Genomic DNA, 101,000 nt, shown 5'->3' with positions numbered 1-101,000 from the left:
TCCAATAAATCAAGTTAAAATTAATTTAAATCAAATATTATACATGACGCGCCACCTAACGAGCAATGATCGAACTATCGATCCATGTAAATCACCGAAACATTCTGACTTTACAGTGCTCTCTCTATCTATACCGGGTGCGTCTCAAAAGTGGCTCACCCCTATAACTTATTTTTTTCAGATAAAAAAACGAGATTTGGTATGTTAGTATATGACATAAATTAGGATTGATCGACGTATTCAATTGTTTTTGGCCAATTCCTGTTTCACCGGAAATGCACCAACAACTTTTTAACTACAACAACCCATCCAAAGACTACAAAGACGGGACAGTCGGACAGAGAAACGATTTTAGAAAAAGACAGAAAGGGTCGCATTTTAAAAGGGACAATTTCCAAGCAATTGCATTCTTGCCAAGTATAAAACAGTTAACTGAATTCAATAAGAGCTAACTATGTCGATTCTACTCCTCTTATTACATTTTTCTTCAGTAAAAATACTCATTGGGTCCCTTAGAGTGGTATTACACTTTCTTCCTTGCTTCGTGAGGACTCATAAGGGGAACGTTAGTCCCCTTAAAGTCCCACTCACATCCAGGGATATCTGAAAAAAATAATTAACGAAAACAACCATAACGGACCTCGACCGACAGCAAAAAATGTTTTTCGAATAATTCCGACTTGACTAACGCACATCAAAGAAGGTCCCATATCTTCACTATCACTCGCGAAAGCGCACATCTAAACTAGGCCTAGAACTAACCTGAAACAATAGAGAAAAGCTATTAGTTAAAAATAAGAAAAATGCAATAATTTTATAACACACCCTGGTTTATTCTCGTTCTGCGCATCAATCCTGATGGTCAGTGTCCTAAAGATCTTCGCCCTAGCGCTGCGCCATGCTAGAGACAGCTTCAAACACAAATGGTCCTTTGAGAAACTGATACTAAAAAGAAATACAAACAAGCTGTTAACAGCTATTACCTATATTTTAGAAGAACATTGAAGGTGACATTATTATTATTGAAAAAAATATATATACTTATTGAAAATGTGATAATTTCATATTAATATTGTAGTTGAAAAAAATATTTCTTAGTACAAAATTTTGAAAAGTAAGTATAAAGAGTGTTCTACACATAAGTAAAGTAAAAAAGTCAAAGCTACATAAGTACACCGGGTGTCCCTCCCATCTCCCATGATACAATGTGTCCCTTGTTAAAGGCGGAATCCTTTGTTGGTCCATGAAAGTTAGAAGTTCCCAGTTATTTAGTACTTATTGATCTACCCTGTAGACTTAAGCTAAAGTCCTTAAATAAGTAAATAGAAAATTTCTGGAACCCTATCTCTATATCTCTGGCTTAAGGAAAGTCTAACTTAAAAATTAGTCTGTGGCTTAAACATTTCCCAACGTTGCTATGCAACCAACTAACCTATATTTATCAATCGAAAAGAAATAATAAACAAATAAACAAAGATTATTTAAACAAATTAATTTTAAACTTGCCATGGTTGACTATCTGCCAGATATTTATACATCTGATGAGTGCGTATGAAATTATTTAAAAGTATTATTACTAATTGATTTTGATCAAATCAAATGTCTTTTCACAGATCACTACAATATTATACAAATGAATTTGAAGATATTTTTCAAGAATCATTTCAAGATGTATGGGAAAATTGTGTTCTAGAATCTGTAAAAAGCATTTACAATTCAATGTACCTGTGTTTAATTGTGAATGTAGCCTTTGGGCTCATCACCTCCTTAGGTAAACAAATATCTACCAATTTAATTTAATATTAAGTGTATCAGGTTTAAGGTCTTCCAGAAATTTTATTTCATTGGTTATCAGCAATGTGTGGAGTCTATATACTTGTAATCACTCTACAGTCCACAAAAACCCTTATGGTTATATATCTAGCATATATCTTAACTTATTTAATAATAATTGTTGTGATTACTTTACATAAAAGACTGAATCAAACAAAACCAAAAGAAGATATCAAGAGAAATACACAAATAGGCTTCATTGCAAGTTCTTCTGTAGTGCAGTATTCTCTAATAATAATCTTTGTTTTATTGTAAGATAATAGCATGTATTTTTGGTATTTCAATCATTTAGATCTTGATATTTTTAGTGAGTATATTTTGTTGGATAAAGAAGAATGGCTTGAAATTAGGGGTATTATGATGGTATTTTCAATGAAATTAATTTCTCTTGTAACAGATCAAGGAATGAATGACTTTCCTAGTTTTTCAGAGTATTGTGGTTACATGTTCTCAAATGGGAATATTTTGTTTGGACCTTGGATAAGTTATGAAAATTATATGTATCAAATGAAATATCCTACAAGAAAAGTTTGTAGGCACTGAAATATAATAGAGATGAAAATAACAATTTCATTTTTAGAACATTTTTTGGGTACTGGCTATTCTGAGAGCTCTATTCCTAGCAGTATTTTTCTTATCAGTTTCTAACTGTTGGGCTAGTTATTTAATATCAGATAATTCTAACAGGTAGCAATATAAGAGAAATAAAATAAAATTAATTATAATGCTACATTTTTGTAGGCTGCTATTGGGATACAAAGAAGCTCTTTCTTTTAGAACTAGTCATTATTTTATATGTTACCTCTCTGAAGCTCTCATCTTAGCAGCTGGTTGGAAAGATAATGATTATCACTTTGATACTGAAACATGGACACTTTCAGTAACAGATCCATGGCAAATTGAATTTCCCACAGCTTTATCCATAGTGGTTATCAACTGGAATAAGCCCATGCATGCATTTTTTAAAAAATGTAATATTTAGGTTTACTTTAAGTACATACAATCAACATATTTTGTTATAAAATATATTTCCAGATATCTACAGAAAATGGTTACCACTAGGGAAGTTTTATGCCGTTTTTGTCACATTTCTAATATCCTCACTTTTTCACGGATTTGAAATTAAAGTTTCACTAGTTCTAATTAGTTTAGGGATATTTTCGTATCTACAAGTTTTAGTTAGAGATTATATATCTCAAACTTTTAATATGTGTGTTAAAATTTATCCTTGTAAAAGTTGCAATCACAAAATCAGGCCAAGTAGTATTTTATGTACTTTAACAAAATTGATATTTTCTTTATTAACAGTATTGGATTTAATTTATTTAGGTGTCTTAATGGATCAATCTACCGACGAAGTTGGTATTTATACTAAATGGAATAATCTGTATTTTTGTAGTTTTTGGATAATGTTGATAAACTTTTTAATTGTGAAGTAAAATTATAAACTCTTATAGATATCTTAGTCTCTCTATTAATGTGATATTTTTTAAATCTCTCTTCAAAATCAGTATTATTTTTTTATTATAGTTTTATTTTGTATTTAAAAATTGAATAAAGTTAATTCTAAATCGTTTCTCAGGACTTTATAGCTTTCACATATCCACTTAATTTTATCTGTTTTTTTTTGGTCCTCTAATCGACAAAAACGAAATTCTTTTTGTAGGAAGGCTAGATATATTAAAACCGTTTCAGAGTTGAAGTGTATTTGTGATCGTCAAGTTATACTTAAATTGTGTCTGTAAAGATGGTTTTAACCCAACAAATTTCCTGCGAGGAACAGCAAATAACGAATATTTTAGTGTCTATAATATGCCTATATGGCAACGACGGATTGCCGATGGATCGAGTGGAAGCAGAATTCCAAAATTACTGCGGATTTCCCATTCCTTGGAGGAACTTTGGCGCGAAAAGTCTAAGAGCATGGATAACGACTTTGCCTCACATTTATATTGTAACCGACCGTTACAACAATGAAATTTTGATCGAGCATAGCCCAAAGTCGATGCACATTAAAGATTTAATTCTCAAGCAAAAACAGGCGCACTACAAGCCACAAAATTGCTTCAAAAAAAATTATTACGCCAATGGAAATAACGAATACGAGCCACAGCAGTACCAGATGAAACACAGATTAGAATGCCAAAATTTGCCTGAAGGATCTTACATACATACATCCATAAATAACGTTGCCCTGAACGACGCAGGAAGATATGAAAAATTTGAAGAACTTGTAAGTTGCTGATGTAAACTGTTAATTATAGAGGTTTTTTTTTATTTTTGTTTTAATTGTAACATTAACATTGGTGTGATGCGGCTTTCATCGTGCTACTTTTTGCGACACTATAAAGATCTTACATATAGATTTTTCCTAGCCTTCTTAATTCCTAAAATTCAGTGCGAATTCTAAAATGTTGCACTTTTCGACCCACTTCATATCTCGATTATCTGCTATTAAAATGTAACAATTTCAAATTCACTCTGTGTTTTAGGAACTAAAAAGGCTAGGATAAAACTATGTGTAGCATCTGTAGTTTTATAAAAAAGTAACAGTGATGTGAAATCCGCATCTTTGTACCTCTACACCTAAACGAGAAACCCTGTAAAACACGAAAATGAGGCACTCTGTACATTTAATACAATTTCATAACTTCTTCGCCTTTAGGAAGCAATGCTGCCTTTGTTTTACAAGCATCAGGCCCTTGGTGACGACTTTTTCTTGGACATTGCCGATTCCAAATTAGGGTACTACGTTCCAGATAAAGGTACAACAATTAGATACTTTGGATAAAATTAAATTGAGAAAAAAATATATTTCAGGGCCAAAAGAATGTGGATTATGTGTGGCTGGTCAAACTATTTCTGGACTTACTGAGAGAGTGAAACTAGCAAAAAATCTGGCCCCCAGGGTTGTAGTAATGATCGGTTTTCAAGACTTGATTAACGTAATATTATTTAAAAAAATTCTAGCTCTTTATAAAGAAAATATTTATTTTTAGGGACAAAATATAAGCACAATGATAACTGATTTAAGACAACTTGTGGTCGAACTGAAGAAAAAAAATACCCGCATTACACTTATAACTTTAGTTCCATCGCCAAAACTTCCGAAAATCAGAAGACTTGAAATAAGAATGGACATTTTCAATAGGGCGATTATTGACTATGCTACAGATCCAGTGTTAAAGTGCAACATTATTGATATGAGCACCATTTTCATAAAAGAAACAGAAAAATTCAAGAAAGACTTGTAAGTAGTAGTGTATTTAACTTAATATAATATAAACTTAATAATAAATATTAATTTTTTTGTTTGTTTTTAAACAGTGAAAGATTCAAAAAACTAACGAAAAGCGATTCATATAAGGTGTTCTCAGATTATGGAAGAAAAGTGTTCTTAAATGCCCTAAAGTCATGCCTCAAAGAACAAATAGAATATGGACATTAGCTAAGATGTCCAGAAATTTGTTTAAAATATTCTTTTATATATCCAGAGCATGGCATTTCGATATTGTAACCAAATGTTCTATGCATCAGCTAGCTATATAAAAAAATATTAATGTTATTAGGTTGTACCTGTCTAATGTTATTACACAATAACATTACTTTTATCTGACACTTTCTTGTGTATTAGTTGTTTATTTAGTTCTATAAGTGTTTTTCTAATTTATTTATTTGTAATTATTATGTATATGTTTGCGCCAAGGACACCTGTGATATTAATTTTAAGTAGTGTTTAGATTTTTTTTATTTTTAAGTAGAATTAAGAACCACAACGCACAATTTAACTTAGTATACCTGCAGAACATTAATTATATTAGAAGTATAAAACATGTTTTTTTTTGTTTTTTCCCTTGTACCTTTAATTTTATATAAAAAAATGGTTAAAGAAAACTACACTCATTTAGCAAAAAATATTTACTGAGTCTTATAAAATCAAAAATAATATTCTAATATATGTACAGTGTATAAATTAAATAAAGGACATACAGAGGTTATTTACAATACAGACAGTTTTTAAAAAAATTAACACAGAGATAATTTCTGAGTCACTTAAAATAGTTCATATATAAATTCTTCTAAGATCAGATGCTGATGTAATCATGTTACATTGAGGACAAAGTTTCTTAGCTCCAAGTGTTTGAAGCCAACACTGTTCGCAATGAACATGCCAACAGCACACTGATATCACTGGTGTAGTGTACCTTTCCATACAAATTAAACATTTGTAGATATCATTCTTGCTTTCTAATCGGCTCTCTAGATCCCTTATTCGGTTTTTAAGGGCCTCTAGGACTGGATCACCTTTGTTTTTAGCTGAATTTGAGGCTTCCTGTTTTTCTTCTAAATTAAGTTTGTTTGGTGATGTCCCTACAACAGCTTTCCTTAGGGCTTGGTTCTCGGCTGCATCCTCACAAGGTAGAATAATATCTTGTTCTGAATACTGTGGAGAGCCATATATATCTCCATCACCATCGACATTCAAATCTTCATCTTCTTCTGCCAGTTGGATTGGGGTGCCTAAATTGGAGAGGCCCCCTTGCATTAAACTGGTTGCACGGACCCTACTCTGGCCAGCCCATTCGTATTCCTCAAATGTTTCTATGTCTATGTTTTCATCATCTTGATCACTACCATTCTGCTCTGTTCTTCGAAGACATAATTCGACGTGAATTGTTATATCTTCAGATACTTCTTTGTTACATATTGGGCACGTCTGTTCTTCTATTTTCCTTTTACGTGTCTTGGTACGCTGTCTGTTTTGTCTGTTGTTCTTAACTTTTTGATATGTTTCCCAATTTTTGTTGCAGTCACCATTTTCAATTGAAGAATGACCATTTGAACTTGAAGGGGTACTTTTGCCATTAAGCCTATGTTTTACGCTGGGTAATTTTCCAAGTTTTTCTATTTCAGTACATAAATGGGAATGAATCTCCGACTGCCGAAGAGTAACACTACAAACAGGACAACATGCAGGATCTATTTGTTTCTTTTTTGCTCTACATCCTCTTCCAGACTCCTCGAAGTTGTAACTGGTACTGGGAACTCCAGAGTTATCAAAAATTTCCATTTTTGCCTAATAATTACAACTAACAGATCTTGTTTTCGACTTCCAGTAACATTATCTACTGGAAGCCAATTTTTTAGTCTCAATTTCTTGAAGATGTTCTTAGATTTTTCTCATCTATTTGTTTACATTCTGAGGTTACAGCATCAAAACAAAATACAAGTTCCATTTATGACAATTTTTTTGACGTAAATCTCACTAGGAATATTTGGCTTTAAATGTGCTTACTATTGGTAACAATGTATAAATTTGAATTAATTTTTATTGAATACGGCAATTTCATAAGAGAAAATATTTGAATAATACTACGGAGGGCTTAAAAGCCTAAGTAAATAATAAATACCTATATCATTGTCTGATTACCTATAAAACCAAAATCCAGCAAAACTTAATCAACACAAAAAACACTCAACCTGTCGCAATCCTCTAAATTTACTAATTTATTTAGTAAAAGATTTATTTTGGTAAAGAGATAATACCTGTGGATAATACGGATAATACTAAAGAAGTAAAACAAATACTCAATAAATAGCACCAAATCCTAGGCTCGATCAAATAACTGAAAAGAAAAAAAAATACCATCTGATGAATGAATACTATACCATGAATCTCATAGGTATAGTATTTTACAGACAAATAACTGTACAAAATATGTTTTTGCTAACTTTTCGGGGGTTTATATATAAATAAATTAAACTATAGACAAATTTAGTATTACGGGTATTACTAAGGCATAGGTTTACCTAATTCACCATTTTGCAACTCGCAATCCTAGTATTGTACCATACCATATTACCAACACGCCACTTAACACATAGTCACGCACTTACTTATCAGTTTTGGGGCTAAAGCTATTACCGCAAATGAACAATTGTAATTTACCATATAAATAACAGAATTACTTGGAATTTAATTTTCAAAATCGTCCTTTACACAAAAAAAATCGCGAGCGACGCGCGGGGTCCCAGATCTCGCCCCTAATAAGACAGTGTCTAAAGATAATAATGACGAAACTTTTCTATATTATAATGCAGTAAATTAGTGCGATATAATTAAAAAACCTTGTTCTACGTATGTCCTAAAATTGCACTCCCGAAAACAAAAATATCAAACCGTTAACGGACGCGAAACAATTCGAATTAACGTTCTACATAACGGAAATGTGTTTTACATAAGTTTAGTTGGTTTAATAAGTTTTTTTGAGATCAAATTCAGATTATATTTGCAAAATTTTAACTCGAGATATCAGCGAAACCCCAAAAGACGTCAAGAAAACTAAAATGGAGACGCTCGTGAAAAACAAATGAATATCGAATCATTGTCGATATCAATGCAATTGATGTTATCGACATGTAATGATTTGAAAGTGTATTTATTTTATCTGTTAATTTAAATCTTGTTAATTAAACAAATATATATATTTGTTTATTTTTTATTTTCAATAAAATCGCTTGATCAAGTTAATAATAAATTATAAAATTGTCTATACCTATAAATAATATAATAGCTACTTTACATATAGGCAACCCTATATACATCTAAAAGTTCTAGGATGTTATCTGTGATAAAATGGTGATAATAGATATTATGTCTATATCTCTCTAATAGATATGTGCTTAATGGAGATAATAGGTAGTATGGAGCGTATGGAGGGCTTAATAACCTCCATAGATAATAGTATTTTTAATACATTATAAGATAATAGTCCACACAATACAACCTCCATAAATAATAGGTTATTTAATTATTTTTTTTATTAAAATAAAATAAAAGGCCTTGTATTCTTAGAAATATAAATTTATTTAAATACAAATTGGGAGTTTTACAGTATGGAAAACCCTGAATAACAGATGTTTTGTTTGACCAAATATACATAGAGACTAATTTACAAAATAATCCTAGATGGTCAAATCAAACAACGTTAAAGGATATTTATTACACATTCACTAACAACTCACAACTAAGGTTATAATTATAAATAAACTACAGATAATAACCTGCTACAAATTTCTGACGATTTTCACAAAAATTCCTGCTGCAGTAGATAAATCATTGCACAAATAAGGCTGATATTTATCACATTTACGTAACATAATACTGACTTTCCAACGGCTAAAACCTACCCAAAAAATAACTAAACATACTATATTTAGTTTGCTCTCGAAAAACTGTACTTATGGGTTGTTAAGGAACGCTTATAAATAATCAGTTAATTTCATTTGAACAAAAATATATAAAACGTATAACTTAAAAAAATAAAAACTAAACGGAAAACTAGAACCTCAAGGAAGCGTTTTGCTGCTTCACAAAATGCTTTTTAATGTTTTTATCAGGGATGAGCCAGTAAAGAAAACTTTAATGCAAAAACTAGTTTAACTTAGGTAGCATGTTTGGGAGGGGGGGTTAATCCCGTCGACCGTCGAATCCCGTGGTCCCACATACAGCGTCATGATACAATAACGGAATACAGCGTAGCGTATTGCAGATTGACGCGTATTTGTTCACACTGTACGCACTGCTCTCCGCATTATGCTACGCTACCAGCTTTATGTTGGGCCACGGCTTAACTTAGGTCACAGAATAGGCAAAGCTTCCCTAAAAACGCTATGAACGACCATTGCAAACACAAATAATTTAATTTATTCATTTCGTTAGTTTAATGATAATAAATATAGTTTTATTTTGTGCGGAAATCAAAATTTAAGCAAAAACGATAGAAAACACCGTATGCTAGCAAATAAAACGACATGCAATCGGCTTGGAAATGACGGTCCATATAATTTTACATGTAATGTGTTACATTTAAACATATTGTCGCGCTCTTCATTTCCAAGCCATCCCGACGCGTTATTTTTTCGATCGCATGGTATATGCTGAGAAGGAAGAATTCTTTCTATTAGAATTTTATACCAAAAGGTAAACGCCGTGTTAACGCCCAAGCCCAACCCTGAGTTTTATAGGCGAGGCTCAATTAAAAATTATTTTCAAAACGATATATTTTTAATATCAGCTCAAAATTTGAAACAGGTTACTAAAAGAACAGAGACAAAAGTGAAACGTGGCAAAATAAACGGGGGAAAAATAAATAAGTATTTTCTAAACTTTAATTAAACCTGCAACCAGAGTCTTTTTAAATGCCTTCCTCTATAAACTTCTTTCTCATCAAAAAAAGACAAATAATTTGAAAAGCTGCTAGAGTTAAAAAGGTGTGAACGAACTTATATAAATACAAATTATTTAAAACCGGTACAAATTTCACCACAAAAATACAAGAACCCTAATTAATAAATAAATTCATTGAGATAACTATTTTTTTTTTTGATTACAAGATGATCACGTAAAAAAAATAAGAAACATTCTTTCTAGTTCTGAACTTGTCTATTTGTGGCATATATACCAGGAAGTTAAATTTCTTTAAAAAAATATGCATAAAAAAAATCTATACAAATGGTCACAGAGAGGTTCACATTAAATATATTTACTCTATTATTATTTATAATAAGAATGTGAGTAACGATCTCTGCAAGCAAAAATAGGAGGATCGGATAAATTATAACCACTAATACAAGCGTCTCTGAGTGCCGATTACGAACTAAAACACCACCGCACGAATTCAACAGACTTTGAATAAAAACGCCGACGATATAGTGCTGAATTGAACTAAAATAAAACGAGAAATGATCACTGTACACTCGACGCGTCTTTTTACCTTATCTAAGCTTAAATTAAACCAAGAAGTCCGGATCACTGAAATCGTTCTCGTCGCTCTCGCTGTCACTGGTGATTTTTCTGCGTTTCTTTTTGTGACGCACTTTTTTCGCTTTCTCCGAAGACCGGTGACTGCGAGGAGTCCGCTTCGGTTCGCTCTCGAATCTTCGATGCGATATCACCATTTTGGGGACTTTGGGAGGTGAATGATCCTAGGAAGAAATAAATAAAAACAGAAATTTAACCCAAATTAAGATCAGACATCGTGTTAATCAAACCTTGTAATTCTGAAGCACCACTTGGTCGGCTTCAGTAAGAATCGCCGTAGGAGCGCCAGGATTCAAAGCGGGATTGGCATTTCCTCCTAAAGCTGTCAAGACTCTGTTCTCGTCCTCTTCGGCATCGTCAGGGTCCAATTGCAACATGAGCTGCTTAAACTGAAAGAGAATTTCGTTAAAAGGGTATAAATTACAATCTTACAATCCGTCCTACGTGGGCGACGAATGCCCACGATACGAGCGATACGACAGCCGTGATTTATCAAAAAACGTTTTCTTCGTTAAAGCCGATTCATAGGCTTCATACAAACTTATTCATTGTTCATAAGACGTTTTATGATAAACACGCGGTCGTATCGCGCGCATTCGTCGCCCACGTAGGAGGGAGTGTTAGGAAGTATCATTACATCTAAATATTGGCGAATCAGATCTCTGCGTCCTTCCTCGTCCAAATACTCTGGAGGACAACCCTCCTTCAGTTTCTGCAGTGTCGTTTTAGGGTTAAACAAAGCGTTCGATCTACGCGAAATGGTTTTTTCGTACACTTTTACCGCTTCGCAGGGTGAATAAAGCTGGATTTTGCTGGAAATAAAGTTTGTATATAAAACAATATATTACGAAAGGTTCAAACAGAAAAAGAACTCTGAAAAAAATACAGTCTTGGTCGAGTCCACGTCAAGTCAGGTCAAATTAAAATGAAAACAAAGAAAAAAAATCAAGAACTTTCAGCTTCCAGACTCACTCACCTGTCGCTAAGACCATAGACGTCTTTAATATGCTGTTTAAGCATTAAAAGCAGAAGGCAGCCTTGTGCAGCGGTTAAATAGGCCTGTAAATGACTAGAATTCTCAGGAACTCTAGCTGCTAGAGCTTCTTCGTCGTCATCCTCATCCAAAGCAGACACAACATTATGCAATTCACCATTTTCAGTGTCTAAAATCCTGTTTTGCGTATCCGATATTAAACCCTAAAAATAGTCATGGCAGCTAATTGAGAAATAACTGTTTGTACAAATACCTCTCTAAAAGACTGTAAAAGATTTGTTCCAGAATTGGAGATCATTAAATCAAGGTGATGTACAATAAACAAAGGCTCGTCCTGTACTTGATAAGGAAAATATGCCAGGTTATCAGCCAGGTATAACATGTATGACAAGCTTGAACGCTACAAGAAACAAACAATTAGTTGTTTTAAAATAACGCTGTTTTCTGAAGTTTCTTACAGCTTGTTCATCAAAATGCTTCACAATTTTCAGGATTAAGGCACGTCTTTGTTGTCTGGAGTTCCTCAACAAAGAATACAAGAAACCATTCAATGCTGTAGGATACTCTCCTTTCTCTTTGACCACGTACCCTCTCACGACTTCGTCATTGTTAATGATTCTTTGAAGTTTGTGAGACAAATCGATTCCCAGGGAAGCTTGCGAGTGAACAAAGCCAGGATACTTTTTCTCTATGTCTGATAAGGTTTTATCAGCACTATGAGATATGGATTTTTCTGGATCTGTGCTCATACATATCAGCGATGGGATGAATTGGGCTGGATGGACTAAACCTTGGTTACATACAAGCTGGATCACTTTTAAAGCTGGCTGCCTCACTTGGAGACTCTGGTGGAGGTAACACTTCATCACTTCCTGTAAGTACTGCTGAATAACAGTGCTGGCCATTCCGGAAGAAACGTCATTCATCTCCTTCAGGTTTTCTTCTTTAGACCTCTTGGACCCTGCAAATTTTTTTTTCAAATATATTGTTCAAAAATAGAAATAGACACTCACATTCTAAATCCTGTTTTATCATTCTATTTTCCTCTTCAACTAAATAATTTTCTATATTAATTAAAACGTCGATTTTCATTTGCAACGGGGAGTCATCTATGACTAGCTGTCTATGGTAGAATTCCTTTAATTCTGGTTCTAACATAAATTCGTGATGTCTTATACAAATACTACCGATTGCTTTGAGAGTATTTGACTGAATATCTACATTGTCTTGTTGCAAGAAATACATTAGGTTTATGTAAACTTGATCTTTTGTATCACCCTGAAATAACAGTATGTTTGTAAATATTCAAACTAAATAAAAATAAACTTACAGAAAGATCTCCAAGAACCGCCGGATCCGTAAAGTCAAAGTGCCGCAACAAAAGCCCAACAACAAAAAGAGCTCTCCTCAAAAGAACCCTGTTCCTATGGTTCTTCTGAAAGTCCAAATCATATGTTTCCAGGCTCATTTTAAATTCTAGAAGCATCAAATTGAATCTCTTAAAGCAGTCACGTATCAACTGGAAATTGTGCGTCACTTTGTTGATGATTGAGCCTAAACAGCTTAAACAACTGCTCACTATAGGCCTGTTGTACTGCAGAATCAATTTCATAGCGTCCTCTTCCAGCTGAGCCAAGAACGAGTCGCTTGGATGCTCCATTAAAGGCACCACCAATTCCAACATTCTTGCCACGCAACTTATAATTTTTATGTCTCCTTCTGTGTGACATTTCAGCCCTAAATAGGGCTGCAGGGTGCTGGCGTGTTTGATAAGTAATTGTGGCCGAATTTTCGCGAAAGACTGTAAAGTCGTAACACAAGCTACCAGTCTTTCAGACGCGCTAGTATGAGCGCTGCTTTCTTCAAGCCTCAGGATATTCTCTATCAAGCAATCTACTATCTGCCTACAAGCAGTTAGCAAAGCTTTTGGTGGTTCAGTATTGATCTTGGTCGAATCATCTTTGTCCTCTTTTGGCTTATACAACTGGGAATTAAAAAAAACACAAATATATAAACAAACAGATTAATTTCTAGTTCAGTAAGTCATTGAAAATTACAAATGCTAGAGTTTTAAGCCCCGTTTACACATATATTGCCGAAGACTATACAAAATCCAGTAGTCGCATTTGTAGTCGAAATGCTCAAAATAATTATACCGCGCTGGCAAGTCTTGTTTTTGGGTCCGTATTTACATGTGTGGAAGTGAATCGCTTGGGAATCTTATTAAGTCGGAGTGAGAAAAATGCGACGGTGTGCTCTTGCGGCGTTGCCATATTTATCGAAGATACAGGTCCGCGTTTCCTTGTCTAGTGGATTAAAATTACGGTCGAAAGACGCTTATTTCTAAGTTTTTTTTTTCGGAAAGATAACTATATAAAATCATTAGATATGTTTCTGAGCATCGGTATGCACGCGTCTTGAGAACTTTTCTAGATGGTTTAGACAGATTTTTTACCAGACACGTAAAACTGATAGGTACAACGGTTTAACTAAGTGTAGACGAGGCATAAGATGATTATACAAAATAAATACTTACACTTAAAAGCAACTGTTCAAACCACTCAAGACCGATCTCCTTAGATGAAGCAACCACATCAGTTATGTGCATTACCTTCCGAATTAGAGAATCGTCGTCTTTAGTTGGTGTAAACCACATGTTCTGGAACACTTCCATCACCAGCTTCCTAATTCCTTCCTCGTCGTTGATGCGCCTGATCATTTTCACGCAAATCTCAGGTATTTTCGGAAATTCTGGACATTCCACGCAGATATCCTTTAAAATCTTTATAACCCTTTTCCTCACACTCACGCCAGTGTCCAAAATTCGAGGCGAAAGAATCTCGTAATACTTATGAATGAGTTCCGGCCGTCTTAGAATGAATTTTCCAATCAAATCCACTGCAGCCTCTCTTACAGAAGTTGACTGATCGAGGATCGACTGGTTCACACCCATTTGCATGTCGTGTCTTCCCAGAACGGAAGGATCGGCTTCCACGATCATAGTGAGACACTTCATGGCCTTTGTCCTAATAGCTATTGAAGTTTCTTTAAGAACGATTAAAATTGCTTTTAAATATTGGTCAAAGCTTTGAGAAAAGTATCTTTTCGAAGCGAGGAACTGCGCTATGAGCTCGGCACTGTTGTAATCAATGTAAGTCTGGTAAACTTGAACGCGGTTTCCTGAAGACATCGATTCTTGAAAGGGTTTTATTTTATTAAGGAGAACTTTCTTCTTGTCTTCAACAATTCGAAATCTCTCTGCGCTTTCTTGTTCGCTATTTTTCGTCTCCTTTTCCGAATCTTCCTCGCTGTCGCTGGACTTTCCGTTTCGCTTTGAGGAGTATTGATTTGGATTTTTCTTGTTGCCTGAGGCCAGTTGGGTTTTCTCGCTGACCAGGTCCTTGTACCACCAGGCAATGTAAAAATGTCGGGCGAATTTCCAGGATTCGTCGTTCTGCGAATTGACCGCTAAAAAATCCAGCAGGATCCTCTGTAGGAATTGAGTTCTTTCGTCCTCTGACATGCTAGCTTGTTTCTTTTTCGGATTTTGATCATTGTCTTTCATCTCTTCCTGTTTGATGTCTTTGATCATTTGATCGATAGAATTGAGTTTGCAGCGGGATAAAACGCTGTCTCTGCGAAGTCTGGCGGCTACCACGCCCAGGTAGTCCAAACTGGCCACCCTCAAGGACATATCAGTGCCTTTGTTTGAGAAATTCTGTACCAGCATCTTGCCCAAAATGCACAGGAGTAATTCAGTCGCGGGCCATTCGGGTTTATTTACAGTAGACAGCAAATCTTGGACGAAATTCTCGAATAACGGCCTGTAGTCGATTTCTTCCGATTTATTACCGCATTTGCTGAGGAACACGGTTAAAAACGTACCGGCTGTCGAGGTGGCTTTTTCGAATTTGTTACAAATCAGAATATCATCGTCTACCTGTTGTTTTTCCTGTTTCTCTTTATCTTTCTTGGACCCTGGCTTATCTGGCAAAGCGACAACGCACTGTATCAGCTGCAAGACCAGAGCGGTAAGCATCTGAATGTGTTCCTCGCTGTTTAACCTATATGTTCTTAAACTGCGCTTTGTACTAGGAAGACGAGCTATGGATGCCAAAATATCATCTAACAAGAGCCGACGATGGGACTCGTAACGCGTAAATATCTGTAACAAAACAGGTTATTAATTATAAGTGTACAAACATTCAATAACCCTTACCGTTGTAACCAGTTTTAAACAAGCCAACTGAAGTTCACTAACATTTTCAACAAAAAATGGACTGATGCCCATAGAAGATGCATGTAAAACAGAAGTATCCGTCAAAACTTGAATATTCATCAACTCTGACAGTAAATTAACAAGTTCTGATATTTTAGTATACAGATTGTTTATCCCTTTGCCAGAGGCAGGTGTGGTTTTCTTCCTCCTACCATCTTTTTTCTTATTATCAAGCTTATAAGTAGAATCAAAACTAGGAAAAATTGTGTTAGCCAAATGGTATTTGATATACAAAACGACCCTGTCTATAATTTCTTCAAGATATACTCTTTTGGACATGTTTGGAGATGTCATTATGTACATGCAGATCAAACAAGCATCAGCAGCGCCCATAACCCTTTCCATAGTTGTCTCTAGCCAAAACTGACGTATGCTCTCATTGTCCTCCTTTAAAACATAATGTTTATATTAAAACAAAGAAAGAATATATTTATTTTACTATAAAAGCAAACTTACATCAGTAATTGGAGATATTCTATCACCGCCCCTAATATTTAGTTCCAATATATTCAGTAACCTGGTGAGCTTATCAGTTGGAATCATTTCTAAAGCACCTAAAACTTTTAGCTTAGCTGCCTCAGTACAAAGTTCTGACATGATAGAACGGCTCAAAAGATGTTCATCTTGGATCATGTCATCAGCAGCTAAAAAATATTTTAAATATCAATAAGAAAAATACTTGTATGGAGCAAAAATTACCTATTTCCGAAAAATCAATGTCTTCACCTGACCGCAAAACATGCTCAACAGATTTGTTAAAGCGCACGTAAGTGTTGCTTTCCATCAGTTCTTCTGTTGATAATTTTTGTAAAACTGGTACAAATTTACGTTCTACCCTTCTTAACTTGGGCTTAGTAAGTACAAAAGGTTCCGGTTCAGTTTCTTCTTTGGCCACTTTCCTTCTTTTACCAACTAAAGCAGAAAACGTGTCCATAGGATCAGCATCATCTTCAGGTTCAAATTCATCTTCACTATTTTTATATTTCCTTTTTGTTTTCTTTCTTGAGGCGCCACTTTCGTCTTCTGAATCTGATGTTTCTTTATAATTAACCATTTTTTTGTTTAGTTCAATTCCTAGCTCCTTTGCCAGCTGAGGTTTTGTTTCAACAAATTCCTTTAAACTTCTCTGCATTAATGCTTGGTCCGCTTCTGATATCCTTCCCAACCTAATGATTGGTTGCTTTATTCCTGAACTAAATTCACTTTCGGATCTTTCTAATGCCCCTTCTATACAAGCAAGATCTTCTTTGGTCATTTCAGCAGGGAAGGCAAAACTAGCAAGATTGTCATCTAAATTCATTTTTTCGGTGGGCTCTAAATTTGTGCTTTCCTTGTTTGGCGTAGTATTTTGATTGCCTGGTAATATAAAGAGTTAGAACAAGTTAACAGTAAATAATATTTAATTTACCTCTATTGGAAGGCCTTCTTAGTAACCTTAACTCACTTGTGGTGGTATGAGTTGAGCCACTAGGAACTGAGGGCGTAGAAATGGATGTTGTTAAGGAATTTGTTACAGAAGAAACTGGGGAAGATGGAACAGAAGGAGAAGTATTAAATGCTGTTGAGGAAACTTGGGGTAATGTTGATACTGCTACTGTAGAAGGTACCCTCATATCTGTTGTATGGCTGTTATTTATTTTAGGAGTTTCTTGTTGAACCTCATGAGGTTTTATAGAGTCTGAATGCTGTATTACAGAAGTGGGAATATTACTATTACCCAAATTTTCCTTAACAACTGGGGGAATTGTCTGAGGTGCTAAAACTGTCCCTGATTGTGAATCTGACACTTGGGGAGGTTTAGATGGTTCTGGTAATGCCACAAGAGGAACCTGTTGGTTTTGATGTGGATTCTGAGGTTGTTGTTGAACAGGATGAGATCCATGCGACTGTTGCTGAGAGCTTGAGGCTTGTTGTAAAGCTTGTTGTTGGCGAAGATATTGCTGTTGCTGGTATTGCCTTTGTAATGCAATTCTTGGTTGTAAAGCTAAAAATTCAATAATAAGCATACATAATAGACACGTGACTTAATAGGAACAATCTCCTACCTTTTTGACCACTAAAAACTTCAGGATTTGTATGAAGAATAACTTTTAGCAAATCTGGCATACCTTCTTGTTGCTCAAGCTTATTATCAGCTCTAGCATAATTATCTTTCACCTCTCTAAAAGAAAAAGATGCTTTCGTGGATATTGTTTATATATAAAATATTAAAATAAGTCATACATATGATCCGCTGAAGTTTTCTCTAATGAAGCTACAAGCAGTGGTACAAGAACATCATTTTTTTGTCCAAGCAAATTTTGTGCCTCCTCAGCCACCCTTGGATGAAATAGTAATGACTTATTATTAATGGTTTGAGGTGAAGGTGTTGGTAATGGCAACTCTGGTAGAACTAGAATAATAACTTAATTTTATTGAGTGAAATCCAAGCATTAACACTTTCATTGAAAGTATAGAGACCAAAACACAGTAAAATAAATCACATATCTTACCCTTTAAAATGCTATATTCAGCAGGCAAAGCAGCCTTACAGTCTGTAAGACTTGTAACACCAGCTAAAGTGGTGATGGGTACATGAGGTATTCCTGAATCCATCGCCACCAAAATAAAATATGAATTATCTAAAAACCATGTTAAACAACAATATTGTATTCATGGCATTTATTTATGTCACAAAACTAGGTTTAACATGGGGCTTGTGTCTGCTGTCCATATCAGAGTTTATTCTAACCTCTCACAAAAATCTCGTTTTTCTAGCAAATAATTAAACACCAATAGACTTAGGGCATAAAGAGTTGTTTACTACTGGGATTTGTACTCTGAAAATAAATAATAAACGTTCTTTTTTGCAGGAAAACAATTGTAAATGACATAACTGTCAACACCATTTTAGCTGACATTTGACGTAAATAAAGAAATTTTAGAATAATAGGATAAATATAAGAGTTCTCAATTCAATAAATTTCTGTATATGCCCCTTAATAATATGTATATCACCTTAGAATGTTTGGATATTCTTAAACTATTCCTCACACTGTAAATAATTTGTTTTGTCAACCCGATACAGACGCCATCATTTTGACTTATTTCACAGGCCACAATGAAGTTCTTTGGGTCGCTTGTAGACCCATTGTTCCACCACAAAATACTCCTTCACTTCACAATAATAAACATTATTATTTAACACTTTATTATAGTCAAATTGTTAATTCTAAACCGACGGAAAGCTGGGAGTAAAACTCCAGTTAACTAGTTCTGAGACCTCAATCGGTTTTACTTGTGAATTTTCCTCAGAGATGGCAGGACTGTCTGTTTGTTTTCTTTTTATACTTGGACTACTGCCACAGCTCGACGTGTTTTTAAAGTTATTTATAATCACGGTATTTGAGGAAGAAATAAATAAATATTTAACCATCAGAATTCTTTTAAAATTGTTAGTTTTAAAAACATTAATACAGATTTGATTTTCATTTGAATAGACCGTTGAATATTCTATAAATGAACTGTAAAAATTTACAAATAACTAGCACCTGAAACCTGAATGTTATAAACGCCTTGAATACATTGCGTATTTTTTAAATACTGGGGATCAAAAATAAATCTTTAATAATAATATTAAGTAATTAGAATTGAATTATGTTACGCAATTATTAAAATTATGTAATTATTTTTCATTAAAAAAAATTAGTTGGTACTATTTAATTTACTTTACTTTTTTGAATATTGAAAGATTTAACAGTTCACCAGTGGCATTATTATCTAATTAATGATAATTAAAATTATTTATACATAAGCCTGTGCATAAGCATAATATAGTCACAAATTATATAATCTTACATTATTACAAAAACGCGCTCAAAAGAGCGCTAAAAAGAGGGCTCAAAAGTGCGCCAAAATGAGCGGAAATTTTATGGGTTTTTTTAACCAGAAAAATCAAAAATACTTTATTTTGTCAAATTTAAACAAAAATTTACATACTTTATTATTTTTGAAGTAGATTTCTTAACAAGGAAAATTAATTTTCGTTGGAACATGGTTGGAACACTGAATCGGAAAATATTACTGATTTGGGTATAATTCTCGAGATGGCGGCAGTGGTCACAATTAAATTCGGTCTAAATTAAGTTCAGTGACCGAAATAGGGGAACAAGGGGTAAAACAGGGTAAAATAAGTCAAGGCTTTTGATTTATTCAGAAAAAAACGAAAAAACGTGATTCTTTGATAAAAAAAAAATGAGCCTCGTTGGCTTGTAATAAATGGGTATGTATGAGGCGTCAAGTTGCAAAACCCGTCCAAAAACGCGTTGTTTCGAGATAATACGCAAAAACTGTTTTAGCAAATGTTTGAAGCGTTATTTTATAAAAAAACGTGTCCATTATGTAGAATCATTGTTTAATATCTGGTTTTCGTAGAAATAAAAATTAATATTTAATTTTTAAAGAGAAATAACACAAAAATAATTTGGATACTGCGGGTTTTGTTGCAGTATGATGCATATAGTGCAACATAACCCGCCCACTGCCGTTCTTTAAAAGATCAGCCTGGGGGCGGACTTTTGTTTACTTCATCAGCTGTACATACTTAGATATTGGGTTAGATTCCGTTTCATATTTTGTTGGTTGATTTTTGGTTTTAACTCTATGATTTTTGGTATTATTTATTATTGTAGTGCAAAAAACTAATTATTTTGGTGTTTAAGTGACATAAACTACTACCAGATATATGGTCACTCTCGGTTTCGCATAAAAGATAGGAAAATTGAAAAATTACACGTTGTGTAAGTGATTTAACCTAAAAGTGCCCATACATTTTTTACTCATCGTGATTTTTGTGTGTGTTTTTTAAGACTCTAACAATTCATCAATAAAGCTTAAGTGGAGTGTGTTTTTGGTGCTATGGCCTCATCTTTGTTGTGTTCCTGGTGGAAAGGATAGTTATACTAGGCAGCCTAAAGTGTCCGGAAGAGCAAGAAAAGTGGGTACGAGTTATAAATCAAGAGAATTCTATTGAAAATATCTTTAATAAATTTAAAAATAATATTCTCCTATGATAGTATTAATGAAAACTGGACAATTATGTTTATTTTATTCATATTGTGGAAACTCCACTCCAAGTGTTGTTGGTTCAGCTTCGATAGATTCAAACACGTAAGATAAACATGTAAGTAGGTATTATGATCTAGGGAAAAATAAAGAATATGTGTATTAAAGATCATGAAAAAGATTATTATTTTGAGTTCAAATTTTAAAAAAGATTTTTGTAAAGACAAGACTGATACAGTTTAAAAGAAGAATGTGTTTTTGTTTGATAATATATAATGTATGTCAAGCATAACATATATTTGTTCAGTAATTTTTAGTAATAAGTAATGAATAGTGTTGATTATTTATAATACCAAATTAATATCAAATATTTAAGTGATGGCTGAATACAATATGAATAAAATTACAATAAAATTGGTATATTTGCATAATACAAAATTAAGTTTTAAGAATAAAGGTGTTACTAAAAATACTAAGAAATTCATATTTCTTTGTTTTAATTGGTCTAATGTTATTTACATTTTACGTAAGAGTTATACCGTATCATCGAAAAAATCGGCGTCTAGTTGGCTTGAAATGAACATCGATGACATTCCCTAAATAACTGTACACATAAAATAATTAACTAGAATTTTACAATCTTGGAAAATTTGATATTCTTGAACCTTGTTTCTAAATATTCTAAATTTTTTGATTTTCTTGGGATTTAGGTTCGGGAAAAACGCTGATTAAGTTTTCATTTGGTTTTTCATTATTTTTATTTGGTTTAAAAAAAAAACGTTTCGGCTAACATTATAGCCTTCATCAGTGTTGTGTCATATGAAAAAAATAGTGTCGAATATAATCCAAAAAATTACATATAAAATATTCACACCACGCACATAATGTTTACTGCGTACTCCATAGTCAATGTAGATAATTTTAGTGTTAAGAATAATAATTTAAAAAAATATGTGGTCATCTTTTGATAAGTTTATATTAGTTTATTAATTGCAGTAAACATTATGAGGTGTGAATTATATTGTATATGTAATTTTTTGGATTATATTTGACACTATTTTTCTCATATGACACAACACCAATGACATCTAATTTAGAGGTCATTGCACAACACTGATGAAGGCTATAGTTAGCCGAAACGTTTTTTTAAACCAAATAAAAATAATGAAAACCCAAATGAAAACTTAAATCAGCGTATTTCCCGAACCTAAAAATCCCAAGAAAATCAAAAATTTTAGAATAATTTTACATATAAAATGCCAGATCTTCATTTCATAGCCATCGCTGACGCCTTTTTTTAGATAATATTGTATTATTTGTAAATATAATTTTTCGAACATTGATACTTGCAAAATATACATATAAATTTTGTGAATGCAATAATACATTACTATTAGTAGATATTGAATGTTTTTTGTTAAATTAGATCGATTTTCAAACCCCAAAATTTAAAATATATTTACATTTTACCCATTATCTTATGTACCTATATATTATTTGTACATTGTAAAACATTTGCTGCATTTGTATGGTTCATAGTTTATTTGCCAAAGTATTTATTACTATAAATAGGTATATATGTTGTAGTTATTAACTGTATATTATGTATATTTCATGTAAACTATATCATTTTTAAAATACAAACCAAAAATCTGAAGAATAATTATGTTTTCCATGTATTCTACAACATATTTATTAATCCGTTATATCTAACTAGCGTGACGTCATAAATCTCACCCGTAGGCTGATTTTTTAATAGAAGGCACTGACCCGCCTTATTCCAATTATTTTTGTCTTTAAAAATTAAGTATTCATTTTTATTTCTAGAAAAACGAGATACAAAACAATGGTTCAACTTAATGGGCAGGTTTTTTGTGTGCGTTTGATTTTGCGGGTTTTGCTAAAAGCAAGATATTTGCATCCTAACTTGGAATTATTAGGTATACTATATTATATGCTGTTTTATTAAAATTAGGTATGGATTTGAAATGGATAAGACGTCAGTAGCAATTAGAGCAATACTATATATTTGTGTAAAAAGCCTATGAAAAAATGCGGGATTTGCAACAATAATGACAATAAAAAGCAAATATAAGTGGATAAGACGGATTTTGCTGCAATTTTTAGTGAATTTTATATAGGAATAGGGGACTTTTAACAGGGAACTTTTTTTTACGAAACACCTCGAGGAGACGGAGAGGTTACAGGCGAGCACTTAAAAGACGGAAGTTAGTTGTTTCTTATCTTTATAATAAATTGGTTGTTAAAATAATTATTTCATTAACAATTGTTATAATAATAATTGGTTCTTTCTCTTGATCTTCATAATAAATTACCAAACCAAGAACTTAAATAAATAAGGTTTGAAGTTGAAGGTAATTGGCTTTTCCACAACAACACCTCAAAATATTTAGCCATTACACTAGATAGGACCCTGTCCTGCAAGAAGCACCTCACCCAAGCTGCAGCTAAGCTCAACACTCGGAATAATATTTTATCTATGATAATATCCTCATAAATTATGCGGCACCACGTGAGGATCGTCGAGTATTGTACCTTGCGCTCATCTGCGCTGGGTTTGGTTGACTCTACTGCTTAGTACTACCACAGAATATCTAGTTGCGTATACAGGTTGTTAGCTGGACAGTTACTTATAGGGGAACAGAATGGGCAATACTGCCTATTGAGAACGCATGCACTTATAGGGTTTTCTGCCGGCTCGACACGAGCGGGCCCAGGTTGCCATATTTCAACCATAAAGCTCGCTTGCCCCGAGTAATAAACAAATTAACAACCTGTATATATTCTGTGGTACTACGCTCCGGTGTAGCTCAATAGTTCTCACGCAGGAATGGTGGACGTCCAATTGAACAATACAATGCGTCGTAATTCTCCACCACATTTACGCAGACACTTATTAGAGAATAAAAATAATAAACACGTTTCAATTGCCCATACTTTTGGATGTTCATGACCTGGTTAGAAAGAGGCTTCGTTCAGGACATCCAGCATTAACAACAGCAATGAGCATTAGAGAGTAGGAATCGGAGCTGCCAGATCACGCCAGGAATATGCCGGCTATTACTCAGAACTAATCAGAACCCCCAGGCTTTGGCATGTCACGTAAAACATGGTTTGCATTGAACAGGATAAGGACAAATCTTGGGAGGTACGTTTATTCTATGTTTAAATGGGGAAAGATAACTTCCCCAGAATGCGACTGCAACACCGACAGACAAACTATCCGGCACATAGTAAAAGCATACCTATTATAGGACCCTATTCCGGCTACTTTGATGATTTCCTAGAAGCTACAGAGAGTGCAGTAATCATTAGCAATTTAGATGTTCGTTTGTGATATTTGTTATATGTTTACTTGTTTGTACATTTTATACTCTGTCTGCAGGGGCGCAACTGGACACAGCCTGTTAGGGGGAGTCAAGTCTTTTGGGGGGGTTTATCCAAGGTTTATCCCTACGATAGATATATAGGGGAAGTACTGGTTAAGTACCTATTTTTAGAGAAAACAAAATAAAACGCAAATGTTAAATTTAGCTTTCATACTTTATTGTATTCAGTTGTCCACATGGAAAAGTACAAATATTGCATAACACTGTCCCAGCTACGAATGATTATGCAGGCGCAAAAGCGCAAATGTGCATATACGAGCCAGATTTCTGTCTAAATTTGAAATATCTTTGACTTAGCTGGGTCCAGTGTATTTACTATATTAACTTACAGTCCGTTTTCTGGTGTAATCGACATTCTGGTTCTGAAATGTTTGAAAAAATCCAAAGCCGACATTTACAATACATTCCGAAACCGAACATTATTCAGCTCATCGATACCAAAGGAAAAATCAACCCAATTTTAACAAATCCTAAACGTTATACCTCTTTGTTCTTTTATTATTTTTTCTTATTTTTTATTAAAGTCCACTCTTTTCATTCACTACACTAAGCGACGAAACTAATACTATAAATGTCTGATACAGTAATAAATAGGTGTATTTGATACAATAAGTAACCATTTAATGACAATAAATACACACAAATGCAGCATAGTGTAACACTTGGACAATAAGCAAGGAAGGACATACATAAACGCTAAAATAATGAATATTATACTAAAAGAACGCAATAGAACTTAATAGTTTCTTAGGTTCTAACTTTTCCCTTTTAAAATCATCAAATAATACTCTCGTGATCATGTCAAAACGAAAATACTACGTGAGATTTTTTCTCTGAAAAAGTTTCCAATTATTCGACAAGTACTTGGTATGTCGAAAGAGTGGTCGAACATAGTGTAGCTTAGTTACTAGCACATTGAATATTTTTTTAAATTTTTGTTAGGGGTTGGTATATATAAGTAATTAATGTAATAAGTAATACCGGTAATGAGTGAATCAGTTCAGTTTCATTAGCGGGGTTTCATATTACTTCACCGTTCAGGACCCTGTGACATTGCAATCGAATAGCCCTGAATTACTGGTCATTTCGTTTGAGGGGGATTAGATTTCAATTTTTCGATTTAAAATCCTCCATTCTTTCTTCTACTAGAGCCAGCACTCATGAAGGAGATTTAAGGAAAATCCAATCAAACACACTTATTTTTTCTTTCAAATTATTCAAGCATGCCTTAAATATTTCATTTTCTCTCTAAATAATTCTGACACATTGTGCTAGTCTTTAATTTGGACAATTTATGAAAAGTTTTTTTTTTAATTCTACATATAAAGACATATTTTATATATATGTATATATGTATATATATATATATATATATATATATATATATATATATATATATATATATATATATATATATATATATATATATATATATATATATATATATATATATATATATATATATATATATATATATATATATATATATATATATATATATATATATATATATATATATATATATATATATATATATATATATATATCTTCTTAAATATCTTAGTTTCCTTTTAAAATGTGCTTTAGTATTTGATCTGGTCCTTGTGTATTTACATACGTACAATTTCTAGCAAATTTGGCATATCGTTTTGTTTTCATATAAACCAATAAGTACCTACTTTTCATGATTTCATTTTGTTTATGGCGATTAGTGTCAAATAACTATGAATCCCCTTCAACCTCCCATAATAATTGTTTCATAAATTTTTCACATCTTGCAAATTTTTTTTTAAATGATATTTGTTAAATTTTCTCTTAGTATTTTTTATCATTTTTTTTAAAACTCGTAACAAGTTTAATAAATAATTCGCTTTATATAAGAAATCTGACACTATATTCTGATCAGCAATTCGATAATATATTTTGTTTCTATCTATCTATTAGTGATCTGTTTGTTATCAACTGACGAGATTATTATGTATTTGTAATGTACGTAATTGTGCACGTAATTGTTTAACGAATATAATATGAAGTTATCGTATGGCTGATCGAAGTAAAACTGATACGTTTGGGGCTATCGGATGCAGAGCCCTTAGAGTCAAAAATCGGCGTTGTGTTGATATGTCATTCACCCCCTTGCGACCGGTTTTAAATAAGTTGTTTAGGAAAACGAAAAACTCGTTTTTTTTGCGCGGTACAAAGGAGGAAACAGGAGAAATCTGCATGCTCAAGTCAGAAATTCCCCTCCAGGTTTCTAAAACTCCATTTTCAAAGACATCTTTCTGATTCTTTAGAACTTTTTACAGTATTATGTGCGTATTAAATAAAGAATTCAATATCTCGCAATGAAATTATGTAGTTATTTACAAGACAGATAGGATTTGATTTATTTGTTCGTTCGAATTTTAATGGAGAGTTGACGTTGATGGGAAAGATGTGTGAGAAAATGGAGGTCAAAAGAGATCATGATACCTCGCTTCTTAAAACTAGTAAAGCTATAAGTATATTGTAATAAGAACTTTCTTATATTAAGTTATTGCATGAATTACAGTTATGAGGTACTGTATTTCCTAATAATAAAACTTCTGTACATATTATAACTTTGCATTCACAATTTTTATCAAAACAGATAGAATATAGGCATGAGTATATAATAATTTATGTAAATATCAATTAGTGGTTTTCTTTTAAAAATGGAATGCATCTTGTCACAACAATGTTTTTGAGCTATGGCCCCTGCCGTGCGCAGGAGCCAGGCCGGCCCTGTTCAGAACGGGCCCGACCAGGGCAAGGGCCGTATCCGCCTCCACGCAGGCTTCATACAACCCTTGCCCGCAACACAACTGCTACACATAGATAAATTAACCAATAGGAATATGTAATGTACTATAATACACTTATGCTAGAGATCTACACAACACACAAAGATAACTCTTATGTAGAAATACAGATAGTGTCCGCGCCGCAATATAACGACACGAAGTCAATAATAATAATCAACCAGTAATAATGAAAAACGTTAAGCAAAGATATTATTAGCAAACGCTAGTCAAATAGAGGCTAAAATTTTTAAATAAGCATTGCCGACAGACATATTCTTTTTCTTTAATTAATTATAATTATCATGGAAATATCGTTGTTCTGTAAATGGAATTAGTCTACACGTGTTTCGTTTTTAGGCCTGAGTAACCAATATTCACCTACTACGTCCTACGTCACTAGTTTGTGCTCTGAACACTGTTTTTATTTCTTCCCCTGGCCCAATCAAAGTCACAGACATTTCACTTTTGGTCGAAACAAAATTAAAAAAGAAAACACGCATATTTTTTCATCTATTTCCGGCAACATCTGCCTAAAGTTACCAGTGTTAACAATTATTTTACCTACTTCACACTAATCTGTTTCATCACAGCCAGTTTAAATCTCTCTATAGAGTATCCCGTGACACAGCACCTCTTTTAATTACTCCTCAATCTAAAAATACCCTAACAACAATTTTCCCGAAAGATAAAAAACACTTTCGGAGAAACAAAATCTTTTTTTGCATTGAAAATAGTTTTCTCCCTTTTAAATAGTGTTTTGTGTGTGTGCTTTAATGTTTGTGCGCTAACAGCTTATAATATTATACTATTTTATTTTTTACACTCTCTGAAGATATACATCGGTACATAGCAAAAGAAAACAGCTAAATCGGATTTAAGGGTTGCAATTTCAAGGTCGGAGGTGTGGGTGTTACCCAAACCAGCCTGCTTATTTTTGTACAAACCAACCCACGCAAGTATATACTGGTAAACAATGTTCGATCAATACGGTTTAAAGTGAAATGTCTGTGTCCTGAATAGGCGGAGATTGTACATTATTGACCCCTACTAAACGTGCTGGTGTCGGCGTCATAATAACGCGTTCCAGAGGCGGATCAAGCAAGTTTCAAGAGCTCGATTTTCTCATAATATGTTCTTTTAACTTTCTTGTTTTCTAGGCGTCAGATCGGTTTAAAATTTGCCTTAATCCGGCCCCGAAAGCGTCAGTTCCCGAAATTCGGGGATTTCCTTAGACCTGGGTTTATCGATTAGCTACAATTTTCACCTCGATGTGGTAAATGACCATCTAGAAAAATAGCGGCAATATTTTCGGTTCGATTTGATCCAACAAACTTCGAAATACGTTTCGCGATATATTTCCCAGAAAAAAATACGACATTTGTCTCTTCTTTTGGTAATTATTTACAGATAATTCAGTGAACTGGTTCGATAATACCAGTAAAAGTAGGCTTTATTTCTGTAACAACGTATTATTTGCTAAATCCCGTAATTTATTTATTTCTCTTTTTCTTTGTTAATAGTATACACGTATATTATTATTAACTATATTTTATTCGGACGTACATACATCTTAATACTTTTAAATTATCGGCATATCACATATCGATATGGTCCTTATTAACATTTTTTTTTGTTTGATTTCTCTTGCACCTATATGACACATTTATGTACTTACATAAACTTTATTGCGTTAAACTTTGAACAAACAACTTCCGTGTTATAAATACTTTTTTTACTTTTAATGCTTTTTACCCGGAGCCGTATCGACCTGGACGCTTAGTCGATGCAGTTCGCTGCGCGTTAATATCGATATCGACGTATAAACCCAGGTCTAGTTATGCCGTTTTAGCTATACCATCATCGGGAGAAACGAAAAGACTCGATTTTCGTTCGACTTTTTAAAGTTTCGCCGGATTTATTTTTAGACAGGGAGGTACATCATCAAACCATGTTTTCTTCCAGACTTAGTCCCTGTCTAAAGATAGTGTGGAGTAAATAATTAAACTCCCCCGCCTAATGTTAAAGCTATCAATGACTTTTCTTAATTGTACTTATTTGCTTATTTATTTCGCTTCAAACTTCAAACTTATAATTTTTCTATGTATGTACAGTTTCGTATATTTGCGCTGTCAAAAGATGGTGTGCGTTTGCTCTTTTATCATCAGACGTCGCAATAATATACAAAATGTTCCGGCGAATTTCATTCGTGAAAAATCTAAAACAGTTATTTTTTGAAATTCTTTTACACAATTATCGAAAAAAATTGCTTTGTCCTGGAACGAGAACATTCTGTATATAAAACACTTGAACGAAAAGCATGACTTCAAACACGGAGTTTGGTACGCGTTAGTGGATCTAATTTTAATTTAATTTACGCTATATCTCTTGCAAGTTTCGTTTTAGATTTTCTTTTTGTACAAAAATAAAGTGTTTTTAGTTTAGAGTGGTTGATTAGTGGTTAGCTAAGCTACCAAACAACGGTAGCTTTGTGCAGGATGCGCAGAAAATAGTCATCCACCGACTTCAGCTAGACACACAACAAAAGAGAAAGGGTTGCGGGATATACACAAGAATCAAAATCAAAAGAAAGGCAGAAATTATAAATAAACTTTAATCTGTATTCTGAGAATAGAAAAATCATAAACCAAAATTAAAAATCGCCATAAATAAAACTAAACTAATAAATTATACAAATAAATAAACGGGATATTCGAGATGTCGAACTAAAAAATTATAATCGAAATGAAAATAGGGACAAAACGAGGAAGTTAAACTTGGAAAGGGGATGGTGTCGTTGTGGCCTCGCCAAAGAAAGCATTGCCGTCGTAACTTGATGGCATTCAAGCAAAAACCACGCTATGTCAGGAAAGAAAAGCTGTCATCAAATAATAAAAACGTGAAATAAACACAACACACAGACGGGCCACTCGGCAAAAAATGCTTCTCGCATCGTCCATAAACCCTCTCATTTTTACACCGCTGCGCATAAACTGAAAACTCACCGAAGGTAGATAACATAAAATCGGATAAGAAAAGCACGACGCTTACCCTTGGTAATTATACTGCAATACAATTCCAAAGTTACGCAACAAATAATCACTGCTTTTTTCTCATGTAGAATTCTCAAAATGTATATTGCCCTGGCGTGACGTCAGATCGCGGTTTATGTTCGCTACAAGATGTAGATAAAAAAAGCGTGTCTAGTTTATTTCTTCGGTCTAAGGTTCTCAAATTTTCAGAATTCCAATGAGCGCGTTTAGTTAAAAAAATGGATAGATAGAATTAGGGGAGACGGAAACAAATTAAAAGACAGAGAGCTGAGTGGAGTTTTCTGTTTGTGCGAGTATGGTTTCAAATGAAAAAAAACTACGGTTCTACCGAGTGGTCCTGAACTTAAAGCGGGCGCGCGCGGCAAGGGCTGTCAAATCTGTTACTTTAAGGAGTCAGTCGATCGCGGCTGCGTTACTAGAACTAGTAAAACTATGATGCTATCACAAAACTAGACGCGACCCTTGGCGCTGCGCCCCGCGTTAGCCGAACACAAAATTACGATACAAAAGACAAAGAAAAACCGGCCAGCTCGTACCGGCCAATCTACGCGACTAGTTTGAATATAAGATTACACAATAAATCACTACATTAAATACATAAGTTACTAAAAGTAGTACAATGAAACGAATTAACTAATAATTAAAAGAAAAGTTTCTTCTCTTTTATAATGAATAAATACTATCTCGTAAATATATATAAATATATATATATATATATATATTGTTTAGCGTTATAGAAATTGAGAGGAATTTGCTTCCCCACGGAAATAAAGAATGGTGATGGCACAATTATTACATTTACTAAGGCCAATTCCAGCAAGTAGATTCTTAAAGATTTAAAAATTTAAAATTTTGGTTTTGAATCAACAAAAGATAATTTTGCATCTACAAATACGACCCTAAATAAATATAGTTAAGCAAGCCATAAATACTTAGTTTTTAGTATTCTTTTTAGCCCCCTCTGGTAGGTATTCGACAAATTGAAATGCATCTTCATAGAATGCTTAACTGTGTTTATTTATTGGACGAAATTTGTATTTTTGCACCTTTAATGGAATTAGCCCTAACCAATCATCGTAACGCGGAGAATAGGGTTTGCTGTAGGAAACGCTAATGCACTTCTGACTAGCTTCGTATTTTTAAGTACTAAAATGCGTGAGCGGCGCCGCCCCAACCGACCGACCGTCGAATTACCTAGGTTTAGGACTGCCGCCCCTCGATCAATAAATAAGAATAAATTAAGTGACGGCTAGGGCTGGGGGGCGCGGCCCCGCTACGCTTCTCTACCACGAATCGTCGCTTCATGTTGTTTTGCTCTTGTTCGTTTTGAAGCTGACCTGCAGCACCCGGTTACCCAGCGTGTAACCGTTCAAAGACTGGATGGCGACCACGGCCTCGTCGTAGTTGGTCATGGTGACGAAGCCGAAACCTTTGCACTTGTTGGTCTGCAGGTCTCGGATCACTTTGACGCTCTGGACGGCGCCAAACGGCCCGAACAGTTGCCACAGCACGTTCTCTTCGGTCTCGGGAGCCAAGTTGTACACGAAGATGCACCAACCGGAGCCGTTCATCGCGTTGCCGGGCAGCATAGAGTTGGCCAGGAGATCTCCGGCCAGCGGAGAATACCTGCAACAAACAAACACATTCAGTAAACAACTCCACTAAAATATAGCCGACCTAGCGTCAAACTCAGTCATATTATCCGGTCTTGGTCTTGGAACAAACAGCAAGACTAAGACCAACACACTCTTTCAGCAAACAACTCCACACCCACCAATCTAATTTTAATAAAGTATAGCGCTCCAGACTTTTATTGGATAAAGAATGATATATTTTGCTGTAAACTAATGTGATAATAATTATTAAAAGCTTACCTAAAGCGGCCAGTGGGATGATGTATAGGACCAGCAAATCTTCTAGTTGCCTGAGGAGTCAAGTAAGCTGCTAGTGGAGGAATAGCTTTGTTATTGTTGCTGGGATTGTTTGCAAATTTGACGGTGATGGGCTCCGTCGATCCCTTTGGTATAGTGCCGTTCAGTTCTTGGATGGCACGCTCAGCTTCCATGCGCTGATCAAATCGAATGAAGCCAACCCCTTTCGACAAACCTACAGGGTGGACAAACGAAGCCTCGATTAGTAGCCTTAGCAGTGGTCCATTGTAAACTTCACCATATATATATACATATTTATGAAAGAATGGTTTAAGATGATTTTTTTAAATATTTTTAGGTAATTAAAGAAAATATTTAATCGCACTGTTTTTGTTAAGTAAAAGGTTGTAAGTCCTCGAATGAAAAAATACAACAACAAAAGAATATGAAAAGCTAAATAAATACTGTCAATGATATATATATTTTTTTTAAATATGCAATAGTGATATGCAAAAATTACTTACTTGAAGTCTGATTTTCGAGTTTAGGGCCATTTACTTCTGTTTCTAAAATTCAAAACAAAAAACTCAAGTAAAATAATGACTAGAACTAATAAACCAGGGACGCTATTTTTGCCACAAAATCAAATCTAAATCAGACAACTAGGAAATAATGTTGGACTTACGACATTTTAACTTTAAAGGAAAAAAACATTGATTCTGCCATAACTACATACTGTCATCTTCGAAAGATTATTATTTCATTTGAAGATAGAAATTTGTTCTCTGGATGTTTATTTTATTCCTTAAACGATTCTTCCAAAAATACGATTATGTTATATTTGTTAGTGTCTGTGTGAGTCGTGTTAGTGTTGTGATTGCTCTGCTCTTTGCTTACAAATAAAATATAATAAAAAAATACGACAACGAATAAGAAACTAAAAAACAGCAACTAAAATTCATGCGTACGATGCAGAAATAATAAGAAAAAAATTCCATGTAAGCTTTAATTAAATAATAATAAAAGAACTAAATATTATAAACACAAATTTGGAATAAGTGTTCGTCAATTTTTGGGGCATGGGACGAACGGTTTTGTTTAGTTTTTTTTTGTATTATATTTTAGATTTCTTCGTTAGATTTTTTTTGTTGGAAACCGATTGAGAATTGCTGTTTTGAGCGAGAATGTTTGAGTTCGCGGACTAAACAGAACAACCAAAAGTGGTTTGGTATTAGTGGTATGGTGTTCAGTTGGTGTTAATGGTAGAAAGATAGGTACATACCAGGTAAATTTTCTCCGGCCCCCGAGACAAATTGACGTACTAGGGAAGAGAAGAAAAACGGAAAATATAGGTAAACAGTAAAAAAAAGTGATTGAATTTTTTCTTAGGTTTATGTTTCAAACGGCGTCAGTCCGCGGGGCTGTATTCTAAACTTCAGTAGCGCCATCAAGAAAAAAACAGCCATTGTTGTTTTTCAATTTTTATCATCCCCACGAACAAAAAGAAAATGTATGGCTGGTATTATATTATAAAATAATAGAAATAAAACGCTACCATCAATTGTGGATACATCTCCGCGAAAGATGCCGTCCGAACAGAAACTCTTCTGAGGCCAAATTTCAACAGTAACTCTGAATGAGAAATTATAATGAATAAATCAAAGCTACGACATTCAAAAATAATAATAAGGAAACCAAACATTTACTGATTATAACATAATCAATAAAAAGTATGTTAATGTATTTGTATGTATGTTACTGTGACTGTGGCATTTCATTTTAAATAGTCAAACAAATATTTTTGACCTCTTCGTATTATCGTAAGTGTACGTCAAAAATATTCCTTTACGCATTATTTTTGGTCGCAGGGTATAAGTTTTTAAGACGAAAAGTCCTTAAGTCACCTTATTCCCCAAAACCATTTTTAGATCAAATAAAAATCAGATCATTTTTGTGTCTAAATACTGAAATTCTGATTTTTATTCGTTATTTTCGAATTGATGTCTGAAATAGTATGTTAAAGACCGTTGTGACAATTCTACTTACCGGTAATGTTGTCACAAAGAATGCGCGATGTTATGATCCTACCAAACGGACTGAACAATGCTTCCAGGTCTTGCTGAGTCATATTTTTTGGTAGTCCAGAAACGTACAAATTGGCCCCTTTGATTGCCTCTGAGCTAGGTCTTGCGTATGACACCTGAAAAAACAGAAACCTTTCTTCAAGTCTCGTTCACATTTGTTCCGAGATATTTTTAACTGTAAAAGTCTCAGTTACCAGATTTTCTTCGAACACTATATCAGTTACGAGGGAGTATTGCAACATCGGAGTTTCAACATAAAATACTCTAGAAATATGACTTGTATTTAAAAAAAAATAATCAAACACGAAGATATGATGTTCTTACTGAACAAGAAGCTTGAAATAAAGGTCTTGATGTAAGTGTTTAATTATTTATCATTAAACAAAGTCGGTGAATGAGATTAAGCCTAAGTACAACACTATATAAAATAAATTTATAATCGATTCAGCTTTGGAAAACTTTTCTTCATTTCGGATTAACTGTATCCAACCTTACAGCTGCTTGGATTATAAATTAATTTGATGAAGTAACATTTTAGTAATGAAAAATGTCCAATCTACCAAACTCATCTAGATATAATTTTACACGTCTAGCTACAAACAGGGATGAGAAAAGGTATATTTGTGGTAAATTACGCAAGAAGATTGAACCAAGCTGTCTCTTATTCGCAAAGTATTCCGGTTAAGATGATTGAACTATTTAAAGGAAATATGCGGATAATGTTTGAGGCACGGTCCTGGCATGCAAGGTACAAACGGAGTTCGCGTATTTGAAATCGCTGCCAAAATGCAAGTGTCGTTTGCATTATTAATCAAGCGAGTACGGACCCGCCGAATAGTCTGTCTGTATGTTCATTCCCCCGTGGAATTTTTCTTTGCAACCGATTTGCCAAACAAAATGTGAAAAACTCAACTGAAAACACACATCAGAAAAGAAAAATCACATTTCCCGTTCCTAAAAGTAACAAAGCAAACAACATAGAATAAAGAACACATAGAAATAGAAAAAATAGTAAAAAATAAAAAAAAGAATTCTGATTGGGAACAAGCTTGACCACATGTTTCTTTAAAAAACACTTATATTTTCATTTTAGATGGTACATCTTAAGGGTGATAAGCTCTTAGACTTATATAGGCTTTTTTAACATAGATTTAAACGATTCCCAATCTGAGTTCCTCCCAATAAAAAACAACTTACCTTGATGGTTTTGTTTTGTAATCTTAGCCCATTAAGAGTATTGATAGCTTTTTCAGCATCCTCAGGTCGGTGGTAGTTCACAAATCCGTAGCCCAGTGATTGCCCTGTAAGCAACGGACTAGTGATAACCCCAGGAACTGTGGGAAATCCAATTTCGAAAAAATACGTGTTAATAACACAAAAATAAAACTAAATAAAAAACAAAAAGAAACAAATTTAATCCAGTTAAAAATTGTTAGCTCCCAATATGCATTTGTAACTTCGTTATTTATTTAATTTAAGAAAAAACACATAAAAAATTACAGAAAGGAATCATTACAAATGCATATTTTCAAATGATTAGTAGCAAGAATGAAAATTAATACGAAAACTATAAGTTAATATCGGGTTAATACCATAAATAGGAAAATAAATAGTGAAAAATGAATTAATTAAACAAGTGTAATCATAAGTTACGCAATTAAACAAATTATATAGTCCTACACAAAGCGGGAACTACAAAAAAATCAAAATCAATAAAATATAGCAAATCATAAATGTCAGATTGCAAAGAACCGCTCCTTTTAAACTATAAGAGATCACGGCCGCTCTTCAAAACATCTCCTTCGCACAAAATTTTATCTGACAATAGTATTTCATACGATTATATCAAAAGTCATATTCTATATCTTACTTAATATTAATTTTTTTTTAATATATACTTGTACATCATAATCGAAAATAAATTTAAATACGGCCCTGTCCATTTGAAATTAATCCACGAAAACTTTCAGAATACGGTTCTGGTTTTGCGCAGGACCATATGATATTCTCCCCCTAAAATTAGGAGGGTCCTAGACACGTGCTATTGAAAAGGTGAGTCATTTTTTTTATATATCCACAAGGGTGGTACAAAAGAAATATCCTGTGCGATACGTTTACCAAAATCCACGCCAAATTCTTCACGCCAGCTTTGAGTATGTAGGAAGCAAAAAAGAAAAAACGGAGAATGTATATATGCCCCTTTATCTTTTTTAAATAATTATGCTAAATAAAAAAGGGCTGGGAATGTTTTAGATTAGAAATGAAACGTATAAAATGGTTAGGTATAATCACGGTAAGAATTGTATACAATAAACTGTTTACTACACATCACTGGGTATCATCACTTCCTGTAACTTGATAATTTCGAAACTTTTATTTAGAATACCCTGCCTACACTATTACAGATACTCTGACAATAAACCGAACATTTTTCGGTTTTCCATAAAGGTTTCAAACTAAACTACGTAATTTTGGATATATTATTCGCACAATTGCGCACAATTTCCACTATTTATTATACTCCAGATTATTCCCAAAAGTTAGTGTTTGATTAGTAAATTATTTTATTTTCTAAATACGTGGTGTTTTTAAAGTTTCTTTGATTAATCAATCGCCCTGGTCTAAACGCTAGCACATATGTATAAAAAAGAATAATTTCCAATATTAGTTCATCCCCCTATATTATTTATAATAAATCTTTAATGTTATTGATATACCTTCGTCTTCAGATCCAACATTTAGAGGTTGTAATTTGTCTGGAAGAAAATAAAAACATTTTCAAACTTTTTTATATTTAAAATATGACAGTTTTTTGATAGGCCTGATGTTGCTACGTTTTTTTAAATATATTATTATTTCGGTAATTTTATCATACAGTTTCATATATGCACTCACATGTATGACACAACAAGAAATTATTTTTAATTGCAATTAAGTAAATTGTTCTGAAAGCATTGAATTAACCAAAATCTAAACAAAAAGGAAGTAAGCATTTTACTCTTTTGGGTATTACGAAATTATGTTAAAAGTTATATGGGGCAATAGTTTGGACAAAACGGGTTTATTTCTTAGTTTAAGTTCTAAAAATAACCCAGGTATTTTAAAAAAAAGTCAAGGAATCCGTTTTTTACCAAAGATTTTGGAGCATATTTGACTAAAACAGCTATTTAAAGAATGCCTTCAAAATATTTACATATAGGTAGATTTTTTTATAACATCTGATTTAAAACACAAAATTATTTGTTAGAAAAGCTTCAATTTTCTCAAACAAGTTAGTGCAATAACAAATTGGTGGATGCATTTTCAGCACCCCACGTTCCCCTCATCTGAATATATACGTTACTGGACTACGAATTTGTTTTTTTGTTGACAAGAAAACCACGTGGTTTGGTTTAAACCTTTTTTCAATTTCTCTTTAGCGCAAAAAGGTTGAAACTAAACACTGAAACAAGTCCAACTTAGTGTTTTCAATGACTCGAAAAAAATCGTTGTATAATGTCGTGTCCAAACAGTTACATACCTGTTACTTTGTCCCTGATCAGCTTACAACTCTCCACCTCTCCAATGCTGGAGAACAGAGATCTGATCTCCTCCTGGGTCATCGTCTGAGGCAGATAGTTCACTATCAAGTTAGTCTTGGACTCCTCTTGGCCACCGCCCACGTTATTGCTGCTCCCATTCTGCTGGCCAACACCGGAGTCTAGCCCGTTGGACATCATGTTCTTGTTTGCCGTGGCTGGTTTTTCGTCACTCAAATTAAAAGTCGTGATAGAGAATTTCTTTATTAAGTCTTCAATGGTGCTGGCTTGTATTGGACCGGGGTCAACAAGAAAAGGCTGCTTTCTAGCAAGATCGTTTGGGTTTCGGTTATTTTGAGCAGCCGATCCCAAGACCTCTCTGGTCGATTACGGCTTTAGCTGGTACTTTTCGGTGTCCCTTTTATTAATATCTGCAATTAAACGAAACAATCTCATAATCATAGATAATCTTAGCAACTTTCTAAAAAAATCACACATTAAAAATTTGATTTGATGAAACAAACATGTAAAATAATACACCTTTCAACGTTCTGTGTCACAAGTTTTCAATCAATCATAAACATAATTTACAATGATTTTTCAATAAACAGTTTTCCCATGCATTGTAATTTAAAATTGTCTCCCTGCACAAATAAAACTAAAAACTACATAGTCTAAAAATTCAAATATCCTTAATTTCGTACATAATTCTAAAATAGCTATTTTAAATAAATAATATCTTAAAGTAATAAAAACTGCAATACTGTCAAAAATGCTGCCAAGTGCCAATTTTTTATCAAATACTTGGCTATTTCACTTAAGCTATATATAGGATATAGAACTTTTCAAACAAATAAAATATACCTAGTTATGATTTATGATTAATAAAAAGTGCGTGTCCATATAAGTGGGCATCGCAGATTCTCGCTCTAGTACATTGAGCGCCCTTGAATGGGGACAACCTGTATAGCACATTGATAAAATTGCGACAAGTAAATAATTAATAGTAATTTCAGAATAAACAAGTATCTAATTAAGAGCACGAATAGCATAAAACATTGTGTTGCATTTAAATAAAAATTCAGTTACAAATTCGATGTTTAGCATTTCATTGCCAACCAGCGTTAGTTCAAATTTATTTTTGAAAAAAAAACACAATATTGGTAAAATAATATAGGCGCCTGTCGTACATTTTAGAAAGCGGTTAGTTTTATTGAATTGGATGTTATGTCTATCACAGAAAATAAAAAATATTCTACTACCTCATTATTGAGTGGCATGCCTTTGAGATAAAGAAATCGTTGGGTGAAAATTAAATTTGTTAAATATTTTTAAGTATGAAGTACTGAATCTTCCTTGTAGGCGCACAGTATAAATTTATATTTTAAGTTTATTTATAGATCCCTGATCTATTTTAGTTTAAAGAAGCATATACAAATCTGCAAAATTTTATAGGTCTCTCCTTTACAAAAACTATTTATTTTGCAAGATTTTTTATTGTAAATATTTGCTTAATCACATTAAATTAGGAATCTTGGTTATTTTTATAATCAAATTGTTAATTTCCTTTGCATGCGTGGGTATGCTTCGACAATAAACAAATACACAAAGTTAGTGTTTCTCTCAAAAACCAAACAACCCAGCAAAATGATTTAATATTTTTTTTGTAATCGGAAGAATAAATCAATGTTAATTTCGTGGTGTTTTATTAAATTCCTGTCGGTGATTCCTTCGGGCTAAAAATAATTTTAAGAAAGCGGAAGCTCTGTTAGAAAAATATAGGCAAAGTATACAGCAAGTAAAGTTCCACATAATCTAATATAAACCGGGTAAAATTAACGTTGCGCGCATTCATATTTTGATTTATTCGCCTAATTATTTTGTTTGTATCGATTATTTCCGAATACCTAGCAACGTGACGTTTCTTAAATAATACAGAGCAAATGTTGTTACATATAACTTACCTAGAAAAACTCACTAAGAACTGAAAAGGAAAACTGGGAGTGCTAGGGCTGGAACTATTACTGGGTCATCGCGGAAAAAAATAATTAAGCTACTAGAAGCGAAAATAAAAGAAACTAACGAAAACAAAAAAGAAAAATCGAACTAAAATGGCACCAGCTTCACCGTATTCGGTTTGGAATCGCACTGTTGACGGTAAGCGCCGCGCGACCCAAAACATAGGCTCCCATTTCATTTGCCCATCGGTCATGCGCACACCCGCTACCCTGTATGTTTTCTATTTTTAAATTTTCAGCGAATTTCCTTTATACCAAAAAGTTTGCCGTTTTTTTAAAGAAAAGCCACGTGCGCCACGTCTACCACGGAATACAAATCGATAATTCGCACCTTTGATTCATTACCATCGTACATCAAAATTCCTGTAAATCAGGGTAAGCGCGGATGCGCTCCTGGTTTAATTTGAATTGAGATATACATTTATCCATTAGTATTAACCAAATCCTACCATTTACTAATAAATAAGATGCTTATTTACATATTATTTTCAAAAATTGCTAGAACATATTGTTCATATTAAAAGCAACTTAGAGGGCTTGCTTACTTGAGCCTGCAGCCTTTTAATAATATAATTCTTTATTTTATTGAGCGAAGAAAAAAAAACAGAATATTTACTATCTGTTTCGGACACGATTTGATGAGAAATGATCGCAATATAATATAATCCCCCAGTCATCTTGTGTGACGCGCTAGGGTGAATGGCCTAACTTTCAACTCTAGACATGGGTGCAGACTAGGCAAAAACTAGGTAGGGGAGAGCCAACCCCCTAAAAATTTTCTTTGTACGATATATCAGCTGTTTTGAAAGCGATTTCATCCCTTGCTTGCACTGATAGAAGCAGGCGATTATAGTTTTTTCTCTTCTAAGATGTCGCAATCACTTTCATACCTAAAATTTCCTATAAGTTTTGTTTCTTTTTAACAACTCAATTTTGTCTCAATAAAAAATTAACTTATATTCAAAACAAAACATTTTTAACAGACAAAGTAGTATGAGCAAACTCTATTCTTAGACTTTCTTCTTAAACTCTTCTCTTTTCTAACTTTATTCTTATAAAATAAATTATTGAGGAATAGGCTATACGCTTCATATACAAGGGCAAACAATAAAAACTAGTTTTCAATTTTTAATAATATGCATTGTGAGCGAGCGCGTGCGGCATATGGTCAGTTCTCTTTACAACCCCTGTATATAGCGCACGCCATTTGCAACTACCCCTTGCTATTAAAATCGGCATTGTGTTCCCAGACAGATATTTTCAGTTGCGGCACCGAAAATTTAAATAATTTTGACCAGAAACAGTTTGCTTTTGCCTGAAATTTTATAACAAAACAACACAATGTTTTACATCATTTTCCGTATAAAAGCAAATAAACAAAATTAAATAGGACACTGAAATGATATCATTTTCAGTTTTGTTCTATTTCAATTGACCAACAATAAAAAGAATATATAACAAATTTAAAAATAAAATTTAACTTTATTTTCCCCTGATCAAAAAATATATATGTATAGATATAGATTATTTATCACATGCATTACAAAGAACAAGGCTAAAATTAAAAATCTTTTCACCCTCTGCATATAAGGGTCAGTTTCCCCTTTGTAAAAGGCATTGTACGAAACTCACTAATGATAAAACGATATCACATTATACAGGGTGTTCACACCACACTCCAAATACGTATATATGCGTGGACATGAATATATGAATATACGAAAAATTAGGGAAAAAATATTTAAAAACTAATATCAGTATCAATTTGCATGACATTTTATGATATTTTAGAATATATAAGCATTTAAAATCTTAATTTTAAGGATTTTAAGATTTTAAAAGAGACTCGATGATTATTCGATCCCTTGGGTTTGAACGAGTATAGAAAGTCAAAAATTATCTATTTCTTGACATGTTTTTAGAGTTTTTAACAAATATTACCCGCAGATCTAAAATTTTGAAAATTACATTTATTAGAAATTTGTGCTATTAGAATATATTATATAAAAACAGTTAGTCTTAAATGGAGAAGGTTTTGTGAGAAAGTCCATTTTTCGTACCCATCTTTTCGAGCGAATATAGAAAGTTATTGGACATTTTTGACACATACTTAGAGCTTTTAAAAAATAGTAACCGTGGACCAAAAATGTTCAAAAATTCAACACTCATAGAAAATTTTATCTACTATTTGAATACATAAACTTTTAAAGACTGAAGTGATTTGGTTTTGCGAAAATGTCCCTTTTTCGAACCTTTCTTTATGATCAATTTTTGAGTGTTTAAAAACATCCCGACATGTAACACCGTACTCGTAAACTCAAAAAGGACTATATTTTTATATTGTACATAGTATTTTGATTAGTTAATAACTACAATTTCATCAAAATCGGCGAATTGACCAAAATAGCCACATTTTGTATAAAAAATTGACCATTTTTACAAAGTGAAATTAGTTCAGGTGTGGATAGAATTTTAAAAATCCTAGCACTTACATATTACATATATAGATTTTCTTTATACTTTTAGAAAATATAAACGTATAAGAGATTAAATGTCTTTGTTCTGTTTTTCCAACCCTTGTTTCTAAAAGATATCGACAAAACGGTTAAAATTCCCTACATTTATTATGGTAATCCCAAGGTCCAAAAAGAACTATTTTCTTATATCTCATCATTTATTAATAAGAATGGATTGATGCAGTTTCACTTAAAATTCTTCCATTTTCACGTTTCAATGTATCGAAAACGAGTAAAAATTCTAATAAACACTAACAATTTAAACATACCGATCGAATAGCGATCTATTTCTGTTCCATTTTTTTCTTTCTGTTAAAGTTTACATATGCGGTACTGGAAAAAAATGTTAATTGAAATCTATTTTGAATGTTTCGCACACTTCGCGCAAAAGTTTCGTATTGTACTTAAATTAAAACTGTTAGAAGTTTCACTATTCGCCTTCGGAGAAAACTTTCTAGCTTGGCATTGATTTTGTTTGTGACCAATTAAGCATAAATGAAAAGAACCAAGTAGTGGTTGAAATCCTGGATCGTTTTGCTAATATAAAGAATGTAAAAAATTTAAGAAATAAAACGGTTAATGAAAATCAAATAGATGCGAAGGTTCCTTTTACGAAGGAAAAATAGCGTGTGAAAATGCGAAAACACAGCGGAATCTGCGAAAATTATAATTGGGTATTGGCCGGCGTTAGCTCGCTCCGGTATTGATCCAGAACACACCCCCTCTAGGCGGGTAACCCCGCGCAACACCCCGTTTACCCTCCTCGTCTTAAATACCATCACCACGTTAAATAGCCATAGCAAGAAAATTGCTTTTTATACCTATAGATATTTTCTTTTAATTCAAAAATAATGAGGTTTTTAAAATATATGGAAAATTATTCAATATTTAGCATGCGAGAGATGATTTTTTAGGTGAAAATATGGTTGAGAAAGGAACATATTTTTGACTTACCTTACTGGCGAAGTGTTTGGGGGTATTTCGTTCAAAAAACTTGTGTAAATATTATAAAAAACGTTCGTTAGATCCCAAAACGACAGTAGGAATAATAAAATGATTGTATGAGTATCGTATAATATGAATAGAGTGACGAGTATATAAAGTTAAGACCGAAGATATATATATGTGTATATATATACTTTTTTATTGGAAAGGGGATTGCACTGAAATACCTTGAAATTACATATATACTTTACGAACTTTGCGGATTATTGAAGCCAACCTAGGGGTACGAGAATCAAATCGAACTAACCGAGGAATAAAAACCGGCAAAAAACGAACTGATTATTTCGAATTATCAAACGCTATTGCAAACGGACCACAATAGTAGCAATTATTGTTAATAATTAAGTATGCAAGAATGATATTATTACATAACGTACACTACCAAACGTAACACAAGTGTTATTCAGAGAGTGCAATAACTAAATGGTATTGCATAGCGTTTCGGGAAAGGGTGTCGGCTATCCAGTTGGTCGATATCTTGCGCGCGTCTACCGAACCCCGGCTTTAAGGACCCCCTTGTCCTTTCTGCAAAACGCCCCCAATCCTGCTGCGGACCTGCCGACCGTAACGCGAGAGCCTAGATATCCAGTCGCGCACTAGCTTGCAGCAGGACCCATTCTGCACTGCTCAAGAAGCCATGCTTTTTTACTATTTGCTCTATCCATTTTATCATTTCTCTCTTTGCTGACCCAATTTGCATTAATTTCTAGCTGTCCTTAGTTCGAACCATTTCCGCACAGATTTTCGGATTTCCTATTCAGTTATTAGTAATTTCGAGTCCCCCTCTTTGATGTCTCAAAAGAACCGGGAATTCCCAGTACTTTCGGTGTCGGTATTTCCCGGTTCTGAACCCTAATATAGTATATATATATAGTCATGAAAATTGGCGACTTTTACCCCGATTTTGAAAAAAACCATTGTTATTAACTAACTAGAAGATGTAGAATATGAAACTATATTCCATTTTGACTTTACAACTACGTTGCGAGATGTAGCATTATTTTTAAACACGATCCAATAAATGCTCAAAAACATGGATTCAAAAAATAAATTTTCTCACAAAACCAAAATATTTAGGCCTTTAAGTACTTGTATATTCTAAAAGTACTTAAAATTTCCTATAAACTCTGCAATTTTGAAACTTTTACTTCAGCGTTTACTTTTAGCATGAAAAAGCTCAAATACAAGCAAATTTTCACCGTATTTTCATATAGAGAGTGCCATAAAAATTGGCGATTATGATTAAGATACCAATTTTGATAAAACTATAGATAATTTACGAATTAAAAGGTGTATAATACGAACATATAACCGATTTTGATTCATTCAACTACAGTACACGTAGAGAAATTTTTCATCGAACATTGTTCAAAAATAAGGGTTTGAAAAATCGATTTATTTACAAAACTTAACTGATTAAATATTTAAATGTTTACATATTTTAAAGGGTGCATGAAATTTACTATAAACGCTGAAAGTTTCATACTCTTGTAACCATTTTTACTATTTTTTTGTAGGGACTTTAATAAAGGCGCAAAAATGAGCAAAAGTAGCAAATTTTTCGACGAACATGTATTCAAAAAATCAATTTTCTCACAAAACCGAAGTATTTAAGCTTTTAGGTGCTTGTATATTCTAAAAGTGCATAAAATCTCCTATAAACTCTGCAATTTTGAAACTTTTACTTCAGCGTTTACTTTTAGCATGAAAAAGCCCAAATACAATCAAATTGTCACCATATTTTCATATAGAGAGTGCCATAAAAATTGGCGATTATGATTAAGATACCAATTTTGATAAAACTATAGATAATTTACTAATTAAAAGATATACAATACGAGCATATAGCCGGTTTTGATCCATTGAAATTAGTACATGCAGAGAAATTTTTCATCAAGCATTGTTCAAAAACAAGGGTTCGAAAAATCGTTTTTTTTTACAAAACTTAACTGATTAAATATTTAAATGTTTATATATTTTAAAGGGTGCATAAAATTTACTATAAACGCTGAAAGTTTCATACTCTTATAATCATTTTTACTATTTTTTTGTAGGGACTTTAATAAAGGCGCAAAAATGAGCAAAAGTAGAAGTTGTTCGACGTTTTTTCTCTACATGAAAATCTGTTTTGCTTAAAAATTTTGATACGCTAACAAATGGCACAAATTGCGAACAAATCAACTAACTAGAATGTGTAGAATATGAAACTACATTTGACCTTACAACTACGTTGGGAGATGTAGCATTATTTTTAAACATGATTCAAAAATTGCTCAAAAACATGTATTCAAAAAATCAATTTTCTCACAAAACCAAAGTAATTAAGCTTTTAGGTGCTTGTATATTCTAAAGGTACCTACATAAAATTTCCTATAAACTCTGCAATTTTGAAACTTTTACTTCAGCGTTTACGTTTAGCATAAAAAAAGCCCAAATACAAGCAAATTTTCAGCATATTTTCATATAGAGAGTGCCTTAAAAATTGGCGATTATGATTCAGATACCAATTTTGATAAAACTATAGATAATTTACTAACTAAAAGGTGTATAACACGAACATATAACCGATTTTGATCCATTCAACTGCAGTACATGTAGAGAAATTTTTCATCAACATTGTTCAAAAACAACGGTTCGAAAAATCATTTTTTTTACAAAACTTAACTGATTAAATATTTAAATGTTTATATATTTTAAAGGGTGCATAAAATTTACTATATACGCTGAAAGTTTCATACTCTTATAGCCATTTTTACTATTTTTTGTAGGGACTTTAATAAAGGCGCAAAAATGAGCAAAAGTAGAAGTTATTCGACGTTTTTTCTCTATATGAAAATCTGTTTTGCTTAAAAATTTTGATAAGCTAACAAATGGCACAAATTGCGAACAAATCAATTAACTAGAATGTGTAGAATATGAAACTACATTTGACCTTACAACTACGTTGGGAGATGTAGCATTATTTTTAAACATGATTCAAAAATTGCTCAAAAACATGTATTCAAAAAATCAATTTTCTCACAAAACCAAAGTAATTAAGCTTTTAGGTGCTTGTATATTCTAAAGGTGCCTACATAAAATTTCCTATAAACTCTGCAATTTTGAAACTTTTACTTCAGCGTTTACGTTTAGCATAAAAAAAGCCCAAACACAAGCAAATTTTCAGCATATTTTCATATAGAGAGTGCCATAAAAATTGGCGATTATGATTCAGATACCAATTTTGATAAAACTATAGATAATTTACTAACTAAAAGGTGTATAACACGAACATATAACCGATTTTGATCCATTCAACTGCAGTACATGTAGAGAAATTTTTCATCAAACATTGTTCAAAAACAAGAGTTCGAAAAATCGATTTTTTTTAAAAAACTTAACTGATTAAATATTTAAATGTTTATATATTTTAAAGGGTGCATAAAATTTACTATATACGCTGAAAGTTTCATACCCTTATAGCCATTTTTACTATTTTTTGTAGGGACTTTAATAAAGGCGCAAAAATGAGCAAAAGTAGAAGTTGTTCGACGTTTTTTCTCTACATGAAAATCTGTTTTGCTTAAAAATTTTGATAAGCTAACAAATGGCACAAATTGCGAACAAATCAATTAACTAGAATGTGTAGAATATGAAACTACATTTGACCTTACAACTACGTTGGGAGATGTAGCATTATTTTTAAACATGATTCAAAAATTGCTCAAAAACATGTATTCAAAAAATCAATTTTCTCACAAAACCAAAGTAATTAAGCTTTTAGGTGCTTGTATATTCTAAAGGTGCCTACATAAAATTTCCTATAAACTCTGCAATTGTGAAACTTTTACTTCAGCGTTTACGTTTAGCATAAAAAAAGCCCAAACACAAGCAAATTTTCAGCATATTTTCATATAGAGAGTGCCATAAAAATTGGCGATTATGATTCAGATACCAATTTTGATAAAACTATAGATAATTTACTAACTAAAAGGTGTATAACACGAACATATAACCGATTTTGATCCATTCAACTGCAGTACATGTAGAGAAATTTTTCATCAAACATTGTTCAAAAACAAGAGTTCGAAAAATCGATTTTTTTACAAAACTTAACTGATTAAATATTTAAATGTTTATATATTTTAAAGGGTGCATAAAATTTACTATATACGCTGAAAGTTTCATACCCTTATAGCCATTTTTACTATTTTTTGTAGGGACTTTAATAAAGGCGCAAAAATGAGCAAAAGTAGAAGTTGTTCGACGTTTTTTCTCTACATGAAAATCTGTTTTGCTTAAAAATTTTGATAAGCTAACAAATGGCACAAATTGCGAACAAATCAATTAACTAGAATGTGTAGAATATGAAACTACATTTGACCTTACAACTACGTTGGGAGATGTAGCATTATTTTTTAAACATGATTCAAAATTGCTAAAAAACATGTATTCAAAAAATCAATTTTCTCACAAAACCAAAGTAATTAAGCTTTTAGGTGCTTGTATATTCTAAAGGTGCCTACATAAAATTTCCTATAAACTCTGCAATTTTGAAACTTTTACTTCAGCGTTTACGTTTAGCATAAAAAAAGCCCAAACACAAGCAAATTTTCAGCATATTTTCATATAGAGAGTGCCATAAAAATTGGCGATTATGATTCAGATACCAATTTTGATAAAACTATAGATAATTTACTAACTAAAAGGTGTATAACACGAACATATAACCGATTTTGATCCATTCAACTGCAGTACATGTAGAGAAATTTTTCATCAAACATTGTTCAAAAACAAGAGTTCGAAAATCGATTTTTTTACAAAACTTAACTGATTAAATATTTAAATGTTTATATATTTAAAGGGTGCATAAAATTTACTATATACGCTGAAAGTTTCATACTCTTATAGCCATTTTTACTATTTTTTGTAGGGACTTTAATAAAGGCGCAAAAATGAGCAATAGTAGAAGTTGTTCGACGTTTTTTCTCTACATGAAAATCTGTTTTGCTTAAAAATTTTGATAAGCTAACAAATGGCACAAATTGCGAACAAATCAATTAACTAGAATGTGTAGAATATGAAACTACATTTGACTTTACAACTACGTTGGGAGATGTAGCATTATTTTTAAACATGATTCAAAAATTGCTCAAAAACATGTATTCAAAAAATCAATTTTCTCACAAAACCAAAGTAATTAAGCTTTTAGGTGCTTGTATATTCTAAAGGTACCTACATAAAATTTCCTATAAACTCTGCAATTTTGAAACTTTTACTTCAGCGTTTACGTTTAGCATAAAAAAGCCCAAACACAAGCAAATTTTCAGCATATTTTCATATAGAGAGTGCCATAAAATTGGCGATTATGATTCAGATACCAATTTTGATAAAACTATAGATAATTTACTAACTAAAAGGTGTATAACACGAACATATAACCGATTTTGATCCATTCAACTGCAGTACATGTAGAGAAATTTTTCATCAAACATTGTTCAAAAACAAGAGTTCGAAAAATCGATTTTTTTTACAAAACTTAACTGATTAAATATTTAAATGTTTATATATTTTAAAGGGTGCATAAAATTTACTATATACGCTGAAAGTTTCATACTCTTATAGCCATTTTTACTATTTTTTGTAGGGACTTTAATAAAGGCGCAAAAATGAGCAATAGTAGAAGTTGTTCGACGTTTTTTCTCTACATGAAAATCTGTTTTGCTTAAAAATTTTGATAAGCTAACAAATGGCACAAATTGCGAACAAATCAATTAACTAGAATGTGTAGAATATGAAACTACATTTGACTTTACAACTACGTTGGGAGATGTAGCATTATTTTTAAACATGATTCAAAAATTGCTCAAAAACATGTATTCAAAAAATCAATTTTCTCACAAAACCAAAGTAATTAAGCTTTTAGGTGCTTGTATATTCTAAAGGTACCTACATAAAATTTCCTATAAACTCTGCAATTTTGAAACTTTTACTTCAGCGTTTACGTTTAGCATAAAAAAGCCCAAACACAAGCAAATTTTCAGCATATTTTCATATAGAGAGTGCCATAAAAATTGGCGATTATGATTCAGATACCAATTTTGATAAAACTATAGATAATTTACTAACTAAAAGGTGTATAACACGAACATATAACCGATTTTGATCCATTCAACTGCAGTACATGTAGAGAAATTTTTCATCAAACATTGTTCAAAAACAAGAGTTTGAAAAATCGATTTTTTTACGAAACTTAACTGATTAAATATTTAAATGTTTATATATTTTAAAGGGTGCATAAAATTTACTATATACGCTGAAAGTTTCATACTCTTATAGCCATTTTTACTATTTTTTGTTGGGACTTTAATAAAGGCGCAAAAATGAGCAAAAGTAGAAGTTGTTCGACGTTTTTTCTCTACATGAAAATCTGTTTTGCTTAAAAATTTTGATAAGCTAACAAATGGCATAAATTGCGAACTAATCAATCTTTATTCATAGCAAAAATATCGACCAAACGTTTGCCTTAATATTGTCAACATAATATAAGAAATTCTGCATTGACGAAGCGTCTTTTGTCAAGACAACATGAATGTTTCTTTAGTTTTCATTATTTTATTTATTAAAAACATATAATTATAAGTTCGTAACATGGGAGATTTCGGAGAAGGTATGTAAGAATAATAAAAATCTTATTTTTTAAATATTTAATCCATCCAAACATAATTTTCAAAAAGGACCCTTAAAAATTGATTTTCTGTCAGGAAGCATAAACAATGATTGACCTAGTTCTCTAGATATAAACACTGTACTACAGGAATGCTTTTGACCAGCGCTTATTTTAGATTTCTCTCTGATTTTTTTGATGTTTCAGACTATTTAAAAAAGATATCCACTCTGGTTAGTCTTCAAGCGAAATATAAATTTACTAAATGTCTATGTAAAAATAGATATTGATTTGTTCTATAAGGGTTCTATATATGCTTATAATGTAGTTAATAATACCTTTATTAGATACCGAATTTTATTTTATTTCCAATGGTTAAGAAGAATTACACCATTTAAAGGTCTCTAATAAATAATATGTGTACCTCTTGAAAGATAGAAAAAAATAGGTCTTAGATATCTGAAAAAGTATGTTAAATTCACTTTAAATGCCAATTTTGGTATACCTAAGTGCGCTTTTACACGGTTACGGGGGTTATAAAGAAAATACAGCGCATTTTTTTAAATTGGAAATAACTTTTACTAGAGTTTAAAAAAAATCGCCACAAAATAAACTGATGAAATATTTTTTGAATGCGCTAAAATTATATTTGCTAAAATATATTTAATTTATACGCAAACTGAAACTTTAACTGAAAAATCGTACATTACAAAAACATCTTTACTGAAAAAAACGCTTTGATTTCTGTTTAGATATATATTTAAATCTAGAGAAAATCATGCCTGAAAATCATTCTTTACAAGTTAATTACAAACCATTACTCTATTTTCACGCAAGCAATTTCCACTGCTTCAGGCTCTAAATTTCCCGGTTATCCGATTTCTATTTTTGATAACACCACGATTGGATTTACACTTGGTCTTTAAAGTTCAGTTGATGTTGCCCTTTGCACCTATCAATCTGCCTTACTTCAAAGATTTTTTTGTCTAAAAATATCATCTTAAATTTAAAATAAATGGATGTGGGTTATGATCCATTACAGCACACGAGTATATATCATGGCAGAGAGGGTATTTTTTCCTATAATATCAATTTTTGAAAACAATTAATCCGCTGGAGTTCTTTTTATTTGTTTTTTTTTAAGATTCGGATGACAGTGATGGAGAAGGCGGTATGGGAAATGTTAACAGACAAATAATGCGACCTCCAGGTCACAGTGGAAAAGCAAAGAGAGGGCACTTATGTTTTGATGCATCTTTCGAATGTGGAAACTTGGGAAGAGTGGACTTGATCAACGAATACGAATACGATTTGTTTATAAGACCCGATACTTGCAGCCCTCGGTTAAGGTTCTGGTTCAACTTCACCGTAGACAACGTAAAACTTGACCAAAGAGTTATTTTTAATTTAGTTAACATAAGTAAAGAACGAAATTTGTTTATGGAGAAGATGACACCTTTAGTAAAGTCTTCTAGTCGGCCCAAATGGTATATGATGACTCAGAGCCTTATACTGCTTGAATAAACTCGTAATATTTTAGGCAAAGGATTCCCAAGAAGGATGTTTTCTATCATAAATCTAACGTTCACCAAGGCCACTACGTTCTGAGTTTTTCCTTTGGGTTTGATAAGGAGGAAGATATCTTTCAGTTCGCCCTAGCTCCTCCATATAGCTATTCAAAATTGCAAACATTTTTATCGTTACTTGAAAAGAAAGCTTCGTATTTGAAGGAGAGCTTTAACAGGGAACTCTTAACCGAGTCTGTGGTATAGATCTCTATACTCTACTAAAATGAAATAAAAACGATTATTTTCAGCAAAAGAGGAAAGTGGACTTAATAACCATCGGAGCTCTTGGAACAGTTGATAAGAACAAACTCAAAACGAAAAGGAGGATGGTTTGCATTATGGCTAGAGTTCATCCAGGAGAAACTCCAGCCAGCTTCGCATGTCAAGGTGCGTTATATTTTCTTATTTAGTTTCCATATCCCATATCCATATATATTCTTTATTTCAGGACTGTTAGAGCTCTTAATTAGTTCAAATTCTGTAGCCACAATTCTAAGAGATAATGTCACATTCAAGGTGATTCCGATGTTGAATCCTGATGGAGTATTTTTGGGGAATTACAGAAGCACTGTTATAGGTCAAGATCTAAACCGATGTTGGAACATAGCAAACCAATGGTTGCATCCTACTATTAAAGCTGTGATAGATACGTTGACAATACTAGATAAGAGTAAGGTATATAATATTATCCTTAAACGATATTTATTTAGAAATAATATATATTCAATATCACCAACATTTTTAGGAGTTCCAGTTAGATTTTGTTATAGATATTCACGCTCACTCTAGTTTACCTGGTTGTTTTGTTTATGGAAATACTTATGACGATGTTTATAGGTACAAAAAATAATATTTTGAGCTAGGTTGTAATCTTGTGCTATTAAAAAAATATTAAATAGCCATTGGCGTAACCGCAGAGTGGGAAATCATCCGAATAAAATATTTTTTTTAGATATGAGAGACATATATTATTCCCAAAGCTGTTGGCGTCTACTGCAGATGATTATATTGCTTCAAACACGATGTTTAACTCTGACAATACTAAAATTGGGACATCTCGCCGATATTTGTGCTCGTTATTAAGTGACAAAGTTAACTGTTATACTTTTGAAGTATCTATATTTGGTTACAAGCTGAAAGGAAATGATGCCATTGTGCCTTATACTGAAGATAGTTGTATCCTTTTAATTAAAATTTATTCTCATTATGTATTCTTTAACATTTTATCTAGATATGCGCTGTGGGCGAAATTTAGTAAGAACATTCCTGGAATACTATCAAAACATTGGTGCCATCCCCATTCAGTTAACTTCTAACGTCTCCAGTAAGAAAAGATCCAGGAGGTCGCAATATCGTTCAAAAAATAAGAATTATGTCAGAAATAGGACTCCGCTGACAGGAAAAACGCAAGCACAGTTGCATTTTAAAAATTTGAACATGAACTACGATAGTGAAACTTCTGTTGAAGATTATACATATTCCTACAGGGCGGCAAGTCCAAAGAAAGCTTTTGACAGAATTTCGGAACAGTATCGTCTTAGAAGTGCCAAGACGCCCCAAAAAAGGAACTTCAGAAGCGATTCTCCTGTTTCCACTTTCGTCGTTCTGCCTGAACCGAACTTAACAGTCATTGACTTCAACGTCATCTCCAGAGACGGCATTGATAGAGTATCACAACTCAATAAAATTAACAAAGTTCGCAATTACTAAATTACTTAAAAGGGTGCTAAATAAAACCACTATTAAAATGTATTTTTCTAATTTATTTAACAAAAAAATATCCTAACAAGATTTAATTATTACAAATTTTTACGGTTATTTATAACCATTGCTAATACTCTAAACGACGGTACATCTAAAATATAAACTAAAAAACGCTCTTTTAATTTGATATATATATTTCCAAATGTTTTGTTCTTACTATTGTTCCACGACAAAACTATATGAGAAGCAGAGCCACGGTTAATATTTGGTGGCAGAGCATTATTTAATATTAATTGACCCGAACGTTTTAAATAAATATAGAGGAAAAATATTTTATTACAAAAAAATGAAAGTGTAAAAAATAAGGTTTAAAAACGGTTTAAAAATTAACCAGAAGTTTTATAATAAAGATTCATTGAGACAAAAAATGGTAAAAATATAAATATGAAAATTATAATAAATATAATGAAACAGCATTACCTTTTTTCATAGAGTTAAAAATTAAAACCTTTTTTGGTACAAGTGTCTATTTGTGTTCAAATTTTTAAAATGGCGAAAAAAAATCGGCAAATAATTTAAGAATATTTCATAAGAAATTTTAAAATAAACAGAATGAAAATACCTGATTGAGAGCTGCTTAGTTATACTTATTTATAATGCTGGAAGTACACACTCGCCGAGGCGACACGAGACGCGACAAAGGACGGCCCTAACCAATAACAATGCACAAACCGTTCATTTTTTGTCGCGCCTCGGGTCGCCTCGGGGAGTGTGTACATCCAGAATAATACTCGGTTTGAAGTAAAAAATAATTCTAAGTATCTATAACATTTAAATTGAGCGTAATGTACAAAATGTATACTTTTTATACACAAAAAAAGAGGCAATATTCAAAAACAGCTTCCTTGATGTTTATACATGTATAATAGGCGAATATCAAAGATAAAAAAAATAGTCGGACATATTAAAATAAAGAAAAAATAAACAAAATTATGAAACAGCACTGACCGACAAAAACAAAAGTAAAAGATTTTGGCAAAATATTTATCTGTTGTTCTCTCGTTCGGTTAACTCTTGATACCTCGCGTACATCATTTTCTTTACACAGTCTTTATAGGATTCGCCAGCCACAGCAGTATAGCCTGCCAGTTTGTTACCTAGACCTACCGAACTCCCGTACTGTTCAGCCTAAGAAAGAAAACCATTAAATCATTTTTATTTCTAATAATAAATGATTTTTAGAAAGATTGATAAATAATAATTTACCTGTATGATTGTTGTTCTTCCCTGGTTGGACTTTCCCAAACCCTGTCCCTCAGTCCATCCCATTTTCTGCAACAGTCTATTCCCTACATTCTCCGAGCCTATTGGCTCCATCACAGACGTCGGTGTCGCAGGAACTTCGGTATTTAAAGCTTTCAGATACTTTTCCTTCAGTTTACTGGGCTGGGGCTCGTCAGGGTCGCCATATTTCATGCGCCTCTCCTTCGCCCTGTCCCTATAGACAGTTTTCCCAGAAGCGTCTGCCTTTTTTTTCCTTCTCGCCTCGAGGTTTTGCTTGTGCAGTGTGGACATTTTGGCGTGTTTCGTTAGGGCCTCGGCCGATCCTAACTGCCGTTTGCATAGGTTGCAGATAAGTTTGTTAAAATCCAGCAGAGATTCTTCGTCGTCTTCACCTGAAGACTCGCCGCTCTCGCCGTAGGCCGCTACTAAAGGGGGCTTCGGAGCATCCACGGTTTCGGGGATTTCGTTTTTGAACATGGGGGCACTCGTAGGTATAACGGCGGACTTCTTTTCCAGCACTGAAAAGCCAATATCGGCGCTAGCGCTGCTCAGGAACATGGCATTTTCAGACGCACTCTTCATGGAGGAATTGTCTTTTTTCTGATTGAGGGTTTTCGCCCACCGCTCCATGTCCTTGGCTATTTTCTTCGCTACCTTGACCTTGTCCTGTTTCTCGGGTTTGACGTTTTTCTTCTGGTCGTCTTGCGCTGCGTTGACGCTGACATTAGAAGACGGTTGTGGGGAGTTATTTACACTGTCGTAAGACGGGGCCAAAGAGTAAGTGCACTTGTCGTGATCCCAAAATAGATATTTCTGGATGACGCTATTCCAGTAATAAGTTGAGTTAGGGTCGTAATAGAGGCCCGTAGCCGGATCATATTGGTACCCAGTTGATTTGTCGTAAACGTAAGTTGAAATATCTGGTACCGCTAGAGGGAGGAAAAAATCAGGTTAAAACATTTAGGTACAAAAATAAAGGAGTAAAATTGAACTCACGGTATCTTTTTCCATCTGTGCCAGTTGGTATTTGCACATGGGTGTTATCAAAGTACGTTTTGCTGGCGTTCATTTGCTGTATGGCCGATTGGGCAACGGCAGCCGCGGCGTTGGCAGCGTCCATTTGATTCTCGTTGTGCAGAGGATGGAATTCCCCGCGCTTATTTGTTGAGTAAAGTATAACCTATAGTATTCTATATAATGTAAGTATTCATCTGGAGATTTAGCGTAACGCCGTGAAGCGTACTCCGCTAAACTTTCCACGTCTGCCATATCATAGGTTTGGGGAATGGACGCGTTCGGGAAAGCCATATGGTCAGCTTGAGAATAAGCTTTCCTTGTATCACCCATGTTGTATTTACAATACGACAGAATAACTATATAAAAAATATTTCGAAATTAGAGCTGTTAAAGTTCCAGATTTTAAGTTAAAATTACCAGTTTTGCCGTCGATAATCAGAGGAGATTTAGGGCCATTAAGAGCTCCATAAATAGCCAGAGCGTCAATGGTACTTTCGGTTCCTAAATAGCAAATACCTCTTGACGTAGAAGTTAAAGGATCCCTGCCAATACATACTGCAGAAATTGATTTTACCAGTTCTGGAATGACACTGTTTAAAACAGACATTACAGAATCTTCTGTAGTTAAGGCGTCTAAGTTTCTAAGCAGAATTGCTACAAAAATAACCAAAAATAAAAATATTGCTAACACTATTATGCTTGTAATTAGCTATACTTTTAGTTGTGTAATTACAAGTCTCGTCGCTACCGCTGCCGCCTTCTTCGGACTCGGTTCTAGACGCGTGGCATTTGAAACAGTTGTCTCTTCTTTTAAAATTCTGAGCTCCACACTAAAAACGTCTTATAGCAGAAACTGTAATATTAACGTGATATTTGGAAACAAACCTTAATACAAAACCAGTCTGCAGATGCCTTATGGGGGGGAGCTTTCTCTGTAGGATTACTGTCTTTGGGAATGCTGTACTGCATGATAGCGCGGTAATGATCTTGCAACATCAATATGCCCTGAAAAAACATCAGAAATTTTAAGAGCACAGCTATGTAATTCAGCCAAGAGACCTTTTTTCCGTCGCCTAAAAGTTTAACACATAAACAAAGAGAAAACAACAGAACTTTTCAAGGTGAGAAACTGACTTTAATTTCATTGTTAAGAAGGCTGATAGCTAGATGGTCTGCTTCATTGGAAGGCAGATAAATTACTGATATAGAAAAGATATGCATACTTATCAATTGACATTGTAATTAAACAATAAGCTGCGCTGAAAGTTAAGATAGGTACCTGTTTCATCTCCATCCAACGAACTGCTTCATTGAGCGTTGCAAACTCGACAAAGGCGAAACCGTGTGACGCACCTAAACAGCACAATAGATACGAATGGCATTATGCAACCTTTCAATGCGATTTTATTCACAAAACTGTGCCTAAAGACAACCGAAAATTTAAAGCTAAATTAGCTATTATACCTGTATCTTTTTTCCTGATTAATCTTATGTCCTTGGGCATTAAACCTCCCTGTATGATATCTTGGCGAATCTAAAAGAAAGGCAAACATTATTTACATTTACTTAAAACAAAAAAGCTTTATGCAGCCTTACATCATTTTCTGTAATATGTTGGGCAAGTCCTCTAATCATAATGGTGTTATTAGGAGGTTGGCTTTTTGTATCCGATGATTTCAGATCCGCTGGCCCCAATGACAGCACCGCTTTGGACTCTCTCACTGTCAAAAGTATAATACTACTTAATACACAATGTTTACAAGAAACTTTAGAACCATTCCGAATAACCTGTACCTATCACTGTCCCTATCATCTTCACCACGATATCTGTCTTTGTCACGACCTTTTCTATCATCCCTCTCCCATCTTGAGTCATTACTTCTTGATCTTCTTCTAAACCTGTGATGATCTCTATCGCGATCGCGTCCCCTGTGATGTCTTCTCTCCCTGTCTCTTTCTCTATAATCGGGGCTCCTCGACCTGCTTCTTCTATCAAAGTCCCACAAAGGCTCTCTCCTATTATAGTCCCGATCACTGTCGTAATCAGAATCATTTCTGGCAATATGATGGACTGCAAAAGATAATTTATTTATTTTGTATAATTTAAAGAACCAAAGGCTCGTATAAAAATAAACTTACATTTTTTACTGTGATTATTATATCCATTGTGTCTTCTGTGATGGTGGGGGGATTTTGACTTGGAACGTGAATTATTCTTACAAGGCTCTGGAGAAATACTCATATTTCTACATGGCGGTGAATAACGTAACCGCTCCATATTATAGAAATAATTCGAAAGCTAAACCTAGTATGCTAGTAGAATTATTATCCTCAAATATTCGTGCTCATTTACAAAGATGGCGATGAGCCTACAAGTTCGGTTGGATGTGTGATTTAATTCCTACCTTCTAATTTAAGCACCGAATAATTACTATTTTTAATTTTATCAAGTTACACCAAGTATTGCTTTTTAAAATAATTTTACAGCATAGTCTACAGTAAATATCTCAAACAATAAATACAGCACAAAAGCGATTTACCATTAGTTAAACATTGGCCACAGAATACAGAAATCATAGATGAGATGACAGAAATTAACCACAGACCACAGAGACAATTAATTTTGTCATATATTTACCCAAAGAATATATACCTATATCATATATTCTAATGTATATGATCTAGACTTTTCAATTTTTGCTGTATTATTATTATGGAGGTGCCCATTCCTAATAAATTATGGTAATGGTGTGGATCCGGTGGCTGACCTTGAAACGAGTTTTTGCTGTATATAGTCACAGACACTACGCAGGCGCACTTCTTCGATGTTGCCAGATTGCAAGTTATTTTGGAATTATTTTCAGTAGAAAACAAATATGTGCTTTTCAGTGTGTTTTGTCAATATATACAGTATGATCGAATAAACAGCGTCTAGTTGGCTAGGAAATGACGATTGAGGACATTTCCCATATAAAATGACTGCGATCTTCATTTCATAGTCATCGCTGACGCTATTTTTTCAATCATAGTACGCGGTATATTATTTCTATTATTATTTTAATATTTCGCACAACACATGAAACGTGAATGCTTATTATGTATTTTCATAGTCAATAAAATTAAATAGAAATAAAATTCTAGATTCCTATAATTAATCTAATTGCTCTAGATTATAATGCTACGTTTAAAAAGTGCTTTATTCAAAAATTGGGGAAATTAAAAGAGATGTGTCCAAGTTTTTTTTTTTTAATTTTTAAATGCTGTAGCTCCATGTCATGTTCATAATAGTTTTTTTAACATTCCATCAAAACTACGGAGGCCTTAAAAGGCATTTTAGCCTCCGTAATTAAAATTGTAGAATCAGCTTCAGCAACATTTACAGTTACTTTGTTTAATTCTGCTTATACATATATTGCATTATTTTTCTGCTACCTTAAGATTTCTCTATTCTTACACCTAATTATGTGATTTTCTTAGCATAATATGATTTATAGACCATATTTTTCCTAATGGAAGGATGGAATAGGATATGCAAAATTAAGATATTTTAACATTTATTTTCCAGACAAAGCATAATATAGTATTAAGATTAAGACATAACAAATATTATAAGAAAGATCTTAATATAAATCACAAACTAATTACAAACTAATCTTAATTTGGTCTTGTATAAACACAGGTATAAAACTAATAAGATCAAAACTCAACCTTCACCATATTGTCAAGATTTGGCATTATAGCAAACAAGAAATTACAGTAAATTAAGAAAAGAATGTCAAAGTACACGATATTAAATGCTGTAATGTATTCTTACACACAAACCATCTCCCTTCTAAAGAGAAAAAGATAAAACATAAAGCTTATTTTAATCTTATCAACACACTCTTCGATAAAATATATGTCTAAAATTGCTATTAATCCACTAACTTGATATTTTTAAGAAATTATGATACAAACATTATAATCAAAGTATATTATATTAGTAACATTATAGGTAAGATGTTACCTCTATCTCCCATTGACGTGTATTGTTCTATAAGACTCGTCATGGTAGTACCGTATGATCGAAAAAAAACGGCGTCCAGTTGGCTTGGAAATGACGATCCATGCCATTCCCTGTATAATTTTACATATAAAATGACAGCGATCTTCATTTCATAGCCATCGTTGACGCCGTTTTTATTCGATCATACGGTATTTCAAAACATCAATACATATAATCAAAACTATTGTTGCCTGTAAATAACTAGAAATTAAATAACTTGAAAGAAATAAAATAATTCTAATAAGTTTAAAACGATTAAGAAAAAATCCGTACATGATAATTTTTAATTCTAATGTAAATATATAAATAAATGTTATTATTATTACAATTTTATATATTCATAATACTTTCATTTCACAATCTTTATTATCCTTCTTACCTTAATTATGGATATCAAGATAAATCTGAAATTATAAAATTAATTATAGAATTTGTATTATAATTGATTAACACTCAAAAAAAAAAATTTTCAACTGCAAATAATTCGAAAATAAACTGCAATTTGGCAACATCGACCATGTGCGCTTGCGTAGTATCGATGATCAAATGCAGCAAATATGGGCTTCAAGGTCAGCCACCGGATCCACACCTTTATTCCAAATCAAATCTATGGATCAAATCTGACCAAATCTGACAAATCACATAACCCCACTTTTTAAGATAACATAACACATAACCCCACTTTTTTTATTTATTTTTTATTTTGATTGTGTATTAATTAAAAGCTTAGTGTTTTGCGATTAAAATGGATACCGTTGAAGAAGCATCCTGGAAAGAAACATTTTTTAAGGTATATTACATAACCCTGTTACCTAAATTTGTATTATAATTTTGCAAATTATGTAGACGAATTTTAGTGTGGATCAGTCTTTGGCAGATTTTACTCAAAAAACAGATTTAGAGAGTCTAAGGAGATATTTAAAAAGCTATGGAACAGAATTACAGTTGGAGATGTCCGATATATTAAAAAATGAAACTGAAGCTATCGTAAATCTAGCAGAATATCTCACAAATTTAAATTCAAAGATTGACAACTTATCTATTCCTATAAGCCAGTTAAGCGAAGAGATAAAGGTAATTATTATAGTTTATTATAGCCACAAGACACCAATGATTTTTTTTCTGTTAATAATTTGTAAATATTTTTTTATAGAATTTATATGAACTTATAAAATCTGTTGAAGGGAGTTTTGATTCAATGATGAGTGAAATAAAAAACAATAACTTAAAACAAAATCACATACATTTGAAATTAGGAATTGTAAGTTCATGTCTATATGTAAATTTAATATTAGAAGCTGTTGAGAAAGATTTATATAAAAATTTAGACACACTGGAAAGAATTGTTAACAAATTTTCCTTTCAAAAGGTTTATCTATGTGAATTATCACTTCTGACTCCTGAAATTCAACAAATTAGTGCAAATGTAGAAGAAAAGTTAGTTGCAAATATTAATAAGTGTTTACTCAGTGGCTTGAAAGATGAAGACAAAGATATTCTCTTAAAATGTCTAAGAATGTATGTCAATTTACAAAAAGAACAAGAAGCATACAATACTTTTCAGTTAAATATTTTAAGACCTGAACTCCAACCCCTGTTTACTCAAAGATATTTAGAAAGAAGTGGGCAGGATTTGGAAAAGATTTACTCAGAAGTAAGAGCAATTTTACATGGCAAAACAGATTTGTTATCAGAAATTATAAAAGAAAATCCAGAGCTATGTTCCTTTAACTTTATACTAAAATCATTTTGGGTAGAGTTCGATAAGCAGTCAACAGCTGGATTATCATATATTACAGCACCAGGTAATCCTGAATTATTCCAGAAAAGATTTATTAGCACCTTTAAGTTAATAAAATATATTGCTGAAAAAAGTGGTAATAAAGATTTAGTATCCAAGGATGAATCTTTTCAGAACAATCTAAAAAGATTCAATTTACCAGTGTATTTTGAAATTAAGTTTCAGCAGATTGCTGGGAATTTTGAAAGCGAAATTTATAACACTTCACTGAATAATATATATCTTCACAATAATGACCATTTCTGTACACTGAAGCCTTCCTTAGCATTATTTAAAGCAACTCAGTCTTGTTTTCATTCAAATGTTTACATTGACCAGTTAGCAGATCAGTTTATAAAGTTGTCTTTAATGCTTTTATCCAGATACATTAAACTGATTGACCAAGTGAGAGTCAGTATTCCTGTGGAGACTGACAAAGAACAGATTGATAATTTTATAATACACTGTTTGTTTGATTTAAATGCAATTGGAGAGCAACTTGCACCAAGATATAGGGATGTTAGTGATGTTGATAAGACAATATTTTCTATTGTAAATCAAAACATATGGAATATTCTTCCAAAAGTTTTTCAACAAAATGAAAAAGTTATTCTGAGTTATAAGTTAGTTCTAGAAGAATATTTAATTGATACAAAGAATAATGAGTGCAATACACAACTACAGAATGTCACAGCAATTCCAAGACTGTATAGAAGAACTAATAGGAATCCCCCTAAAGAAGCTAGTGCTTATATGGTTAATACTGTAAAACCCATATTGCATTTTTATGATAAATTTAGGCCTAAGTTAGGTCAAGAATTGGATGAAATCTTAAACAAGATTATTATTAAAACCACAGATCAGTGAGTTAATACTTGATATATATGAAAAAAATATTTTTTTAAATATCTATGTTTTTAGTTATCTTTCATTGGTTCAAGAGGTACTTAGCTCTGTGTGCAAAACAGAGGAATCTTTAAGAAGATTAAAAAGTAGAGCTTTAAATAAAACATCAAATGATGAGATGGCACAACATCAAACTGATACTATCACAGATGAAACAAAAATTAGGGAGCAAATAAAATATGATGTTGGATATTTTTGTGATAAGTTTTATCCCTTGGCAATACCATCTACTAGGCAAGCAATGGAGACTTTGAAAAGAGAAGTTTGTAAATGAAATGTAAATTTGTTTATTTTATTATTTAATTAAAAAAATATGACTACTTTCTTTTATTTTTATTAGAAACATTTATTTATTAATATATAACAATTAACAGAACTTATAAAGGAATACACAACTAAATTTTAATATAAAAAAATGTACACAATTTATTCTCTATAATAGTTAATGTTTTCTTCCTATAATAATTAATAGCTTTAACATTATGTGTTATTATAATGAGCTATAACTACAATGAGTAGAATTGAGTTGCTGTTGAAGATTGTAATTCTATCTGGCCCATTTTGAATTGAAGTCTTTGTAACCATTTCAGTAACATTGGATTATTTAAGTGACTTAGCTTTGTTTTCTCATTTGAAATTTCCTGGTAAATTGTTGGTGGAAAGTTGCGACAGTTTTGAAGCCTTACTTGTAAGTGTCCTGGTAACTGAAACGTTAGAAATTATGGAAGCAAATTTATATATAGTTTAACTAAGCATTAAACTTTACTTGGACCTGACTTGATAGCAATACAGGTGTCCAGAGCGGCAACAGTTTCGCTACAAAAGTTGACTGGCATTCTATAAGGGCTTCCAACATACTCAGAAAATGTAAGCTTACAATTTCACTCAACTAAAAAAGAAATGTGCAAGTATATTTTTTATCAAATGGGTTTAAAAAGTTATACTACTCACTGTTTTTGAATGCTGGACAAGCTGTAATATGCATGGTGTAACTTTGCTCCAAAAGTCAAAAAGAATATTCATAGTTACGTTGTAAGCTTCTGTAATTGGTATATGATGGTTCAAACTCTGTTCCAAGTAGACTGTCCAAAGCTGACAAAGAATAAATGCGTGAAATAAAGATGACATGTGTAAAACGCTGGCTTTCGGTTGTTCGGCAAAACCTGACATGATTACTTGAATATTATCAGCTATCTGACAGGATGCCTCGTGAGGAATAGGCTGACTTAACATCGCTATGCTGTTTCTACCTTGCAACGCTGTATGCGTTAATGATCCCAGTAGTAGCCATGATAAAAGTCTTATGTGGCCTATGCATTCGACGAATTCTCTTGGGCTAAGATATTTTATTAGTTTTACAATTCAGTTAGAGTTCTTGAAAAAAATTACCTCTGTTGAGATGCGGAAGTACTATACAGCCAAGGGAAATACCTTGTAACAGCTCTATTATCCCTTCCATTACCCTTGGTTATTTCTAAAGCTAAGTATTGAGCAACACTACATTTTATAATCCCTCCAAGGGTGTCATCATTTAAACCAACGCCAATTCCTTTACAGTAACTCTACAAAACACGAAATTTAGATAGACTTTTTTATTATTAAATGCACTTACTTTCATTTTTGATATTGTATGAAAATCTGATAAAAATTCTAGAATATCTACAAGGTTTAATTTCATACATTCCGATATGCCAGTATTACAAGCTGGTGAATAATCAAAAGAAAATAAAATACTATCTTTTATTACGACATTTGATGGGATATGACCCCCTACATCCTAAAAGTAAAGGTAATATCAATGGAATATCACAGAATAATTTTTATTTAATAGTCACCTGTAAAACTAAGTTAATTAACATTAGCAAATTAGAGTCTGGTATCGTTGTTTTGAATTTTAAGACTTGAACCAACTCAAACACGACCATCCTACTAAAAATTAACTTATCTCTATCTTTCGTAAACGCTTTGTTACACAAATAACAAATTTCAACTAACAAATTGTACTTTAGCGTGTGCGTTTGAATTGCATAGCTTAAAACTTTCGAGAAAGGTTCCAAAATACCCTAAAATATATTAAGCAGTATAGTAATTTTGTTTTGATAAATAAAATAATTATTCTACCTTAAATTGCGTTATCAAAGGCATCTTGAAGACCGATGCCATAATATTTAAGAGAGGAGCAACATCGTCTAGGGCGTTCAACAAGAATAATAATTTTCTATAAAGGATTTCTAATTGTTGTAACACAGTGCTCCACATAGGTGTTGTTGGTCCTATAGCAGCTTCCAAAGGAAGACAATTCAGATAAGATGCCATGTTTGATAATATTGTAGGCATTAAATCTACTGGCAAAGTTTTTTTTGAATTTAGATTTTCCAAAAGTAGCTGTAATGGTGCTATTGGGTTTAACTCGTTAAAATCTACAAGCGCCTGGATGACACTCTTAAAAAATTGCAGTCTTATATGTTCTGAAAAAAAACTTTTTTATTTGGATCCGCGAATCTAATAGAGAAGCTGAAAACCTTACCTGATGCTTTAGTCTGAAACATTTGCATAAAAATTCCGTTGGGAGCAAGTTGATGTAGGACACATCTTAAAAACTGATGAGCTACACTAACAGCACCACCTGGAAGGTGGATGCTGCTTTCACATTGCCAGGGATATGACGCATTTGTGGCTATCCTGCAATCAAGAGAATGTTAGATTTTTTTAGTGTAAAATACGTTACGGGTACTTTGCAACTATGCTTAAAATATCTGGCAATAACGGAGCTGCAAGGCTTGGCTCTCTGTGAATAAAAGTTCCTAACGCAACGATACATAATCCCATTTCTTCATCGCTGTATGTTTCTCGAACTGTGCCACACTCTGAACATCTTTCCTTTACGCATTCTTCTCCTATCCTGAACGAACTTTGTTTGGTGTCGAATGTAGCTGAAATTTAACACATTTTAACATCTGTATATATTTGAGATGGGTTAATCCAACTTTCTGTTTTTGGTGAGGCTAACTGAGAGTTCAGTAACCAAGCACCCGGTATTTTGGGCTTCTGTTGGTGCGAGTTCGTGTTAAAGGTTCCAGGTTTTCGTATTCTTTGCCTGTGGTTAACAATCGCATCTCCTAAAATAAATTTGAGAGATGTATTTTTTTTTAAAAGAAGTGAGAAGGGGGGAATTAATACTTGTGCTGTCGACTTTGATGCTTTTCAAGTAATTTTCGAACCCGTTTCCGTTATCGTCACTCTCATATAAATTCGGTGGACTTTCCAAGGCAACTTGTTTAATCAACTTCCTTGGACTGTGTGTTTGGGATGTGCTTGGTTGCTCAGACTTTTTTTCAGATTGCTCATTTTTTCTGGTTATTTTTCCCAACTGTGTATTTATATTTAGGGCCTGTTTTACCTTTTCCACTAGCTGGGAGATATCTTTGGTATGAGACCCAATGGGCAACAGTCTTTCTTGAGTTGGTATTTGTAGCTGAGGTTCCAGTGGCGAAAAAACTTCATCTAATTCTGTACAAAAAGACAGAAATAATACAGGGGCATTAAAAATACTAAGTGATATCTACCTGGGGATTTAATTGGTCCAATGGGTAGAAGCCTTTCCATGGCTGGCGTTGGTAAATTATTTCTGTTACTGTCACAGTCCAGAACAGGTGTGCAGACTGGTGTTATGCTTGGTTCAATAACTTTTTTATGTCTGCCCATGGGCGTTGATTTTGATACGTGTACTGCGTTGAAAGCATTTAGTTGTCTGTGGGGCAAAGCGGCAACCGATTTCCCTGTATGGACGCTTGAACCTACCAAACATAATATTATTTTCTCTCTACGATTTTTGTTTCTACGAATTAAGTACAGGAAAAACTACCATTAGTTAAATTTACGGATGCGCTACTTGAGGTAGATTTAGTTCTAGCACAGTTCTTGTTAAAATCCATCTTCGCTTTGGCTATATCTTGCATTTTATTGTCACATGACCGTATTGAGTCTTCTTCGCTGCCGATGATCCACACCGGTCGGGATTTATTCGAACAAATCTTCTTCATCTCTATTAAACTAGATACACTCTCTTTAGGAGAACGATTTACTAAAGCTTTTTCAGTTAACTGTTTACTTATTCCTGGTCCAGAATTATCACTTAATGCTGAAAAAAATTAAGTAGGTAGCTTAAAGAAATGTTTGATGAGAAATATACAACCTTCTTCGAACGAATCTTGGACGCTGCCTTGCAACGTGCTATCGGATATGTCACTTTCAGGTATTGCTTTTAATTCACTTTCCGTATCGTCATCCAAACTAATTTTATCTGTGAGCTGTTTTTTGAAACTTTTCTCCCACCTCTTGTCTGGATAATTCTCATTCTGATTAGTTTCTTCCCAGTAGGTTTCCATGCTGGTGATCGACGAAGGTTTTGTGTAGGAAACCTGAACTTTACCGCCTTTTGAACTTAGGGATACCTGTATAGATTGACCATCGGACGAATACATTGGTGATAAGGGCGGAGTAGTGCGTTCTGGGTGGTCAATTTCTGTACCCAAAGACGGTTGACTTACATCTAAAAATGTTTTTAGAAAGGCATTGAAGAAGACTCAAAAAGACATTTCGTATGTACCTCTAGATCTAGAAGGCTGCTGCCCCATTATAATCGTAGCAGGTATTCTTCTACAATGATGATGTTGCGAATCTAAAGTATTGAGTACAATTCTGATCAAGGCTGTTAGTTGCATACAATGCGGCTGTTGATTATATTGATACTGTAAAAACCCAGTCATAATTTCGTAATATAAATCAAATTTTTAGATCTTTATACCTTATACAAGAGAACAACCAGTGACATGAGCCAGTGTTTTCTAGTATGGGGCTCCAAAGCCCATAAGCTGTATAAGGGTTGTTGAAAGTCCATCGCACTGGGTATGTAATATGGAGATGGGGCGTATTGTAAAATAATTAAACACGTTGGCAGCAGAATTCTTCCCATAAGATGATTCTGATCCATCAGTTGGGGTAGGTTTACCAGAAAAACATTAAATGCTGGAGATGCTCGCAAACTCTGTGGTGGAAGATATATGCCTCTATCGGTCTGGCTGTAACCTAAGCAAACAAATTTTTTGTTTGTTTTGGTTTGGTTTGGCTCCGAACCAACCAGTACATACCTAAAAGTAACCATAAATGTTTCAGTACGATTGTTTGGGTCCTCGCCAAGTTCTTTTCTTCTGCCGGATAAGCTTGGTCAGATCTTGATAAAAACTGCATCAGAAGGAAGATTAGGAGATGGATTGTTTCCTTATCAGCCTCTTCTAGGTCAATTATTTTTTGGAGAAATGTTGTTAAGTTGTGGTCATCCACAACGTTTAATGAGTGCATATGTCCATCTGTATGCGATTAAAAATTAAATTAGTATATGTGGTTAAAATTATATATTATTGGATCGTGTTACGAATGAGTCAGCCAACGTGATTTTTTGTTAAACTAATTTATCATGCGCTTATCATGCATTAATAAGTAATAAAATCATTTTAAGAATTCTTTCAGTGAATATTTAGAAAGAATCTGAATGTATTACACTAAAGACGAAATAAATACTCAGGGTATTAATGGTTATTGCTGCTCTCTGCCGATGATACGATTCTTTAGCAACATTTTTCTTCTGCAAAAGGCATCTAAAAATATATCAGGCTGAGACTTACATATATTGGTTATTATTTGACAATCATGCGGCCACTAAGCAAGACACTATTCTATTTTCTACCTGGAATGCTGTTACTAGTGCCTAGAAACTGACCAAGTCCAAAGCGCGAACTTTTTCTTTTCAAAATCGGCGCTGAGTACTGACGACTGTACACCTTCTCTTTTGTCTCTGGAACATACACTAACAAAAAAGGAACTTGTTTCAGAAATACATGGACCAAAATCTTCGGTTTCATAAATACATAAAATGTTTTGTTGAGCCAATCTAAGTAAATTTGCTCACCGGACTTGCTCTCTTGGTGTCTTATAATGGAGGCAGGTGCTGACATTGTACGTTTATAAGGCCATTTTGTTCCAAAACTAGCGCTGAGCGTTTTTACTGAACTTGCTATGCTGCCTTCATTTAGACCTGACAATGCATCATGTGCTCGATGTAGCTTCCTAATAAAAGTTTCGCTATTTACGTCCGTATTTTTCAGATCTAAAAATTATTTTCTTTCGAGTGATCATTTTTAAAACAGGACATAAATATAGTACCTCTTACGTAACTGATATCACCAGCCTTTTCTAAGGCAATTTGAGCTTCAATAAATAAAGTGTCGAATCGGTTGAGAAAAAAATCCCAGTTTAAAATCTTTCGCTCGCTTAAAGAATTGTGAAGTTGATAAATAGATTGTAAAACCATAGGTCTGTCAAGGATGACAGCGTCAAATTGTGTTTCCAGACACATTATTAGGGACTACAAAGATTGTTGCATTTTTATTAGAATTTTGATATAAAGTTAGTGGTATTATTATGCCTTACTCTAATTGCAAAATCGTGAATTGTTCCCAAATATAAAGTAGCTCTTTGGGCAACGTATACGTTTGGATCGTCCATGCTAGAAATTAAATAACAAAAAGCATTTGCCAGAGCTGCTTGGAGTTGCATTTGATTCCTTAACGGACAGTCCGCCATAAATCTAGCTAAGACAGTCACCCTCTCAACTGCTCTGAATCTTACTCTCCAATCTTGGTTGTGGAAATCTTCTTGAATTATTCTCCAAAAGACATCTAGACCTGCTGACAGGGTGATACAGTGAAGAAGCAAAGGCACTGCTTCTTGGCAAATGTGTGAATGGTCAGAATTTAATAAATTCCATATACTAGCAAGAAAAAGAATGTTACCGTTGGCAAAAATTATTTTAAGATCAAATTTTACTTTTTAATGATGAGGTGTTCTTGACACCAAATGAAAAATCCTTTGTTTTCTTTTGATGCTTTGGTACAGGCATCCCCATAAAGAATCAGGACATTGAGGCACTTGAGCATGTAATAGAGAATGTCTGGTTTGGAGACTTTTGAAATTTCTATGAGAACTTGATGTATGTACTGAATTGGTTCGGGTAATTCGTCTATAGAAAACCTAAATTTTCCAACTGAAGTCTGCCAGAAATCTATGTCGTCGGAGTCTGTATCAGCTTGCTCGTTGTTCTCGCCTGTAACTGAGCCTTGGGATTTTGCTACCGAAGAAGCAGCATTAGATAAATAGAGTATGGGTGAAACAGAATTACTTATAATTCATTGCTATTACTATATTATGATCTCTATTGCATAGCGGCATTAAAAACGTTATATATATGATAAAGAGGGATTTGAATGATGATAGATGATCGATGATCATATATACCTATATCTGTGTCTGAGAGAGTTATTGCCCTTGTTACTGCCGAAACAGCTTTCTCAGCTGGTATAATAGAGGCTATATCGAGTTGTTCAGAGACAGTTTCAACCGTGGCGGTCATGATCTGAAAAAAGTCCGAATTATATACAGAATCGCGTGAGTTTGGCCAGTTATATAGCTCAAACCAAGATAGGACTAAGCTGTACCCAATAGGGTAAGGATTTAAGGTGGTGTTGGCCTTGGTTTGAGTTATGCTGTAATATTCGTACAGAACACACGTGCGGCATGTGAACTAGAGCGCCTCCCACCGAGTGGACCTCCGGAATGGGCATGTTCAACACTACTTCGCTGGACTTCTCCTTTTTGTCGCTCTCCGGTGGGCTTTTCCTACTATGCACGTCATCGGAATCGCTGTCGCAAGGGGGCTGTAACAGAAATTGTACAAAATTGTTTGCTGTATAGGAATAGTCTTCGAGCTTACGTCAGGTGGGTGTGCTAAAGTAACTGGCGATAAATAGATAACAAGCTCATAGGCCAGCTGATGCCACATAATGCTGCATTCGCAGTAGGTGCATTCTGTTTGAGTTGAGCACGCGTGCGAGCTAATCCAGGCAGCTGTAATCATGCTTTTTAACAGAGAACACACGTTTTTGCATAGAGAAGAATTTAAACCGGTGTGTTTATCGATCTCCTGCAATTCCATTTGCTTTAAAAGAATATCCAGCATAAGTATGCAACAAGACAAGTTATTTTCTGACTCTGGCTTTTTTTCTGACTGAGGCATATTTATTCCATTTGCTTCCTCCAAAGTGGATGTTTTGGCTGAATCGTCACACTTATTATCTTCTTTTGCTGTAATTTATTCTTAATGGTCAGCGGGAATAAAATAAATCAAATCTCTTACTTAAGGAGTCCATTTTATTTTCAGCGTTTGCTGGCTGAAGTTCTGGAGGTTTTTCAATAGAATTTTTAGCTGAATCGTCACACTGAGTTTCTTCTGTTGCTATAATTAATTCTTAATGGTCAGCGAGAATAAAATAAAACAAATCTCTTACTTAAGGAGTCCCTTTTATTTTCAGCGTTTACTAGCTGAAGTTCTTGAGGTTGTTCAATAGGAACTGTATCTCCATGGTTAGCCCCTTCTTTCATACTGGTCACTCCATCGCCAAAAATAGAAAACAGAAGATGTAGCGGAGTGGAAATTTCCAGCAATGTTAACGTCTGAAAAAACATAATGTTTTGAGAGCATGTCTCGAATTAAGACACAAAAATATCCCGATTCATACTTGAAGCCATTTGAGAGCTTGCTGTTGGACTTTTGCGCTGGTTTGCTGGAATCTTATGGCTACGAAATGGTACATTTTCTTGGAATCGAAGCCCAAAGGGCTCATATCCGCGTCGAGGATCTTGCTCAGGACTATTTTTAGCTCGGGAAGTTCTTTTTCTGGCACGCCATCCACAGTGGCCTCCATCCAGTGCGGCATAATGAAGTCCCATATTTCCTGCGTTATTACATCATAAGGCACGAGACAGAACAAGCGGTCCAGACCTTCCTTTAAATGTGTCGTTTTCGTTGCTAACGTGTCCCTGTAATAAAAAACAAATGAATTTAAGCAGTTTCTAGAGTATAGAGATATAAGAATATATCATAGAGTTTGAAAAATCATTGGGTAACGAAAATTTGATAGTATGAATATTTTTAGCATTATTTATTACCAATGGCCTCCGATTCTCGCATAGTCTGGTGGATGTGGTAAAAGGCACGATACAAAAAGGTTGTAGTGAGATTTACTGATTTCTTTTAACCATCCGCAAACATCTACCGTTTTTAGTTTTTCTAAAGCGCTTTCTTCTCTACCTAAAAATATAATTCAATTTGTATCAGCATTATATCAGCATTATTTTATTGATAAAATTTTATCGGCATTATTTTATTGATAAAAATATGTTATATATGGGTAAGTAATACCGTCATACGAGTAGGCTGTCATATGAAACCAATGGAAGATCATGGCTAAAAGTCGGCCTAAAACTTCAATTTGTGTATTATCATCCGGACTACACCTTCCTACGAGCAACCAAACACCGTATCTGCCTAAAAGCTGCCTTTCTTCTACACTAATATTGTCTAATGCGGGAATAGGACTTTTTCCTTCCTTGTCTTTACATTCTTTTGATTCCTTTTTATCACTTTTTTCGTCTAGATCTCTTCTATCAATATCCTTCAACTCATCTTCTGGTATTCGAGCTTCAGTCAGTAAACTACGACAAGAAGCAGAATTTTATCAGGTGAAAACATTTCCCTTAATTAGTCTTTACCTAACAATTGCTTCTACCATGCACGTTTGCATTTCAGGGTCCATCTCCCAAGTTGGAGGTATAGCTTTATGGACAATGTGGTCTCCTCCTCTTCTAGAATTGTGCCGGTTATTATGGCACTGTTCACAATACCTTATTGGGTGGTTACCGTTATATGAGGCACATTCGGTTCCAAAACATATAGATATTGCTGATTTATCGGTCGATCTGCAGTTCTACAATTTATTTTCAAAGCGAGTTTAAGAAAGAATTTGGCCTTAAGCGACAATTAAGGCAAACCTTATTTTCGCAGACCATAGAAACTTGTTGCATTGGATGTAGAACATCGAAGAAACTCTGGTTGGGATGTTCTCGATGAATTTCGTTAGCGCACTCAATACAAAGATATAAAGGAGGTGGAATATCCGTGGAGAACTTAATAGCTATACAGTGATCGTAACAAACTTTAGCTGCTTCGGCATTTCCTGAATTTGGACACTTATTCCTCTGGCAAACAAAAGGTGTAGGATCTAAAAAATCAATCTTTAATACCTCTTGGCTACATTCAAGGATTCCTATCAGACCAGCAAATTTACAAATTAAATTTTTCCTGTCGAACAAGTTGGCGTTGAAAGTTGGCCAATAGTAAAATAAAAGTTTAGCTGCCGATGCTCGTGAATTGGATGTTCCATAAGCAATGGCGCTCAGCATATCCTTCAGAATATTCTGCTTTAACGTCATGAGGCACTCTAGAAGTTGACAGTGGTGAGCTGGGTTGGTGGAATACTGGAAAATCATCATTATAACCGAAGAAACCGACTGACAAATGTCCGGTTGTTTTGGATCATGCCGGGCTAAAATATTTTTATTTTTTCATTTTTTTATTGGATCGAACTAAAATTCATCTTACTTATCGTGAAAGGAAGAATGTAATAACATAAAGTGTTGATGATTTCTTGATGTAAACTAGGAGGCAAAACAGCGATAGTTGATGCAGTTAAATATGGTAAATTATCAATCAAATCATGCTCTAAAAAGGGAAGAAGGCACCCCAGACATTGCAACAACGCTTGTCCAAACGCTTGAAAATTAAAATCATATATGAGTAAATAGTTTTAATTTATTTTCGTTCAGTTTTTATTACCATGGAGCCCATTGGTTATGAGGGGTGCTACTTCAATTAAAGGTATAATGGAATTATAAAGACCTTTGTAATCCAAGCTTGGAAAAAGTCCCATACGGACTCCATCCATTTCTGTATCTTTCAGAAGGTCGAAGGGAGAATTTTTAACATCTTTGAGAACACCTAGAAAGGAATTTCGTATGGTAGAATCTTTAGAATTCAAATTTCTCTCGGCCCTAAACACCGGTACGTACTTAAAAGGGTTTGAGAGAAGTATTTTATTGTGTTTGCTATGTCAACTCCAGAAGGTAGAGGCAAAATACCCTGCATAAGTCGTAGTTGGTAGTCATAGAGGTTGCGGATTTTAGCTGTAACTAATTAAGAAATTAATTCCATCAAAACGCCTAAATCTACCATAGGTCTAAACATTAAAAAGCGATTTACGTTTAAGAGGGTTTCGAAGAGTTTTAAAATAAAGTTTAATCTCTTCTATACCCAACAATTTTCTTTTACTAAACTTTATAATAAAATATCTTCTTTTTGTTTATATTAGAGGAAAAAAGCTTTTTATAATTTCTACGTATTAATACATCCTATAAACTGTAGACAAAGAAAAATAGTTTTGGAACCATAAAATAAATATATCTAGACAAATAAACAGGGCGCGTACAATGATAAGAACGAAAGAAAGTGATATAAAATGATTAATGTTATTATATCGGCTGAATTTATTAGCACTTGATTGGAATAGAAGCATTTTATGTGTTAAGACAAAGATAAACAGCTAGTCTACCTAAATGATATTTTATTGTTTTTTTTTACTGATAATACATTGCTATGCAGATATCTAATTGTATTTTGATTTAGTTATTCCAATAATTATTTATAATTTTTTTTACACACAACTTAAATTCATCTATATTTAAATTTTACAATGCAATAAATATAATGCGGCGTATGATAACTTAGTTAAGATATTTGCACCGCATTGTATTTCTGGATGATAAAGGATAATTGCAAAATTACATCTAACAACACAGAGGGCTTTTACTGGCATGATAGAATTGAAAATAAAAGATATTTCGTAACATTTTCAATCAAATCGCGTGTTTATATCATAGACTTAAAACAACAAAAAGGTGGAAAAAATTGCAACATCGCACTATATCTGTGGCGGCAACAGAAACTTCGTATCATAGGCGAGTATTTTTTGCCTTTAAGGGGAACAAAACCCTTAAGATCTATAAATTATCTAATTTTTAGTGCACTTTATTTCTTTTAGTTTGTTATCCTCATGTATTCAGCTTGGAAGAAAGTTGAGTGAAAATCTGAAACCGGTAGTGCAGTGTCTAGAATTTATTTAATTTTGAGTCTATGAAGCAAACTGTTGGTTAAGTTTAGTTCTAAATAAAGAAAACAAACAAAAACGAATATACTGTTGACTTGAAATGTACCTAGTCTGCTTGGTTTATTTGTGAGAAGGAATAAGCAAAGAGCTTTAAAAGACTAAGTACATTTAAGTCGTAAGTAAGAGAGGAAGGAAAAAGTTGCTTACATGCAGCAGCTCTTGTACCCATGTTGACAATGCAGTCACAATAATCAAAGGCTAGGGAAACACTCAGGTCACATTGTTTAAAACGTGCAGGTATCTTCAACATGAGGGCAGCGGGAACTTGACTTATCCCATAACAGATCAATAGTGTTGAAAATTAAAGAGTAATCGAAAGAATCTACAAGAATAGAGGGAACAAAACACGTGTACGAGGCTCATCGGCATCGCCGAAAAGATCGATACGATAAAGTTGAGCATCTTGGACCACACTCCCGCTTTTTTGTTTCTATCTATAAATCATCTAAAAACACTTACATCGAATGTTCGGAAACGTGTGGTAATTCCGACGTTGGCCCATAATTTTGACAAACCCAATCCGGTCAACTCAATCAAAACGAAAACGCATCATCGATCGCTCGTCAGGCTCCTCTAAGTTGCGCTAAAACCCGCAAAAATCTCGCGATTTTTCGCACCGAACATTTAAACATCTAACGTTGCACTACAGAACATCAACCCCAAATATAGCCAAATGGTACAACAATACATTTAGTTGAAATATGGGACACTGTTTCCTATCAACAACAACCAGGTGAAACAACAATTATGTGCAGCAAAGAACATCAAACTTTAAATTCACTTACAGCAAGCGATTATGAATACTGAAAAAATTTTGACAGATTTTTCACTTGACTCGTTTACGTAAAAAATTGGGAAGGTTGAATTTTTGTTTTCAAACAAACCAGGACAGAACGGTCTGAATGTTTGGGGATAACGTGCCACAGTGCGCATGCATCCCCAACGCCTTGGGCTGGATCTCGTCATCTCTCTCCCCTATTTCAACCAGATTCCTGCATTCTGGTCCAGTTTCTCCCTCATAATCAATAGTTTCACTTTGTCTAAGTTTGCACCTCTTACTTCCAAACCTGCGTGCTTTTAGCCAAAATGAAAAACAGTAAGCATTGTCACAATTTATTTATTTACATTTATACTATTAAATAATACCGTATACAATATTTCCCTTCCAAACAATTAATTTCATACGTATCATTTTCTCACCTTTCAACCCTTTTTAACCACAAGTATCAAAAGAACCCCAATTTATACCGCACGAAAGGCATTAGACTGAAATCTCGCCCGAAGCTATCCGATGTTATTCGCCAAAAATAATTAAAGGGCGCTATATTTGTTTGATCTTTTCCAAATTAAGTATCAGTTTACCACCTCTGTTAATTATTAAGCTCTTTATATTACTTTCAACATGAATGAAAGCTACGGTAAATAACATTTTTATTATCCTTTTTTTATATAGCAGAAGTAAATCGGGAACAATTCGTTCCATCGTCTGTCATAGAAGAGACTACAGAATCGGTTGATGAATTGAGACAGAGACTAGACAGAATGAAGAAGCTGATGTCTGACAGAAACCCTAATCTTGATGGGAGCTCACAGAGACGAAACAACGGACCTGGTGTTATAGATGGAAATTTTCTTAGTGTTATGTTTGGTGTAGCTTTAGCCGTTATAGTGTCCGTTAGCGCTTATGCATTTTATAATCTGTTCGTTGCTATTTTAAGAAGAAACGCTAGGTATCACGAAGAACTTTAAAAAAATTACATTTATTTAGAAATTAAGACAGTTTTATGTATATATACGGAATTATCAAGACAGTTTTTTTTTAATTTCTCAATAAAAATAAATAAATAAAGGTTGTGTTTTGTGTTCTGGTTAAATAAAATCCTTTCCAAACCTTTCTCGGACTTTAACCACTGATGGGCAGGATTTGCTGCTATCGTTGGAAAATAGTGGGGGCATGTTTTAAATGCGAGAACTTCCATATCTGCACTTAGTTTAACACCTTCAGTTAAAGAATTAAATATTAAATAAAAAAAAATCACCAAAATGATCTATGATCGTGAGAAAAAAACATTTTGTGGCAAAAATTCGGTAAGTAAGTTTTAAAACTATCATAAAATTAGTTATATTTAAAGTGCTATTTTATTATTTCTTTATTAAAGATATTAAGTATTTTTATTATTATTTCTCATTAAAATTTAGATAATTGATTGTTTTTTTAAGTATCTATAATATTAGTAATGGTAAAAAAAGTCTACTTGTTATAAGATAATTATTTTAATTAAATCCATATCTTAATTAACTACACTGACCGGAACGAAAATTGCACCCCTAGAAATTTTCATATATTTTAAAATTTAATATATTTTATTCTAGTGAGCTGATTTTCATGATTTTTTAAGCAACTTATAGCTAAATTATTATTAAAATTAAATTCCCCATTTGTCTATTAAACAAGGAAAAACAGTATGTTGTTATTTTAGCGAAAATTTGAAACACCCTGTAAAATGGTTTAACAAAGTAGGGATTTTAAGGACCAGTTTATCATTAGGTTAATCTTTTCGATCTCGATAGTTTGTATTTGGTTCATCTCAATAGCTTTAATTTTATTAAAGATATTCGCTTTTGAAGAAGACAGCCAGTTTAGCATTAAATAGCCACCAAATGGACTTAAAACCTAAACAGCCAACCATAGATATGTACATATATCCATAGAATACGTTTATGCATCTGCATATTCTATGGATATACAGGGTCCGACAATAGTGCGTCGGGCATCTATTTGTAGCTCCTAGAATAAAAAAACTTGTGAATTTTGTTAAAGTGTAAACCTAAAGTAAGTACTAGAATGTTATTTTAGGAAAATATTTTACTCTCTATAGAGTGGCTCAAAAAAGTGCGAGTGGATCGGGATATGATTCTTTTTAAATGGAACACCCATTTCAGATCACTTTACTTAATCTTAAGATGAATTCAAAGATATTAATAAATATATAAAAAAAATAGTATTTTTTCTTACTTTTTGATATATTTTCGTTTATTGAAAAAAATATAACAATTTCAGCTCGTTTGTCTGACAAAAACCACCTCAAAGTAATGGTGTAGAGGGGTAAAACTACTATCATGCGATGATTTTTACGCCCCTGAAGCCGGCGACACTTCAATTAAGTCGATAGTCTCATCCGTTTTCAATTTATTCCAAAAATAATATTAATAACAAGAAACACCTATAAGTAATGGCTCTAGATGGTTAAAACAAAGTTAAAACTACTGTCATTGAGTCGATAGTACCATCAGTTCCCGATTTATTCTAAAAAACTAAACCCAATACTACCGCGAAAATAAGGGCGAGAGAACGATGAAACTAGTGATATTCGCTGTCTTTTGCACGTCTGAATCCAATAACATATTAAGTCGATAGACCTATCCATTTAAGATTTATTCTCAAAAATACATTATAAACATATACTAGATACTATATACTTAATAAAATCACATGACGTCATCCAAAACTCGGCCGATTTTTTATTCACTTTTTTCAATTCACCTTTTAAAGTGGTTAAAGATATAAAATTTTGCATTGATGGTAATAAGTACTTATTTATGTATCATTTATCTTTAGTTTAATGTAAATAGTATTGATTATATTATTTGTTTATAACATTTATATTAAAAAAAACTTTTAGGAAGACATTAGCGAAACGGGCAATTTTTCGATAACAGATTTTTGGTGTTTTAAGACTAGTAAACTTAAGGCGCGTACACATCTGGCGAACGCATGTGGCCGAAGCCATTCGACCGATTCATTCGATGTTTTCGTCGTTCGATGGAAAATTTGCTCTGCCGTCCACATTACGGTGAACGAATTCGTTTGCTGTCATTCGTTCAGTTTCGCGGGTATTTTTGGAGCGCGAACTTTTGTTGTAAGTGGTAAATATGGCGTCCCGGGCGTCCGATGAGGATATAATTATTGCAAGCGCATTGTATATTATTATTAGTGAGGCGGATATTAAATCGCGACGACGCCGTTCGACACTTTAACTGGAATCGTACACACTAAACACAGCCAAACGAATTTGTTCTTTAATTTTCTTTTGATGTACCGCCCAGTGAGCGAACTCTCGCGAATGCAAACACATGCGTTCGCTGCCGTTTGTTGGGCCGTACACATTTACCGAAGGCGTTCGGTCGTACGGCTTCGGCCACATGTGTTCGCCAGATGTGTACGCGGCTTTAGAAAATACACTCAGTTATGTCATGTATTTGTACAATTATAAAATATTTAGATCAATTAACATATTTAATATGTTATAAACATGTAGTAAGTGCTCGGAAAAGTGTCTGATGCAGAAAAGTGTACTGTTTCAGGAGAGAGACACCTCAATTTTGCAGGGGTTCAAATAAATTGATTTAAAAGTTTTTATAATTTTATACCTATCTATGTTTACTATTTTACTGAGCACCTTCAAACGTTTATTAAACCATAAACAAAAATCGTGCTTCTAATAATATTACTTGTTACAATCACAATCATAGAATCTTAGTTTAAAGAAATTAATAAATGGATAATTTTTAACGCAAATAATCATAGAAACTCGTGATTTTATTCAGGATCTTGGTAAAACTATTCTTATTAACCAATTAAAAGACGTAGAATCAGTTATTAATGGTTGCTTAAGTACTACGCGTAGAATACTAAAATAATTTCAGTTTCTAATAACGCTTTATGTCTATATAATGCTATCTCTTCTATCTATAATACTTTTTGAGAAAATGGTGAATAAAGTTGCCTTCACCAGTTTCTAAAAAAGTATGGTTTAATTTGAAATATTGTGGAGTTTTGAGAAACTGGTGAAGGCAAAATATTCACCATTTTTTCAAAAAGGATTACTAGTGAGGCAACCAGTAAAACACTTATTATTATAATATATTAACAAATATGTGATATTAATTAATTTATATTTTTTAATCAAAAACTAATAAAAAGCCCTTACATATACAGAAATAAATTAAATAAAATACAATAGGTTTATTAGTGACTTTATTTTCAAATTTTTAACAAACAAATAATTACTAATTAACATCTCTTTTGTGGGACTTAAATATTTCAAGAACTATATAGTAAAAATGTATATGTTACGGTTAAGGTCCGATGTCCAGTTTATGTATAGTACAGGGTGTTCCATTTATGGAATGAAAATGCCTGAAAGTTCTGTGAAAACCGCATCTTTTTATCTCTACTCATAATCAAGAAACCCCATAAAACAAACGAAAATAGGACGCCCTGTACACTAAATTTATTTTAAATGGTTTAAAGTGGTCTAAAGTCATACCCGTAGTAATAAATGGTGTTATCTTTAACGATTTGACCTGGTTGGACATCTTTTACCCTTAATAACTTTTTTAAGAAAAAAGAATCTAAAAAAAATTATAGGTCATTCGATAGAGAATTAAATTCTCTATCTATATAACGAACATTTTAGCTCAATCGAAGATAATAATTTAATCTTTCGACTCATTTATAGCAAAAGGGGCGGCTAAATTTTGACAAAAAATCTCCGACTGAAATTTTACAGAAAGAGAATTTAATTCCGTACCGAATGGGAATACAAATTTTAGGTATTTTTTCTTAATTTTTGAGATATTTACGTTTTTAAAAAAATTCTAACTCTTCGATCTCGTAGGTCATGTATTTTATATTAATTAATATAGGTTAATATTTTAATGAAATCACAGACAACTACTTAAATGAGTTTGTGATAAAATGCAATTTTAAAAAAAAAATTTCCTTCACCATTTTGACAAGAAGGTCAGAATTATTTTTGACTAAAATCTGAGGGTACTATTGTACTTTAAAGCCTTTTTCATGCTTGACTCGGTTTTAGACCGACTGAATTTACTTTGATTTTTGAAAAACTATATTGTTCAGGTATTTCAGGCTTTGCAATTTTTTTTAATTATATAGGCTTAATATTTTTTGATATAGGGTGGAAAATAAAATACATTCGTAGATATACCATGCGATCGAAAAAAAAAACGGCGTCAGCGATGGCTATGAAATGACGATCGCTGTCATTTTAAATGAAAATTTATATGGAGGAATGTCATCGATCGTCATTTTCAAGCTAACTGGACGCCGCTTTTATTCGATCATACGTTAGTAAATTTATTTATTCATAACAATAAATATAACTACATTGGATATATATTTGTTTTACAAATACAGCGTGCATTATTAACACAGCCTAGTATTAACCCATAGAATATATATTAATCTAAAGTCGAACTCGTGTACTTGGCAAACACTTGATATTGGCATCACAGATTGGCATACAGGGTCCGGCAAGGGTGCTACGAATATCTGTAGATCCTATAATAAACCCCTTAGAAATTTTGTATAAGTGCAAACCTAGAGTATGTATTAGGATGCAATTCAGGAAAATATTTCAACATCCACAGGGTGGCTCAAAATGTGTAAGTGGATTGGGATGTATTTTTTAAAAGGAATACACTGTATATTATTGCATTTTTGGCTTCATTTCAGATCACTCTACATAATCCTAAAATATCATTAAATATGTTCTGATACTTTCACAAATATTAATAAATAAATTTAAAAAAATAATATTTTTTCATCCTTTTTTAAAAAAATTATTAAAAATATAAGAAATGTCCGGAAATGAAAACTATACGTTACATATATACTTTAGGTTTGCACTTATACAAAATTTCTAAGTTGTTTATTATAGGAGCTGCAAATTCCCAGCGCACTTTTGACGGACCCTGTATGCCAAAAACAAATGTTTGCCAAGTACACGAATCGACAGAGCCCCGCATAAGGAATTAACATCCCATTAACGCCCCACATGAATAGTTGCTTAAGGATATCTCAGGAACGGGTGGAACTATCGGGTTGGTTGAGGACGCGTTGGACTTAGGAGAGCAATAGGCATCGGCTGAGATCCACTTAACCCTTATTTTAGAGATAGTTTTTTTAAATCGGGCAGCGGTAGTTTCAACCCTCAACAACGTATATTTAGGGCAGATTTTAGGTGACTTGTGAAACCAAAATAAAGACCTTTTGTTTTCCATGGTAAAATGGAGACTATAATTTTTATTACAAAAATAGGCTTAAAAGTCAAATAATGTAGCTACATATTACTTAAAAAATTATCAAATTCAAACAAAATACCGTATGTTCGAAAAAAAAACGGCGTCCAGTTGGCTGGGGAATGACGATCGATGATATTTTCCATATAAAATGACAGCAATCTACATTTCATAACCATCGCTGAGGCCTTTTTTATTCGATCATACGGTATATTGAACTTTAAAATACATGAAATTTTTAACGTATGTATACTTATTTTTTCCTAGGTGGCTTGGCTATCCATTGCTTTAGCTAGTTTTGTGGTGATCTTATGCATTGGGGCCTTCATTCAAGCAGTCATGGAGGCACATTCCTCCAACGCAGAAGACATGAAGAAGAATTCAATTCGAAGAAAGGACGTAATGAATACTGACCGGGCAACTCCTAACTATCAATTAATTTCAACTCCTTTGTCTGTAAGCCATGGTTTTATGTCTACTTTAACAGCTCTAACACAGAAGACATCCAAAATCAACAAAGAGAAAGATACTAAGAAAACTTTTACTGTTGGACCCTTTGAAGTACTGGGTTCTGGAAATAGAGCTGGTATTATAGTTGGTTTTGTAAATGTAAGATCCAAAGTACTTGTTACAGACCGCACTATATGTTACATTCATATTGAGAAAATTCAAAGAACAGTTCACTGCATATGCTGTACAAGTACTTTCGATTTTAAATAAATCTTTAATTCGTTTGTGCTTGTAACTAATTTTTAATCATATCTTCGTTTTCTGTGATCATCAGTTTTTCTTGATATAGTTAATTATAAGAGTCATTAAGAATTCTATTGGATAAAATTAACGGAAAGACAAGCTTATGCAAAAATAGAGAATTAATTGTGAATTAAGAGATTAAAAGTGTGAAATAAAATTGTGTGACAAAATCAATGCAATTTTGTATTATTTTTATTACCCTAATAGAATTAATAATATAAATAATATACACATTTTTAAATGACTGTTGATTGGCAAAGCAAATATTATCTCTATCTGTCTTTGACACCCATTAAAAAAAGTACTGACACCCATTTAAAAAAGTACTTCTTTTAAAAATAATAGAGTTGGGTTTTCCACATCAAATAAGTTTAAATATTCAAGTTACGTTTTAAGCATACCTAAAATTTCCACTATACTTTTAATATACCTACTATTTTTCAAATTCGGGTCTATTAAGCAATGCTAATAATATAGGTATATAATCTATTTAATCTAGATATAATTTTATGCTTACACCAATTAAAAATCACCTTTTTAAAAAATGAACGAGACACAGGATGTGATGGTGGCTTATTAAATTATATATTTAACCGTAATTTAAATAAATCATCCCTTTGCCTTGGTAGTACATACTTTAATTCAATTTGTTCGCTTCATTATTTATATTTCTTTGATTAAAGTATCCTTTCGGATTATACGCCCTTTTTGTTGATATTTTTTGTCGTGATGTGAATTAGAATCGCGTCGAAAAATTTATATCGGGATTAGGTGAAAATTACGGTTAAATGGTCAAGAGGCGCTGTCCATTCTTGTAGACATAACAATGAGGCTTGTTTAATTAGGCAGAAATTCAAAAGACTACCTGTAGCACGTCATCAGGTTGTTCGTTTGGTGCAAAGCAGTTCGGTCACAGTTCCCCAGCAGGTTGTTGGAAGTGGACGTAGAAAAGCCACGATCGCTATGTAGTTGAATACATTCACGAGAGAAAGTTGAAGAATAAACGAAAACAACACGATTCGAACGAGAATAATGTCTAACTCTTTGTGCAAATCATCGGTGGTAAGTTAAACATTATTTTTCTAACACCTTTACGCCCTATTTTATAAAGAATATTTGAAGGTAGGCTCATGTATGACCTTCCTATTAAGAATTTTTCATTCAAATTTTCCTAGCCTAGTAAAATATTTATAAACAGTAATTAAGTATAATTATTTCAACTACTAAATCAAAACATTCATTCTATTCAAAGTTTAGTGTACCTTAGTAACGTACCCAAAGAGTTTTTCAAAGGTAGGCATAATTTAAAGCCAGCTCTTTTAAATTATTCAAAGTGTTATGTTACGAATACCGGAATTATTTATAGTTTCTTAAGAATATCTACCTTTTTGCATTATATTGCCAGGTAATGTTGTTGGAAATGTATTATTATCGTCTTCTTTTAATAGAAATTATTATTTTCTTATTGATGATAGTCATCAGTAAAACAATAGAAAATCATCCAATGGTGTAGGTCATTAAATTCTAAATTAATTTAAAAACCTATAAAATGTCTCCACATTTATGTTTTTCCTAAATGATTAATATAGCAATAATAAACTACTTGAAAGTATAAAAAATAAATATTCAAGTATTATTAAATGATAACAAAATATTAATTTAAGTATTAACTTTTATATTATGGTGTTTAATTCTTACCACAAAAACCTACCGAGCCTTGAAATTATCAAAGCAAAAAATTAATTGCTTTGAAATTCAATGAGTCAAAATAATTTTTCGACCTATTACAATTATAACTTTATAGTATGTCTTAATGATTAAATGCATGTATTGAAATATAGTTTAAGGCGTATCAAGAGGTCATTACCGATGTAATTCAAAATGTACGAGAGCAATTCTTAGAAGATGGACTGGATGAAACGATATTACAAGAGTTAAAATCTTTGTGGGAGACAAAATTAGCGGCTACTAAAGCTGTCGAAGAGGTAAAAGAGGTTGACAAAATAATAGGTGTGTTTCCCTCGTGAATAAATCACTAATTTACTTTCAAAATCATGAAAAATAATGATGTTTCAGCTGCAAACAAAACCCAAAAAATGTCACAGCAAAATCAACAGACTTTTCTCAATCAACTTGCCCAACAGCAGAACCCTGCTAATCAGATTGTAGGACAAGTGCCACCTAATAACCACATACCTCAAGGAATTGCATTTCCAGAATGGAGGAGGGTACCAGTTAAGCTAACTATTCCTTCACCACCTGGCTGTACCACCACAGAGAAACGAGTACTCGGTATCGAGGTTCCAGAAGTATTTTTACAAGGTCAGTAAAATGTGAAGAAAATTTATCGAAATGGCGAATGCGCCAGGATAACAAATTTACTTCTTTTTAGATCATCATTTGAAGTCTATTTTAACTGGCCCGATTATTAGTGCCACTTTAAATTTACCCATAGATGCAGCTACAACATTCTTACAAGACCAAGTAAATAACGCATTTTTGAAGCACCAGCAATCCACTAATTTTGTCAACATAAATATGGGAATCAACCCTTCTTTAATTCAAACTGATGGTGCAGCATCTTGTTCCTTGAAAACAAGAAAGACACAAGAGGTACGCGGACAACATAGAATAAGGAAAAAGTTAGTAGCTTCCACAAGCGTTAGTACTGATGAAAAAGTGCCATACCAAAGTACCACTCAGACCCCAAAGATTTTTCAAAGCGATGGAGCACGAGACTCATCAGATGATGAGGATTTGGACGATGAAGAAGATGAAGATGACAATGATAACGATATTTTAGACGACATTGAGGAAGAAGCACAAGAAGCAGCCGAGGACGAGCCTTTAAACTCCGAAGATGACGTTTCTGATGCAGATGGAACCGAAGAATCTTTTAACACAGACAATGTGATTGTCTGCCAGTTTGACAAGGTACTAGAATCTCACCGTTACTGAATTTAGTACTCTATTTATTGTAATTAAAAAATCATGCGTTAACTTATACAGGAAATACTTTTCTAGATTACCAGAGCAAAAAATCGTTGGAAATTTCATTTGAACGATGGTATAATGAATCTTAATGGAGAAGACTACGTTTTCCAAAAAGCAAATGGTGAAGCAGAATGGTAAAAATAAAATTATTGGCCCCCTCCTTGAAAAAAATATGGTAAATCTCTACACAACTAAAATATACTTTTTTTGCTCATTAATATTTGTGCAATCTAGTATCTTTAATTGAAAATTAAGTTTATTTTTGAGTGTGATTTTCAAATAGTTTATATTATATATATTTTATAAGATGTTTTTTTTTTTAATTACTGAAATAAATATTTACGTCAAGATCTGATGCTTTATTGTCCTTATCAAAAACTTGTAAAATGTGTTCCCCAATTAATGATTCATCTTTAAATCATATTTATTGCTATATTACTGGTAAAAATTTCATTTTAAGTGTTTGGTTTTTGTTACATCATTCCTCTGAAGTAAATTTTCTGCTAACAAATGAATCACAAACATATTCTGAAAACTGATTATATATATATTTTTTATTTTTGCTCTGATAAAGGAGCTTCAAGTATAATTTGCAGGTTGAAATAAAACTCAAGCTTCTTTTATAAAATTTATTAAAACAAACAATGGAAAATGGACATATTTCAACAATTAAAAGTCACTGGAAAATATAGTAAATAAACTGTTTATGGAATTGTATACAATATTAACTATAAAAAATTCCTACAAGTGCCTAAACGATATTTAATATACAAAATTCAGGCGGTGTAGTTTTCATATTAAATAGGAAAATATCATATCTACATTGTTATAGTACAAATATACATAGTACGCCATTGTATCACATTGATTATCAAATATTCCAATTCAATTATTCTTATAAAAACACAAAATATTATTAGTAAAGCTTACCGCTCGTTTTAAGAATAGAAAAAGTACGTTCTATGAACCATTACAACTTGAAAATAGTTCCTCAAAAATATCATTAACTGCTTAGACAGAACAAATCCCATGACATAATAAATAGCACTTTTAGATGAGTTATAATAAATAGGGTGTATCTTATATAAAAATATAATAAATCAACGTTTTGAAGGGGGTACTAAATGAGGGGGTAGTTCCGCCGGTAAATCGTTCCCATCTATCTTTATATTTATTAAATGCATAGCAAGAGCGAACTCTTCATTGTCCAACATGCCGTCTTCATCGACATCTGCCAGTTTCCACACTTTTCTCAACACAGAATTGGGCAACTTGGATTTGACCATTTCAGGCTTGGCAGCTGAAAAAAATTTTTTTTTTAATTAACCAGGCAAATTCTATTTTAGTCAAATCATTAATAAATGCATTAAAAATTATTCCTAATATAATTAATTATATCAAATCCACCAAATGTTTACTGCATTTTATCAATGATAAAACTGAACTGGAAAGCTTTATAATGAACACAGACACATCAAGCCAAAATAAATACCACAACAAGCAAATATTATTAATTACATTAGTCTGCTTCCTTGATATTTTATATTTAGTTCGCCTATACACACTTGATAACTAAAAAACTCTCTAAAACATGTAAGGACGAATTTACAGCAAACATAACAATGTAAGACGTCATTTTCGAATGGTTTTATTTATGAAAAAAAGGGTTGACCGTAAGCACGAAAAAGATTTAACAAATATGAAAAAATCTCTTTTTTAGCTTACATCGTCTTAACGAGAAGAATTTCTTTCGTTTCGTCCAAATGCCAATCAAAGATGGGGCTGAATTCAAAACTTCTAAAAAACAAGGAAGCAGATATTTTCTATTTATTTTTTATTCGGTAAAAAGATCATACATAAAAATAAAATAAAACAAATTAAAAATGTAACCCAAACACTAAATTAATGCTAGAGTTAACAATAATGGTCGAAATAGGCAATTTTGTATGTAGATTATGTAATGATCTTTAAAGGAAATAGAAAATGATTATAAAATTGCCCAATGCAGATGGGACAATTCCTATTTAACTAATTAAAGTATGCAGATCACCATGAATTAGCAACACTGCTGTAAACTTTTTGCAAAAATAATTTTATTTCCAATAATATTAATTAAATATCGTACACTTATCTATAGCTGTATTTGCTCTTTATATTTGCTGTTATAAAGTGTGACATAATTAACAAAATATGATAAGATAATAGGAACTTTGCGTTTAATATTTGTTTTTCACTGAGTAAAGATCGTCTGAAAAATGGTTTATTTACTTGTATTTAATCCCTAGATTAATATATTAATATACTTCTTTCAGAATAAAATATTATGTAATATAATACCGTATGATCGAAAAAAACAGCGTTAGCGATGGCTATGAAATGAAGATCGCTGTCATTTTATATGTAAATTTACATGGGAAATGTCATCGATCGTCATTTCCCAGCAAACTGGACGTCGTTTTTTTTCGATCATACGGTACAACACAAAAAGCATATTACTAGCGAAGTTTTTTAACAGCAATTCTATGTAAAAATAATACCAACTCCAATAGATCTAGTCAATTGGGTCAATCAAACCCATAGAATTTAACATAATTGTTCTAAAGCAGTAAATACTTCAAGGTTCATTAAATTCATAAAAAGAACGCTATTTCTTGTCAGTTGCGTAAAAATCATGCTTTTTTTCGTGGTATCGTCCATTCCGGTGAAATTTTAGAAAGGAAAAAATTCCTTTGGGACAAACAATCAAGTATATTGTCTCTCACTGATCAATTATTCTATTATTATTGGCAGTGAGTAAGTGCAAACTGAACAATTTTAATTAAGCAGAAGTGTGTCAATAAGTCATTAATAAACTGACAGAATAAATAAACTATTTTTAAACCAGTCAAATTATCAGAGAAAAAAATAAAATTACTGTCTGAATTATATAACATCTGTAATAAAACACTTACCTCCGAGTTTATCTCTAAATATTTGCAAAGTTAATTTTAAAATAGATATTTATATTGTGAATATCAAGAAAGGATGTTCTTAACATTTTTGCAATTTATTAAAATATATTATAAAACATAAATTATGGAAATTTTATTCTTACCCATTCCAGTAACTTTTCCATCTACAGGGTTGAGCTGGTAAAATATATCGTCATATCTTGCTTTATCCCTGTTGACAATCCAATCATGTTCCCCAGCACCAGCATCAATGCCTTCACCCTTTTTGTAGCCAAATGGAGTGGCATCTTCCACATTATTAAATGCCCCACCATGTACATTTCCATCTTGATTGGTCTTATTAGTGTCTTCCAGTGGAATCATTGCCATTAGTTTAGATATATCATCAGCCAACATCCTATCTACAATTTCTAATAATTTAGGCTTCAAGGGATTGAATTTGGTGAAGTCCATGTTTACTAAAACTTCCTGCATTTTTTTAATTTCCGGAAAATCTCCAATAGATATTTGATGCTCTCTCTGTAACTTTTCATATAGCACTCCTAAGGTCTTTATAAGTTCTTTTTTCTTGGAATCCTTTCCAAATACAGAAGGCATCTCTTTCCTAAGTTCGGCAATAATATAAGCATGCACCTTTGCCAGTCTTGCTCTTTTAATTAAATCATTAAGTTTTCTCAATGCTGCATTTCTAGGTAATGATTGTAAATCTTTAAACAAATCCTGTTCTTCATCTTCAAAAAGTCTTCTATTTACATCATACCTCAAGGGCTGGTCCCAAAATGACCCTATATATACCCTTGCTACCTCAGGAGTCTGCAAAACTTTTCCTAATGACCACATAAGAGCTCCATAGACTCTCATAAGCTGTTGATGATCCACCATATCAGCTTTATTTAAGACAATTCGAATTTTATCATCATGCCCTCTAAGAGCTTCAATTGAACGACGGAATTCATCCGATATGTCGAGCTTATGTGCATCAAAGAGTAAAATTATCCTATCCACGCGCTCCGCGAACCACTCCAGTACCCCAGTAAAGTCGTATCCCCTGTCTACACGTTGCTTCTCTCCAGAGAGTATTCCTGGAGTATCTACTATCGAAAGATTTTGTAATACTGGCGAACTGACAAGAGAGCATTGCAATCGGTTTAAAAATGAATTACCAAACTTAGAGAGTGGTCTAAACTGTCTTTTCGGATCGACTACAAGGGCGTTTCCAGGAATTATACCTTCTTTATCATCGTACATAACAGCAATAAATCGATCAGTAGTTGGTTCAGGACCAATTCTAATACCAGGAAATTCTCTTTCCAATAAATACTTAATGAAAGTGGTTTTACCTGTAGAGTATTGACCTACAAGTAGGATCATAGGCTTGGCATCAAAATCGGAGTCTTCCAGCTTTGGACTGTGAAAATCGTGGAAATGATAGTGCTCCTCAAGAGGTAGTAGTTTGTGCTTGTATATATTTTTGAGGCCTTCAATAACATTATTGTAAATTTCCTGCTTGTTGTTGTCCCTTGACAACCAGCTGAACATCTTGTTTCGTTAATTTAATACTATTATAAACATACAACTATTTAAAGCACCAAGGTAAAACTGAACTGTTAAAAAAACGGGCGTACTTTTCATTGACTAGAGTACTTTTGACAACTACATTCCAGGGTTGGCACTGACATCGCGATTAACAAAATGTACAAAGTTATTGTACTATATTAGAAAATCCTAAATATCTTTAATTAAAATTCTGATTAAAATTGATTTAAACTAGTATTATTAAGCTAAAAAATGTATACTGTTTAAAAATATCTGTTCTAAAAGAATAAAGTAATTTTAAAAAATATTTGGAAACAGAAGACTGTAAAAATAAGGTACATATTTGAAAACAAGCAAAACTTTCTATAGCTACGTAATTTTTTATGACGTCGACAAACATCTTATGATTAATTCCTCTCTGTGATTCCTCTGATTAATTCATTCTGTAATCATGATATCAGAACACCTTTATAGAAGTTATAAAAGAATGCTTGATATACATTACAAATGATTTAAGCTGTTTTTAGCCAGTTTATGCTGATTATTTCAAGTCTATTCACATTTATCATAAATATTAAGCGCCTTCGCCATTTCTTCAGGTAAAATATCAATGAGACCACCCAAAACATGTAATTGAAAAAAGTTACAAATAAATACAAGAACTTATGTTTCTATAAGAACTACGCAATAGTTGTCCAGTGTATTTATTAAATAATCATATTTTCCAAATATTTTTATTCCCAAAAATAATTTCTATATTTATACAACCCAAAATACAATAATTCGAGGCGACACCTATGTACACATTTTAAAACATATTTAAAATAATTTTCCGGGAATCCAGGAAAATCGATAATACTACACGTAGAATAGAAAATTTTCCAAATTACCTGATGAGAAGGTAAACACAAAAAATCAATTTTTCTCCTACGTCAATTAACCCAAATATGTACGTAAATTTGACATAGAATTTTACTATATTTTTTCTTCTATTTATATTTTATTTTAAAAATGCTCAGTAGTTAATTTAAAACGAAGCAATAATAACACAATGGATAGTCATTCGTTAGAAGAAGTTACGAGTAGGTCGAGCAGGGACAACAGCCTAAATTTAGGAACATCTCAAACAAGCCTAAAGAGTACAAAAAGTCTAGATAAATCGAGTTCAGGAGGCAGTTTAAAAAAGGAAAAATGCACCATACAATTTAAAGATACCCCACAGGAAATCGACAATCCAAAAATACCTACTGATGCATCGCTGAAAGTGCCTCATAAAATAATTGCTAATTGGAGATCAGCTTGTGATAAGACTAAAGACAAGACAAAAGATTTACTGAAAAGGTGGAGGACACTTCCTGAAATTGAAGCAGAAAATGTTGATAAAAACACAAATCATCCAGAGACCAAAAAGGAAGCCCAAAGTGAGAGTGGCTGGAGCGTTCATGTATGGAGTAAGTTATTAAAATTATAAAAGGAAAATCTTTTTATTATATTTTATCCCTTAGCCACATGGGTCGACAGATTCAGTATAGATTCGATTGAAGATCACAAAGAAGAGTCTTATATTCTCACACCTATTCAAAAAAGCAAATTTTCCCATTTCTTTACTTGTCTTTTAGACCACGATCAAGATAATTTAATCAGCGAACAAGATTTTGAAGCACTGATTGAGGTGCGTAATACTAGCCACTAAACTAGCACAATTTATACATACTTAAATATCTTTTTCCATGCTGCTTTGGATTATTCCACTTTTTCATAGAGATTAAGACACTTTGCTGACTGGTCTCAAAATTCAACGGAATACAATATTTTGCGTGAAGTTGAAAGAGGTTTTATATCATCTTTTTTAAAAGACATATCAGATGATAAATTTGGTATGAAACACAACGATTTTATTTTATTCATACATTGCTAATCCCAATTAATTTTGTATTAATTGTATTATTGTCTTAGGATTTGAAGTTAATGATATCATTTACCTTACAAAAGAGGGATGGTTAAGCAAATGGGCAGAACTCATCAAAGGATCAAGAAATGTAATAGATTTCCCGATATGGCTACAGTTTTTTATTAAAGTTCTTTTTCAAGTTATAAACAGAGGAGGTTTAACTAGAATTATCATATAATAATTAGTAAATATATAAAATAATTTTCTTAACAGGTACGGGAACTATTACAAAAGAAGAATTGAGTAATTTTTACTCCTCAGTTTTGTGCCTGGATGCTGCAAAAGTCAAAGATATTCTTGACCTTGCATATCAAGCCATGACGTCAGTAAGTAATAATAAGTTTTGTATACAATTTTTAAATTCCGTTTATTTAAGAATGGCGACCACCCCCTTCATTATCGATCATTCCGGCTGTGTTTCTCCAATTATCTTTTAGGGAGATATCCAAATGGCTCAGGGCACCATATTCTGGGTGCCCCACCTACAGAAACATCGTCTGCTATGTTTCCTGTCGACTACTCAGCTTTAAACACACAACCTGAAGACTTAGAGCAATATACCCCCGACCAAAAATCCAACAGAAGAAGCGTTGTTGTTTGAAATGAAAGGCTGAGTTTAGGGTCCCATTATGTATAACAATGAGCAAATAGAATCAGATATATATTATAGAGTGATTAATATTACGAAACAGGAATAATGCTTTTACACGTTTTAATTACAATCATAATCAACGTAACGTCAATTAAGTTCGGAAAAAAGAAACTAGCCATATAGAATATTAGAAAATGTACATACACAATGAAAAAAATAGAGGTTCTTAAAATGTTAATGGATGTTATACACAATTAGGCTTTTTTCCTTTACAACAAGTGCACCTTCTTAAAATAAATTCTAAATACTATGTGATATTAGAGAGCCTATGCATAAATAAAACGATTATTTCTTAGAAAATGTATGTATATGTGCAACTTTTGATTCTCAGCAATAATTAATGCAATCTGATTAAATAGTTTATTTTCTTAATTATTACTTTTAAAGCTACTTTTTAGCTTTAACTTTGTTGGATATGTATTTACAAAAATAACTTATTTCTTTACATGCAAAAGGGAATTGTTACAAATATAATAGCTTATAATATAATATGGTTGTAATATAAGAATTTTTTTATTGAAATTGTTAAATCTGCCTCTACCTTTGGTATGGCCATAAGCAAAAAGCACATTTTGTAGTCATTTATCTTAGCAATAAAAAACAAATTGTAAAGTATAGTTTTATTTATTAAAAAATAGTGCATAATTTTCCTTAACAAGTCAGTTTAACTCACTAACATATTTTACAGAAGATATATATGTTTTAATTGTAGAAGAGTCCGCACTCATACTAAGCTTAAAAACTAATTCATTTAACTTCTCACTATTTCTTTCTAATATACGACTAGAGATATCTGCTAAAAGATTTTGTATTGGTTCCGAGAATTTCCCCGTTTGCCATGCAGAAAGCATTTGCAAAATATCTTCTTTAATTTTTTCATTGCCAACACTTTCCAATATTTTGAGGTAATTTTTACTTGCACTGATATATAAGCTTTCTATACAAGAATTGCTATTAGGAAGGGAAGGAGGCAAATTAGGAACTATCGGGGCAGATCCCCGAGCTTCTTGAGGGAAGGCCACCCTTTTGTTAGATATCCTAGATTTCGGCGGAGGGTTTTGGGGACTATAATTCAGCACAGGGGGATCATTCCAACCCGGAGTATAATCTATAATATTAAAGATACTAAAGAATGAACCTTGTTAGTCTTTTTCTTTTACCTTTTTTAGGTGGTTCTCCCATTATATTTAAACTTTCGTTAATAAAAATATAAACAAACGCCACATAACCAAAGTTTTTACATGACAGTGACAGCTGACAGCCAGTGACAGCAAAGATAAAAACATGGAGAAATAAGAGAATAGAGAGGTCCTTACGAAGGCTAAAAGGCCCTCCATAGAGGTGGTACAGCTGTAGCAAAAATTGAGCAAAAACGAGACTCCATATTGATTGACAGAAACGTATTCTCTCATTTGTGCATTTTTCTCAAATTTTAACATTTTTTATCAATAATTTGAGTGTTTTCAATTAAAAAAAATAAAATAATATAATTTAAAAACCACGGTGTCGTCTGCTGCACGCAGTTGTAGCAGGAGCATTTCACAGAAAACATATACAATGGACAGATCCGTAACACAGCTACTACAAAATTATCGAAAAAAAAATAAAAATTAGGTTACGAAAAATAAAAATTAGGTTTACTACAGACTACAGCATAAAGAACATACGTTTAATGGATTAATAAGTTTTACACATAGAGAAAGTAATAAAAAGACTTTTTACTAACTTTACCCTTATTTACCTAATCCGGTCGTGTTCAACTAGTACACATTTCCCCGCGTACTGCTCTTGTAATTTTTTTTATCCTTTTTTATTCTACAGATGCGTATAGTAATGTCTCGATATACAAGTGTGTCACCTTTTTTATTCTTCCGTGATCTAATAATATTGATGTATATCTGGTCGAATAACTTGTTAAGTAAAAAAATTTAAAATCATTTTATTGCAAGCTGTATCTGGAGTTGGCTGACATCTGTAGCTGACTTTAGCCGAACTTTAGCGGTTTAACATTGTGAATTAAAAAAAACAAAACAATTTCGCCTAGACATTCTTTTATTAACAAAAGACAATCATTTCTGAAAGAACATATAAGATTACAACTTAGTTTTAAGTATTTATATACACATAGTAAAGCCTTTATACAAAAGTAAACTGAATTGGTATATACAAAATAAGTATATAATAAAAAATCAGCAAAAAGGTCGAATAAATTTAGATAAAAGGTGGCTGGATTGTCTGATAGCAGCAATCAAAAAATAGAAGAGAAAATAAAATAAAATTACAATATAAAGTATCTAACCATATTCGTCCCTATTCTTTCGACACTTGTATATCAGTTATTTATTTACATGTGACCTCTAAAAACTTGTACTTGAATCAGAACTGGGTACCCTAATAGTGTTAGTCAGATTCTGAACTTGCCAGTATGCCATGCGAATCTGGGATACCCACAACTACCCCAGGGTATTCTAACCGCTAATATTTATGTTTGTGTCTGTGCTTTCTCGAATTGGAACTGGTAGAGTCAGGCGAATAGTACCGAGTTCTGGAATTACTCCTGCTTCTTCTTTTGGGCGATGCGGACGCTTTCCTACTATGCTTAGACGATCTAATGGGCGATGGGGAATACCTACTGTGTCGGCTAGTACTGTGGGGAGGGGAATATTTACTGGTGGAACTGATTGGGGAGTTGGAGTCTTTACGTTTGCGTGAGGATCGAGAGGAAGGGGGGGAATGGCGTCGCGAAACCCGCGGCGTCGGTGGACTGGCCTGCCTCGAGCTGCGCTTCCTTGTAGGGGTCCTGCTTTTTGACCTAGTAGTTTTGGGCAGAAAACAATAAAAACACCTTTTTCTTTCATGTAGGTCATACAAATAATACTCTAAATATTCTAAGATTCGTTTTTATATAATACACCTAGCCACCGTAGTTATATTATAACAAAAAAAAGTAATGGTACAAATATACCATAGGTTGAAATAAACTTTACAGGTTTGTGTTGGAATATCATGTACTTAAATGTCTATTTTAAACAGGGCGATCCATAAAAGCTTTAAATCAGGTTTTTGATTCGAGATTTTTTTTTTTGGTAATGATACTCATATTTAATTTTTTTTTAACATATTTACTAAATGTGGTAGATTTGCGTCCTTATGTTATACAGGGCGGTCCGAACTGTATTCCGGAAACTTCGGCAGCATATTGTGCAGATAAAAATAAGTAAAGAAGCTCGTATAAATGTATGTCCTAAAATGCTTAGTTTCGGAGATACCGGGTGTAGAAGTTTCATTTTTATTTCGCGATTTTTTCCAAATAACTTATGAAGTAACGTCAATATTTGGATGAAAATTGGTGTCTGGGAATTTTTTTGAAATGAAAAATTTAATTTGATGTCAATATGACTTCTACTTGTAGAGGGCGTCACCTACATATCCATATCTTTTAACCATATACATATTAGTTATATGTATATGCTTTTAACTGGTTTGAAGAGTAATAACTTTTTGTCCGTAACTTTTTTACTTATTTTTATCTGCAAAATATGCTAGCGAAGTTTCCGGAATACAGTTCGGGCCAGCCTGTATAACATACAGGGACCACCCTGTATGTGAATTCGCAGGTTTAGGTGTATTTTCATCTTTATTAAAGCTGCAATACAAAGAAAGAACCCTACTTAAATTATTGTGGTTCAGAATTTTTATTTCTAATATATATAAATTATATTATATAAAAAAAAAACATTGTGCCAACATGTTTTGCCATCACTATTTTAATGCTAGGCTAGGTAAACGAATCGTAAGTATTTAAGTAATAAATTATATTATTAAAAAACTACATAACCCCTTTGGTCGTGCGGTGCAAAATATTGAAAGAAATTTTTTAGTCAAGTATTGATGTGGCTAGCTTGATAGGCTATGATGTGGCAAAAACCAGAGATCCGGTTGTGGCTTATAACCGATTGTAGCCGGTGGTAATCAAAATATTGGCTACATTTTTTAAAGTGTAAAGTTAAATATCTCAGCTATTTTTAATTTATTTTAAAAATGGGTAAATAGAAAAGATGTTTCTTTTGATCAGATCTACCGCCCCTTAAAATACTTGCACTTATTGCAGAGACACCCTGTAAATTTTTAAATGGAATGGTCGAATCGTGCTGTATATTCACAAAGTACCTGTAAAATCTCAAACCAGAAACCGGATATTGAGATTTTTGGAAGGTTGGGTAGACTGAAAATTGATGTAATGAAAGATAAAAAAATTCTTATCATGAAAAAACTTTGAAATAAAATATGAATATTTAAACCATTTTATATAAATTTAATTTGGAATAAATCAGTAAATGTTATTCCAAAACAATTTATCCATTAAAAAGCTAAGAAAAGAAAAATACATTTTTTTAATAGAAGGGAGTGGAAGTAATTATCTCTATTTCCTTTTAAGGTAAACTATCAATGTATGTAAAAATTATACTTAAATCTAAAGGGTTACCTGTGTCTTGACGTCGAACCACTTGACGAACTGCGAGCATGTTTTTTACTTTTTCTAGAGGTACTATAAAAATCAGTAAATCATGAGCTTAGCAAACACCAAAACAAAAAAAATAAAAAATATAAAGAATGTTTTTTTTTTATAAACAGTACGTTTTCAGAAAGTACCAAAGAAAAATACCATGGCAATTTATGTTGTACTTACTGTTCCTTGTAATATTCTTCATCAGATATCTCCTCCAGTCGACGTTCGCTTTTGTCATAGTCTCTTTTGTGTTTCTCTGCTTTGGGAGTCTTCTCACCTTTTGATTCTTTTTTCGATTCTTTCTCCGACTTCTTCAGCAATTTTCGACGGTAATGCTCGACCTGTTGAGTCACAGTCCAACCACTTTTTAGCGCTCTTTCACCAGATTCTAATTCGTCCTGATATTGAACAGCTTTTACTTCAATCTCCCTTAGTTTTAAACGTTTCTCCTCTGTCATATTTCTGGAATAAAAATATATAATTGATTATATATGAGGTACCTAAAAATGTCTCGATAAAACCTCACCGTGTATCACTGTAATCTACTGAAGAATCCTCATTATTTAGGTTGCTACTACCATCCTGGCTTAACTCCTGTGTATTTTCTAACAAATCCCATTTGCTGGTAGTCATTGCTTGGGCTTCTATCTGATCAGGATCAACGGTTTCCCATTTGGACTTGATGAAACCTACACTGGAAAGTGATTTGTTGGCGTCATCATCCTTAATCTCTTCTCCTAAAAATACGTATAAATTTGAAAAAAGATACAATGGAAAATATGTAATATCAACCATCAATGTCTTCATCAACTTCAGATGAACTGTTATACTGCATCATGGCTGTTTTTAGCAAAGCTGCACCATCCAACAAAGCGCCTTCCTCATCTGAATTCTTATCCAGGGGATTTCCATCAATGTCCTCCTCTTTTTCGGGAGATTTTGTTCCCTAAAAAATATTTGAAACTTATAAAAAACTTTAAGGATCTTACTCCAATACTTACATCTTCTAAACCCAAGAATATATTGTGTAGCTTGCTCATAAAATCAGAAGTATAAATTCCTGTATCTTCCCAAGATTTCAGCACTCTTAAAACTCTAACTTTAAAGCCTTCAGCTTGAAGCCGGCTTTCAAGGCTATCAAATGTTTTCTTAATTTCTTTAATGACATCTACTAGCTTGGCTTGTAAGGATTTCCGGTAATTTGAGGCCTTATTTACTTTCACACCACAATTGTTTAAAATATCTGACACTAAATACAGTCTGGCTATCTTCTTAGTTATTAATGTTGACTCATTTGACAGTGACTCAGTAATGCAATCACTTATTTCATCCGCCGCTTCTGCATGATCGATACAGTAAACCATAACTTCAGCTATTTTTTTCTTCTCAGGAGTTAAGTTTCTAAGAAGGTCTTCTAATCGATCTCTTTGCGATTTAGATAGGGCTCCTTTAGATGTGTCTTTAATATCATCATCAATCACAAGATCATCAGGCATCCCTGCAGTGTAGGAAGTCATTACAGGAGGTTTCCACACAGATCCATCTCTAAACATTCTAAATTCTTTTGTTTTCCACTCTTTCTGTGAATCACCATTTAAAATTGAATATACCTTCCACCTATAGTATATATGTGCAGGACTTTGATTCTCAAACAAAAACCTAAGACAAAATATAATTTATACAATAAACTGAACAAATTAAAATATACATGTTTACCTAAACTGTGGATTATGTAACTCTCTATTCATAATCATAGCCTCAAACATTGGCCCTTCCCTTACAACAAATTCAACCATTCTATGAATCAAAACAAGGAGAGTTTTATCACTAGGTATAACAACTTTTATGGTAGCTCTTCTTAATATCAACTCTAATTCTTCATCAGACTTTGGAAGGACGTCCCTATCTTCTATTGCAGGTTGAGCATTGAATGGAAGACCTATTAAAAATCAGGCCTAAGCTGCATGTATGCTAAGGAATAGAACAGTCTCTTTACCTGAAGGTGGGGGAGGCTGGCTAACATCCATTAAAATAGGAGGGATATAGATTGGATGAGGTGGTATTACTACAGCCTTGCCCCAGCCCATTTTCATTTCATATCCAACAACACCTTTGCCATTTAAATTTCTTAAAGCACGTTCCCCATCCTTCCTGGACATGTAAGCGACAAAACCACAGTTTCTTCCTCGAGCTTTTTCCTCATCAGATCTAGGCCACATTATCTTGATGCTGGCCAGTGGTCCATATCTGCCAAAAATTTCCATTAACTGGGGCTCTGTTATCTGTAAAATATAACGTTAAAAAAATAAGTTGCTGCCATGTTTTGTTCAATACCTTAGGGTTAAGATTTCCTAAATACAAATTAGTAGTATTTGGGTCACCATTATCAAAGGATCCTATATCACCACATCTCATAAATAAGTCTAATTCTGATTCTATTGGAGTCTTAACATGAGTTTTAAATTTATGCCTTTCTTCTCTCTCCTCTTGTATTCTGATGAAAAAAATATATAAATATTAAACTAACTTTATTTATTAACTTAAAAAATCACTTACTGTTTCAGCTCTTCCATAAAGGTTTCTAAATTACTTTTAACAGGTTTCTTTTTTCCCAATCTATCTGGCTTTTTATCATTACCAAGCAATTTTGCATAAGCTTGTGCCTTTTCAGCAGAAGATACATTTTCATCTTTAGGCTGTATCCTTGATGTAGGTTTATACAGCTTCCCTTTGTCTTTAGTATCTTCCTCTAGAAAGTATCGTTTAGAAAATTATAACACATATGACATACATAACATACTTCTTGCTCCAGCATCATAAGTTCCTGCTTTTACCCACACTTTGCTGCTTCCATTAATAGGAGCCTCCTGAAAAGTTTCTACAAACTCTTGAAACACCTAAAAACAATTTTAGTTGATCAAGAAATGAAATACAAACAGAACCACATACGTGTGCTGCAGCTTTTTCTTCCTCTCTTTTACGCTGCTCTTCAAGTTCTCGTTTCGAAAGGCTTCTTTTTCCCATAGTGCCTATTGTAAAGGCTTTAAGTTTCTGTTCAGGTATATTCTGTTTACAAAGGTGATTAGTAGATTGATTCAATATAATGCCGACAATGTGGTGCTTACCTTTATTTTTTCGGACATTTTGAGGAAATTATCATTACTAAACAACTCAAATTAAAAGAAAGAGTTGTTAAATTACACCACAGTTTAATAATCCGTTTTTCTGCGAACATAAAATCTTATAACAAAACTATTATAAATATGTGGTTTAGGCGTAATGGACATTTTTATTAAAATATTAAAAAAAAACTGTCTAGTGTACTTTCAGGGTACTATTTTCGACATCTGTCCTGTCATCTGTCATAAGTCATAATTGTCATAAGTGGCATTACAGTACTTACAGATCTCTTTTTTATTTTTTGACTGAAATCGTGATAATTTGTTTAAAATTTTATTAACCCCGTTTAATTAAAAATTAAGAGGACAATTAATATTTATATAAAAAAACACAGAGAAATTTAAATATTTGTTGAATTTTTTTTTGTATGTTATACCAACCACTGATAGATGGCAATAAGAAACATTTTTAAATCTGTATACTAGCATTATACTAGTTGCCTATTCAATATATATTTCAAACAAATACATTCAAAAAAAATTTATTTAAACGTATTTGATTTCAAATAAATTTGAACTTTTTGGAACCAAACCTTTGACCAAACTAAAAGTTAAAGAAATAAAGAACTATTATTAATAAATCATAGGATTATCTACCCATTTGTTTTTAAAATTGCAAGTTATATAGATGGCGCTAAAATGCAACCTTTTTGCGAAGGAGTTTCAACCGCGATGTTCAATTATTTTTTTCATAACCGCCATCTTCTTTTGACGGCGTCGTTTTTTTGTTGCTAATAATTTTTGCAATTAATTTATATTATAATACTAGTCCTTCCTGAGTTTTACTCTTTCGCGAGTCGGATCTTTTGTTTCGGGAGTGGCGAATTCGCATTGGGGGTGTAAGACAACGTTTTTCAGTTATATCGCAGCAATTTATTGCTGCTTTATAGCATAGGGAAGTAAAGCCTGAGTTCCGTATCTACTTTGGAATATTCTCTTCGTAGGGGCGGAATCAGCTTCCAATGCGACCGTGC

At 32.9% G+C, this 101,000-nt stretch overlaps 16 protein-coding genes across 24 annotated transcripts; 8 read left to right on the top strand and 8 right to left on the bottom strand.

The window, feature by feature from the left end:
* The first annotated feature begins 1,410 nt into the window (after window positions 1-1,410).
* LOC115882280 (protein-serine O-palmitoleoyltransferase porcupine) lies at window positions 1,411-3,415 on the top strand. Its single transcript, XM_030900246.1, has 7 exons — window positions 1,411-1,545; window positions 1,614-1,771; window positions 1,823-2,084; window positions 2,142-2,361; window positions 2,414-2,520; window positions 2,575-2,804; window positions 2,869-3,415. The coding sequence occupies exons 1-7, from the start codon at window positions 1,508-1,510 to the stop codon at window positions 3,270-3,272; spliced, it is 1,419 nt and encodes a 472-aa protein (XP_030756106.1). The 5' UTR covers window positions 1,411-1,507; the 3' UTR covers window positions 3,273-3,415.
* A 75-nt stretch (window positions 3,416-3,490) lies between these two features.
* LOC115882281 lies at window positions 3,491-5,666 on the top strand. Its single transcript, XM_030900247.1, has 5 exons — window positions 3,491-4,066; window positions 4,499-4,598; window positions 4,654-4,778; window positions 4,833-5,083; window positions 5,161-5,666. The coding sequence occupies exons 1-5, from the start codon at window positions 3,581-3,583 to the stop codon at window positions 5,279-5,281; spliced, it is 1,083 nt and encodes a 360-aa protein (XP_030756107.1). The 5' UTR covers window positions 3,491-3,580; the 3' UTR covers window positions 5,282-5,666.
* Window positions 5,667-5,736: 70 nt separating this feature from the next.
* LOC115882282 (E3 ubiquitin-protein ligase Rnf220-like) lies at window positions 5,737-7,089 on the bottom strand. Its single transcript, XM_030900248.1, has one exon. It carries the CDS (start codon window positions 6,902-6,904, stop codon window positions 5,897-5,899), a length of 1,008 nt encoding a protein of 335 aa, XP_030756108.1. The 5' UTR covers window positions 6,905-7,089; the 3' UTR covers window positions 5,737-5,896.
* A 1,593-nt stretch (window positions 7,090-8,682) lies between these two features.
* LOC115882571 (nipped-B protein) lies at window positions 8,683-19,225 on the bottom strand. The gene is made up of 17 exons (XM_030900761.1): window positions 18,928-19,225; window positions 18,423-18,749; window positions 18,154-18,322; window positions 17,976-18,091; window positions 17,339-17,914; window positions 16,630-17,286; window positions 16,387-16,574; window positions 15,871-16,317; window positions 14,188-15,816; window positions 12,982-13,635; window positions 12,665-12,929; window positions 12,110-12,612; window positions 11,905-12,051; window positions 11,634-11,854; window positions 11,295-11,469; window positions 10,888-11,046; window positions 8,683-10,821 (listed from the first exon to the last, which is right to left on the bottom strand). The coding sequence occupies exons 2-17, from the start codon at window positions 18,523-18,525 to the stop codon at window positions 10,627-10,629; spliced, it is 6,204 nt and encodes a 2,067-aa protein (XP_030756621.1). The 5' UTR covers window positions 18,526-18,749; window positions 18,928-19,225; the 3' UTR covers window positions 8,683-10,626.
* Window positions 19,226-26,128: 6,903 nt separating this feature from the next.
* Window positions 26,129-39,891, bottom strand: LOC115882569 (ELAV-like protein 3). 5 transcript variants are annotated; one of them, XM_030900755.1, is made up of 9 exons: window positions 39,693-39,891; window positions 37,731-38,159; window positions 36,928-36,966; window positions 35,408-35,544; window positions 34,173-34,326; window positions 33,409-33,447; window positions 32,651-32,692; window positions 32,130-32,361; window positions 26,129-31,881 (listed from the first exon to the last, which is right to left on the bottom strand). In XM_030900755.1, exons 2-9 carry the CDS (start codon window positions 37,927-37,929, stop codon window positions 31,557-31,559), a joined length of 1,167 nt encoding a protein of 388 aa, XP_030756615.1. In that variant the 5' UTR covers window positions 37,930-38,159; window positions 39,693-39,891; the 3' UTR covers window positions 26,129-31,556. The 5 variants fall into 5 exon arrangements, with proteins under 5 accessions (XP_030756615.1, XP_030756617.1, XP_030756616.1 ...); XM_030900757.1 differs by lacking the exons at window positions 32,651-32,692; window positions 33,409-33,447; XM_030900756.1 differs by lacking the exons at window positions 32,651-32,692; window positions 36,928-36,966.
* Window positions 35,563-53,231, top strand: LOC115882568 (cytosolic carboxypeptidase 6-like). Of its 2 annotated transcripts, none has more exons than XM_030900754.1 (8): window positions 35,563-36,262; window positions 51,058-51,400; window positions 51,454-51,679; window positions 51,730-51,868; window positions 51,930-52,156; window positions 52,227-52,318; window positions 52,434-52,657; window positions 52,713-53,231. In XM_030900754.1, the coding sequence occupies exons 2-8, from the start codon at window positions 51,087-51,089 to the stop codon at window positions 53,189-53,191; spliced, it is 1,701 nt and encodes a 566-aa protein (XP_030756614.1). In that variant the 5' UTR covers window positions 35,563-36,262; window positions 51,058-51,086; the 3' UTR covers window positions 53,192-53,231. The 2 variants fall into 2 exon arrangements, with proteins under 2 accessions (XP_030756614.1, XP_030756613.1); XM_030900753.1 differs by lacking the exon at window positions 35,563-36,262 and adding an exon at window positions 49,830-49,916.
* A 681-nt stretch (window positions 53,232-53,912) lies between these two features.
* Window positions 53,913-58,039, bottom strand: LOC115882570 (RNA-binding protein 10-like). Its single transcript, XM_030900760.1, is given in 13 exon segments — window positions 53,913-54,373; window positions 54,452-55,398; window positions 55,466-55,609; window positions 55,612-55,842; window positions 55,904-56,140; window positions 56,202-56,316; window positions 56,372-56,491; window positions 56,766-56,839; window positions 56,951-57,020; window positions 57,083-57,148; window positions 57,150-57,207; window positions 57,281-57,557; window positions 57,626-58,039. Coding segments are annotated over 13 exon segments (2,622 nt in total). The 5' UTR covers window positions 57,765-58,039; the 3' UTR covers window positions 53,913-54,229.
* A 2,139-nt stretch (window positions 58,040-60,178) lies between these two features.
* LOC115882184 (conserved oligomeric Golgi complex subunit 2) lies at window positions 60,179-62,539 on the top strand. Its single transcript, XM_030900079.1, has 4 exons — window positions 60,179-60,321; window positions 60,378-60,605; window positions 60,685-62,174; window positions 62,233-62,539. The coding sequence occupies exons 1-4, from the start codon at window positions 60,277-60,279 to the stop codon at window positions 62,489-62,491; spliced, it is 2,022 nt and encodes a 673-aa protein (XP_030755939.1). The 5' UTR covers window positions 60,179-60,276; the 3' UTR covers window positions 62,492-62,539.
* Window positions 62,540-62,593: 54 nt separating this feature from the next.
* On the bottom strand, window positions 62,594-75,314 carry LOC115882186 (protein unc-79 homolog). The gene is made up of 37 exons (XM_030900081.1): window positions 74,541-75,314; window positions 73,240-73,359; window positions 73,007-73,168; window positions 72,773-72,943; window positions 72,447-72,716; window positions 72,163-72,392; window positions 71,884-72,098; window positions 71,534-71,826; window positions 71,281-71,422; window positions 70,851-71,151; window positions 70,620-70,785; window positions 70,469-70,567; window positions 70,046-70,416; window positions 69,750-69,989; window positions 69,571-69,688; window positions 69,103-69,403; window positions 68,707-69,046; window positions 68,440-68,641; window positions 68,186-68,383; window positions 67,964-68,083; window positions 67,368-67,586; window positions 67,025-67,305; window positions 66,827-66,968; window positions 66,413-66,769; window positions 66,071-66,358; window positions 65,784-66,014; window positions 65,398-65,727; window positions 65,205-65,336; window positions 64,952-65,150; window positions 64,745-64,899; window positions 64,339-64,685; window positions 64,053-64,280; window positions 63,830-63,994; window positions 63,607-63,779; window positions 63,169-63,553; window positions 62,984-63,106; window positions 62,594-62,921 (listed from the first exon to the last, which is right to left on the bottom strand). The coding sequence occupies exons 1-37, from the start codon at window positions 74,641-74,643 to the stop codon at window positions 62,724-62,726; spliced, it is 8,115 nt and encodes a 2,704-aa protein (XP_030755941.1). The 5' UTR covers window positions 74,644-75,314; the 3' UTR covers window positions 62,594-62,723.
* Window positions 75,315-75,399: 85 nt separating this feature from the next.
* On the top strand, window positions 75,400-76,193 carry LOC115882185. Its single transcript, XM_030900080.1, has 2 exons — window positions 75,400-75,489; window positions 75,847-76,193. Exons 1-2 carry the CDS (start codon window positions 75,480-75,482, stop codon window positions 76,140-76,142), a joined length of 306 nt encoding a protein of 101 aa, XP_030755940.1. The 5' UTR covers window positions 75,400-75,479; the 3' UTR covers window positions 76,143-76,193.
* A 209-nt stretch (window positions 76,194-76,402) lies between these two features.
* Window positions 76,403-82,427, top strand: LOC115882324. The gene is made up of 2 exons (XM_030900326.1): window positions 76,403-76,481; window positions 81,768-82,427. The coding sequence occupies exons 1-2, from the start codon at window positions 76,437-76,439 to the stop codon at window positions 82,218-82,220; spliced, it is 498 nt and encodes a 165-aa protein (XP_030756186.1). The 5' UTR covers window positions 76,403-76,436; the 3' UTR covers window positions 82,221-82,427.
* Window positions 82,428-82,965: 538 nt separating this feature from the next.
* On the top strand, window positions 82,966-85,595 carry LOC115882443 (transcription initiation factor IIA subunit 1-like). The gene is made up of 5 exons (XM_030900508.1): window positions 82,966-83,315; window positions 84,095-84,263; window positions 84,330-84,575; window positions 84,646-85,187; window positions 85,278-85,595. Exons 1-5 carry the CDS (start codon window positions 83,286-83,288, stop codon window positions 85,383-85,385), a joined length of 1,095 nt encoding a protein of 364 aa, XP_030756368.1. The 5' UTR covers window positions 82,966-83,285; the 3' UTR covers window positions 85,386-85,595.
* A 267-nt stretch (window positions 85,596-85,862) lies between these two features.
* On the bottom strand, window positions 85,863-89,853 carry LOC115882181 (EH domain-containing protein 1). Of its 2 annotated transcripts, XM_030900072.1 has the most exons (3): window positions 88,342-89,853; window positions 86,973-87,044; window positions 85,863-86,547 (listed from the first exon to the last, which is right to left on the bottom strand). In XM_030900072.1, the coding sequence occupies exons 1-3, from the start codon at window positions 89,735-89,737 to the stop codon at window positions 86,348-86,350; spliced, it is 1,668 nt and encodes a 555-aa protein (XP_030755932.1). In that variant the 5' UTR covers window positions 89,738-89,853; the 3' UTR covers window positions 85,863-86,347. The 2 variants fall into 2 exon arrangements, with proteins under 2 accessions (XP_030755932.1, XP_030755933.1); XM_030900073.1 differs by lacking the exon at window positions 86,973-87,044 and having other exon boundaries at window positions 86,164-86,547; window positions 88,342-89,850.
* A 743-nt stretch (window positions 89,854-90,596) lies between these two features.
* LOC115882182 lies at window positions 90,597-92,949 on the top strand. 3 transcript variants are annotated; one of them, XM_030900075.1, is made up of 7 exons: window positions 90,663-90,683; window positions 90,754-91,185; window positions 91,240-91,406; window positions 91,497-91,611; window positions 91,691-91,840; window positions 91,899-92,011; window positions 92,062-92,949. In XM_030900075.1, the coding sequence occupies exons 2-7, from the start codon at window positions 90,786-90,788 to the stop codon at window positions 92,284-92,286; spliced, it is 1,170 nt and encodes a 389-aa protein (XP_030755935.1). In that variant the 5' UTR covers window positions 90,663-90,683; window positions 90,754-90,785; the 3' UTR covers window positions 92,287-92,949. The 3 variants fall into 3 exon arrangements, with proteins under 3 accessions (XP_030755936.1, XP_030755934.1, XP_030755935.1); XM_030900076.1 differs by having other exon boundaries at window positions 90,597-91,185; window positions 91,899-92,007; XM_030900074.1 differs by having other exon boundaries at window positions 90,608-91,185.
* Window positions 92,943-93,609, bottom strand: LOC115882183. Its single transcript, XM_030900078.1, has 2 exons — window positions 93,498-93,609; window positions 92,943-93,445 (listed from the first exon to the last, which is right to left on the bottom strand). Exons 1-2 carry the CDS (start codon window positions 93,517-93,519, stop codon window positions 92,997-92,999), a joined length of 471 nt encoding a protein of 156 aa, XP_030755938.1. The 5' UTR covers window positions 93,520-93,609; the 3' UTR covers window positions 92,943-92,996.
* A 762-nt stretch (window positions 93,610-94,371) lies between these two features.
* LOC115882202 (U2 snRNP-associated SURP motif-containing protein) lies at window positions 94,372-99,990 on the bottom strand. Its single transcript, XM_030900105.1, has 13 exons — window positions 99,973-99,990; window positions 99,797-99,913; window positions 99,648-99,744; window positions 99,404-99,596; window positions 99,182-99,341; window positions 98,844-99,129; window positions 98,564-98,786; window positions 97,849-98,506; window positions 97,640-97,793; window positions 97,374-97,584; window positions 97,028-97,309; window positions 96,824-96,886; window positions 94,372-95,149 (listed from the first exon to the last, which is right to left on the bottom strand). Exons 1-13 carry the CDS (start codon window positions 99,988-99,990, stop codon window positions 94,813-94,815), a joined length of 2,799 nt encoding a protein of 932 aa, XP_030755965.1. The 3' UTR covers window positions 94,372-94,812.
* Window positions 99,991-101,000: the final 1,010 nt, after the last annotated feature.

This window comes from Sitophilus oryzae, unplaced genomic scaffold (genome assembly GCF_002938485.1).
Source record: "Sitophilus oryzae breed Bouriz unplaced genomic scaffold, Soryzae_2.0 scaffold_177_pilon_pilon, whole genome shotgun sequence".
Taxonomy (NCBI): Eukaryota; Metazoa; Arthropoda; class Insecta; order Coleoptera; family Curculionidae; genus Sitophilus; species Sitophilus oryzae.
This window is presented reverse-complemented; position numbering and strand designations above follow the sequence as displayed.

Bases quoted from the DNA above. Each gene is read 5' to 3' on its own strand.
- LOC115882280 (XM_030900246.1), top strand. From the start codon at position 1,508: ATGGTTGACTATCTGCCAGATATTTATACATCTGATGA. The intron at 2,085-2,141 runs GTAAGATAATAG...TGATATTTTTAG, and splicing joins ATAATAATCTTTGTTTTATT to TGAGTATATTTTGTTGGATA. The intron at 2,362-2,413 runs GTTTGTAGGCAC...TTTCATTTTTAG, and splicing joins TGAAATATCCTACAAGAAAA to AACATTTTTTGGGTACTGGC.
- LOC115882281 (XM_030900247.1), top strand. From the start codon at position 3,581: ATGGTTTTAACCCAACAAATTTCCTGCGAGGAACAGCAAATAACGAAT. The intron at 4,067-4,498 runs GTAAGTTGCTGA...CTTCGCCTTTAG, and splicing joins ATGAAAAATTTGAAGAACTT to GAAGCAATGCTGCCTTTGTT. The intron at 4,599-4,653 runs GTACAACAATTA...AATATATTTCAG, and splicing joins GTACTACGTTCCAGATAAAG to GGCCAAAAGAATGTGGATTA.
- LOC115882282 (XM_030900248.1), bottom strand. From the start codon at position 6,904: ATGGAAATTTTTGATAACTCTGGAGTTCCCAGTACCAGTTACAACTTC.
- LOC115882571 (XM_030900761.1), bottom strand. From the start codon at position 18,525: ATGGATTCAGGAATACCTCATGTACCCATCACCACTTTAGCTGGTGTT. The intron at 16,318-16,386 runs GTAAGTTTGCTT...TATGTTTTAAAG, and splicing joins GAATATCTCCAATTACTGAT to GAGGACAATGAGAGCATACG. The intron at 10,822-10,887 runs GTTTGATTAACA...ATTTCTTCCTAG, and splicing joins TGGTGCTTCAGAATTACAAG to GATCATTCACCTCCCAAAGT.
- LOC115882569 (XM_030900755.1), bottom strand. From the start codon at position 37,929: ATGATGTCCAACGGGCTAGACTCCGGTGTTGGCCAGCAGAATGGGAGC. The intron at 36,967-37,730 runs GTATGTAACTGT...ATTTTCTTCCAG, and splicing joins GATCAGGGACAAAGTAACAG to ACAAATTACAACCTCTAAAT. The intron at 32,362-32,650 runs GTAAGTAATTTT...TCCACCCTGTAG, and splicing joins ACTCGAAAATCAGACTTCAA to GTTTGTCGAAAGGGGTTGGC.
- LOC115882568 (XM_030900753.1), top strand. The intron at 52,157-52,226 runs GTATATAATATT...CAACATTTTTAG, and splicing joins CAATACTAGATAAGAGTAAG to GAGTTCCAGTTAGATTTTGT. The intron at 52,319-52,433 runs GTACAAAAAATA...TATTTTTTTTAG, and splicing joins ACTTATGACGATGTTTATAG to ATATGAGAGACATATATTAT.
- LOC115882184 (XM_030900079.1), top strand. From the start codon at position 60,277: ATGGATACCGTTGAAGAAGCATCCTGGAAAGAAACATTTTTTAAG. The intron at 60,322-60,377 runs GTATATTACATA...CAAATTATGTAG, and splicing joins GGAAAGAAACATTTTTTAAG to ACGAATTTTAGTGTGGATCA. The intron at 60,606-60,684 runs GTAATTATTATA...ATTTTTTTATAG, and splicing joins AGTTAAGCGAAGAGATAAAG to AATTTATATGAACTTATAAA.
- LOC115882186 (XM_030900081.1), bottom strand. From the start codon at position 74,643: ATGTTGAAGATACCTGCACGTTTTAAACAATGTGACCTGAGTGTTTCC. The intron at 71,423-71,533 runs GTATTACTTACC...TTATATTTTTAG, and splicing joins GACAGCCTACTCGTATGACG to GTAGAGAAGAAAGCGCTTTA. The intron at 62,922-62,983 runs GTAAAGTTTAAT...CTAACGTTTCAG, and splicing joins TGCTATCAAGTCAGGTCCAA to TTACCAGGACACTTACAAGT.
- LOC115882324 (XM_030900326.1), top strand. From the start codon at position 76,437: ATGATCTATGATCGTGAGAAAAAAACATTTTGTGGCAAAAATTCG. The intron at 76,482-81,767 runs GTAAGTAAGTTT...ATTTTTTCCTAG, and splicing joins CATTTTGTGGCAAAAATTCG to GTGGCTTGGCTATCCATTGC.
- LOC115882443 (XM_030900508.1), top strand. From the start codon at position 83,286: ATGTCTAACTCTTTGTGCAAATCATCGGTG. The intron at 84,576-84,645 runs GTCAGTAAAATG...ACTTCTTTTTAG, and splicing joins TCCAGAAGTATTTTTACAAG to ATCATCATTTGAAGTCTATT. The intron at 85,188-85,277 runs GTACTAGAATCT...ATACTTTTCTAG, and splicing joins TTGTCTGCCAGTTTGACAAG to ATTACCAGAGCAAAAAATCG.
- LOC115882181 (XM_030900072.1), bottom strand. From the start codon at position 89,737: ATGTTCAGCTGGTTGTCAAGGGACAACAACAAGCAGGAAATTTACAAT. The intron at 87,045-88,341 runs GTAAGAATAAAA...CTTGTTTTTTAG, and splicing joins TGGAAAAGTTACTGGAATGG to AAGTTTTGAATTCAGCCCCA. The intron at 86,548-86,972 runs GTAAGCTAAAAA...AATTTTTTTCAG, and splicing joins ATTCTTCTCGTTAAGACGAT to CTGCCAAGCCTGAAATGGTC.
- LOC115882182 (XM_030900074.1), top strand. From the start codon at position 90,786: ATGGATAGTCATTCGTTAGAAGAAGTTACGAGTAGGTCGAGCAGGGAC. The intron at 91,186-91,239 runs GTAAGTTATTAA...TTTATCCCTTAG, and splicing joins CTGGAGCGTTCATGTATGGA to CCACATGGGTCGACAGATTC. The intron at 91,841-91,898 runs GTTTAACTAGAA...TTTTCTTAACAG, and splicing joins TCAAGTTATAAACAGAGGAG to GTACGGGAACTATTACAAAA.
- LOC115882183 (XM_030900078.1), bottom strand. From the start codon at position 93,519: ATGGGAGAACCACCTAAAAAAG. The intron at 93,446-93,497 runs GTAAAAGAAAAA...TTAATATTATAG, and splicing joins GGGAGAACCACCTAAAAAAG to ATTATACTCCGGGTTGGAAT.
- LOC115882202 (XM_030900105.1), bottom strand. The intron at 97,794-97,848 runs GTAAGTATTGGA...AATATTTTTTAG, and splicing joins TATTCTTGGGTTTAGAAGAT to GGAACAAAATCTCCCGAAAA. The intron at 97,310-97,373 runs GTGAGGTTTTAT...TTTTTATTCCAG, and splicing joins GTAGATTACAGTGATACACG to AAATATGACAGAGGAGAAAC.